The 121,896-nt window shown below is 39.3% G+C and overlaps 1 protein-coding gene and 1 pseudogene across 6 annotated transcripts; both read right to left on the minus strand.

Moving 5' to 3' along the window:
• Nucleotides 1-25,197: 25,197 nt before the first annotated feature.
• CUL3 (cullin 3) lies at nucleotides 25,198-120,893 on the minus strand. Of its 6 annotated transcripts, XM_045034546.1 has the most exons (18): nucleotides 98,987-99,121; nucleotides 97,653-97,775; nucleotides 88,596-88,724; nucleotides 86,485-86,589; nucleotides 78,759-78,872; nucleotides 57,353-57,513; nucleotides 56,230-56,344; nucleotides 53,799-54,027; nucleotides 49,040-49,185; nucleotides 47,887-48,063; nucleotides 46,577-46,747; nucleotides 45,835-45,942; nucleotides 42,166-42,290; nucleotides 41,614-41,710; nucleotides 40,022-40,156; nucleotides 33,153-33,339; nucleotides 28,298-28,443; nucleotides 25,198-25,665 (listed from the first exon to the last, which is right to left on the minus strand). In XM_045034546.1, the coding sequence occupies exons 2-18, from the start codon at nucleotides 97,698-97,700 to the stop codon at nucleotides 25,534-25,536; spliced, it is 2,325 nt and encodes a 774-aa protein (XP_044890481.1). In that variant the 5' UTR covers nucleotides 97,701-97,775; nucleotides 98,987-99,121; the 3' UTR covers nucleotides 25,198-25,533. The 6 variants fall into 6 exon arrangements, with proteins under 6 accessions (XP_044890481.1, XP_044890482.1, XP_023115505.1 ...); XM_045034547.1 differs by lacking the exon at nucleotides 88,596-88,724; XM_023259737.2 differs by lacking the exons at nucleotides 86,485-86,589; nucleotides 88,596-88,724; nucleotides 97,653-97,775 and adding an exon at nucleotides 120,400-120,893 and having other exon boundaries at nucleotides 98,987-99,184.
• LOC102901121 lies at nucleotides 57,520-59,858 on the minus strand (annotated as a pseudogene).
• Nucleotides 120,894-121,896: the final 1,003 nt, after the last annotated feature.

Here is a 121,896-nt window from a genome sequence, read left to right on the forward strand (position 1 = left end):
GCCCAGAGGATGTCTGGCTGGCTGCCAGCCTTCTGGGGGCTCGGGCAGGGAAGAAAGCCGAAGGCCTCGCAGCCATTGTGTCAACTTGCATTTACCTTCCCTGTTTTCAGCCAAATATCCGCACAGGCAGCTTGTTCTGGTACCTTCTGTTTTGTTGTCTCCATGAAAACAAATTTGGGAGGGCGCGAGAGAGCCAATAAAAAGGCATATCGGAGTCCTAATTTCTTTTTTTTTTTTTTATAATTTTTTTTTTAACGTTTATTTATTTTTGAGACAGAGAGAGACAGAGCATGAATGGGGGAGGGGCAGAGAGAGAGGGAGACACAGAATCGGAAGCAGGCTCCAGGCTCTGAGCCATCAGCCCAGAGCCCGATGCGGGGCTCGAACTCCCAGACCGCAAGATCGTGACCTGGCTGAAGTCGGACGCTTAACCGACTGCGCCACCCAGGCGCCCCAGTCCTAATTTCTTTAATATTGATTTTATTTTATATTTTGAGAAAGAAAGAGAGCACATGTGCAAGCAGGGGAGGAGCAGGGGGAGAGAGAGAGAGAATCTCGAACAGCCTCCACACTCAGTGTGTCAGTGCAGAGCTCCACGCTGGGCTCATCTCACAACCCTGAGCCCATGACCTGAGCCAAAATCAAGAGTCAGACACTTAACCAACTGAGCCACCCAGGCGTCCTTGGAGTTCTAATGTCTTAAACAGCCTAGTACCCAATCCTCTCTGGCTTTTAGCTTCCCTTTTTCATCCACTTTTGTAGATTCCTGATATGTCCCAATCCTGAGACTTTGAAAGGTCTGTAGTGTAAATTAGATCACTTGTTGATTTTCTCCTCTGCCAGGTTAGGAGTTCTAGAAGCTTGTGACATCAGCAGCCATTGTCTATCCACTCTGCAGATCCTAACTTTGGCTATTGCTTTTTCTGCCCTCTGGTCTTGAGGAATTCTGCATAACTCAAACAAGGAAAAACAGGTTCTCTCTCATTTTTGTAGGAATTTAGGAGGGAGTGGAGGTTGAAAAATGTGTGTCCAATCTGCTATCTTTAATGAATGGTCTTCATTTATTCTTTCAGACGAACTTGAGAACGAATTTGTTTTGCTAAAAATTGATCCACGCACCCCCACCAAAGGTCAGACCCTTTGTTTTGTTCATTACTTCTACTTTTGTTTATCAATTAATTTCTAGTTTCATATTTATTATTTTCTTTTCCTTCTTTTTGATTTGTTTTGTGGTATTTTTTTAATTTATTTTTTAAATGTTTGTTTATTTTTGAGAGAGAGGAAGAGAGAGAGAGAGACAGAATGAAAGCGGGGGAGGGGCAGAGAGAGAGGGAGAAGCAGGCTCCAGGCTCTGAGCTGTCAGCACAGAGCCGGATGCAGGGCTCGAACTCACAAACCGTGAGGTCATGACCTGAGCTGAAGTCGGACACTTCATGATGGAGCCACACAGACGTGCCCTGTGCTATTTTTATTATGTACTCGAATTGAATGCTTTGTCTCTTCCCGAATAACAGAAGTACTGAATCCTACATTTTCATCGGTGCGCGACCGTGGCCAAATCCCACAGCAGTTAATATCTAATATTCCCGTCGTCCTCTGATTTTAAGGAGCTTGTAATTTCAATGTTGGTTCTCTTTCCGACAGGTGTTACTTGGAAGAGCCTTAACTTTCCCAATGGGATTAAATTTTGTTATCGTTTTATTTATTAGCGTTTCACCTTGCTTCGCTGAACATGAGAGAAAACAGAGCTATAAAAGTTCGCCGGAAGCATTTTCATAGTGGGCCTCTCCTCCTTGAAAAAAATAATTTTTGCCTTAAACTTCACAACTGCCTTGTGAAAACCCTTCAGGCTTAACTCTAAAGTCTGTGCAGGCAGAATGGAGTTAATGTTTTTAAAAACATTCGCAGGCTTCCTCTTTTTTTGCCTTTTCCCACACGCACGTGAGCCCAGGGTGTCCCTCTGCCACCAAGAGATGTCGGAGAGTGAGACTTAGGAAGATTCACTTGTTAGAGAAGAAATGCAACCGCGAACAAAGACTTTTCAGTTGCTGACATTTAAATGGCATTTCGCAAGAAGACAATAGGCAAAAATGCTTGAAAGTCTGTCGAAAACAAAGGCGAGTCTAAACTCCTTTGCTTCCCCTGAATATATCAGATGCTAGGCCCGGACCACAAAGGAGTCATTCTCCCACAGTTCATCGAAAATAGTTTTGTCCGCCAGAAGGGATTGCAGGTGGGTGTTAAACAGAGGGAGTGAAAGGGGAGTTTGTCTGTCTGTCCTGGTCCTGGAGGACAGTTGGAAGAGCAAGACGAAGAGGCTGAAGAGGCCAAAGGTGGGGGGAGGTAGGGGGGTGGGGGAGGTGAGGGGGTGGGGAGAGGTGGGGGGTGGGGGGATGGGAGGGGGTGGGGGGGATGGGAGGGGGTGAGGGGTGGGGGGATGGGAGGGGGTGGGGGTGGGGGGAGGTGAGGGAGGTAGGGGGATGTGGTGGGGGAGGTAGGGGGATGTGGTGGGGGAGGTAGAGGGTGGGAGGGGGGTGGGGGGAGGTGAAGGGGGGGAGTGGTGGGGGAGGTGGGGGGTGGGAGGGGAGTGGGAGGGGTGGGGGGCTTGAGGTGGGAGGTAGGGTGGGAGGGCAGGGAAGAGACCTGCCAACATGGGGATATGGTGATGGGGCCTCTCTTGCCCCAGGCTGGGGTAGGGGGGAGGCAGGGGAGGAGTGGGAGGTGCAGGGAGGGCCACGTGCTCACAAGACAGGAGGATCTACATCTGCGGCCTTCCCCTTGGTTCCCACACGCAGGGGTGCGGGGTGCAGAGCCAGCCCCAGAAGGCTGTGGGGTGGATTGCTGAGCTCGAGTTGGAGCGGACGAGGGCCTGCCCGCTGCCTGCTCTGGAACCCGTGCGAAATGCTTCCCCGGAGATTTGCCGACGTGGCTCTTCACTGCTCTTGGCATTTGGCGCTGCAGGCGAGCGTTCGCCTGGGAGTCTGATTCTCTTTCCTTCGCAGGCAAACTATATTTTGCGTCTCTTTTGGAAAATACTTATTTTTAGCCTTAGAAGTCGAATCCGTGTTTTTCAATTTGTTTCCGCTTTCTCAATGGTCCCGCCAACATTGGCGAGGCATTTTGAGTAAAAAATTCACATGATTCTTTTTTGTTGTTGTTTAAATTTATTTTTTAATGTTTCTTTTTGAGAGACAGAGAGACCAAGCACGAGTGGGGGAGGGGCAGAGAGAGAGGGAGACGCAGAATCCAAAGCAGGCTCCAGGCCCCGAGCTGTCAGCACAGAGCCCGACGTGGGGCTTGAACCATGAGATCCTGACCTGAGCCGAAGTTGGACACTTAACCGCCGGAGCCAGCCAGGCGCCCCCAAAATCCACATAATTGTTAAAAGTGGGGAAATGTTCTCTAGGTACCTGTTTTTTTTTTCTTATTCTCCATCTGCTGGCTGGTTTCCTAACCCTCCTATGCACGAATATGAGGTCCCTTTGGTCTACTCTGTATGTCTCTTCTTTTAGAAATTCTCTTCCGTGGTCTTTTTGCTTTGCACCCTGGAATACTTATTTACCCTTCTAAATCATTATTTCCATTTTGGGGAATGTTTTCCCCACCAGTGCTTCTAATAAGTTAAAATTTTTTTGACAGTTATGGTTTATATCTAAGAAGTCTTTCTTATTTTTTATAAATAGTCCTTTCTAATGACAAGATTGATTTATTGCTGCCATATCCCTGAAATGTTTAAATCTTGTTAAATTGTCCTCTACTGGGGCTGCTGGGTGGCTCAGTCGGGTAAGCGTCTGACTTCAGCTCAGGTCATGATCTCACTGTGAGTGAGTTCAAGTCCTGCATTGGGTTCTCTGCTATCAGCATGGAGCCTGCTTCAGATCCTCTGTCCCCCACTCTCTCTCTCTCTGTGCACCTCCCCTGCTCGCTCGCTCTCCTTCTCCAAAATAAAGAATTTAAAAATAAAAAAAGACTTAAAAAATTGTCTTCTGCTTTCTGCATTCATTCTGTCTTATCGGGGCCATTTATGGACTATTAATTTGGCATCCTATTTCCAAGTGGCCAACCTGCTCAAGATACCCTGCTGTCTGCCTGTCTCCAATTTCACCTGTGATACTACAGCCCCATTGTTTTGTTCGAGATGCGGGCTCTGTTGGTATCCATGTTGGTTTGACCGCAGGAGGCCGTAGCTTAGGTAGAGAGGGTGTTGGGGTGATCTGATCTCTTGGGAGCTAAAAGTGACCCTCCTGAGTGGTGGAAGCCTGTGGGGTTATTCTCTTCCCGCAGTGGCCACAGGGAATTTGCTGGGTACGGAAGCTTCCCCTGCAAGAGAACGGATGGTAAACAGGCCTGTCTCATCTGTACCCTCTCCGTTAACACCTACAGCACCGAGCGCTGTTGATGGCACCCATCTCTGGTTTGGATGGTGAGAGAGTATTTTCTTTCCATATTAGGATTCCTGGGTGAGGAGCCAGGAGAGGGAGGAAGATCAAAACAACCTGTGTCTAGACTGCACTTTTGCTCACAAGTGCCTGATCGTTAACGGCTGGGGGTGGGAGGGACTGAGGGATACCAGCTTCCGTGCAGTGTGATATTATTATATAATCCATTCAAGGCAAACGGTAATAGTTTAGGAAGAGGAAATCCTTGTTTTCTCGTAGTAGGTAATAATCATTTCCTACCTCAAGCCCATGAGTACCAGCAAATTGTTCTGCATGTGAAAGAGGTCAGAATGTAGAATCTCCTAGAACTTTCACAAACAGGGAAAAAATGTAAAATCACAAGGAAAGAACTTCATCTAAATGGTCATATTTCATGGAAGCACGTGTGGGCTATATTAAAAACTGTATGTTTTATGGAATACTACTTGGCAATGAGAAAGAATGAAATCCTGCCATTTGCAACAACGTGGATGGAACTGGAAGGTATTATGCTGAGTGAAATAAGTCAGTCAGAAGGACAGATATCATATGTTTTCACTCATATGTGGATCTTGTGGGGGAAGGGAAGGGAAGGGAAAAAATAGTTACAAACAGAGGGAGGGAGGCAAATGACAAGAGACTCTTAAATACAAAGAACAAAACTGAGGGTGGATAGGGGGGTAGGGAGAGGGGAAAATGGGTGATGGGCATTGAGGAGGGCATCCGTTGGGATGAGCACTGGGTGTTGTATGGAAGCCAATTTGACAATAAATTATATTCATAAAAGAAGAAAATAAATTAAAAAAAAAACTGTATGTTCTAGTTAAAGACCTGACATTACCTGGCTTCAAGACTCACTATATATAAAGCTATAATAATCAAAATAGCATGCTATTGGTGAAAGGATGGACAAGTGGATCAATGGAACAGAATAGAGAGCCCACAAATAGACTCACACAAGCATAGTCAATTGCTTTTTGACAAAGGAGCAAAGGCAATTCAATGGAAAAAAGATACTCTTTTCCATAAATATTTAGTGGCAGAATTGGATGTCCTCATGCCAAAAAAAAAAAAAAAAAAAAAATGTGAATCTCAACACAGACCTTGCACTTTTCACAAAAATGAACTCAAATGGATCATATACCTAATGATGCAACTTGAAACTATAAAACATCTGGAGTGTAACACAGGGGGGAGATCTACGTGACCTCAGGTTTGGCAATGAACTTTTAGATTCAACACCAAAAGCCTGATCCATGAGAGAAAAAGCTGGTAAGATGGACTTCACCAAAATTTAAACTTTTGCTCTGCAAACATGGTTAACACATGGTTCAAAGGATGAAAAGACAAGCCACACACTGGGAGAAAACATTTGCACAACACATATCTAATAAAGAACTTCTGAAAACATGCAAAAAACTCTAAAAACTCAGCAATATGGAAACAACCTGCTTTTTGGAATGGGCAAGATATCTGCGCAGACACCTCTCCACAGGAGATATACAGGTGGCAGATAAGCACGTGAAAAGACGCCCCTCATCATGTGTCACTAGGGAACTGCAAATGAAAATTAACGGTGAGATACCACCACCCGCCTTTTGGAAGGAGTAAAATCCAGAAACTAACAATAACAAATGTCTGCGAGGATGTGGAGGAACAAGGACTCTCACTGCTGGCAGGAATGCCAAATGGTACAGCTGCTTTGGAAGACCGTTTGACAGATTCTTACTGAAGCTTACCATAGTCTTAAGATACGATCCAGAAATCGTCGGTATTCACCCAAAAGAGTTGAAAGCTTAGGTCCATGCAAAACCTGCACATGAATGTTTATGGCAGCTTTCTCCATAGTTGCGAAAAGCTGGAGGCAACCAAGCTGTCCTTTGCTAGGTGAATGGATAAACCAACTGAGGTACACCCCTACGATGGAATATTATTCAGTGATGAACATAAATTCGTAATCAAGTCATGAAAGGACTTAAACGGAGGAAACTTAAATACATATCGCCAAACGAACAAAGCCAGTGACAAAGGGCTACGTGCCATATAGAATTCCAACTATGTGACCTTTTTTTGGAAAAGGTAAATCTGTAGAGAGTAAAATGCTCACTGGCTATCAGAAGTTTGAGGGAAGCAGGAGACATGAATAAATGGAAGCTAGAGGATTTATTTTTATTTTTTTTATGTTTATTCATTTTTGAAAGACAGAGAGAGAGAGCACAAGCAGGAGTGGAGCAGAGAGAGAGGGGGACACAGGATCCAAAGCAGGCTCCAGGCTCTGAGCTGTCAGCACAGAGCCCGATGCGGGGCTCGAACTCACGAACTGTGAGATCGTGACCTGAGCCGAAGTTGAACGCTCAACCGACTGAGCCCCCCCAATCACCCCTAATGGAAGCCAGGGGATTTTTATGGTAGTGACACTATTCTGTATGATAACTGGAATACCGGCTACATGATATCAAGCATTTGTCAAAACCCAATTTAACTGAACCACACAGAGTGGACCCTAATGTAAAGTGCAAATCTTAGTTAACAATAGCACATCCATATTGGTTCATTAGTTATGACAAATGTAGCACACTAATGCAAGATGTTAATAATAGGGAAACTGTATGAAGAGAAGAAGGGATATGTGGAAACTCTTTGAACTTTCTGCTAAATTTTTTGCAAACATAAAACTGCTCTGAAAGAATAGTCTATTAAAGACAGTCTATTAACTAAAAACAAAACAAAACAAAACAAAACTATATTTTCCTATCCATTCTCCTTCAATTTTTCCCAAGTGAAAATTGAGCCAAGTGAAACACGGAAGGAGCAAGAAAGAACATAAAAGCCTTTCTGGCTGTATTGGCTCTCTCTCTTTTAATTTTTTTTAATGTTTATTCATTTCTGAGAGAGAGAGAGAGAGCACAAGCAGGGGAGGAGCAGAGACAGAGAGAGGGAGACATAGAATTCGAAGCATTCTCCAGGCTCTGAGCTGTCAGCACAGAGCCCGATGCGATAGTCGAACTCAGGAACCATGAGATCATGACCTGAGCCAAGGTCGGAAGTTTAACCAACTGAGCCATCCATCCAGGCGCCCCTGTATTGGCTCTCTCTCAAATAATGCCTGCACTCCCCACTCCCCACATGGCTAAGTAGTTGCGTGACCCGTTTTGCCTTTTCATTTGGACGGCATGTTCTTTAAGGTAGTTAGGTTCCTTGCATGTAGTAGATTCTGGATGGCAACTAGCTAGATCAGCCTAATTTTACACCAGTTTTTCAAATTACTTTTGATATTTCAGACCCAAAGAGGATACATTAGCAAACACACTGCCCTCAGCAGGGAGAGAATTAAGACACAAAATGACACCGTTGGCCTTCTCTTCACATGAGTTTTCTACTGGCAAAACGCTTTTACATGGTCTTCTTCAAATGCATTGTCCAGCCCAATTAAAGGATGGACTTTTAATAATTCAAAACTAATGTTTCATATTGTGAATAACCGAAGAAAAGGAACTGGTCAAGGCGACAAAAAACTAGAGGGGATCTAGAAGCTCCTCTGAGTTTTCACTACCCAACACTCATCACACAACTGTAGAGGTCTTTAAACTCCCTGGGCTTCTATCCAAGAAGAAAAGAAATCTTGATCTATGGTTCATTTAACTAATTATAATGTAGATTTTGAAGAAAAAGGTGAAATAGTTTACTTGGTGTGACAGGCTGAATAGTGCCTCCCCGCCCCTCCCCCAAATGTCCACACCCATCCTAATCCCTGGAACCTGTGAATGTTATTATTTTTTTAATTTCCAAGTTTTTTTTTTTTTTAATTTACTTTGTTTGAGAAAGTGAGAGTGAGAGCAGGGAAGGGGGAGAGAGAGAGGGAGAGGGAGAGAGAGAGAGAGAATCGCAGTCGGGTTCTGCGCTGTAAGCACAGAGCCTGATGTGGGGCTGGAACCCACAAACCATGAGATCATGCCTTGAGCCAAAACTAAGAGTCAATTGCTTAGCCAGCTGAGCCCCCCAGGTGCCCCAAATATGTTACTTTATATGGCAAAAGCGACTTTGCAGATATGATTAAGTTAAAAATCTTGAGGTGGCTCAGTTTGCTAAGCATCTGACTTTGGCTCAGGTCACAATCTCGCAGTCTGTGGGTTCAAGCCCTGCCTCGGGCTCTGTGCTGACAGCTCGGAGCCTGGAGCCTGCTTCAGATTCCGTGTCTCCCTCTCTCTCTGCCCCTCCGTCACTCACACTCTGTCTCTCTCAAAGATAATAAATCAACATTAAAAAATTTTTAAAAATTTTTGAGAGGGAAGGTTATCTGGGGTCATTCGTATAGGCCTGATAGGATTACAGGGTCCCTGTAAGAGGGAAGCAGAGGCGTCAGAGTCTGAGACAAAGGGGTGACATGATAGGGAAGTGGGGTGGGGGGAGGAGGAGAGAGTTTTGAGGAACTTCCATGCTGGCCTTGAGGGTGGGGGACCGTGAGCCCCCCAAAAGAATGTAAGAATTTCAAAGAACACCACGGGAACGTAGGCATCCTTCAGAAGCTAGTGAAGACAAATAAATGGATTCTCTTTCCTAGTGGCGACAAGGACACAACCCTGCTGATGCAATGGCCTTACACCAGTGACACTGATTTTGGATTCCTGACCTCCAGACTATAAGGTAGTAAATTTGAGCCACTATATTGTGGTAATTTATCATAGCAGCCATAGGAAACTCATACCTCCAGGCAAACACAATCCACTTAGTAGTAGTTTTCACTCTGGAACAAATGGATTTGAAATGAAGAAAACAACAATAAACAACAACAAAGGATGTGTTATGTGTGCACGCGAGCATGCACATGAAAATACATGCAGTCGATCCGGGGACTCCAAGAAATTGAAGGTCTACTAGGGAAGGACTAGAAGATATCTAGGAATCTTGGATTCTACATCAGGAAGGAACTCAGATCCAACCAAAAAGAGTTGATTTATAATGACTGGACTTAGATTAAAATCAAGAAAAATGCAAATATTTGTGATTCTTTGTAGATCAGACTTTTTAAATGTATTATTATTATTTTTATCTGAGAGAGAGAGAGAGCGGGAATGGGGGAGAGGGGCAGAAGGAGAGAGAGAAGCTTAAGCAGGCTCCACACTCAGTGCAGAGCCCAATGCCGGGCTCAAACTCATGACCCTGGGATCATGACCTGAGCTGAAATCAAGAGTCGAACACTTAACAGAGTGACCCAGGTGCCTGTAGATCAGAATTTTTAAAGGACAGTGCCAATTATTGGAAGAATTAAATGTGACTGAGACGTCAGATCCCACAGTTGGAGGCCAGGAGACTACATTTGACAGCTGTCCCCTTCACACTGTAGTCAAGTCTCAATTTCGTTTTTGAATGGTGAGAATGGACATATCCAGCCTGCAGAAGACGTTTTGTCAGGGAGCTCACTCCCTCAAAAGGCACCAATTTCTTCTTCTGGTTGGAGACAAAAGAAATATACCTGACCTCAAGTTCAGTAGGTAGGAGAAAGGAGAGAAGCAGCAAGAGAAAGTTTCGGTGTGGAAACTGTACCGGGAGGGTTACAGTAGGTGTGTGATAGAAGCAAGCAGAACCTCGTAAGATGAAAGGGTGCGTCGGACTCGGACAAGGAATTGAAGGATCCAAGCTGGAGTCAGGCTGGGGTGAACCCCAGACACTCCTTCACTGAGGGCTCTGCCTCCAGGTGACAAGTTGCTTCCAGACATCAGCAGACTCAGAACTAATTTTCTTGGTTCTGCTTTGCTTCCGTGTACGGTGTGGCCACACCCCGAGAAGACGAGGTAATTGGTGAAGGCTTTTGCTGCCGAGGAGGGAGGTTGGAGAAGGTTGGAGAGAAAAGCAGGACTCCTTTTCAAAGAACGAACATAAAAAGGAGAGAGCCCTCTAACTTTTAAGAACTTGATTTGCTGGTATCGATTTTCATAAAATACAGTTAAGTGTGTGAATCATTAGTAAGATGCATACTGTACGTGTAGCTCATAAGCAAATTCTTTTTACGATAAAAATTAAAAGGACACACGTGGGTTAACCATTTTTCCAAATACAATTAGTACACCATGAAAGACAACGAGCTCGCGGTAGAGTTTGAATGTCAGAATCTTGGGGGTACTAAGGTGTTTGGGGAGATAAGAGAACTCAAGGTGTGAAAGGAGGGTCAATTGCTGAAGATCGACACAGTGAAATTATCTTATTTAATCTCCTTACTGATTATAGTGAGTGCAACTGCCATTCAAAATGCCTCCTCACTGATGTTTTAATTTTGCTCCAACATAATTTTAAATATCTTCTGGGAAGAGGAATGATGTAAGACTTCACAATGATCTAGACTACACTAGATCTAAAAGAGGAATCTTCCATTTACACAGCTGTCAATTGTCGAAATGCTGGTTTCTCTCTCAAAGCATTAGTAGACCACAGCGAGAGTGAACTTCTCTAATTGCCAAGTTAGGAACGTCTGTATTCAACTACAATAACAAAAGGAGCGTGTATATATAAAACATTATCATTTATCTGGCATACACAGAGCGAATCAGACAAAATTTGGCTTTCACCTTCTGGACTTGGCCTTCCCCTGGTCTTTCCCATCGCAGTAAAGAGCATCATCACCCTCCTCCTGGTCCAAGCCCTTAAAATACTGTCCGGTTCCATCCTTGGCTTCCATATCCAATCAGCAAGAGTGCTCAATCTACCTCAAAAATATATGGCCAATCCACCTTATCATCTGAGTTCAAAGCCACCATTATCTCTTAAGGAGAATACTGTAAAACCCTTTAAATTAGGCTCTTGTCCCTCATTCACCACACTACTGTTTAAATTGCCACTTAAAATTTCAAGTTATCCCTCCCCTGATTAAAACTCTTCATTGGCTTCCTGCTGATTACATATATATATATATATATATATATATATATATATATATATATTTTTTTTTTTTTTTTAACATTTATTTATTTTTGAGAGACAGAGCATAAGCGGGAGAGGGGCAGAGAGAGAGGGAGGCACAGAATCCAAAGCAGGCTCCAGACTCTGAGCTTTCATCACAGAGCCCAATGTGGGGCTCGAACTCACAAACCGTGAGATCATGACCTGAGCCAAAGTCGGATGTTTAACCCACTGAGCCACCCAGGCACACCCCGCCCCCCCCATCCCCTGCTGATTACGTTTAAAATGCAAGCAAGCCAAACTCTTTATCAAAGGCTGAAAGACGGTGAACTAGCCCTTTACCTAATGTATTTGGAAAAATTAGCTTCATTGAAGCCCAATTTACATACAATAAAACTTACCAATTTTAACAGTACACTTCAATGAGCTTTGACAAATATACATAATTATGTAATGTCTACCACACTCATGATATAGAACAATACCATCAACCCAAAAAGTTCTCTCCTGGTCCTTTTACAGTTAATCTTCTCTTCCAATCCCCTGGCAATTTTTCTCTGGAAAGGGCTAGACAGTTAAAGAATTTAGGCTTTGCACGCCATATAGCTTCTATTACAACTACTCAAAAGCAACCATGATATGCAAATAGTGCATAAATGAGCATAGCTGTGTTCCAATAACATTTTATTTATAAAAGTAGTCATCAGGACAGATTTGGCCCACAAGGTGATAGTTTTCCAACCACCGATTTATAGTCACGAGATTTTGAAAAATGTAGTTGATTATTTCTTCGGTATAGTTTCAGTTCCTCTCCCTGGCTCTCCTACTGGGACGTCAATTACACATATTTTAGATCGTTTAAAATTGTGCTGAAAGTCATTGATGCTTTGTTCTTGTTTTGTTTTGTTTTTAATGTCTCCATGCTTCCTGGATAGCTCCTACCCCTGTGTATTCAAAGTTGAGCTTTTCTGCTTTAATCTCACCCAATGTGTTTTTCATTTCAGATGCTGTATTTTTCATCTCTAAAAGTTCCATTAGGGTCTTTTTCACATCATCTGTTTCTCTCCCCTTTAGGATCTTCTTTTTCTCTCCTTTCTGAATACGTGGACTGGATTTATAAGAGCTGTTCAAAAGTACTTGCCTGCTACCTGCATCACCCCCACATTACGGGTCTGTTTCTTTTATTTTTCTACGGATTATGGGTCAATATTCTATTTCTTGGCCTGTCTGGTAACTTTTTTAAGATTTTATTTTTGGGGCACCTGGGTGGCTCAATCAGTTAAGTGTCTGACTTCAGCTCAGGTCATGATCTCATGGTTTGGGAGTTCGAGCCCCACGTCAGGCTCTGTGCTGACAACTCGGAGCCTGGAACCTGCTTCGGATTCTGTGTCTCCCTCTCTCTCTCCCCCTCTCCCCCTCTACCTCTCTCAAAAATAAACATTGAAAAAAAATAGAAAGAAAAAGATTTTATTTTTAAGTGGGCACCTGGGTTAAATGTTCAACTTCTGGTTTAGGCTGAGGTCATGATCTCACAGTTCATGAGTTCAAGACTCACATCAGGCTCTGTGCTGACAGTGTGGAGCCTGCTTAGAATTCTCTCTCTTTCTCTCCCTCTCTGCCCCTCCCATTCTCTCTCTCTTTCTCTCTCTCTCTCTCAAAATAAATAAATAAACTTTAAAGATTTTATTTTTAAGTAATCTCTACACCCAATGTGGGGCTTGAATTTACAACTCTGAGATCAAGAGTTGCATGCTCCGCTGATTGAGCTAACCAGGCGCTGCTCTAGTTATGTTTTTTATTGGATGCCAGATATTGTGAATTCCATGTATTTTTTTTTTTTTTTTGAGCTGCAGGCATGGCATACCCAGTGAATTCCATGTATTGATTGCAGAATTTTGTTGTATTCCTTTACACACTGGTTCATAGTTAAGGTACTTGGACTTAGTTGGTAAACTTTGAGGTTTACTTTTGATCCTTGTTGGTGTTGGTCCAGAGCTGTTAGTCTACAGCTAATTTTGCTTTTCTTCTAAGTTGACATCCTTCTGAGGATTCTATCCAATGCCTTTGTTTTGTGAGACTCTTCCATTTGGCTGATAGGGGCACAGATGATTCCCAATCTGTATGGGCTCTGAGAATCTTCTACATTCTCCTTTCTGGTGGATCTTTCCTTGGCTTTGGGTAATCTCCTCTCATGAATGCTCAGGTCAATATTCAGCCAAAGACTTGAGAGGACACCTCTGCAGGTGTCCAGGGCTTTTTCCTCTGGACCAGGACCCACAAATTCCATCCAATCTTTGACCACCCTAAACTTTGATCTTGGACTCTTCAACTTAGCAAAACTCCCAGGGTCTGTTGGGGTTCCCCCGTCCCTGTACTTAAGCCTGGAAACTGCCACCCCATCGTGACCTAGCGCAATCATAGGGATCACCTTATTTTTTCCCTTTTCTCAAGGATCACAGTTATAAATACATGTTTTCCAAAATCTGAAAACCAATGTCTTATATATAATTTGCCTAGTTCTCTAATTGCTTAGGGCTGGAGTGTAAATCTCACCCCTGTTGCTCCATCGTGATGGAAACTAGAATTCCCCCTGCCTGTCTTTTGACCTTATCTTCCACTTATTTCCCAGATTCCACACTGCTTGAGGTCTTGCTCTCCTTTGGCCCCTTGAATCCACATCCTTCTTTCTATTTGTCACACACTCTATCCAGCATGCTTTTGGTGTAGATTTTTGTTCACCACTCTCTCCGTATTTAGATCTTAGCTCAAATGCTACTTCCTTGGAGAGGATTTGTCTAACCACTGATACAATTCCTACTCCTCTGGCACTCTGCTCTATTTCCTTCATTGCACGTATCGCTCTGAAAACACCCTAGTTTATGTACTTGTTCACTAGCTTACTACCCGTGTCTCCCATCAAAATGGAAACTTCATGATGCCAGGCTCTTTGCTTTGCTATTTCACTATCCTATCCCAGTTCCTAGACCAATACCTGAAATGCAGTAGACACTCAATAAATATTAGTTAAAATAATACACATAAGGAAGCATTGGAGTACATCTCAATATCCTATGCTTTGTACATAATAACTGATGCCTCCGGTTATTTGAAAACAACAGAAAGCCCTAAATTTCGTAAGTAGAATAATGTAAGTAGATAGTGATACTGTAAGCAAATTAGGATGTTTATCAGGTAGAAGATCTGTCAAGGGCACCTCAAAAGCAGTCTCGCCTCGGGTAGCAGGTTGATAGACTCTCTAGATTCTGTCCAATGTTTCTGCTTTTGCGAAGGCAGCTGGTGTTCATGTTGCTACATCCTGATTGTCACGCTCATTGCTCGTCATACATGACTTACAGTTTTTTTACATAGTAATTTCCTTCTTTGTAAATACGTTCTTTGCGTGCTCCAGTGATACAATGCCACATTCTTTTGATGGTCCTCCCTTGGAAGCAGGCCACTTGCTTACCCTGACTCATCTGAGTCCCCTTCCCAACCTCTGAATGGCGAGGTGCCCCCAGAGCTCAAACCTCTTGACCTTTTCTTCTCTCTCATTCTCTCTCAGTCTGGGTCCACTCAGGTGATGGATACCACACAGTAATATAAGTGAAGGAAGTTTAAAATAAGGAATTAGAAAGCCATCTTGGAAGACTATGGAGATTTCAAGGGAACTCTAATGGGCACCTTAGCCCAAGGGAGAGTGCTTGAAGGACAGGCTTGGCAGGGGTTCGGCCCTCACCGAGGAAGGCGAGGCTGAGGCCCACTGGAAGGAGGAGAAATTTGCTGGCCCACTGTCACTGGACAAGCAGGAACAGCCCTCTGGGATGCAGGTGAGCTGAGGCTGATGGGTAGGTGTGCTTTGGGGGCTGGGTGTCTATGTTGGGAAGGTCAAGGGAAACAAGACCCCCAGGTGCAGGAGAGCTGTGGTTGATGATGGGATAACAGGGAATCAGTAGGACAAAGGGGGTTACAGGTGCAGAGGGGGTTGGGCCACCAGGCACTGCGGGGGCCGGGAGCTGGAGAGGCCTGGCTCTGCTGGGACCCGGTGCACTTCTGTGCCAGGCGCAACCCCGATGGCTGGACTATGGCACAGGAAGGCTGTCATGTCTCCCAGCATGTGTGCATGGGGCCGGGTAGGCTGAGGAGGGTGTGAGGTAGCAGTGATCCGTGCTGCAGTATCGGCCCAGTGTCTGGGGGTCTCAGCCAAGCTGCCACACCTAGGTCAAGGGCTTAAGAAAGCACTGGAGTGGGGGTGGGGCAAATGCTGGGGAGAAAGAAGTAGGCCCTGGGGCACCAAGCACTGAAAAACCACGCAAGCAGCATGAAATGGTAGATGAAAAACACAAAAAGTGCCCTCCCCAAACCCGGTGGTGAACTCCAGACCCGGGACAGGAAACCACTCCTCCCGCGCTGTGTCATCAGTACCTCTAGGGACAAAGCTCCACACCGTGTCAGCCGGCAAAGGAAGACCATCCAAGGACCCAGATCCGATGGCAGAGATGGAACGGGGTGTTGGTAACTGGCCTCGACCTTGGTGAGTTCTTCCAGTCTCACCGCTAAAAATACCATCTACAGACTCACAACTCCGAAATTCGTCTTTCCAGCCACACCCCTGCCCTAAACCCCTGCCAGGCGGATCCAGGTCCTGCTTGATGTCCACACTTGCTTGTCTACTAGACACTGATACTTAAGTCTCTAAACAGAACTCAACTTACCCCTTCCTCAAGATGAAATGACCAATTCTGCTGTGAACCTAAACTTGCCCTAAAAATGACTATTAATAATAACTAATAAACTAAGTCAAAACCTAAAAAAAAAAAAAAGAAAGAAACAAAACCGCCTTACTCACCCCGACTAGGTAATGGTACATCTGTCTTGTCAGTTCCTCAGACTAAGAGCCTCGGTGACGTCTCTCTCAGATCCCACACACTATTCATCAGATGCTATGGGTGAAATACAGAAATACATGCAGAATCTGGTCACTCAACAGCCCGGCCACGTCCACCATCCTGGTCCACGCGCTCATCGTCCTCACCTTGGGACTGTTGCAATAGCCATAAAACACACTGGCTAGAGCAATCTTGGGAGGGAGGGAGGTCTGTGTCATTGCCATGCTGACGTCCCTGCGACGGTTCTCCAATCCCCTCAAGTAGAAGTCAGGCTGACAAGTCCTGCAGAGCCCTCCAGGTTCCCATCCCCTTGAGCTCCTACTTCTCCCCCCTTCCTCCTCTACCCGCCACCCCCCATACCAGTGTTGTCAGCCTCCTCTCTGTTGAACATTCTGGGCAGGTCTTTGAACTGTCCTACTTCTTGGCCTGGAACTTCCTTTCCTGACCATGGCATGGCTTGCTTGTTCCTTGGCTTCCTTCAGGCCCTATCTAGCTCAGCTGTAACCTTTGGAAGAAGGCCTGGCTGATCATCCTAGTTAGGACTGCAACGTTACCTCTCCTCCACCATACCATTCCTCATGCCCTTGAGCTGCTTTATTTTTTCTCAAAGTACGCATAGTCTGCACATTATATAATTTATCATATTTGGCAATTCTCCCCAACGTATTCTTCTTTAGGGCAAATCTGTGTGTCTATTTTTGTTCACTGCTGAGTCTCCAGTGCCTAAAACTCTGTCTGGCATATAGAAGGTATATAGATAAATACATATGAAGATACATATTAAATATGGTTAAATATTTAAAGATATATAATAAATGGTTACCCAAACGAATTCCATGAAAAAATATTATTCAATATAGTTTAAACATTTCATTACCTTCACATTCTTTGAACATAGTAGGTTATACGTAACATACAGACTATGGAACAGATGGGGAATGTTCATTTAGCAGCGACATTCCAACTCCACCTGCGGATGAACGGAATTCCCACCACAAAGATCATTCACTGCTGAAAAGATGTGTATCTTATAAATTGCACACACTGTGTCTTGAGTAAATCAAGGAATAAACTAGAATTCTTTGTGGGATTTAGTATTGTCACCCTATCCTCCATGGTCCCTTTTCAATGCCTTCACTTCTTTGTAAAGAAGTCTTTTGTTTGTTTTCTTAGTAAAGCTGGAATGACTGAAATTTGAGGAATCGGAGCGCAGGATACAGAGGCAATTTCACACTACATGCTTACGCGTTGTTATTCTGGAGGTTAGATTTCCCCTACACTTCAGAACCCAAACCCACATTGCCTCCCAACATCTAGGCAAACTGTCACAAAGTCAGGTCCTTTACTCCTCCTCAACTTGTGTCTTAGCCTCATTCACTCCTCGACAGCAAATGGGCTCTGCAATTGTTTTGTTTCCTCTCCAGTACAGGGGAAGCAAGGGGGCTATTAGAGGTGGGCACCCTGAATAAGGAGGCAACTCACAGCCAGACCGGGAGAGAGGCCAGATGATCCAAAAGGCACAGAACTTGAACTACTGTAGTTGATGCCCATGGATCCAGTCTTAGATAGATCAGTTGGGCATGCACCCAACTCTTTTCAAAAAGTTGTAGACATGTGTAACACTTGCAGAAAGCTGACATCTGAAATTATAAAAAGAATATAAATCACGTATTTGGTTGCGCTAAATATAGCATTTTTGTATATACTATAGACATCTCTATACGTGTATCTGCTTCTAGTACATTTTTTACCAAAGAAGGAAGTTGTTCACATCATTATATCTGACAATGACACACTTAACCATGGGGAATTAACTTATAAATACAACTTTATTTCTTAGTCAACAAACTTTCTAAAGAGTTCCATCTATGTAGGCTTGCATGTACGTGTACATTTTTTTTTGGCCTAACATAGTTTTAGTGATATTTAATAATACACTGTTTCTCAGCAAAGGTAATGAAATAAAACAAGCTTAACTCATTTTATTACTATGTCGTTTCCCATTTGATAAACTATGTATCTAGTAATTTCTAACAGAAGTTATCAATCTACACATCCACCATCTCCTCCTTCTAAGATCTAATGTCACTCACCATGCATACACAAATGTGCACACACACGTGCACATGTACACCCGTATCCATATGCACACATACACGTGCAGATCATTTGCACAAAACTGGATTTCAACAATGTGATCGGATTGTAACTGTTTTAGTAACTCGCTTTTTGGTCATATTGATTGCAAAAAATAAATAGGAAAAATGGGCCTTTTAAAGGGCTGCAGGAAGTTCATAATAAGTAAGCATTATATTTTTAGTTATATGGGATCAAAGGAGAGGGAGAATAGTATGAACTAATTTAGTTTATAAACAAAAGTTTCTAGGCAATAAACTCAGTTGATCAGAGTATGATGCATTTAATAAGGTTAATGTAACAGCTTGGGTTAATATGCAGGGCTATTAACTACAGAAGGGGGGATGCTGTTACTGCCGGGTTGGAATGAAGTTAGCATTTATTGAGAACGAAGTTAACAGGCATGCTACCAGCTGCTCCTTCGCTGGATTCAAGCTCCAAATCTTCTAAGAGACCCCACTGAGGCAAATCCCCCTCAGGAACAGCAATGCTGTTTGTCACCCAGATCTACCCCTGGATTCATAGTTGAGGCCTACGGAGAAGTAAGAGTAACAAAGACAAGTGAACACTGATAGAGTGCATCTGCACTCGGGTCGAGGCAGCAATAATCGTGGCCAGGGTCATGAGCACAACAGCGATAGTGAGTAATCTCCAGAGGGCACCTTCAGAGACCCAAGCACCGGCTGGAAGGGGGCCCTCCCTGTTCTACTAACCTTGAAAATTGGATTTGCCTGTGGAGGAGCTTGTGGGTTTCCTTACGTACTTAAATCTTGCTGAGTCTACACACCAATCTGACGGAGCTATTTTTACGGGTCTTAATTTGGTTTTCAATAATGAGCAAAACAAGCAAACACACATATCTTGCTTAATTACTAATACGGTAAGAAGAGAATGTGGATGATTCTATGAAAGCTCATTACTGAGAAATAATCCCAAAGTCAGATTTGGGCAACAGGGAATTGGGAGCATTGTGTTTTTAAGAGAGTCACCTCAGGTCAGATCGAGCGGATGATCATCAGACCAAAGACTGAACTTCACCAGGAGCATCTCACACCATCGGGATCACACCGATGACAACCAAGACTACGGCTTATACTTTGTGACCTCACGAAGTTGCCAGCACAGACACACCGATTTTTGTTACCCAGATCTCACTACCTGCTTCACAATCAATGGTTCTTAGACTAGAGGCATAAAGGCCCCTGAACTTTGAATACTTGGTTTCTGGATTCAATTTCTCCCAGGGAGGGGAAGGCCTGATTATAAAACCTTTAAGACCACAGGCTGCTCTTCAACTAGGAGGACACTATTACTGACTCATCCTCCCTCCCCCAACCCCCACTCCTAGGAGGATCCACTGATGACCATTGGCAGGCTGTGATTAGTACTGTGATCTGTGACCATGACTACCTTGAAATTAACCAGCTCAACTTTGTGATCAAACCTCTTGGCTCGACCAACATGTTACCTTAACCAGCTGAGGTGTTAATTATGTGTAAGACGTTAAAGAAAACCTCACGACTTGCGTATCAAGTGAACTCAAACTGGGAATTTATAAGCTTTAATACCTATCTATAATCAAAAGTAATGGTTCCCAAATTTAGCTGAACAAAAGAAATCACCTCAGACCTACTAAGTAAAAATCTACAAGAGGCATTAGTTTTGTTGTGAAGCTTCCCTAGAAAGTCCTGGTGTGCGATTAGGTTTTAAAACACCAGGGAACTTGCGGCTCCTCTTTTGGTGACAGTTTTTGAAATGCTGTGGCACTCTTGTGTAACCTTAATGATTACAACCCTTCATTTCTTTGAGAATGGACTGCATTATTTTTTAATTGGCTCAAGTCAGTTGTGGTGAATATGGATGCCTTATTACCAATTTGGGTAATACCAATTCTGGTTAAAAAAATCATTAAGAATGCTTTTCTTAGGAGTATTGGAAAATGGGTTTGCAGGCAAACTTAAGAAAATTTTTAAATGGGATGAAGACAGTGTGCCTAGATTTCTTACTTTGAAGGCCATTCATTCCCCTTCCTTCCACTTCTTGGTTTAGATGTTTAAGTTACAGGTTTTCAACAGACTTACTTGATAGTTATACACACTACACTGGGTGCCTATGGCGAGAGCCACACGGGAACAGGATGCAGATTCTGTCCTACTCCCCACCGGATCCCATGCCCTTCAGATAAACCTTCTGTCTCTCTTGGCCTACAAACCCGTTCCATTTAAAAATTAGTCCGGTGGTTATTTTTTTTAATACAGAGGATAGCATCATATAGGAAATAAGATTAATTCTACAGATATTGGTATCTGACATCAGTTATATCAACCTAGTATAAACACTAATTTGCATATACCATATATACCAATACACACAGCTAGTAATACCGATTTTTCTCTTACGCACAGTCTATGTTTCACGAGGTCAAATTCTCCAAGGAACACTTTCTAATAAATCAACACAAACTTTCACCAAAATACACAAAAAATCTACTTTCAGATTCCAATTCAGTTTCTAAAGTTCTGTCCATAGTTTACCAAATCAACCAGTTACTGGGAACACATGAACACTCATGAAAGCGTAGGTTTTGGAATCAGACAGATTTGGAGCCAAATCCCCACACCCTATTAACTATTAGTAGGATCTTAAATGGGTTTTTATATCACTAAGTGTGAGTTTTTTCATAGCGTGTTGTGGGAGTCGAGAGGGCTTTAAAATCAGTGTTAAATACCATCTGAACCAACAATTAGTCTACATTTTCCACTTTTTCCCTAGTTGAAAACCAAGGATGAAATCCTTTCCATTTATAGAAGTAAAAAATATAATGCTTATACCATGGATATTGTCATGCCTCCAATAATGCAGTACAAATTTCAATTTATTAAGTTCTTTTAAAACTTTCTTCTAAGACACTTAGTGATCATTAAGCACATTCATCTGCGACTCACCGAGTGCCTACACCCACCGCATGCCAGACGTGCTGAGGCGAAGAATTGTAACTGCAGGAAGTTTTGAGACTTAGATTTTTAATTTTCTCACACTGCAAGAATTCTTGGTTTCATGTATTATTTGAACTACACTTTGTTACCCAACTATTCAAATTTGAGAATTTAAGTTACTAAAAAAGATACAAGCCTATCTGGAGCTCCTCAGATCATTACAAAGCCACTTTTGCATGGTTCACTGGAGGTTCAACTTAAGACCCTAATATTGGACGATCAAACATTTAAATGACACAATCACAAATTTGCTACTTGTCAACTTTTTCAATGACTTTCCAGGACTTTCTAGCTATTCATGTTCTCCTGAGAGCTAGCTTCGTGATGGACCTCTGCACTCCCACTTGCTAAATTCACGGTCTCTCTTAGGTCTCGCCTTACTTCTGGCTGATTTGGTTCAGGGAAGGCACACAAAAAAGAAAATGTTCTTTAGAACGCAGGATTTGATTTTGAGTTAAGCACCTATCATCAACCACTAAAGTATGTAAAAGTTTCACTAAGATTCCAGAATAGGAGGCATTACCTCCTGTTTCCCTTCCTACCCAAACTGATTATCAGTAAAATATGAAGATGAACTACCTCAAGTTCCACTTTGAGACGTTTCATGTATTATCTTTTAAGTTTAGTTTGTCACGCAACATTCTCTGACCTTCCTTCATGTGAATAAGATACGAAGAAAAATAGTGAGTTTATAAACAGAAAGCCATGTCAATCTACAACACGGAATTCAGGCTCAGCAGTCAGAGCACAGGATCAAACCCAGGTCCAACTTCACGGCTCTGCCATCTCCCGGCAGTAACCTCGGGCAATGCTGATACAACGAACAGTTCTCATCTCATAGAGCTGATGTGACAACGAAGTTAAATAATGCACAGAAAGCGCTCAGAACAGCGTCTGGCACATGGTAATAAGGACTTAAATGTTTTTAACTGTTTGCTTAACAGTAATTACCCCTGCTTCAGAGAATGGAAATAATTCATAATCATTTTGCTAACCTGGGCACGTTTTAACGTTCCTATCCATGGAGTACAAAATACCAGACTATACGCACCGTATAAATAAAGTGTATGCTCTTCAATTTTGACACCTAACAGTTTTCTTCCCAGTAAATACCCGACAGCTTATATAAAATTAGGCTTTAAAAATTGTCTTAAGTGACAGTAGACAGGCAAAAATAATACCCTGTATATTCGAAGGGAGTCTCTAAAACTGTGAACAAAAGTAGCATTATCTGGATCTAACTTATCAGAATTATTTTCCAGACTGAGGAACTAAGTAACATTTCGAAGGCTGAGACGATGCCAACCCAACAGCTTCCTAGGGATGTAGGTGTAATCTTAAGATCACTGGTTGTCTTCTAAGCCTTTCCTGCTACTTACACACACACTGTGGGGAGTGGACCATCAACAGGGCTTTACTATGAAAAGGATTCTTACCCAGAAGGTGTATCAGCATCTTGGGGGTTTGGGAGTGGTACATGTCTGTGTGTACAAGTCTACACAGGTGATTCTCATATCCTTTACAGACAGACAGACATCTCCTCTGCCATCCCCTTTTAAAATTCACTGACATAAAAGAAACCCTTGCATTCACAACCACATTTTATTTTGTGAGGCTGTGTTCCCTAGTTGCAACGAATTTTCAATCTTATTAAATAATATAGCTATATAATAACAGTTCAAAAGAAACACCATCCTGGGTTTCAAAATGATAGCAGAGAATTACAACTCAGCAAGTGAACACAGATTACATCATTTTTGTAGTTAGAAAACTATGTATCCACCCTCAAAATTCTTCAAGTAAGTCATCAAAATTTATTCACATCAACAGGATTAAATGGTTAGGATGTATTCCTCTTTAAAATTAAGACATTAAAAACCAGAAATTAACAGCATGAATAACCTCTTGCTGAAAAGAAGGTAATGTCAGTATGTACCGTTATGAGCTAAAATAATACGAGTTAAAACATAAAACTGTTAGGGGACCCAATTTTGTTTTTCAATGCAGTACCACTCTGCAGCCATTCAATTCAACTGTAGCTCAGAAATGTGTTTCAATGTATTTGTAAGCATTTAGAGTATCAAGCCGGTGCTCCCAAACTGACAAGTGTCTCTAAGCTCTAGATTTGATCTGTACATCCATTCTTGAGAAAAAAAAAACATAAATTTAACTCCACTGATTTTTAGTACTTTAAGATGGCACTTAAACTTTTGCTTACTGAGATTTCAAATGAAGTTTTTACCCCTTTCGTATTTATTAACTTGACCATCTGAGCTGTTCTATTTCCCGAGGTGTTATAATTATTTAATTAGGAATTGAGAGCAATAAGAAAAGCGGTGGCATCTCAAGTACCAGTATCTTTCCGTAGACAAACACCTTCCCATTACAGAAATCCAGTTATGTAAACATCAGAAGGCTGAGCCCGCCAGCTTTCCATTTTACACCTGCCCTACTGTCACTCAAGTGTGGGAACAGTACCCTGAGAATAATGCTCATGGTAGTTTTCATCTGCATCTTAACTGCATCATGTAAAAGTGGAAAATGTAGAGATTAAGAGCATGAGGCTTGCGATTCTACAGTCCAAAAGGAGACAGAATTCAATGCATTGCCAACTCTAAACGGAAAATTATAACCCAAGACGCATGGGGAAAAATATTTACGTGGAGTTTTTAATCCATATTAGAATTCAGTTGTTGTAACTTGACCATAAATTTAAACAGAAACCATCTTCCGAGACATACATTCTAATAAATGTATCAACAGTACTGATAGTCAACCAAGAGTCTGTTATTTGAACTCATTAGTAACATTTTGCTTTTCTATCAGACAGAAACCTATAGTGGTTTGCCCCGATTACACAGCTGAAACATTGTCTTACGAAAACAAAATGAGACAAAATTAAATAAAATTGAAGATAAAAATACTCTGAAGTTAAAGCAAACTATAATCCTTGGCGGATCAATCAGGTAAAAAACATTGGTGAAAGTTGGAAGCACAGGATAACTGACATGAATCTTCAGCACAAAGTACATCTTTGAGAACATGAAACGATGACTCTTTGGAGGACAATAGCTGAATACCCAAGAATCATCAGGTTTGAAAAATATTGCTTATCACTTCCCAAAACACAGCTGCAAGAACTGAAGATCTCATTAAAAAATATTAAGGTAATCATATTTATTGCATCTTGAGAATGCGTTTCAAAACAGAAAATTAACAGTGCACCCCAGCTTCACCAAAATATATATTTAAGAGAGGGGCAACCTAAGATATTTATAAACAAAGTATAGGCTGCATGTGCTTTTCAAAGGGTCTGAATTAAATACAACCAGCTGCCAACTTTGTGCTCTGACATACTTGAGTTAGTGGGTGTGTGTATACGAAATCATTTATTTTTGTCTACAATAAATGAAATAAAAACACTGCCCTATACAATCCACTATTAGCAGTGAGTACAACAGCAAAAAATTATTGTACAATTTATACATACTAAAATATTTTCTCTCTCTAGAGATAACGCAGAACAAAACCTAATCATTATGACTTAATGTGGGAAATCTCAAATTACAATAGGGAAAAACGAAATCAGGGAGTGTATGGAGCCCAAAATAAAGGTTCCTGGTCATAAGGCTATAAGATTAGTAAGTGCAAGTGGTAGAATAAAGCATGCTCAAATGTATGCTTGGGTCTTTGTATATCTATCAAACCTTTAAATTAAACAAGACTAGCTGAAGAAATGTCTTAAGCAGAGCAAGATAACTGGGGACTGTGTCATTTCTTTTACCATTTTTGTTACCCAACTTATACAATGCGCAAAGTGCTAAGCAACACTACAAAACACATTTACGTCAACACTGAAGACCTGGGGAAATGAAATCCAACAATTTTATTTTAATGAGCTGTATTTTCTAAATTTTTGTTTTATTTTTTCCTGTTTTCATACAGTATTGAAAACAAAACGCAGCACATTCACATTTTCCCGAGGAACTGTAAAGATGATCTCTACAGGGATAAACGTAAAGCCTGAAGCTCAATCAATTGATGTTGAAAACTCTCAAAGGGAGTAAAGGCTTGATCTGAATGGTCTAGAACATGTACTGTAATTTAATAGCAGAGATGGCCGTCTTAATATTTAATGATTTAAAAGAACTTCTCAGTCCATGCGAAAAGTACAGTCCAATAAATCAAATTTCTGAACGCATTTTATGCTACATATGTGTATACTTTGCGATCCTCAGGTGTTCGTGCCAAATATTCTCTCTCAATAAGTCCTTCAATACGTTTCTTAATAACAACCGGACTTGGTAAGAATCGAGCCTTCAACTGCTGAGTTACCTAGAAGAGAAAGTAGAACAACGAATTCCTACCAGAAAATTTAAAAAATATTTAACATTTCCATGTAAACACACAAAAATTCTTACCTTTGAACAGAACTGATGTGTCATTTTAAGATTCAAATCAAACTCTAGTAATGTGATTACTAAAGTCAAAAATTGACTTTGAAAATCAAAATAGGTTTTATTTGAAAATGGGATGTATGGGTTAGAATATACCGCATCAGAACGTGAATGCTAAGGTGGGTCAGTAGTTGAACTAGGTGGAATATATTAGCATGAATGGATACCACACCATGGCTTAACCATTTTGATGCTATCATCTAAACTTCTGGGTTATTCTCCCATTCACAGAATTTCGGAATCATAACGTCTTTAAGAGCACAGACTCTGAACCCAGAGTATCTAGATTCAAATCCCAGCTCTTCCATTTACTAGCACCGGGACCCTGGAAAAGTTAACTGAACCTCATGAGACAGATGGCAATGTCTGGTCCGTTGTAAGGGCTACTGCTGTTGCTCTTTTCTCCAACTGCTGTCAGGATTCTAGGTATTGTGACATCGCTAATAATAAAACAGTAACGACAGCAGCAGCCGAGGTCTGACTGTGCACTATGTATCAGTCACTCTGTATATGTTAACTTATTTAATGCTCTTAACCCTGCAAAGTGAGGAAAATAGCCAGGCAGCAAGACTGACATAAACTGAAAGTAAACCGAACCAATAGTTAGAGATGAGAATCTAAACCTTTCTGCCCCCAAAGTTCATGCTTTCCCCACTGATCTACCCTGCCTCCCTGCCTCTCTTGCAGAACACCTATCCACCCACAAGCCAGTTTCCTTTTTTTACTCCTGTTGGATCATTTCCCCAAGACCACAATGGATTGACAATTCTTTGAAATCTGAAACTTCAGTACTTTCCCCCTCCAACTAAAATCTATCTCCTTTCTAGTATGATCACTCCACTATCAACACACTTGTTCCCAACCCACCTGAGATCTCTCACCCTCTGACCCTTCCTTATGAGCTACTAGTAACTTCTTCTGACCTTACCTCCTTCTTGACAGGGTCTGGATCACTTCAGCTATACTGTCAACCGTACCCTCAACTCCCAGATTCCTTTGGTTCTCTTCCACAAACACCCGTTCCACGTTTACGACATCATCCAAAATCTACTACTCAGTTCCCTGCAGGGTAAAGTTGTTTTTACACCTTTTGGGCAGACCAGGAATCAACAAGATGTAGCCCACAGGCCAAATACAGCCCCACTGCCTGTTTTTCTAAATTCTTCCTGGAACACAGCCACACTTAACTGTTACTGGTGGCTGCTTTCGCACTACAACTGGCCATTGAAAAAAAAGTCTGCCAATCTCTGGTATAGACTGATAACACACATTTAATGTGTTCTAGTTCAGCAAGTTCCTGAGCACCATCCCCTCACATCCTGTTTCACGCAGGGAAGAGAGACCACTTCGGCATACAGTTCCTTCGACTCCCACCTCCTTACACATACACATTGATTCACACTCGTATCCACCCTTGATTAGCACACACCCTGCATCCTGCCCTGGGTCCCAAGAGGGGCACATTCAGTAGCATCTTTGTTAACACATCTACGGTCCACCTGGACTCTTTACACAGCTCGCTCTCCTCTCCTCTCCTCTCCTAGACTCTGTACGTCAACTGTCCCTCAATCCCGTCTTCTTTCCCTTCCTTCCTTAACCTTAGCGTTTAGACACGGGGAGTATCTTCCCGCCAGAAAAACAAAATCCAGGACGCCTCAACTTAACACCCAGTCCTCCAGGTTTGCTCTGCGCCCTTTCCCATGAGCCAACATCTTGAAGGACAAGGCACTCTCCTGGTTTCCCCTCCACTTCCTTCCTCTGGCCCGGCCGGCAGATGTCCACTCTACCAGAGCAATGCAAATGCCCGGGAAAACCCATGAGTTACCTAATTGCCAACAGGTCTTAAGTGTTTGACTTTTTTCACTTTTTGAAAATTCCTGACCGATCACTCTTGTAATTTTCTTCCTTTGCCATGTGATAGAAACTCAGCTTGTGCAAAATTCTGCTCACGGACATGAAGAACACAGCGGCACACGGTCCCTCCTCCTCCTTAGCCAGAAACCGACGTGTACTCGACTCCTCTCATTTCCCACGGACGGCCAGTCGGTAAATGGTGACTTCCCATTTGTCTTCACACAGCTCTCCCCCCTCTACCAATATTTATTCAGCCCTAATCATTTCAATGGCCTTTCAAGGTGGCTTCCCCTTCTTTGTTCCCAAATTTATAATATGTAAGCACTCAATAAATGGTAAGTTTATTTATTTTTGGAAATAAAAGTAGACTGTTTAACATCAAAGCATTAAGTAGCAGCAAAATTTTTTTATTCTTCAAGTGACAATATTCTATTACTTGTATTACAAGGAGATTAGTTCTCAAAGTGCACACATATCTGGATGTACCCCTGTGCTCAGTTATCAAGTAAGTGCCATACTTTATAAGTGTTACCTGACTATGGTTTCCTTATTCTAAAATTAGATTTTAAATAACTTGAATATAGTTCTTCCCTAAATTTGAACCGTTAGTATTATTTTGCCTTTTCGACCCTGATCTAGCCCCGCAGCGCTCTTACCTCTGCTACTAATACATTGTGCTGCATCTTCTTTCTGGACTTCATTATCCGCACTATAGCAGCTTCTATCTCATGTTTTCTGTCGTCGTCTACTTTCTGCCTCGTTTCTTTCCTTTCTGGGTCAGATTCACCTTGTTTGGCAGCAACTAAAAGACAAAGACATTTACCATGTAATTACCACGGAATGCAAAAAATGTAGTTTAGAGACAAAGATAATTTAGTATTATCCACATAGACCCATTTCAACCTGAGTATACACATAGACTTATTAATTCTAGAGAACATTGAAGAGAACATTCAAGAAGAACATTCAAAGGGGCCTACTTCAACGTTTATTTTCACAAATATTTAAATAAGTAACGATCACTGATATAAAAATTCTGCTTATTCTTTTTAAGTATTAGGAATTTAATTTTACAGAGATAATAAAACCAATTTTGTTTTTATTAAATACAATGATTCCTCTCCTGGAAGAAAAATGGTAGCTGGATATATTTAATAGAAAAAGTATCAGTAAATAATTTTCATTGCTTCCATGCTTTCATGACTTCCAGAGGTCAACTCGTACTTTATCCACATAATGCCAAGATATCTTAAGAGGAGGAAAGAGTTCTATATTGCCAAGATGTAGTTAGCTCAATTTAAATAATGAGAAAGCACCACTGGGATGTCAGCTGAAAGAACTCCAGAACAAGTACTTTATTTGTTCCTCTCACAGATTATCTAAACAGTTTATCGTATGTCTTAATTTTTCTTTATGTCACAATCTCGCTATCACTAACGCCTAGTACATTCCAACCTTTCGGAGAAGAGAAGTCTTACTCTGTTACTGCCTACTGTCTTCAAGGCAACTACTCAGGAATAAATACAGAAGTCCCTTTCTCTTGAAACTCTGCTCTCACTGAAGTAGCAGAAAAAGAAAAGTAACAGATTTTTTGTTTATCTGGTCATCAATAAGAGATAGATAATGAAGTTTTGGGAGGCAGAAACTGGAAAATTACAAAGAACCGCCTAAGACACTGCTGGCTTAGGCACGGGCACATCCACAAGAGAGCGGACTGTACAGTTCAGAAGATCATTCTGGTGTGTATGTCCACTCAGCGGTTTCTAATTAGAATCCCTTGGTTAAGAATTCTTTCAGTACCTTTTTCCAAGTTAAAGATAATCAGTATCTTTTATTTATTTATTTATTTTCAACGTTTATTTTTGGGACAGAGAGAGACAGAGCATGAACGGGGGAGGGGCAGAGAGAGAGGGAGACACAGAATCGGAAACAGGCTCCAGGCTCCGAGCCATCAGCCCAGAGCCCGACGCGGGGCTCAAACTCACAGACCGTGAGATCGTGACCTGGCTGAAGTCGGACGCTTAACCGACTGTGCCACCCAGGCGCCCCAAAGATAATCAGTATCTTAAGAAGAGAAGAATTAGATTTAAAATGACCTCCTAAGAAAGAATAATGCTTTTACTCAAAAAAAGCCAACGTCATTAAAAAAGAGAGAGAGGGGGAAGGAGAGAGGGAGGGGGAGGGGGAGAGGGAGAGGGGGAGAGAGGGGGAGGGAGGGAGGGAGGGAGGGAGAGAGAGAGAGAGAGAGAGACACTTAGAGTAAATAAAAATCAATGTAATGGGGAAACCTTAACTGAATCCTGGACCTAAAGAGTAAGATATGAAAGGCATTTTATTTTATTTTTTAATGTTTATTTTGGAGAGAGAGAGTGTGAGCAGGGGAGGAGGAGGAGGAGGTGGGGGGGGAAGAGAGAGAGAGAGAGAGAGAGAGATGGATGCAGAATCTGAAGCAGGCTGCAGGCTCTGAGCTGGCAGTACAGAGCTTGGCACAGGGCTCGAACTCATGGACATGAGCTGCGAGATCATGACATGAGCCGAAGTCAGACGCTTAACCGACGAAGCCACCCAGGTGCCCCTAGAAAGGCATTTTTGAGGCAACTGTGGACAAGTGGAGGTGGTATAAAATATTTATTTATACAAATAAGTATTATGGAATTATTAATCTTCTTGGGTGTGATACAGTATTACAATTATTTTGGAAAATACCTTATTCTAAGGAGATAAAATGTATGCTTAAGTATTAGGGTGGGGGAGTGTAATGTTTGCAGATTAATTTAAAATGCTGTAGCAAATATATACACATATGAAGGGGGAGGGTGCGGTCAAGGGCACCGGAGCAAATGGGACAAAAAATTTAATGACTCATAAATACAGGTGACGGCCATACATACCTTTGTCCATTATCGTGTTTCTCACTTTTTCTATGGATTTGAAAATATTTAAAATAAAAAGGTGGAGAAAAGAATTTTTTAATTTTTTTAACGTTTATTTATTTTTGAGACAGAGAGAGATAAGAGTATGAACGGGGGAGGGTCAGAGAGACAGGGAGACACAGAATCTGAAACAGGCTCTAGGCTCTGAGTGGTCAGCACAGAGCCCGACACGGGGCTCGAATCCACGGACCGCGAGACCATGACCTGAGCTGAAGTCGGACGCTTAACCAACTGAGCCACCCAGGCGCCCCAAGAATTTTTTAAAAAACAATCTATTGTGTTCTGCTAGATGTGACCACCTAAATAGGTATATTCCAAGATAAATGGGAAGGCTGTGGTGATACACACTGGATTAGGAGGTTTTTTAAAACGTGAGGGCAGAAGCTCACTCTCAGTCTCACACAATACCCTTCCCTTAAGAAGAACATAACAGAGGCACACGCTTGTGTAAGGGGGTACAGATGTATCTAGCTATATCTGGGAAAGGGTTGGGGAAAAGTGGGATGCAGTGGTGGGGAAAACTGTTAACTATGGAAATTGCTGTAGATTACAGTGAAATCTAATTTTTTTTTTTAACAGTTATTTATTTTTGAGAGAGAGACAACACCAGTGGGGGAGAGGCAGAGAGAGCAGGAGACACAGAATTCAAAGCAGATTCCAGGCCCTGAGCTGTCAGCACAGAGCCTGACGTGGGGCTTGAACTCACAAACCATGAGATCATGACCTGAGCTTAAGTCGGACGCTTAACTGACTGAGCCAACCAGGGGCCCAGTGAAATCTAATTCTTCTCAAAGGTTGTGTTATTTGAGTAATATTTTTAACTTCTTTGTCTAAACTTCGATTCCTGACTATAGTAAGAGCAGAATAATTAGGTTAGGACAGAGTCTTTGCATCTTCGATTATGAGCCAAAAGGCAAGGATGTATTTTGACAACTTAGGAAAAACCCATGTGGTCACATACTTATCACCAGAAAGAAAATTTTAACTTCTACAAAATATATTTAAGAGCCATGGTAATTTAAGTGCCATTCCTAAATGAAAACATTATTTCTTCCTAGAATTTTATAGCTGAAAAGAACTTTGAGAGATCTAGCTGAATTCCTTACCATACAGAACTGTATTCCTATTTTAATTAAAGTGTTATATACGCACATTTAACATCAAAAATAAAAAAATCTATTTTCATCAGATCTAAAATTCTACACACACACATACACACATACACACATACACACACACACACACACACACACACACACACACACACCACTGCCACCCCAAATTAAAAATCCAGAGAGAAGACTATTTTTTTTTTGAGAACAAAAATAGTATCTGGAATTATTATTGCTGGACATAATGGAATCTAGGATTATAAAGAGTTACTTATTTAGGGTAAAGCAGGGTGAGGTTTGGTAATTCACATTATGTATCACCATACATCTTCCTCTAAATCTAGAATACAAACAAGTCCTGAAATCCAAAACCTGTATCTACCTAAACCTGTACAATCTTATGCCCTGCACTGGGGAAAAAAAGATATTTTATTCCATGACTTTTTAAGCATAGTTCTGTTTTTATTTTCAATTTACATATGTGTCCAAACACGAGGCTATTTTTGGTGATGAAGGTACAATGATACGGTCTGCAAATATGGGACAAATTAGGCAATGCTTTAAAAGAGACACCACCCTGCTTCAGAAGGCATACAAATCCAATCAGGGTCAAAAAGGTCAGTAGAAGTGTGTATACAATGTTTTTTTAATGTATTCTGGTAATCAGTTACAGATTTAACATTAAAATAATTTTTAAAAGACTCTTATAATATAAACACAATTTTTTAAAGTTAAAGAAACTACAGTCATTTTAAACTTATTTTAAAATACTATTTTTCTACAAAGACTACAGAGCTGTAATGGATGAGTCAGTCCTGTGAAGCTTATCTAATAGTAATTTTGAAATCAGGGAACAAACTATGTTAGAGGTTTACACATGAGCAAAGGTAAAGTGCTTTTTTCCCCTTAAATACATAGAAAACACGTTGTACACTATGTTAAGTATATAATAAACAGGATGCTCATTATTAATTAAAAATAAACACATTAAAAATTGTTCACAATAGGGCCATTTCTAAGCTTTTAAATGAGAGATAATATGGGTTTTTAAGGTTTTGCAACTTAAAAAATACCCATCAAAACATAAATAGCTACATCTAAAAATCAAACTTTAGATAAATAACCCCCAACTCTGACAAATTTGTAAATCAGTTTAAAAAAGATGTCCATCATTAGTTAACTCAACCAATTAAAAACAATTATTTTATAAATACTAATCTATAACAAAATTGTATTTACCTGTTGAAAACCAAATGGAAATAAATACCTTGTTCACACTACAAATTACTTTTTAAAACGCTCACCGTACTTGGATTCAACTGTATTTTGACAGGAACACATATGAATAGAGCTGCTTTAGTCCTTAAACCTACGTGTCACACAGCATCAGAAACGCAGTACTGCTTTTGAAGAAAGAAATCCAACAGATAATAATTTTTTCAGAGGAAAAATATAATTCCAGATACCTGTTTGAATCTTGACTCTGTGTAGTTTGGATGTGAACTGATCATTAACTGTAAATATGTGACCATTTTCTATTTCCTTTGACTTGGGTTCTTTCGTGAGAACCCGCTGGGTTGGTTTACCACAGGCGAGGGACTGCAGGGCTCGAACAAGCTCTCTTTCAGGGATATCGGTCTCTTGTTGAATTTCCTGAAATTTCACCACATTGACAGAATTAGACTTTTTGAAAGATTAAAGCAGATCAGTTAATTACTAAGTAAAATCAACCAAACAGGAGAGAGAGATAATTACATGAAAGAAATAATTTACAACAAAGAATTCCCTGATTATTAGGACACTTCACTAAAATCTCACTTATTTGAACAAACTAGAGGAAAAGGTGATTCAAATCACGAAATATTGAAAAGACATGTACTTTTTTATTTCAGGAGATATAAGGCCTAGTCTAAAAATGTCATCCAGCAGAGATTATTTGGGACCTGCTCTACTATTTAAGTAAAAAAAAACGAAACAAGTGTTAACAAACACGATTGCTTTTGGAAAAGCTCTACGATCCTACAAGTGGACCCACACTACTTCTGCTCAGCAACCTCTTTTATAGAAAGAAGCAAAGTCAGCCCAAAGCTAAGGCATTCTACCATACAATCAAAATTCACAATCCGTGTTGACCATTTTACTGCCTGTATGACCAAATGAAAAAAACATAAATTCCTGGTAATTAACATTAAACATGAAAAAAAGTAAGAAATATTTTCAAGTCCAGGTGATAATTTTTGCTTCTTACCATGGTATGAATAAAATGCAATAGTAAAAACAAAAGCAGTTTAGAGAAGAATGAATGTGTAATGTCTTGATTCATCCATCATGCTCCTCTTTGGTCCACGGGACAGTAAGGGAACTGCACATGTATACGATGTAGTTCCTACATGTCTACAGATGTATGATGCCACCCAGTCTTCACAGCAGGGAAGATCGCTTTGATTTGCTGTGTAAAAGCTATTCTTTCTCAAGAGCAGCTCAGGAAGAATAGGCATATTGATCGTGTAACTGATCTGGAGAGAGTCATTCTCTCTTTCACAGGAGTCTGAACACCAGCATGGGTTTCTCTAAAGGACTATCAGTGAGGAGTGAAAGAAATGCGAATTTTAGTGACGATGAAGCACATTCCTTTGCCTCAAATGATCTCTGTATGTCTCCATACTTTAGTCATTTCAAATACTATAAATGTTAAATCCTGGCAAATTACATAGGTGCTATTATTACAATGTTGATTATAATTATTATTATGTGTGACAAGTGACTTAATCACACATTCTATTGTTTAGTCATACTGAGAGAAAACTAGAAACTCCTTCTTAGGTGATATTTTACAATTACAGATCATTCCCAGAGGTGACTATTGCAATTCAGTGTGCATCCTTTAGGACTTTTCCTTACATCTACATATCCACACAGGAATACAAATCCATACACACATGCGTATGTACGGGAACGTGCCCATTAATACACTAGTATTAATGTTAAATATAAATGGGATACCTCCTCTGTAACATGTACTTTTCCCACTCCGGCACATGTACCCTTTCATTTTCTTTTGCTTTATTACCTTTTTGGTAGAAGTCTTCTACCTTTCTCGCTAGAATGAATCCTAGGAAATGATTATGATTCTTATTAAAATATTGCTTTCCTCAAGTTATTTTCTGATTAACTGATTTTTTATATAAAAGTTGATTTTTCATCTGAACTCTTCTATAAGAATGTTCTCAGGTGATTATCATAGTTGACAATCACGCTGCCTACAAAATTTTGTCAACTCCTGATATTTTATAAATTTCACTTTTTCTTAGTGTTAGGACCTGCAGAACAATGCTGAATAGTAATAATTAGGCAGATATCCTAAAATCTGTTCCTACCTTTCATGGGCAGAGGTCTAATATTTTACTACTAACTACTGTTTGCTTATTAGGTCTCTCGTTAGATATAACCTTATGACATTAAGGGGATTTCATTCTATTCTTAGGTGGCTAAGAGTCCCCCATATCCTGGAAATATGAAATGGAGACTGACTACAAATGCTTTTTGTGTATCTATAGAAATCATTAATTGATTTTCTCCTTGAAAAGTCTGGCAATACAGCAAATGCTCAGTTAACTTTATGATGATGATGATGATGATGATGATGATGATGATGAAGGAGGAGAAGAAACCTTAATTATGTTAACAAATTCCTTCTTTGTATTCCAGGGATAAATCCTATTTGGACACACAGAATCATTCTTTCAATATGCTGCTGAGTATGACCTGCCAATATTTTATTTAAGATTTGTGCATTTCTTTTTTTTTTTTTAAGTTTACTTATTTATTTTCAGAGAGAGCACAAGCGAATTGGGGAGGGGCAGAGAGAGAGAATGCCAAGGAGGCTATTCGCACAGAGCCTGATGTGGGGCTTGATCCCACGAACCATGAGATCATGACCTGAGCCAAAATCAAGAGTCAGACACTTAACTGACTGAGCGTCCCAAGCGTCTACTTCAAGCGTCCCAAGATTTGTGCATTTAAAGTTGAATAACCTATAGCTTTTTCTTTTTTGTATTCTCCTTGTTCACTTTTAGTAATAAGGTTATGTCAACCTCACATATTTCCAAGAGCAACAGGTGTATTTTGCTTTCTGAGTTGAAAGTTCTCTGTATAGCTTTCAATTTTAATTTGCTAATTATATTATTCAAATCTTCTAGACGATCTTTTTTTATTGTCTTGTCAGGACATTTGTGAAGGATTTCTGTGATTGCAAATTGTCTATTTCACCTTGTATTCCCAAACACTTTCCTTTATATGATGTGAAATTGGGGCGCCTGGGTGGCGCAGTCGGTTAAGCGTCCGACTTCAGCCAGGTCACGATCTTGTGGTCCGTGAGTTCGAGCCGCGTGTCAGGCTCTGGGCTGATGGCTCAGAGCCTGGAGCCTGTTTCCGATTCTGTGTCTCCCTCTCTCTCTGCGCCTCCCCCGTTCATGCTCTGTCTCTCTCTGTCCCAAAAATAAATAAACGTTAAAAAAAATAAAAAAAAAATATATGATGTGAAATTATGTTATTAATGATGTTAGCACTTCTTCATGAGATACCAATTATCACTGGTTTTTAACCGATTTCTATTTAAGTGCTACTGCCTAACATTAATTTTGTTATTATCCATAACTAGTTTTTATATTTCAGACTCACTCTCAAGAAAATTTAAGAAGTATAATATCAGAAAAATATATATTAATTAATATCTACATGCCTTTCAAAAACCAAATGCTAGTTACTATAATCTAGGGTAGAAACTACCACTTTATGTATTTCCTGATTTTAGCTGTTTTAAACCGTAACAAACTTCTATTCATTAAAAAAATACATAAAAAGAGAAAAAGCTTCAGCAGCTTGACTGCCATGGATGAAATGTGACACAACATATAAATGCCACCTTTTGCAGGCAGCTTCTGAGATGGCCCATAATGCTCCTGGTATGTTTTAGCCTTGTGTGATCCCCTCACAGTATTGGGGCTAACTTGGGTGATCAAGAAAATTAGAAGTGACCATATGCGACTTCAAAGGCTAGCGTCATAAAGGCATGCCAGGTTCTGCCTGGGGCTCTTGGACGGCTCGGGTTAGGGAGAGTTTCCCACTGGTATGCAAGGACAACTGAACAGCTATGTGGTAAGGGCCACGTGAGGAGACACGGAGACCTCTTTTATCAAGAGCTGAAATGAACTTGCCAGCTACGTGGAAGGAAGAATATTCCAACAGCTTAGAAGTATATTTTCCAGGCACAAACATTAGATGACTGAAGCCCCAGGTGACATCTTCACAACCTCATGAGAACCTGTGAGCCAAAACTCACCAAATGAGCCCCTCCTAAACCTCTAACCCACAGAAACCAGGGAAGATGATAAATTGTTAGAGGTTGTTTTAAACTTAAGTTTTGAGATGTGTTACGTAGCATTAAATAACACATACACCATTTTACTGAACTTATAAAGAGTACTCAGAGTTAAAAAATCAGCCTCCTTTTAAAGTATTACTTTCAACTATCCTCTCTAATTTGTGGAGGTGAGTTGTGTAGAAGAGCCAGCTAATAACGCTTACACAGCAGCCTAGAATGCAACATACAGTGTGAGTAGAAACTTCAAGTGCCTTCTCACAATGCCCCCTGTTCAAGATGCAAGCAGCCAGAAGGCTTTGGAGCCACAGGAATGGCATTCTACATATGCCATTTATGCTCAGGCATCTGGTTTGTTACTTAGCTAACATTTGAAATATTAGAGGAATTTTCTGCCTAATTTTACCCTCTACTTAATGATGCTCATTAGTATCAGTGATCCCAAGTCGGTTGGGAAAGAGAAGAGTAAGCCTGAACCACTAAAATTACTAGCAATTCTAATAATGGCTTCAGAAAATGAGTTTATGTTTCTGTCTCATTATTTTCACCAGCTCTTTATAAAGTAGGACTGAAAACCAACATTAATTAGCATTTATCAGCAGTTTATTTTGCTTAAAATATATTATCCATGGTAGCTGCAGATTAAAACAGTCAAGCTGTTAGAGATCATTTAATTCCACTTCTGTTTGAAAAGGCTTACAACTTGAGCAAGGGACTTAATACTTGCTTAATTAATATCCTTGGGACTAAATCATATGTAACTTGCGCTGGACAGCTGAGGTTACTCCCCTAGGTAAGACACACCTGGAAATAGATAAGACCAAGACCTCTTGACTTAGCCACCAGACCTACAACACTTGGGTTTCAAAGTATTTCCTTTAGGTGTATCCCATAAAAACAATAATCTCTTAAATGCAAGCACGAAGGTAGGTATAAAATAGGCCTACAGGGGTGCCTGGGTGGCTCACCTGACTCTTGATTTTGGCTCGGGTCATGGTCCCACGCTCACGCGACTGACCCCTATGTCAGGCTCAGTGCTGGGACACTGGGCGTGGAGCCTTCTTAAGCTTTCTCTCTCTCAAAAATATCTACAATTCAATTCTGCCCTAAATCTCAAGTGAACTTATTTCTATGTTCACGGTGTCTGAAAATTAGCTTTCAATTAAGAATAAATATGGCAATAATTTTATAGCTTTTATCTTAAATTTACACTTAGGAATCACATGCTCTTGGGGCCCCTGGTTGGCTCAATTGGTTAAGTGTCCGACTTCAGCTCAGGTCATGATCTCACGGCTACTGAATTCAAGTCCCACATCAGGCTCTGTGCTGACAGTTCAGAGCCTGGAGGCTGCTTCAGATTCTGTGTCTTCCTCTCACTGTCTACCCCGCCCCTCTCATACTCTCTCTCTCAAAAATAAACAAACATTTAAAAAAAAATTTAGGAAGAATCACATGATCTTTATTTCCACTCAACGTACCTATTAAAGGCATGGGAAAAGACTAATTGCATTTAACGTAATCAAAGGTCTTGGTGGAGGAAAGAAAAAAAAGATGGGTATAAAAAAGAAATTTGACACTACCAAGATAGTGTAAAACTAGCACTAGACATAGAAAGCGATCAGATTTGATTGCTCAGAGTGCAGAAACAGACCCACACATATATGGTCAATTGATTTTTTTCATAAAGGTGCCAGGTAATTCAAAGGGAAAAGAACAACGCTTTGGACAAAGAACAATGGAATGAACAACAGAGTATCTGTGTGTGGGGGGAAATAATTCTTAATTTTTACTTTATTTTTTGTAAGTAAATTCTAACATTTCTTAGACAGGATATCAAAAGCCATGAACTATAAAAGGAAAGTGGCAACTGGACTTTTTCAATATTAAAAGCTACTGCTCTTCAAAAAATATCATTTAAGGAAAATGAAAAGGCAAGTGACAGTGTGAGAAAATATTCATACCACGCAGATCTGACAAAGGATTTGTATCCAAAATTTGTAAAAAGCTTTCCAAACAACCCAATAAAGACAGGAAGAGGCGCTTCACCAAACAAGACATGCAAGTGGCCCAGGAACACACCCAGGATTCTCTGCGTCTTGATCGCCATCAAGGAAAGGCAAGTTAAATCCACAGTCACATACAATTACACGCCAAATAAAACAGTTACAATTTAAAAGTATTAAATTCTGTAGACGATATGGGGCAACTGGAACTCTCCTACACTGCTGGCAGCAATGTGAAAGAGCACAACACTTTGGGACATCGTTTGGCCGTCTCTTAAAAAGTTCAACCCATCTTTCTCTTCCTAACAGCCTAAATCTGAGAATGACTCAAATGCCCATCGCTAGGTAAATGGGTAAAGAAAACGTAGTAAATCCGTATAATAGAATATCATTCAGCAATAAAAAGGAATGAACTACTGAAACCATACACACACCAACATGGATGACTCAAAAATACGTGATGGACAAGCACAACACATATTCTATGATCCCATTTACAGGAAATTTTAGCAAGGCGAAACTCATCTATAGTGATACACAGCAGATCACTGGCAACGTTGGGACAGTGAGCTGGAACACACTGCAAAGGAGTATACACATTTAGAGGGTAATATTCTAGATCGTGATTGTGATGGCACTTATACAAGTTCACAGATCTGTTAAAACTCCTAAAATTATGCACTTAGATGGGGTATGTTTTATCATGTAACACTCATGCTACAATAAAGCTGGTTTTTAAAAAAACGAAATGAAATGTGAGCCAATAAGTACGTGATGGTCAGATAGTTCCATCGCCCAATTTTACGTTGTTTTCTCTAACGGTACTCAAAGGTTACTTAATAAAAATACTCAAATGATGATAACTTTAAAGGTTATTCAAATAAAGACCCCTGGTAACCAGGGAGAATCAGAAACAATACAATTGCTTAAAATTTATATAAGCGACACATACCTCAAACGTGTATTTTTCTCTATTGTTAAAGAGCATTAAAATGGTCATCTGGAAAGTGGAGACCTGCAGTATGTGCTTCCGTGTATTAGAGCCAGTTACTTGGGCCCCTCCAACACCAACTTCGGATCCATCTTCCTGTTTCATTTTTTAAAAAATACAAACAAGATAGAATTATCTCGTGGTAACTTTAACAGTATGTTTGAAAGATAAGCACTGTAATATCCAACTGTTCCCATAATAAAACTACCTTATTCCTACATAAAAAGGAAACAGAACTTAAAAAAAAACAGGTACGTGTATATGTACGTATGCGCACACACGCACACTCATTCCTTATTTAGGACTGTCCTTTTTTTTTTCCCATTATGAACATTTTAATATATCTGAGCAAGTAATGAATCAACAATTCCTTATAGTGATAGCTAAAATTATTTTAACAGTTCAGGATGGAATAAAAGACTTAAAAGACAACACTGTCATCACACTCCTACCAAAAGTAATAGGGGTTTCTTTCTGTGTGGTCTAAGATCAAATAACAGCACAGGATGAGGGAAAAAATCTCTGCCATCCTTAAGCCTGTTTCTGCTCTATGATTTAAGTACAAAGTAGAAAGTTAAGCCTTCAGCAATTAACATGTGAATTGTTTTTTAAAACCCACTATCTATTTAACCCAACTTCAAAAGAAAACATGACTATTTAGGAAAAAACCCTCTCCTTTAAAACAAAAGCAAGCAATAATTAAAAGCTGAGTTCGTTAGTATCCATAACCTTACTACTTACGCTCAAATATTTAATAGTGTCAAACATGAACTGTAAAGAATATTTTCCATTTCATTTAAGCATAAAAATTAGAACAGGTGTAGACATTAACAATATTTTTAAAAAGTGGGGGGGAGTTAGAGTAACTTATATAAAACCATTAGGACTATTCTTAAAATACGGAATAAAACTGTTATTTGCTGCCTAGATGACAGTTCGGGTATTTTTCTTTCAATGTTTTTCTAAAAGATTTATTATTTATTACTTTCTTATTTGAAGGCAAATGACTTTGATTTGAATGATATCCAAGCAATGCAAGCAAGTTATTAGTCTAAACTTCACAACGTTGGATGTAAAAAAGCTACTACGTTTTTTAAACAAAAGCAATTCACTAGTGCCTTGCTAATTTTTAAAGTAAATACTTTGGTAGTATTTTGTACATCTCACAAATGCCATGTTAATTTTCCTGGTTTTGATTTACTGGAAACAAAGATTATAGGAGATGTGAGAATTCTGAAAAGGGACTAACAGCTTTGTATGCTCTTAAATAAGCTTTTATTAGCTTATGCAATACTGTCTCAAATCTAATCTTATACATAAAATGCATCATTATATTATTATACCTTCCTGAAGGAAGGCTACTGAGTCTTCATAGTGTCCGATAAAGAACAGAAGGAAGGAAGTTAAAGCCAGTTTCCCCTTGTGAATATTTCAAACAGGTGGCAAAATAAAAGGAATACATAAATTACCCAGGTCAACAAAAATCAGAAATCAATTCTATAAACTAATTTCCAGTTACTTAATGTAAGTATGTTCCAACTGTCAACAGTTACCTTTTTAACTGGTCCGTAAAAGGTGGCATTGAGATCTGCAGAACCCATATGATGCTGGAGCGTGAGCTGTCGACCACTGTGTTTGGCTAAGTAAAACCTTTAGCAAATCAAACCAGGTTTTAGAGAGTCATGTAACTTACATATTTGAAATTATAAACTACAGGATAATAACCCTTAACAAGTGTCTATGTGTAAGGGCAGTATTAATTGCTATTAGTACACTTTGCCCCTGGCCTGCAGATCAGCTGCTACTGTCCCTAAGACCACTTTTCTCCACAGTAACCCAACAATCCGTTTGTTCTAAGCCATGGGCAGAGGTCCACAATACAAAATACACTAAGGATGAAGACATTAGTAAACTGGCCCTTTGGAAAGAGTTTACACAACTCATTCTCACACATTAAAAAGCATGAAGAATACATTTGCCTTTTGAACACTAAGTAAAACATGAAGTACAGTCATCCTCAATCAGGATCACCACTAATGCTCAAGTATATTTCAACTTTGGACAATTACGTGTACTTACAAATACAAAGTTTGACCTATGTTTACCTTCTGAATATCTCAAAAGCATGTCTTGGTGCTGGTGGGATGTTGCACTTTGGTGTGGCTGACTGAGTGGGCCAATATCCTGTTGTGAGCACCCGGACTGTGAGATCAACACCACCTAAAGATACCTATGTAAAAGATAAAAAGATGTCCCCCACAAATTAACTAGGATTTGTTTTCCGTTCCATATAGACACTGTGTTAGAGTTATCCAAGTAGTTCGCTCCTTGTCCAATATCTAGCAAATAAAACTTAACTTCTTAAAGGCTAGATCCATCAGTGTTTTCCAAATTTTAATTATCCTGGCAAATATTTGCAATGATTGCTTAAGATGTTGGCTTTAAAATAATGACCAAGAGAGAATTCTTACTATATAAACAAAGGTGTTAACGGTATCACTGAGAAGCATAAAGTTTTGGCCGTTACGTCTTTTTAGATACAACGTTAAGGTGTCATAAAGTATCATTTTAGAGAAAATTCTAAATCTTTCATCTTAAGGGTATCCACTTTTCATCTCAGCTTTGAAATATTTTTACCATCTTAACACACAACCTATTTCTAATATCGCATTCACATTTCCACTACATTAATCAAAACTTTCATGTTTTCACACGTAGTTCTTCTTTTAACAGCCTCTGCAGAAGACGCTGCAGATCCAGTTCTACAAAGTGTGCTCCACAAATACTGCAAAATGGGTAACTATCTCTACAAAATAGATGCTAGCATTACTGTCACAGTGAGGTATTTTCTTCTTTATCAACAAATTTCTAAGAAAACAAGAAAGCACATTAACAGTAACTTTTGAAGTTTCTTTTTGAGAGAGAGAGAGAGAGCGCGCGCACGTGTGAGAGCCAGAGCGAGTACGGGGGAGGGGCAGAGACAGAGGGAGAGAGAGAATCCCCAGCAGGCTCCATACTGTCAACACGGAGCCTGATGCAGGGCCTGAACTCACAAACTGCGAGATCGTGACCTGAGCAGAAACCAAGAGTCGGACGCTTGACTGACTGAGCCACTCAGGGGCCCCAACAGGAACTCTTAGGCACAAATGAAATATTGTTATTGATATTCACAACTTGTTTTAAACCATTATTCCATATCTATCTAACCTGGATGATTAGTGATTCAGATTTTTTTTTTTTGTCTTTATTTTTTTGAGAGAGAGACAGAGCGTGAGCAGGGGAGGGCAGAGAGAGAGGGAGACACAGAATCTGAAGCAGGCTGCAGGCTCTGAGCTGTCAGCACAGATCCCGACGCGGGGCTCAAACCCACGGACTGTGAGATAGTGACCTGAGCAGAAGTCAGACGCCTAACCGACTGAGCCACCCAGGCGCCCCAGTGATACAGATTTTTTTTTTAAGGAGATAAATTTCATAAATATCACGAAGTATGCCCCACTCAGATCTCCTGAAGAACTACTCAAGCAGCTGAAGCTAATAATCTTAGACAATGCACAGGAGAGATGACCACAGGAGACTCTTAGATGACGAACAGAGGTGGGCAGTGGCAGCGGTACATTTCCAAGTGGCAGTAATGGCGCCACAACTTGGTTCAATCCCTTCTCCCACATACCCATACATCTTGCGAATTTTCAAATCTTTCCTCAGAATGTAATTTTTTAAAGGAGGCCTTCCCTGACCACTCTGCCACTACAGATTTCCTCTCTATTACCTGTCACCTGCTAAGGTGCTATGTGCTTGTTTATCTCGTTCTCATCTGTGACCCAGATTAGAACGTAAGTTCCATCGTGGGAGGGAATTTTGTCTGTTCCATTCTCTGCTGTATACCCAGTGCCCAGAACAGTGCTTGGCATAGAAGGCACTTAATGAATTATTCATTAAGTGAGGGGAAAAAAAGGAAGAACCTCAAAGAAATATTCCTTTAGTGGTCTGCATCTCCTCTTCCTAGCTGTCTTAGTAAGTAATATTTTGAAGACATTCACCGTATATTCAAAGGCAGTACATGACAAGGGCAAGTGTACTGAGACTGAAGTAACAGAAACGGCTATCGAGTCAGGATACAACCTGCTGATACAAACAAATAGAAATATAATAGCAAGTCTGTTTTTCCTGCCCCTCTCTCAGTTTTTAAAATAAAAACACAAGAGAAGTGCCTGAGTGGCTCAGGCTGTTGAGCATCTGACTCCCGATTTTGGGTCAGGTATTGATCCCAGAATTGTGGGATCGAGCCCTACGCTGGGCTCTGTGCTAGGCATGAAGCCTGCTTAAGATTCTCTCTCTTCCCCTCTGCCCGCCCCCTACTCAAAAATAAACAAACTCTCTCTCAAAAATAAGCAAACGTTTAAAAAAATATATGTGTAAGATTAGTGGAAGAAAAAAAATAAACAGGAAAAATAATTATATCTCATGAAAATATATTAGTGTATCAAAATTAAGTATAAATCTCTAAATAATCTAAAAAAGAAAAAACTACCTAGGATAATCATATTATTCAGTTCCTGCCCAACCAAATTTCTATTTGTCACAGACTTGTATCTTTCCTACTCTCAACCCTTCTCCACAATCAACTTTGAGGCAAATCATTCAACTATATATAATGGGGAGAGACCAGAAGTCCCTCTAAGTCAGAATGCCTTAATATATATAAATTTCCATTTCTATAGAATTAGGTATTTTCACATAATTTGGCTTGTGATGACCAACAGAAGTGAGAGTCTCATCATATCTAAATGTCAGAGAAAATGACCTCCAAATTTTTTAAATGGCTGTTATGTCTTTTTTTTTTTTTTTTAATGTTTATTTAATTTTGAGAGAGTGAGACACAGAATCTGAAACAGGCTCCAGGCTCTGAGCTGTCAGCACAGAGCCCAATGCGGGGCTGGAACTCACGAACCATGAGAACATGACCTGAGCTGAAGCCGGACAATTAACCGACTGAGCCACCCAGGTGCCCCGGCTGTCATAGTTCTGAATTACGAAGTTGTATAAGGTCACTCGAGAAAAAAGGGAAAACCTGTAGAGTTCTCTAAACGGAAAGTTTAAGGTGAAGCTGAAAAACAGAGGGGAGGGGAGGGGAGGGGAGGGGAGAGAAGAGAATAAAAAGAAAATTCTGAACTTCATTAAACCCTCACAAAAACCCCATCAGACTCCAAAGCTGTTTAAAGCTGCAGCTTTACTGTCTTCCAGGAGGCACAATACAAAACCACATTTACAACACATTAATGTCAGCATTTTTATACTCTTGATCGTTCCCTAGGGGCTCTGAGAATGTCAGACTCCCTTTATGCTGATCTTATGGATGAGAATACTGAGGTATAGGAAGGCCAGGCAACGATTCTAAGATAGCACAATCCTGGGGTAAGGTGAGAGGAAGAGTGTAAAACTCAGCAAGTTTGCCCAGGCCCCATATTCTTTCCACAATCTGTAATGGTTACGACAGTGAAATCATTCTATCAAAGTTTCAGAACACTCCTTCAAGGAGAGAGGATAAACTAAATTTTAGAAGAGAAAGAAAAACCTACTTTAACAGTAATAGTTAAAAAAAATGCTTATATGGCAGAAAATGATCTTTAAAGTACGCACAGACAATACAAATGTTGCTACTAACAACACTTGAAGAAATGACACCAGCAGATCTGATACATGGATGAAAATGCCCATTACAAAGACTTCACACAGATACACACATACAAGTAGAAATTAATGGAGAATCTTACCCCAGTTGCCTGTAGATGCTGCCTGAATTCATCCATAGTTGTGTTTGAGATGCTCATATCCCGAAACATTCCTTCCAGTTTTGATGTGAACTGACATCCGCATTCAGTCTGTGGAAGAAAAACACAAATATGCACAAATAAACCATGGATTTTTCTATCAGCAAATGTGCAAAGAAATACATTAACCATGGAGTTTTCTATGAGCGAACGTACAAAAATTCTTCCATGTTACTGACATCCTTTCTAAACCTTTCCAACAGTTGCTCTATGCCTGTGGGCACCCAACTTTAGCGGATTTAAGAACAGTGTATTTAAGAATAACCCACGAATAAAATGCAGGTTCCCAGACTCTTTCGGAGATTCCAATACACCTCATCAAAGGTAGGGACCAGTACTCTACATTTTTAACAGGCACCCCAGGCGATATGAGTACAGGTGGTCTATGAACCGCACTTTGTGAAAATGAAACTACACAGTGATACTCTTTTTAGTATTTCCCTTGCACTAATCCTCCCCCAAATCTCCATGAATGTATCCTGCCACACCAAGAGAAATTTCAGCAAACTCTGAATGTCTCAGAACCTAAGCAAATCTAAGTGCAATCTGCTGTAAAACATCTAGCTTTATTAATTTATAGAAATATTTTACATCAACTAAACATTTTCTAACTGCATGTTGGCGTTCAATCACATAACAAACGTTAGTTAGGTGCACATCATTCCAGTTTATATATACACCTTACCTTTAACTTAGATATCATATTTTTTTCAGAATCATCAGAAACACTTTTATTTGTGAGAAGTCTCCTTGCCAAGTGTTGTTTATAATAACGTTCAAATACATCTTTTTCTTGCATAAACCTAAAAAGGACCATTGCCTTATCCAATATTGTTTCTACTTCCTGTTCTGTTAGCTGCAAAATCAATGAAAAGACAATTTAGTAATTATAAATTTTAGTTCTACAAAAATCGCACCACAGTTCATCTGCAGTTATAAGACTGATAACAAATGTAGGCTGGTTGAGAGATGTCAGAAGGAGGGACCCAGCTGGAGAAGTTCAGGGGCCAGGGCAGAGTTCTTTCCCCTCCCTAGAGGGCTACCACTGAATGCAGCAATGAGGTGATAATGGCTGCAGTAAAGGATGACTGAGAACAAATGAAATGAAATTCTAATCACAAAAAAGAATATTACAATGCTTTTCCATAGTATTTAGGCAGAGATTTATATGGGCAAAAGACAGGTATTTTGATGCAAGCTCATTCAAAATCTCAATTGTGCAAGCAGAAGGGTAATAATAATTGGCTGTAGCTCAAAAACTAAAAAGGCCCCTGCCCTCATCTTTTAAGTAAGGGTAAGATGCTATTATAGCCAATTAAGCATATATTTAAAAAATATGGAAGACGAAATGCTCTTTCCTATGGTGATCTTCCTCTTGTCTGTTCTTCTGTTATAGCTGCTTGGAAAACCTGCATTTATTGCTTTTCCCTTTTGCCTCACAAATTCTAAGAAGAAGTTAAAAAGACCAATGCATGGGTGACAACAATATGCTTAATATAATAAGCATATATAATTATATATAATATAATAAGCCTGATATATAATAAAGGCTCTCAAACTACTTTCTGATAGCTATTCTAATCTACTCTTCAAATTCTAGGCATCCAAGAGTTGTTGGATACACAACACCCAGGACAAGGTGACAACAGCAACATCCCAAGCTGTGAATAGTGCGGTCTTCTAGTCGCCTCTCATCTCTACAGCGTATCTAACCCTCATAGTCTATAAAGACTGTTTAACAACTGTGACTGTGTAGTTCCTTGGTTTTGGTATAAATTATACATTAAGTGAAATGTCAAAGGACTTTGGACCATTTCAAATACCTTAAGCAATCCTTTTCAAAGATCACAGCACACATTTAAGCACAGCAAAGGGCTAGGCTTAATTTTCTGTCTACAGAATTCCCTAATTTTCTATTTTGTAGTTCCTAATTTTGTATACAATTTTAAATCTAGAAATAAAATTTCATGTGTTTACAAATGCATTAATACTTACCCCTTTGACTCCCTTTTTCAGCTTATCATCAATAAATAATGAGAGGTATTCAGGGGACCTGGAGTTGAGGTTGAGAAAATACTCAAAGTCACCCGCAATAGTTTGTTTAAAGAGCCGGTCATTATTGAACGATTCCTGGAGGAAGCGATCAAACCTACTCTTCAGATCCAATAAGCCCTTCCAAATAAAAACAAAGAAATCAGGATACATCATAATAATTTTTTTCTATAAACAAGACACATACGATCAGGTATGTGTGCCTTAAGTTTGCGGGCTACAAATGTGTGTGCTCAGTGTTAAACTTACAGGTTCCATATTATTATTTTCAAGCCTAGATCTAAGCCTGTATTCAAAATGTCAGCCATGAGGGAGCAGCCTGTTTGCTATTCACGTATCACTCTACCAAAGACGTCTAAGAGCTTCTGCACCGCTTCTCCTCATCCTTCCCTGTCCTGACTGAATGGATACAACCCAAGAAAATCAGCTTTAAAAACGCACAAAAAAAAGCTGGTTATTTATACTGAAACATGAAAAACCTGAGGCATAATTTATTCACAATATTGCTTAAAAGAAAACATTTTAGAACAAAAAGGATTTAATTGAGAAGTTATTTTTTCTAATACCCGGAGTGTGAACGCTGAAGCATAGGAAAAAGTAGTAACTTTCATTCTTGAGACCATGTAAATAAGATCTTCAACAAGCAGGTTAATTAATAAATGAAAAGCAGCCGCTGAGTTCAGTTCCCAGATATAAATATACACACTTTGCAAAATTCTAAACCATTTAGGAGAAGTAGACATACTTTTCCACTGGGACAATGAAGGTAAAAAAACACGTAATACATACAGCTTAGTAAAAGTGACCTTTCTTAATTTTTTTTTTTAATGTTTATTTTTTTGACAGAAAGAGAGAGCATGAGCAGGGGACGGGCAGAGAGAGAGGGAGACACAGGATCCGAAGCAGGCTCCAGGCTCTGAGCTGTCAGCACAGAGCCCGACACGGGGCTTGAACTCCTGGATTGTGAGATCATGACCTGAGCCGAAGTCAGACGCTCAACCGACTGAGCCACCCAGGCGCACCAGTAAAAGTGACCTTTCTATTAGCAGGTGTCAAGTTACTACAAACATACAGAGATTCTGCTGTATTCACTCACCTGGATATAGTCAACAGGATTCTTTCCTTCTCCTTCCTCAGAAACAAGGGCTTTACCCTGCTCCCTCAAATAGGAACTCATACACTCACACATTGTTTTCAAGCCATTTGGCACGCGACTAAATAACTTGTACATGCAAGCGAGGTCTGCAATCAGAAAGAACATGAAAATCGGCTACATTAAAGATTAAGGGAAAAAATGTGAATCTCTGTTCATTCTGATCTGTGAAACTTAAAGAAGCTTATCACTACTACTCGCTGACCATGCGGAAAATTACTAGAAAACATCCAGCAAAATAGACAAAAGGAAAAAAAAATAGGCTGGCTAATGGTTATTATTGCAATTTATGAAATACAGCTTTCAGATAAGATGCTTTGAGAGCATTAATAAGATGTCTCAGCAAATTTCAGTTTACGTGGAATATGTCTATACAGTGTAATAAGCAAGCCACAAAAAAAAGAAAACTGTAATTTTGAGTTCCTATACAATTCTAATCTAGAACCCAATCATATACTATGAAATGTCTATCAAAAGGATAACTTTAAGGATAACTATATGGATTAATTAGTAGTCAACATAATAAGAACCAATGAAAAGTCTTACAGATATTTTTAGGTATGTCTATCTCAAAGTTCAAACAGTAACATGATAAAATAAAATAAAACAAAATAAAATAAACTATACTAGGATTTATTTCATTACACACCATGGTAAAGTGTATATGATATTTATGATATTTATAGTTTCATATGTTCCTATTCCTTAGTATTTTCCTCAAAACAATCCCTAACATTTTCCAGGGGATGTCCTAGGCCAATACTTGTATTTTAAAACTTGGTATCTCACTATATTGTTTTTATTTAGAATGAAAGTTCTGGACTCTGTCCATTTTGTATATCATTTTTCACAAGATCAAAATGTGGATGCAGGGGCGCCTGGGTGGCTCAGTCTTGGTTAAGTGCCCAACTTTGGCTCAGGTCATGATCTCACGGCTATTGAGTTCAAGCCCCACATCAGGCTCAGTGCTGACAGCTCAGAGCCTGGAGCCTGCTTCGGATTCTGTGTCTCCCTCTCTCTCTACCCCTCCCCTGCTCGTGCTCTCTCAAAAATAAATAAACATTAAAAAAAATTTTTTTTTAATGTGGAGGTAAAATGCTTTGTTTCCCGTATGTCTGGGGTTTCTCTGAAACTTACTGGGAGACTCTAAGTGTAAGGACTGTACAATAATATAAAAAAAGTTTTATCATCAAGAACTTTTGAAATGGAAGTTAGAATAGCAGCTTCTAGATCAGGGGCTGGGAAATTTTTTTCTGGAAAGTGCCAGACAGTAAATATTTTATAGACTTGTGGGCCATATGGTCTCTCTTGCAACTACTTCAGTTCTGCCACTGTAACAAGAAAGAAGCCACATATTAACACATAAATAAATGGGCATGACTGTGTTGCCATAAAACTTTATTTATGGACACTGATATCTAAAAAATTATGTAGTTTTCATAAGCAATAAAACGTTATTTTTCTTTTGATGGGGGGGGGGCTCTAATCAAACTGCTGGTGGGCCAAGCTTGACAGACAGGCTATAATTCAGATCCTAATACTGAAGTTTTTCGTATTTGAGAAATACTTAGAAGCAAATGTTAGAAAAAAAGGGCTTCTAAAATTTGTTTCAGAGACTTTCAAAATCAAGTTTTATTAAACACTAAGTTTTCAGCAATAATACACGTCCAAAGTCATCTCCACACAGCAAATCTTACAGTTTCTCACATTTGGCATAAATTACATCCAAATTTCCCATGTTAAAAACAGGTATTAAAAATGCAACAGTTGGGGCGCCTGGGTGGCTCAGTCGAGCGTCTGACTTTGGCTCAGGTCATGATCTCACGGTTTGTGAGTTCAAGCCCCACGTTGGGCTCTGTGCTGACAACTCAGAGCCTGGAGCCTGCTTTGGATTCTGTCTGTCTGTCTGTCTGTCTGTCTCTCTCTCTGCCCCTCCCCCAACTAGTGCTCTGTCTCTCAAAAATAAATAAATGTAAAAAAAATTTTTTTAATTAAAAAATAAAAACGCACAGTAATTTATGGAGATTTACTATAGTAAATTTGGCATATCAAACCCATCTCTAACAAAATGGTTCCCAACTTGTCTATTTTGTTCCTCTGTTGTTACAGTTTTGCTCAATTATATGTTGCATATTTAACTATATGGAAATTAATACAATTTCATTGTATTGAATTCACCATATATAAATGTATGGTGTAGTGGGTAACGTGAAAGAGAAAATTAAAAATACTTGGGCATTCAAAAATCAAACATTTTTGTACAAACTTAGTAAAATGAAGTGCTATTTGAATTTAAATTTCATAGAGCTATCTGCATCTAATAGCCAATCCAATTCAGCCTCCATTCATGGTCAGAAAGCTGTTTCACTTTCTGATTTATGAGACGCTTGGCTTCGTAACGGTTAAGTTGTGCCTCTGACATATTCTTGACTTACTGCTCCAGAGCAGGGCCTAACACAATGAAGACATTTTGCGATTAGGTTCCTAGTGGGAAGCTGAAAAAACTGAAGCCAGCGTTTTAAAATTTAATTTACAATCACAGATAGCTGTTTACTTGCTAAAAACATTAAGTACTAGAGAACTATGGTTAGTATTCTGCTATTTCTTCATTTATGTACTTATTAAGCACTTGCCATGTTGTCAGGCATACTTAATGCCTTTAACACAAGTCTCCATGCAGATTTCAGAGATACTGTAATTTAGGTATGCCCAACAACCTCTCCATCAAACACTTCCTAAGCTCTACTCCCCAGCCAATTTAATTCACCCTCTCCCACCTTCCCCCAGGGTAGACAAGAAAACACTAACTCTGGATGAGCATTTAGATCAGGGTTTGTCGAACTATAGCCCCTGAACCAAATACAGCCCACTGTCCATTTTTGTGCGTCTCATGAACTAAAAATGGTTTCTACATTTTTAAGTGGTTGGAAAAAAAAAAAATCAGTGTTTCATAGGAACACAGTCAAGTTAGTCCATTTGTGTTACTGTCTATGCCTACTTTCTCACTATTACAACAGAGAGGAGGAGTTTACTGTATGGGCCTTTTACAAAAAAGTTTGCCAGCCCTTGACTTAGACTTTAGACATCCAGGGATAGCTTAGTTTAGAAAACATGACAAAACATAATTTAAAAACGATTTTTTTTTTGGCTTTTACAAAAGAAAAGGTTTACCAGAAGCATCTTTTCTCTGGTTTAATAAAAACAACAAATTTACATACAACTTTCAGAAAGAAATACATAGAAATATAAGCATCTCAAAACAGAAAGCAAGAATCACACTTGAAGGCAGCACAGAAAATAAGTTCCTTTCTTACCATCTTACTTTTCTCTCCTCTTATATCTACCTCTTTTTTAAGTGATTCACTTAAATATTGTTTTCATTCCCTGCAAGCTTACAACCTTGAGGCAGTATGTGTTTCTTTTGTAATAAGTAAGCTGGCTAAAATACTGCTAAGAGATCATCTAAGAAAACAGGAAAATACCAAGAGTTCCATGTTTATTTTTTTTAATGTTTATTTTTGAGAGAGAGGGCAAGCGAGTGCAAGTGGGGGAGGGGCAGAGAGGGGGAGACAGATTCTGAAGCAGGCTCCAGGCTCTGAGCTGTCAGTACAGTACAGAGCCCAACGCGGGGCTCGAACTCACGGACCACAAGATCAAGACCTGAGCTGAAGTCGGACGTTTAACAGACTGAGCCACCCAGGCACCCCTATTTTTTAACAGCATATTAGTGATTCCTAAAGTCATAGTTTTAAGTAAAACTTCAGAAATTAAGAATAAGGACAACATGACTGTTATTCTTTTATTTATGATTTCTCCTAAGGTACTTATCACAAAACACTGTTTTCAGGAAAAAAAGGGTAGAGGCACCTGGGTGGCTCAGTTGGTTGAACGTCTCTGACTTCAGCTCAGGCCATGATCTCGTGGTCCATGAGTTCGAGCCCCGCGATGGGCTCTGTGCTGACAGCTCAGAGCCTGCTTCAGAGTCTTTACTTCCGTCTCTCTCTGCCCGCCCCCCCCCCTCCTGCTCTGTCTCTCTCAAAAATGAATAAACATTTAAAAAAATTTGAAAAAAAAAAAAGGGGGGGGGGTAAATAGCCAACAAGAATAAATGCTACAGTTATCTCAAAACTGTGCTTTCACTTTTATGCAATGTTCCTTTCTCTGAAGTCTGTAACTCTGGAGTTCTCAAAACCGGTCTACTAATTTATCTAAAATGTCACATGAAAGACACATAATTTTTGCATTTTCAACACCCTTATCACAACTAACTCCCAAAGGAAAGCCTATACAAATTTTATGATTGGAATGTCAGATTTTAAAAGAATCACAAAAACGAGAGAGTACATGGCAATGAAGACAGTCCAACTCCCTTGTATATAAAAAAGACAGTAAGAGGACCTCATTGGTCTCACCAATAACACAGACTTCTGGGTTAAGAAAAACACAAAAAATGAGGGAGAGTAAGATGAAAGAGAGGGGAAAAAAAGCCTTTAATTAAAAGAGACACCGAAAATCCACATTAGTAAGTGTGGAGCTTTCCTGTTAAATCCTATCAAAGTAACAGCAGTTGATACATTAATGACACACACAACTTGAAAACTGACATTCATAATCTATTTTCATTATAGTAAAATAAAAAAAAATCACTAAGATCCTGGTAGAACTATAAACATTTAATTATTTTTCAATTGCTGATACTTACCTTCTGTCTTTCCATTTTTCAGCATATGTACTAGCCCAGAATTCTCCATTTCTACTATAGTTTTCATGTGCTTGGAAATGAGTTCCCTCTCAACCACCTTTACTATTGGCTCTTCGGTTGATTTGTCAAGGCAGTGCATCACCCGTTCTATTTCTTCATTAATTCTAGCTTCTACTTTCTTTATATATACTGAAGCACTGTTTTCTGCTAAAAATTTCTGGCTTTCCATCTGCAAATAAGAAATAGGACTTTTTTGTTTTTAAATGTAGAAGCAAAACGCGTTTCTGCTTTTAAGTGGGTTTCTACAATCTAAATATCATTAGCACTATTAACACTTTATGTAGTTTCTTATCACACATACCCACATGGCTGATTTACATCCTTTAAAGCACTGATTACAGAAGAAAAATCAATACATTATCCTTAATCAGTGTTTTCAAACTTTGCCAATATACCTCCAATAACAGAAAAGGTGAGCAAATGCTAGTAAGGGTCAAAAGTACAGAATGGAGCATCTGACCCCAAGTCAGAGTAGGAAATTCTTCTTTGATTTGTTTTAATGTGTAAAAATTATGCCTATAAGGATTTTTCATGTTTATCATACAGTTTTGCTCACACACTGCTAGTTACTAAAGTCCAACTGCCACCCACTCCCAGTCTCAAAGGAATGTGTGTGTATATACGTGTGCGCGCACGCGTGTGTCTATAAACTTATGATTGAGAAACAGAGCTTTTATGTAACTCTTAATCTTGTCTGCTAACACCAGTCTTACCGAAGTTCCACTAAATTATAAATGTTAACCCAGGTGATTTTAACCTATTTGATAGGAGGATTAACAAACACATCTAAGAATCACAAATCAGAAGACATGCTGATATAAACCATGTATAAAATTCAGTAACACGTTCCACTTTTTGACAACAAGTAGTTTTAATCCTTGAAAACAATCAAGTTTCTTAGACATTAACACACCAAATGAAACTCCAGGTAAGACCATCTTTCCACTCACTGTTAACAACAGTATGTACTATGTATATACATACATGCATACACATTGCTGCACCACATCTGGGAATCTTGATGATTAATCTTCTCTTGGTAGGTATGTCGACAATGTAACGAAGGGAATTGAATGCACAGGTCAAAAATATCTAGAATGAGTTGCTGCATTCTTAGAAAATAGAAACTGTTTCCTACATTATGAAATTAATAGTTCATAAAGCACGGTCCAGGCTCACCAGTGCAGGCCACAAAGGTCTTCTTGATGGGCTACACACTAACTTAAATAAACAAACAAACAAAAAAGGCAGCAGGTCTATTCTTTATGTGTAAAGGACGCCAAAATTCACCATGTTCCATCTCTGTATACATCTCATGGCTCTTATGAATGACCTACTGAACTATTAAGAATTATTGTAACTTTGTATTCATTTATTTTTTTTTTAATTTTTTTTTCAACGTTTTATTTATTTTTTGGGGGGGACAAAGAGAGACAGAGCATGAACGGGGGAGGGGCAGAGAGAGGGAGACACAGAATCGGAAACAGGCTCCAAGCTCTGAGCCATCAGCCCAGAGCCTGACGCGGGGCTCGAACTCACGGACCGTGAGATCGTGACCTGGCTGAAGTCGGACGCTTAACCGACTGCGCCACCCAGGCGCCCCTGTATTCATTTATTTTTTAAAAAGCCTCCTACTGAAGTAAAAACTTTTAGTCAGTATTCAGCTAAGTCTGTTTTAACAACAGACTTAAAGCTCCTACTAGCAATGAGGTTTTCAGGAGGATGCATGGTTATCACGATCTTATAAATACGCCTTCCATTTTGTAACTTCATTACAAATTAGTACTAGTTTAACTTCACTTTTAGCAATTCAGTTGGTTTTGGGTGGTATATACTGCTGCAAGTTTCTATCAATTATACTTATGACCTCTAATTTCCTCATCAATAGTTTTTAAGATATAGATATACACAGATATATAGATATATATGTGTGTGTGGGTGTGTGTGTGCGCGCGCGCGCCATGAGATCATGCGTATTTCTATACTTATTTTACCAGTAACTTATATTCACAAAAGACTGAATAATGGGACTTCATTAGTGATGCACTGCCTGTGAATTTATGGTAAATAATTTGTAACATATAAACATAATAAATTATTAAGGTTATGTCTAAGTTTGTATGTTTCATTACACATAATTTAAAAAATCATGTGTCTGAGTCCATACTCTTCAATTTTTCTTTAATAGGTTCCTTCCCTGGAACGTGAGAATGGGGAGTAGGTGGGGAGTAAGTGCGCTAAAGGGTATTTTTTGTACCCTCTTTCCCAAAAGGGCCTCAGTAGAAAAAGGTCAAATATTCAAATCAGTAACTGTACTCAGTAACTTTGAGAACATCTTCAAAGAGCATTTATTTAGATCTTCACTGATTACCTGAAAAAATTCTGCAGACATTTCCAAAAAAGGAGCTTCAAAATCTTCTTCATAGACGGATCGTCCTTCAAGACCTAAAATCATTAACATCTGGCAAGCATTTCTTATTGCGCCCCTGTCAAAAGAAGTTAAACCACTTGATCACCAAATTCCATTAAATATTCATGTAAAAAAACTTAACAGAACTTGTTAGAAAGACTTTGAGAACGTGTTTTAAATCAAAGTGACCCGTCTCCCATAAGCAACTTATTATACGTAAGGATGTGGAGTCATTTTAATTGGAAAGCGTATCTTGACTGTACAGCTACTGATCTCAGGTTGTTCTCACATTGTTATAACCTTAAAATCTGCAAGAAAACATGTCTAAAATGTCTAAATATTCCTGTTTATGTAAAAATACAGAATATAAAAGGACTATGAGAAAGCAGGCAGGAGAAGTTACTTGACTCGGGCACAACACACAGCTAACTCACAGGCATTGTAATTTTTTTGTACCAAATGGCTTCCGGGCAATTCTGATCAAGCACCCGAGCCGAAATAAAAAAGAACTTTACAAGTCTTCTTCTAATAGCTCCTCTGAATACAGAGAAATAGAGAACGCAATCTTGTATGTTTCAAGCCACTCTTAACTGCAGTGTCACAAAAACTGGGCTGCAATCATGTAAGAAAGGGGGAGGGAATGTGACTTAACAGAAGGAGTACAGTATTTCTTAGTCATTGTAGACTATGTTCAACATTTTTCTTCAAATATGTTAAGAATGAAAGCTAGAGAGCCTTTTAAAGATAAAGACAAAGAGAAGAAACAAAAAAGTTATCACACAGCAAAAAAGAACCAAATGCCAGCATGAAAAAAAATAAATGAAAAATAAAAAGAGAAGACTAATGGCTGATTTGCTTTTTTAAAAGTAAATTAAATAGAAGCTTAGGGTGGACTCTTCTAAAAATGGATATGTGCTTTAAGTTAAAATCTAGGTAACTTCGTTAATTGTGAAAAGGTTTTTGAGGATTTTCACAATGTGATGGACAATAAAACTTTTATTTCAATAGGATTACGAGAGCACATTGGTTCCCAAGACACAACCACTAAAAAACTAAACACTGAAGTAGAAAGAGATGATTATACCGATCTACAACTTCTCCTTTCCGCTCTCTTGCGATCATGTCCAATAGTGTTTGTCGTAGATGATCCCTAATACACCCATAACGTACAACTTGATCTCGAAAAATAATTAATCCCAAATTGTAGACATTCTCCACATTATTTTGTTGTACATATACACGGTCCTGCAGTTGAAACAAAATAACAGAAACACTGAGCACAACTCTTGCAAACATAAAAGTAATCACCGTGAGCTACAATAATACAGGACCTAAAATTATAAAAGCGGTCCATTTTTTAGGTGAGAAACATTTCACACTATCTTAAGCAACACAGAATTTTCTAGCACCTCCCAACTTACATTAACAGTTGGTCTTTACAATTTACAAACAATTGGTTATATATAGTTGGTTGCCCATTTCACCTTAAGCAAAAAGGGGGTGGGGGAAGAAGGCACCAGCCGCAGGGAGAATCAGGTAAGCAAAAAGCAGGGGAGAAAGGGAGGCAGCAAGGTAGGCACATGCACATCTCCCTTTCTCTCCAAAGCCATACCATGCCTAAACATGGTTCTTCCTTTCTTAAATACCATACTTGAAGATCATATTCTCTGAAGAGCCAAAAGAAATACCAATCCATGTAACTGAAGTTGACTGCTTACTGGTAAATATTAAAAGGCTCTAATGCTTATAATACAGCAGCATTAAGTATTACATAATTAAAAAGCTTCTAGTTACCGTCCTTTCGAACAGATTACTTGCAGTCCTCTTATTTTCAAGTTCTTGCCAACTTGATTACAGGTGTCTCACTCTATAGAGCACATACAATCCAGAATTATTGGCTATAGAAGTCCTATTTTGTGCATTATTTGAAAATCCACATTTACACCAAAACACACCGGAATACTGTTTTAATTCACAAAGGATTAACAAGAGAATTCCTTTCTGTTCTTAACCAGGATCTCTCTGGGCTTTGGTGAGTCTCTGAAGAACTAAAAATTGTAAAATTACTGTGTGTTTCCTGGTACATAAGTATTTTAGAAACGGAGCCCATAGCTTTCACCAGGTTCTTAAAGGCATTTGCAATCCAAAACCAGTTAAGAACCACTGCAAACTGTGATCCTGGAACTTTTAAAAGGCACACTATCATTGCAAGCAACACCAAACAAAGCTACCAGGTGAACATTAACAGAAGCTGGACCACTATCAGCGACACAACTAAAATGGCACTGACCACATCCTATCCTCCCGACAGTTTTAACTCAATTCTCCAGGAGTCGCACTCTCTTCATGTGACCGCACTCCTCCGACCTTATTTCACTCAGCTCCCCCAAGGGTACACACCTAATGGCTACAAGGAAAGCCACTCTTTGATTAGTATCTTCGCCGCTCACATTTCTACATTCCATACCATCTCGGCACAAGCTCACGTTTTCAAAACCGTGCATCCAAGTTAGTACGTCCAAAATTTTCACTGATGACTCTCCAGTAAATTCTTTCTTTCCTTTTTTTTTTTTTTTTTTAAACAGGCTTGGACCTTTTTTCCCTTGTATAAAACTATGTGGTGCCCACAGCTGGAGCCTGGGTCCTCTGCATGGAGACTCTGGTGTGAGTCTTTCCAAGATGTCAGTGAATTCCTGACAGGGAATTGGTGAACACAGTCTTTCCAGACATCAGGGGTGAGGCAGCTGTAGGTCTTGGAAATGGATCAAATGTGGCCCTGGCAAAGCTGCCCAGGGTGGCAGTGCAGCCCCTAGCTGAGGGGCAGCACTCGTCAATACGAGCCACCATCAGTAGCTTCTTGGGCACAGGGGCTGAGACAATGGCAGCGCCTCTGGAGGCAGGGATGAAGAGCCACGGTGGCCGGTCATCTTGCACGCAACAGTGTGGGGCTTGTTGATCTTGTTCCCCCCAGGAACCTTGCTACACAGGGACACTAGAAAAGCTTGGCCAGGATGACGACCCCAAGGATGGCAGTGGCTACCTCCCTGGAGGACTTAACACCCGGACCAACGTGTCCGATGATAATCTCAGATGGCAACGAACGCCTTGAACCTGGCCTGCGGGCCAGCGCAGGTCTGCTGCTGCACAGGTATTATCTTCAAAACCTCATTCTTAAGGGATGCTCCCAGGAAAAAGTCAATGACCTCGGATTCTTTGATGGGCAGGGAAGAGCACGAGATCTCCTCCAGGGACTTCACCTTCACATCCTTGATCAGGTGGCTCAGCTTGGTGATGGGGATCCGTTCCCTGTTTCCCGCCTTGTCTCTGCAAGCTCCGTGGCCCCGGCCTCACCCCAACCACCAACCACCGTCGTGACCCCAAGCCCCGATGGCACTGCCAAAGCCAACGAGGGAGACTCTGTGGCCTCCTAATCCAGGGCCACGGGCCCTCTGGCAGCACCAGTGTCTTCTCCCATTTGGTGTTTTCTTTCTCTGGTAGATACTTTTTAATGTTACTTAAGAACATTTTTTTAACGTTTTATTCTGAGAGAGAGAGAGAGAGAGAGAGAGAGAGAGAGCGAGCGAGCACACACACACACACACACTCACTGAGCGGGGGAGGGGAAGAGAGGGAGGGAGACATAGAATCCGAATCAGACTCCAGGCTCTGAGATGTCAGCACAGAGCCTGACGCGGGGCCTGAACCCGGGAACCTTGAAATCAATGTCCTGAGCCGAAGTCGGACTCTCAACTGACTGAGCCCTGCAGGTGTCCCATCTCTCTGGGAGATTCTTAAACTTCACACTTCCATCTCAAGATCTTAAATTCTGAGTGTCTCCTGACTGCACCCTTCCTCCTTTCTGACGGCCTTGTTTTGTAGGTACTGAAGCAACGCTCTACTCCCCTGCAGGCTTAGTCTTCTCCTACTATTGTCCTGACTTTGGCTTACTTTTCTGCATAAAAGGAGACACATTCGGGGTGCCTCGTGGCTCAGTTGGCTGAGCATCCGAACGTGGCTCAGGTCATGATCTCACAATTCATGAGTTCGAGTCCCTGTGTTGTGCTCTCTGCTGTCAGCACGACTGCTGCTTCGGATCCTCTGTCCCCTTCCCTTGCCTCCCCCCCCGACTCTCTCTCAAAAATAAACATTAATAAAATAAAACAAGATACATTCAATAAAAACAATCTAAATAATAATAAATAATAAATAATTTATTAATAAATAATTTATTAATAAATAATAAATCTAAAATAAATCTAAAAAATTTTAAAACAAGAATCCTTTTTATTATCAAAATATTCTATCACATAAGTTATTTATAAATTTGATGTTTATATAGTTTTGAATAATACCATATACAGAATCACTCTCACCCTATGGGATCAAAACCAATAACTGGCTGCTTAATTGCAGACAGGTGGTAAAAGAAAAACAAGCATACACACACGTCTGCATCTTAAAATTTTTAATTTAAAACACAGTACATGTTCATAGAGATATCAAGACTTTTGTCTTTGAACATGAATCCTGTGATTAGAGTTCAGTGTTACCTTTCTTACACACACCCTCACCTAATAAACTTTTCTACTTTGTTTCATTAAGACGGAGCATGAACTAGAGACATTTGTGAAGCAAAATGAATGTAAAAACAGTCCTTCTAGATTTTTACAATCCCCACTCCAGTCTTTTAAATTACCCACACTTAATTCGAACCAATATTTACTGATTAGTCTTTGTCAAGTCTTTCTAAAACATCCAATCTGTTTACCAAGAAATTCTACTGCTTCTAACACCATTTTACTGGTTTACACAATATTAAATTATGTAATAACAGGTACAAGTGGTATAAACAGGTTTGAAAATGAATGCAAAAAACTCTCAGTGAACACAAAGCTCGACTGGTGAGAGCAAAATAGAGAAGATATACTAAAAGTAGTGAAATAGCAGTGAGAGAGTTTTTACTCAGGCTGTTTTACAGTGAGAATAGAAAACACTGGTAATTGTGGCAAGCACAGGAAGTTCCAACTCTACTTCAAGCCCAAGGGACTTGTAGGGTGTGTGGGGGTCATATATGTATATACCATATATGATGTATATATGACATTAACAAGTTTAACCTCTTTAAGAAAGCAAACGTTCTTAATTAAGAGAAATGTCTAGAGAATCAGGTCAGATTTTATCGTTTTTGGCAAAAGGCGCAATACCAGTAAGAATTATAAAACAAAAGGCACATACAGCATAATCTTCAGAATAAATTATGAGTTTTAGAGTGGAGTTTTTTTAGAGTGAAATTTTTTAATGTTCCCCTTTTTTGGCTTTACTGCAGTATAATTTGCATGCCATAAAATTTACCTATTTTAAGAGTACCCTTCAATAATTTACAGTAAATTTCTATAGTTGTCTAACCATTGCCACAATCTAGTTCTAGACTATTTCCATCACCCAAAAAAGTCCCTTAAGCCCGTTTGTAGTCAATCCCACTTTCAGCACACCTGCTTTCTCTTTCTACAGATCTCCTTTTAAGGTCATTTAAATGTAACTGAATTATATATAATCTTTTGTATCTGATTTTTCACTAAGCATAAAGTTGCTAAGGTTCATTAATGATATAACATTTATCAGTATTTCATTCCTTTGTAGTGCTGAATAGTACTTCATTCTATGGATATGCCACATTTAGTTTATTTTACCAGCTAATGGATATTTTGGGCTCTTTCCAGTTTTTGTCTACTATGAGTAATGTTGCTAGGCACGTTTGGGTACAATCCTTTGGTGGATACATGCTTTCATTCTGCTTGGACCAGATTTCTAGAAGTGGAAGCGTTGGATCATATGGAAATTGCTAAACTGTTGTCTAAAGTGGACTTATCAGTTACAGCAGATTTTTAAATGGAAAAATACTAGATGTGGAGTTAGGAATTTTTCATATGAGCTCTGGCTGTATCACTATTAACCGGCTGGGTGACCCTGAGTAAGTCATTTATCCACTCTGGTTCTGGGTAACACAAAAGGTTGGTAAAGATAATCTCAAACTCTAATATGATTTCTTATGAAGCTTTACTCTCTGATCAAAAGTTTAACATATATGAAGGACCAAAACAGACTTCAATATTACTTATTCCCTTTCTATTTGTTACCAGTATCCCTGGCCTGGGTTTCCTTCTTCTCATTCCCACGCACAGTGATGTGGGTGAATCAATAACCTTATGGCCTATAATGCCATCTAGCTCAAGTCCTCTGAGAAAAGCCAAAAGCCAAAAAAAAAAAAAAAAAAAAAAGTCAGGTGCAGCTGATGGACTTCTCCAGGTATACTCTGTATGGGGAGAAACAATGCTTCAGTAAAGGAAGCCAGGTATGATGGGAACACATGGTTAGAGTGTTTGAGGGTATGCAACATTTAAGTCCATGGAAGATGACTGGAGACAAAAGAAATACAGATGTTAGTGTTAAGACCTCAAAGTCTGTCTTTTAATGTGAGACTGTCAAGGTGTATATGATGACTATAATTAAATGACATATAATATTAAAACCTGTCAACCCCAAAATTTGATTATCGATAACAGAGCTAATAAATGGAGAAGAGAAAACCCACAAAATTGAGTGTGGCTGTTTAAATCAGTAATACTAAAGAGTCATTTATATTAAATGTTTGGTATGTATGATTAATTACCATCAATCAAAATTAAGAGTGATGCATACATACACTCAAGTGTTTATAATAAGTGTACATGTTAAATGGAAACGCATGCACACGTTCACAAACTTATGATCTGTGCATAATATATATTAAAGTACTTGCTAAACAAACATGCTGAATCTTGTTTACTGCTTACTAGTACTATCTGAAGGAATTCAGGCTGTGGGTACACAGTAGCATTTTCCTAACAGATTCTAACAGGAATGTCTCTGTTAAAAAAATTAGTGCCTGGGGGGCCCCTGGCAGGATCAGTTAATGGAACATGCAACTCTTGACCTCAGGGCCGTATACATTGGGTATACAGATTACTTAAAAAAAAAAAAGGTTTTTTTAATTAATTAAGTGGCTAGATTTATGCAATATAATATTAATGCAGCTCTAATTGTTTAAATCATTGTAGGACTTTCATTTTGTATATGTTTCTATGTGAATATTTAATTTAAAAGATCTATTTAAAAATCCCACCACTAGTTAACCTCTAAGAGAATACAACCTCAAAGTAAGGACAGATATAAACTCATACCAAAAATGAAAAAAAAATGTTTAAAAAAACCTAAAACTATTATTTTCATAATCTCAGGCTTTTTGACCAAAATATAGTTTGTAGGAGTTCACAATTAGGCATTGATCTATTGAGGAAAGCTAAGTAGAGATAGAAAGTTGGTGGCTGCTTCCATTCGCCTTTTTAAGCCAAAACAGTGTTTTAAATATAAAATGTTCTAAAAAACATGTTTGAAAGCTTAATGTCTGAGTCAAACATTACATTTACTAAAGGGATATGAGCTTCAACACCAGAGATAAATTACATTTTAAATCTTTATTTATGGTTCTGTCTCAGAGGTTGCTATTTTTGGCCAAGCAAATCTACAACCAGCAAGACTCGTCACAAGCTAGATGAACCCAAGGGTGAGGAGGAGGAAATAATGATGGGACCATCTCTTTGTCTTTCGTTTTATAGACCTGGGAAAAAGCCAGACTGCTTTTCCATCTGACTTCAACTGCAACACAACACCTACTTCACAATGCTATCGCACTTATTTCCATGTCTAGTCTTGAAAGAATAGCTTTTGGAAGGCCAAGTTCCCTGCCAAGAACAACTATAAAACCTAGATCAGAAATTAAAAAGTACTAGGGTACCCGGGTGGCTCTGTCGGTTAAGCATCGGACTCTTGAATTCAGCTCAGGTCATGATTTTGTGGTCTGTGAGATCGAGCCCCATGTGGGGCTCTTCACTGACAGTGCAGAGCCTGCTTGCAAGGCTCTCTGCCCCTCCCCCACTCGCGCGTGCTCTCTCAAAATAAATAAACTTAAAAAAACAAACAACTGATAATGAAGTTCAAAAAATAACATTAACTCTTACTAGTTAATTTACTTGCAAGAAGTAGTTCAAGTATCTTTAACCAGCTGAACATTTTTTGTTTATTTTTTAAAAACAGGAGGATGAGGAATATAAACAGGTTTAAAAATCTTTACAAATAGTAAATATTTGTCCTGCTCATAAACTAGAGATAAACCCTAAAAAGTTTAACTTATTAAAAAAAAAAAAAAGTAAATGACTCTGTAACAAGTAGCTATTGTCTGTTAGAACATGCTTGAACCTGCTTTCCCAAGCTTAATCACTAGGCAATCTTCTATCAACAAGCAATAAATATAAGTGTTTTCAAATAGGGTTCACTTTCAAGCCATGAAATAAATACAAGAAGACTTAACACTATGAAAACAGAAACAGAAAATTAAAAAGCAAAACAAAACCCAGAAAAATAACAAAAAGTTTCTAGTGCAGAGTTATAGTAAAAAAAAAAAAAAAAAAAAAAAAGTCTAATTACAGCAAATTTTACAGAACTGTCCCAATGTTTTCCGCAATGCTGGTGTCTGACTATACTGCTGAAAGGGCACTAGTAAGAGATGATATAGTAAATTGCAGACAAATTAACATTTCTGGACTTAACAATGTTACTGGGTAAAGTACATGGAAAAAAGCACAGAATACGGTTGGCTTGAAAATTTAGCTCCATGACTAAATCAAAGTCATAGTTTCCACCACTGTAAAATTAGTTCAAAATCTCTCATGGCTGTCACAGTTTTAAAAAATATATACAGTTTTTTTTTTATTTTTTTTTTCAAAAATATATATAGTTTTAAGGAATTTTATTTAAAAATAACATTTGGGGCTCAGTTAAGTGTCCTGAGTCTTGACTTCGACTCAGACCATGATCTTGCAGTTCATGGGATCAAGCCCCACATCAGGCTCTGTGCTGGGCATGAAGCCTGCCTGAGATTCTCAATCTCTCTCTCTCTCTCTCTCTCTCTCTCTCTCTCTCTCTCTCTGCCCCTCCTCCACTTGTGTACACACTTGCTCTCTCTCTCTCAAAAAAATAATACATATGATATATATATTATATATATAACTTCCATTTATTTTAAGAATTGTATCCTAGTCAATCCAACAAATCAAAACCCTAGTCAAGTTTCTCTAAAGCTGTGTTAATTGTACCAAATCATAAAATAAACACAATGTTCCCTATTCTAAATTTTGACAATCTTAACAGTGTGGGAGAAAAAAGCATCAACACTAGAAAACAGTCCCTATTAGAACCATACGAGTAATCACCCTCAAGGTCTTGGAACAATGAGATTATAAGACTTTAGGAAAGAAGACCTGTATCAGAGTAGCAACATAATTCAGTGGTTAAGAGCTCAGATTTAAGGGGTGCCTGGGGCTCAGTCAGTTAAGTGGCCGACTCTTGATTTCAGCTCAGGTCAGGATCTTGCGGTTCGTGGGACCAAGCCCTGCAATGGGCTGTCAGCAAAAAGCCTGCTTGGGATTCGTGCTCTCTCTCTCTCTCTCTCTGCCCCTCCCTCAACACGTTCTCTCTCCCTCTCTCTCTAAAGATAAATAAATAAACTTAAAAAGAAAAAAAAGAGCTCAGATTTAAGAACCAGATGGGTTATTTCATTCCTATCACAGCCATTTACTAGGTGTGACTGTAACATCTTCGTAATAACATCTACCTTAAAATGCTATTTCACTTCCATTTCTAATATTGAAAGGAAGGCTTTTACAAGACCAATTCCTCTGGCAAGAACAACTATAAAAACTGTATGAAAATAAAAAGCTACACCCCCTCACACCCATCAAAACAGCTACTATTAGAACACAAAACAAAAAACAGAAAATAACAAGTGCTGACAAATATGTGAGGAAATTGGAACACTTGAGCATTGCTGGTGGGAATGTAAAATGGTGCCATTGCTATGGTAAACAATATGGAGGTTACTCAAAAATTAAAAATGGATGCCACATGATCTAGCAATTCCACCATCCAGGTATATTCTTAAAATAACTGAGAATAGGGTCTTAGTAAAATATTTGTATACCCGTGTTCATAGAAGCAGTATTCAAAATAGCCAAAAGATGAAAACAACCCAAGTGTTCACTGACAAATGAATGGATAACCAAAATGGGGTACACACATGCAACAGAATATTATTCAGCCTTAAGAAGGAAGGGAATTTGCGGGGAGTCTGGCTGGCTCACTCGGTTGGGCATCCGACTTCTCAGGTCATGATCTCGTGGTTCGTGAGTTTGAGCCCCGCATCGGGCTCTGGGCTGGCAGCTCGGAGCCTGGAGCCTGCTTCGGATTCTGTGTCTCCCTCTCTCTCTGCCCCTCCCCCGCTCACACTCTCTCAAAAATGAGTATGTGTAAACAAAAAAAAGTTAAAAAAAAAAAAAAAAGGGAAGGGAATTCTGAGACACGCTACAACCGAGATGAACCCTGAGTCACAAAAAGACAGACACTCTGATTCCATTTATATGAGGTACCTAGAGTGGTCAAGTTCATATAAACAGAAAGTACAATGATGGTGCAAAGTTTCAAAGGAGAGTGGAAAGGGGAGTTACTGTTTAACAGGTACAGAATTTTAGTTTTGCAAGATGAAAAGTTCTGGAGGTGATGGAGGTGACGGGTGCACATCAGTATGAACATACTTAGTATCACCCAACTGTACACTTAAAGTTGATGAAGATAATAAATTGTACGTTATGTGCATTTTATAACAATTTAAACAAAGAAACACCAACTGTTTAAAAGCATCAAAGAACAACAAAGGCAACCTGGATTTGTGGGGCCAAGATTCGGGACAAAAGGCAAGTACACTGACAGGAGGCTGACAGTCGCCTTCAATCATTTGTTTTATTTGGAGGACTGGAAATGGGAGGCTAAGAAGAATGTCACAGGTAGGCTGGCTATCAAGCAGCTAGGACTTATGAAGCCAAAGTCTGCAAAGGAAAGAAATGCAAAGAAGAACCAGAAATTCCGCAAGTAATTTTCATCAAGACGTTTCCTGACCTACTACCTAAGCGCGGGCAAGACACCAATACACTAGAGACAAAGCAGCCCTGGGAGGCTACAGAGTGCAACAGACACCACGGGTAGACCTGCAGGGGTGAGGAGACAGAAGATGGAATTGAAGGCACAGTAACATGAAGAGCAAACTGGTAAACACCTCAGGCTTCTAGACCCCAGCCAGCTATTCCCTACGAGCAAAGAGATGCCCTGGAATAAAGACAAACTCAAACAGAGGAACCTTAACAAAGCCTAAAGTCAGCTCCAACCAGACCATGGTAATCTGCCCATGCTGTACCTGCTTGCCAGAACTACATGTCCTTTGAAGAAAGATACTACCATCCAGTGCCTCCCCAAGTTTTTATATACAATGTTAGAAAAATTACCAGGCCTGTCCCACACACCAAAACAAACACCCCAGGATTAAATATCTAAAAGCCAAGGGGGAAAAAAACTCCAGGAAGTCAAAGTATTCTGAAATTCTTATCCAGGAAGTGGTTTAAAATATACACATACGTAAGGTAACTGTAAGTCGGGAATCTATGTTATAATCTCTAAAGTAGCCACTACAATAATAAAGGAATAAATAAATAACAGCTAATGGGGAAGGGGTATGGATAATAAAACATACTTGATTCACACAAAAAAGGCAAGCAAGCTGGGAAAACCAATAAAGAACAGGTGAGACAAATAGAAAAAAAACCAACATAATAGCAAATTTAACCCCAAATATATTAATAATTATATAAACATAAATAAACCATATGCTTCCATGTAAAAACAAAGATTATCAGATGGGGTTAAAAAGCGTGTTACTGTATGGTGTTCACAAGTGACACACCTTAAATACAAGGACACAAAAGCGTGAGAAGGAAAGAAAGCTGCCATACAAACATAAACTGAAAGAAAGCTCATAGAACAATACTAGACAAAGTAGACTTTAAGGCAAGAAGTATTACAGGGAATAAAGAAGGATATTTCATAAAAAGAGTCTTTTCAACAGGAAGACAAAATAGCCCTAAATTTTTATTTTATAGCAAAACCTCAAAATACATAAACTAAAAGAAGAAAAAGACAAATCCATAATCAAATCTAAAATTTTAACATTTCTCAGGAGCTAATAGGACAGACAACAATATTTAGTAAAGACGTGGAAAATCTGAACATGGTTAATAAATTTGACCAAACAGATATTTGTGCACTTTACTGAACAACTACAGTTTAAAAACTGTAATTAATGTAAATTTAAAACTTCTCTTCGGGGAGCACCTGAGTGGCTCAGTCAGCTGAGCGTCTGACTTCGGCCCAGGTGATGATGTCGGGCTCTGTGCTGACAGCTCAGAGCCTGGAGCCTGCTTTAGATTCTGTGTCTGCCTCTTTCTCTCTGCCCCTCTCCAAAATAAAAAAAAAATAAATAATAATTAAAAAAACACACACACACACACACACATTTTAAAACTTCTCTTCAGGGTGCCTGGGTGCTGAGTTGGTTGAACATCTGAATTCCGCTCAGGTCATGATCTCACAGTTTGTGGGTTCGAGCCCCGCGTCGGGCTCTGTGCTGACAGCTCAGAGCCTGGAACCTGCTTTGGATTCTGTGTCTCCCTCTCTCTCTCTGTCCCTCTTCCACTCACACACACACACTCTCTCTCTCTCTCAAAAATAAACATTAAAAAACAAAACTTTAAAAACTTCTCTTCAAAGACATCATAAAGAGAGAAAAGGCAAGCCCACAGTGGAAGACAATATCTTATAAAACATATATCTACAAAGAACTTTTATCCAGGATCCATAAAAGGCTCCTACAAGTGACTAAAAAGCAAACAAAAATCCTAGAAAACTCACATTAAAGAAAAATGGATAAAAAAGGCTTGTGCACTTTTATTTACGTTATATATCAACAAAAATGTCAAAAAAAATTAGAAGAGAAAAATCAGATAGTACACTGTAGGGCTAGTCTACTACCAAGTGGATGAAATAACCACTAGGGTATCTAATATTTTGGGTGAGTTCCTAAGTATTCCAGTATTTCTGGTTTTAAGTAACTTCTGATGACAATTAGGAATCTTAAGATCATACACCAAGTTACTTCTTCAAGGAGAATTTTAGTATCAGGTGCAAACAAAAAAATGAGAAAAGAAACACAGAATACTATTCTAATATGCTTCAATAGCTTACACTGGGGGCGCCTGGGTGGCTCAGTCAGTTAAGCATCCGACTTCAGCTCAGGTCATGATCTCAGGGTTCCTGAGTTTGAGCCTCGTGTCAGGCTCTGTGCTGACAGCTCAAAGCCTGGAGCCTGCTTCAGATTCTGTGTCTCCCTCTCTCTCTGCCCCTCTCTCGCTCACATTCTCTCTCTCTCTCTCCCCAAAATAAACAAACTTTAAGACAAAAAATTAAAAAAAAAAAAAAGCTTACGCTTAGATCATGGAAAAAGTCACTATTCTTCGATTAGGTTTAGGGAACCAGGACTATCTGCCCAAATGGAGGTCCACAGCATACAACTGCCCAATGACAGAACTTGGAAAAAGGAACCACAATTGTTTAGAGCAATGCTTAATACATAATACACACTTGCTGCATACTTGGTGAACGAATGAATTTATCCTCATAAGCACAAAGGTGAATGAATGTTAGCTCAACCCTGGGTAAATAATCATAAATTCTGTTAAGCAGAGTTAACATACATAATTTTGCACTGAGGTAGTACACACAAGTGGTAAAGACCATGGGCTTTTGACTCAAAAAAGACCTGGATTCACAATTCCAGTAACATAGTTAACTGTGTGATCTTGGCAGGTTAGTTAATCTCTCTAACTTCAGTTTATTCATTCGTGAATTGGACAGTATAATAACACCTGGAAGGTCAGGTATTTAAAACATTTAGCACAGGGAGACAGCCATGTAGTAAATAGTATGTGTTACATATTCAGAAAAATATTTTTACTTTTTTATAATTTTTTTAAATCTTTATTTATTTTTGAGAGAGAGACAGAGACAGAGTGCGAGTGGGGAGGGGCAGAGAGACAGGGAGACACAGAATCTGAAGCAGGATCCAGGCTCCGAGCTGTCAGCACAGAGCCCGATGCGGGGCTGGCACTCATGAACTGTGAGATCATAACCTGAGCTGAAGTTGGACGCTTAACCAACTGAGCCAGCCAGGTGCCCCAAAATATTTTTACTTTTTAAAAGAAATTAAAAATGCAAATTTTCTTAATAAAAAAATAAAAATTTTATTGCTTTCCCAAACTACTGCTTAAAAACAACAATCAAAAGGTATTTTAAGGATTAAATGAAATATATTTAAATATGCTTAAAACAGTGCCTGGCACACGCTAAGGGCTTTGAAAGTGTTATGTGCTAGTATAAGGAATAGTACTGGGGAGACTCCTAGCCAACCAAGGCTTCATGAACCCACTTTAAGAGTTCCTAAGGAAACTGTCATCAACTTAATACTTCTCTACTCACACCTCCTGTTTTTTCCTTCATTACAGACAACACAGGTAGCTGTTCACTTTCGGTTTTAAAATAGTATAGGGGCACCTGGGTGGCTCTGTTGGTTCAGCGTCTGATTGTGGCTCCGGTCATGATCTCACAGTTCGTGGGTTTGAGCCCCGCAATGGACTCTGTGCTGACAGCTCAGAGCCCGGAGCCTGCTTCAGATTAGGTCTCCCTCCCTCTCCCTGTCCCTCCCCTACTTACGTGCTCTCTCTCTCTCTCTCAGAAAGTGAATAAACATTAGTAAAAATTTTAATGGTATTAAAAACACCTTCAGAGTCCAAAGAACTTGAAAACTTAAAAATGATCTAACCAACACATCCTCCACCCATAGACAGGCCCATAGACAGACAGGCCACAAGGAACCCATAAACCACTTGAAACTGTATATAAGTGTATGTTGTGTGGTGTGCAGATGCACAGACGTCTACTTTTAGTAGACGGTCCATGACTCTTGACCATTCTTCCAAGGGGTCTAAAATCCCAAAAAGATAAAAACCAGAGTTCTTACGCAACAAATCTATTTTACTTACAAATAAGGAAACAAGAGTTTTACCCAGAGAAGTTAAATAACTTAGGCAAACAATGACAACACAGGAACTGACAACATAGGAACAACATAGGAAGTGGAGGACCTCTTAATTCATCATTAAATATTTTTTCTCCAGTTCTCCAAATTTCCTGGACCCACACACACACAATATGGAAGCAGTCCCCTTTATGAACAAAAGTTTCATTTCCAGGGAGACTCGGTGGCTCAGTTAAGCATTCAAGACTTGATATCAGCTCAGGTCATGATCGCGTGGTCGTGTGGTGTGATCAAGCCCTGCGTTGGGCTCATGCTGAGCATGGAGCCTACTTAGGATTCTCCCTCAGTCTCAGTCTCTCTTCCCACGCCTAGCCCTCTCCCGGCTCACGCTCTCCCTCTCTCTTAAAAAAAAAAAAAAAAAAAAAAAAAAAGGTTTAATTTCCTTTACTACCTCAAGAAATATGTGCTGTATTTCTGACTGCACCACTTTATGCTGAATAAATACTCGCCTCCCTAAAGTCAACGTCATGCACTGCTACATCACCACTGCATAAACACAGAAAACAGTTCACAGGGCATGGTAATCAAGGCGTTTATGAGTCTATTAATTTGTTAGAAACAGGAACTGAGATGGAAGGCAAGGAAGAAATCCTAATTACCAAGCACAACACTCTTGACCTTTACAGTATTTATGATGATGCCCTGGTTTTGTTTTTTTTTTTTATAACACAAAGGCCTGGTACTTGGATTGTAATCTAACCAGAAAAGGACGCCTCAGTATTTATATTGTCAGTCGCAAATGTGAAAACTACAGTACATATGGGTAAAATGTGTCTTTCCCGGGTCAGAAAAAATACTGAACAGGTGTGAAGCTCAATAATCTCAAAGCCCACTGGATCCTATTTTCTATTATTTTGAACTTAAGATGTCATTTTAAAGGCAGAGAAGGTGCCGAAAGACTCCTAAGCAACCTGCGCTCTTCCAGAATATAGCTACTTTCAAACTTCTCTAAATGTGCAATCTAGAATATCGTAAAGAAGAAATGTTTTTCGGACCTAAAGCATTAGAACCTAGCAGAAAATACATGAACACAAATTCCATCATCTCCATATTCTCATTCTATCATCTGACCTCCCAAAACACATAAATCCTTGGTAGCTTCAGCAAACAGCTTACTTATTTCTCTCAAGTCGGTTCCCTGCCACCTATTGTCATTGGTAACTCCAACACTGACAATAATGACCAATCTGACACACTCTACGGGTGCCTAAATTTTCACCCCCCACCTTATTTTATTCCCTTCACCCATATGTTGATATGGGTAAACCCTGAGCCTCATCATTAACAAGACACCAAATATCTCTGGTGCTAAAATATCTTCTTTTTCCTCCTACCTTTCCTACTCTGTTACACTGAAAGGAACCTGCTCCTCACTCTCACTAGGTCTCCAGGTTTACTGATCCCTAATAGCTAATACTTCTATTTTCTAGGATCTTATGATTCAGTTGCCTACTTATTAAACACCACAGACCCACAATCAACCATTTCAATAATGCTACTACCCTTAGAATTCTCCCCCATACCCAATAAGGCTAATTCCATCAGTAGGTATTCCTGATTTTGAACATTCTTGTCTGAAACCGCCAAGTATACCTGGAAAAAGTACAGACTCTGCTGACCGCCTCCACTATGCAAACGTTGTGCCAACTCAACTAAATTATCCCCTCACAACTACAGATGACCCATTTATTTACAGATGGCAGACCCCAGCACAGGGGATATTCCAAACTTTGTCCTTGTGTGAGATTCCTATTACTGCTGAATAAATGACCATAAATTTAGTAGCTTGCTTACTTTCTCATGGTTCCAGAGTTCAGAAGACTAAAATTAGTTTCCCTGGACTAAAGTCAAGATGTCAGCAGGGCTGGTTCCTTTGAGAGGATCTGAGGGGGAGCCCAGTTCCTTGCCTTTTTCAGCTTCTAGTGGTTACCTGTATTCCTTAGCTGTAGCCCCTCCTCCATCTTCAGAGCACATCGCTCTAATCCCTGCCTCAGTCATCACATCACCTCTGTCACCTACTGACCCTCCTTTTGTAATGACCCTGTGATTCCACTGGGCCCACTGGGGTAACTTAGGACAATCTCCTCACCTCAAGATCCTTAATCTAGTCACATTTACAAAGTTCCTTCTGCCCTATAACGTAACAATCCCTAAGTTCCAGATACCGGTCATGGGCATATCGGGGCGGGGGGCGGGGGGGGGGGTAGGGGCAGGTTATTCGGCCTACCACTTGACCTTTAACACCTCACATACTTCAGTTACCCTAAGCCAATGGTCCCACCTTCTACTTTACTAAGGAGACTAAGAGCATCAGAAGTTCCTCAGCTTCTCTCTTCACAAAGTTGCGGCTACATTTTGCTTGATCTCTTTACTCATTCTTAGCGACTTTCCAAATAAACAGCTTAAAGAAGCAGTGAGACCCTCCTTTCCAGGGTGAACTCTCTCCCTATGCCTATGAATTTACAGCCTCGATCTAACCTTTCAGGAAAACCTGTGCTACTACCATAGCTCTATTTGTGAAAATGACTGGAAATATGGACAAATTCAAGTAAAAATATGCAAATAATTTCACCATAGAGTTTTATGCAGAAAATTTCTCTATTAACCTTCCAGTAACCCTATATATCACAATAGGAAATGCTTTTCTATTTCCTTTGGCATTAACTCTAACTGCTCAAAAGTAGCCTACAGAATACCATCCGTGTGTTTACTTTCCCTTCTTATGACATTCATTTTTATAGTTTAAAAAGAAAAATCAACTGAGTAGTAATATATACTTATGGTTTATATTCACAGAGTGATTACAGAACTAGGACAGATTTTCTCCATAACATGCTCAACTCTTTCCCCAATCGCTAATCTTTTAAACAATGAAAACTGACAATGAAACTTTTACTAAGCAGCCTCAAACCAATCTTACAAGTTCAACATGGCAAGTTTCAGACACTAGGAAGGGGTGGAGTGGCAGAAACCAGAAGTCATGTACATTTAGAGACATGTACATTTTTCTTTTTGAAACACTGCACCTGCCAAACAACAAAGTTACATGAAACAAACTGTGACCAGTGGCTGCCTCCATGTAACCAGTGATTCCATTTTCCAGAGTCCGTGTGTCCCATAGTATCTACACATCCAGTCTGCAGCATGACATTTTATATCCAGACACCTCCTTGTTAAGAGTAAAAGTCAGCCAGCTGTAAGTAGGTGGTAGGGTGGGTAGACAGTGAAGCATCTTCTCTCCTCCCTCTCTGAGCCTGAGATCTCAAATTCCACCAGTTAGAGCCAGTATTCATAGGAAGAAAATATGTGTCTAAGATCCATGACGGTACAGTCAGTATACTTCAGGTATATGCACTATCTAGCAGGTAGTCGCCTGAGAAGTCTGGAATGAGGGTAAAAATCTTCAAGGAAAATAATGTAAACATCAACAGAAAAAAAAAAACTTTGTGTTTTTGGAAAATTAAAAGCATTTCTACTTCTTAACCAAAGTATTGGGTTACATAAATGCACGTTTGTCAAAAATAATTTATACACGCCAGTTCTGCACATTTCAATGTATAAACATTACCTTAATCTTAAAAATCACTTATTTAATAAGCTCAGACACTAAACATAAAAAGACAAAACAAAGAAGATGAAGTCTATGAAAATGAAAGAATTCTATTTTGTAGGATGTGAAGATATCTTATCAATACTTTCTTTCCAAATCGACAGCAGCATATTTTTAAAAAGCATTTTGCAAAAGTGTATCTATAATCTGTTAAAAACCAATCTGTGTGAATTTATTTAAACTACTTGTGAATGCCTGGTTTGTTCCAAGAGATGTGCTGCATGTCGGGGACACTGGCCCCTCCTCCTAAAATTCAGTCTGGCATGGGCACCTGGATGGCTCAGTCGGCTGAGCATCCGACTCTTGATTTGGGCTCAGGTTATGATCTCACGGTTCATGGGATCAAGCCCCCAAGTCGGGCTCCGAGCTGACAGCATGGGATTCTCTCTCCCCACTATGTTCTGCCCCTCTCCCTGCTTGCCCGTGCTCTCTCTCAAAAGTAAATAAACATTAAAAAAAAAAGAAAAAGTTTGGTCTGGCAGAGAAATGAGGCCCTAAACAGTTAATGATGATTATGGCGAATGCCGCAAAGGAACAGCACCGGGTACGGTGAGACAACTGCAGTCGGTGGGCAGTACACAGCACAGCTCAGGGAAAGCTGCCCAGAAATTGAAGCTAAGACTTAAAAGGATAAGTAGGAGCAAATCACGTAAAGAGAGGAAACATTCTGGAAACATTTCCAGACAGAAGACATATGTGAAAATTTCAAGATGAGCCACACAAATTTCAGCAGGGCAGTAACTTGATCACGTGGCTTTCAGATAATAACTCCAAGAGCAATACGGAAAAGAAAATAGCAAAGGACACAGTGAATGTTCTAAGACTAGTTACTGAATACTCCGAGAGAGAAACGAAGGTGCTTTCATCCTGGGTAGTGAGGAAAGTGGAAAAACTGCAGACTGTAGAAATCCGTGAAGTAGAGAGAACGGGGAAGATACTGACAAGAATAATTCCCAGGTTTCTGGCAGAGAAAATGGAATGATCAACAGGTTCATTTGAAAATGCCTATTTTGAAGTAGCTCTCAGACAACATATACAAAGGTAGCCATCAACTTGACAAACGAATGTACCAAATCTCAATCTCACAGAACGAGGCTAGAGATAAAATGTGGGAATCATCTGCACAGAGGCACTAACTGAAGCTATGGTAGCAAACGAGGTATGCCAGGAGGAGGAAAAGTCTGGGTTACTACACCCCAAGAAGGCCTCCATTTAAAGGGCTGAGGAGAAAGAAGAGTAAGTACTTGAAAAGAAACAGAAAGGTAGGAGGCACACCAAAGGAGTGCTAGGTCACCGGAATTAAGGACCCAGCACACGAGAGGAAGAAAGAGCAGCCATCTGTGCCAAAGGCCGCTGCAAACAGTCAAAGAGCAAGAGGAGTATTCACAGTGATCTCTGCCTTCAGAGATGTGCAGACCTGGTGATTCTAGTAAGAGCAAGACGGAACAGCACAGTTGAGGAAGCAGGTGGAACTGGAACATACCCAAAGTGATGAAAGATGAGAGAAGGGAGACAGCAAGCGGCGACATTTCTTACGAGACACTTGGCTGTGGACGGCAATGGAGACCCTGAGAGGCAGTGCGGGAGTCCAACAGAAAATTTAGTAGAATTTTATTTTGAGGATGTGAGTGGCCTGAACATGTCTCATGCTGATGAGTAAGACTCAGTAAAAAGGCAGAGCCCTGAAAATACTTTAGGCTTTTGACAAGGTAGAAAGGAATGTGATCCTTAGCACAGGAGGAACACTGGCCTTTAACAGGAGAGGAGACACTGCCCTCCATTAAAACGGGAGGGAAAGAAAAAAACACAAAAGGGGAGAAAATACAGACAAAATCGTAGGTAGAACGGTAAGAACCGAACACGGGTTCTACCCGATGCTTCTTGCTCTTTCCCCTGGGAAGTGGAAGGCAAGATCATTTATTTATCAAGAGTGAGGAGGCCAGCAGGAGAGCTGAACGTCTGAGGAGAAGTGGAGGGAAAAGACGACCGCTGGACAGTGTGAAGGGTCAACTGGAGGTCCGTGACAAAGGACAGACAGTGGCACTGATCCACCCCGTGTGGGGTTTCCTCCAGCAGAGGCCTAGGAAAGGGAGCTTGCTGGGTTTAACCAGGGTTGAGGCACTATCAGACGGGTCTGATGAAAGAAGAAGGGACAAGAAATACTAACCCTAGTAAGTTGTGACGGAGCACATGACGCTACGGTCCAGGTGCTGTAAGTGCTATGCATGAATGGCACCTTCTAGCCTCGTGGCTACCCTACCCGGTGAGTACAACAGTATACTCGTTTCATAAATGAGGAAGCTGAGGAATAAACTAATTAGTTTCTGGACTATGGTCACATAACAGCATTCAGGCTTGAGATTTCACTTGGGAACCCTCTCCCCGCTCCCCCCTACCCCAAAAGGGACCTGAAAGAAAACAGAAGTTTTTAAAATAATATTATGTCAGAGTGGAGGGTGTGTATAATATTAAAATATTCTTTTATCAATAGAGTAATGGACCATGAAATTACAAGTGGTTTTCTAGCTTAGTGTTTGTGTTAAAATTTAAAGACTCCTCAAATCCAGAACTTAATGAGACTGTGCAGTACAAGCTAACTTGTTTCACATTTATATCCCAGGCAGTAGGATGGATGTTTTCACAGGTGATGTCATTTACCTCAAACTGTCAGCTCAAGATGAATCTATATCCTGAAGAGGAAAATGAGGCTCAGAAAGGCTAAACGATACGTTACACCTTTTAGCAAAGCCCTGAAAAGTGAAGTGGCCTTTCCCTGCCCGTCTTGCCACTGAGCCCCAGGAAACCAGGGCTCACAGGCCTGACTGGACTCTGCGCAGAACGAAACACTTCACGGCTGTTTGCTCTCGTGGGAACTTCTTTCCAACCATCGCTTTACTCTATCAAGTGAAAGAAACTAGGCCATGCTCTCGCCACTAGAGCTAAAATCAAACTGAAGAAGCTGAAAATAAAAATTTGAAAAGCAGAGTAAAACCTGAGAAGAAAATCTTATGTCCAATTCCCAAATATAAACACTAAAGCAACAAGAAAAGTCATCAGACTTGATCATTCTGCGGTGACACAATAATTAAGCTTGATGAATGCAGCTCCCTACCATGAACACACCAAGGTAAGAAAAAACTTGGTTGTTTAATCTCTTTGAAAGTTATTAAACAGCTCAAGTCGATGTTTTCCAAACTGTCTTGCTGAACAAGATATTTTTCTTGACTCATAAAAACATAAAACAGTCGCAACAGATAAAAAATGGAATATATATCTGAATAACATATATACAGCAAAGATTTACTATGAAGTCAGCAGCTATTAGAGTGCACTTATTACAAAAATATTTGTACAAAACGACATCCTCATCACTGAAGATGTAAGGACATTAAGTTTTAAAAACTTGTAAGAGAATACTCAGCTTTCATCTGTCTGCTCGCATTCAACCAGTTACTCAAAAAGAGATGTCAGTAAGGTTTTCAGTATTTTCCATTTTGAAACACAAAGTGCTAGATACTGAGAAAACAAAATTAAATCTTTCTCTTTCAGTTTTCCATTCTAATCATTAAATATAAACAAGTAAGATTTTAGTTCACACAAGCTAAGGTAGGTCCTTGCAAAGGAAATATGGTTTATTTAAAACAACACCACATTCCACACTGACCTGTAGCATCCAACTGAATGTGACAGAAAGACACTGTGTTTTGAAATGGCTAACTTCTAAAGGAAAAACAAAAAAGCTCTACTTACCATATACATTAGTATGTCTCTAATCATCACCATAGCTGTTTGATGATCATTCCAAGCTTGATTTAGCGTTTGAAGAAAGTTGTTATTCAATGAATTTAGTACATCTTCTCGCACCTATTGACAGAAGAGTTCATTACAGTTTGTTGACACGCCTACACGCTCTTGTACGTATACATGTACATATCTGTTCAATAAAACAAAGTGGAAATCTCCAATTTTCAATCAAAGAAACACATATTAGACCAGTGGAATTATTTTAAGCTCTAATATTACCTCTATACAGACAATTAACAAATGTGTCATGTAGTCCAGACCCATCTCCTGACCTCCAGAATCAGAAAGCCACCTCCTGGGCATTTCTCAACCCTCCAACAACTTAACATCACAGTAAGAATAAAATGCTAAATACTGGTAAGGAACTACAGGGCCCCACATAACTGGCCCCAGGCTACTGCTCCAACTAAATTTCCTACGACGCCTCCCTTTCCCCATCTTTATAGAATGGTTGAGAATGCTGACTTTGGAGTCAAACTACCCGGGCTCAAATCCCAGCTCCCTGACTAGCTGTGTCACCTTGTGTTAAGTTATTTCAACTCTGTGCTTCAGTTTCCTTATATGTGAAATAGTAGCAACACACTTAGAACAGTGCTTGGCACTCTGAACGCTGAATGAGCATCAACTATTAACGCAGTGTGCTCCAGCTACAACGGAGCCGCACACAGCAACCGTGCTCTGCCCTTTCTGCAGGCTTCACAGAGCTCACGCCCTCACTTCTTTCTGCTCAAGTTTAACCTCCACACAGAGGTCTTCCCCGACCGCCCTATTTCAAACAACAGCCTCTATCTCCACTCTTAACCCTAAATTTTTCCTCACAGTACTTGTCACTACCTACTCTGTCACATATTTATCCGTTTACCGTCGCTCTCACTAAAACGTTAAGAACAACGGCAGCACGGATTCTGACTTCTCTGTGTGCCTCCCACACCTCACAGTGCCTGGCATCTGTAAGACCCTTTACTTCATTCACCCTGCCCTTGAACACCATGATCCACCTCCAACACCATAAGCTTTTTCAGGATATCAGCCTTTGCACATCAAGTTGCCTGGAGTCTGAAATGCCGTCCTAATGCAATCCTGCTAAGACAACTCAGCCGTCAAGAATTCCTTCCCACCATCTACAAGCATACTGCCACCTTCTCTAGTAAGAGGTTCCGGACCACTATTTCCTGCCGTGTGATCAGTCCAATGGGAAGACTGCGGACTAGAAAACGGAATGCAGACTCTGGTTCTAGCTTTATCATGAAGAGCCAGTGTGCCTGTTCTCTAAGTTCCTACAACACTTTGGGACCACACTGCCAACCTCTCAATCATTCACACCCAACCAGTCCTCTGTGGTCTAGCTCAACTCCCAACTCCAGTGTCAGCAGACATGTTCTATCCCCAAACATCTGCAGTAGTGGTTAAACATTTTTAGGTTGGGGAGAATCTGAAGTCATGGTGGTCTGTGAGAAATGATTTCATATGTGTGTTGACATATACAGAGATCTATCAACTTGAACTATAAACAGTAAATAAAATGCCATTGTGTGTTAGCACTAGTATAAACAAGTATAAGCAAGTGGTTGGAAGTACCAAAGACTGAAAAAAAATACACGAAACACACTATTCCCAACAGACGAGAAAATAAGTTCAAACTGAGAAAAATGCATCTATCTTTTCTTCTATGTTAGAGGAAAAATGGTCATTAAGAGGTTTTAGTGAGGAGACAGTATGTCTGTTCTACTCTACGTGTCTTATGAAAACCACTAGCCTATACAACGTTAATATAGAATTTTATTTTATAGATAATCTTTTCTTCATAAGACTAAGTTCCTTGACTTCAACACATATCACCCATCAATATTTGGACTATATCAAAAGTGATAAACACTCATGTAGGTTCGTAGACAGTACTGTGTTAAATAAATACATTTTTGTAAAGTGGGTAATGTATCATTTATTTCAACTCATTAAGTCTACCACTTGTCAGATGCAAATTCCCAAGGTAGCTAACGGTAGAAAAACTACAAAATGAAAATACACCTATTTATAAAATTTTTCACCAAGCTTCATATTCGTTCACTGAAACACTAAATTTTGAGTAGCAATTAAATTAAAATCATGACAATGCCAGAGAAATCGTACTATATGACAAAACTAAAATGTCTGTATTCCAAACATCAGAATATCTAGCAATTAATTATTCTTAAGGACTTAAATGAACTTTGGTATGACCCTTTGTTATAAAATCAAGTTTCACTTAAACTGTATTAACGTCACCCTAATTCTGGAATGCAAAAATGTGCTTGGTATATCTGTTAGATGAATGAAAAACTTGCCAATTAAAAATTTTAAGGTTATTTAAAAAAAGATGTTTCTAAAATCACTAACTTATATACACTTTAAAACATACCAAGTACTTAAGTAATATTCGTATTTCTTGCTGCCTTTCAACAAAATGAAAAGTGTGATCAATGAGCACAATGTGTCATAAATTATAAAACTGCTTTATTTGCATACTTCAAAAACGTATCCTGACATATCAGTAACAATGAATTTTACTTAGCAGAAAATATCTGCTATTAAGTTAATTTTGTTGTATTTCATTTGTCTGTCTACTGTTGAAGTGAGATGTGGCCATGGATCTGCTTTGGCCAATGACATAAGCAGAAATGATTCATCACTTCCACATGATGTAAACTTTACCAGCTTAATTTTTAAGTGTGAAGTTCGGCGGTATTAAATACATTCACAATTAGCTTTTATAACAGGACATGGGAGTTCTAAGAGGTGTCCCAGAAGATCTGTTTTTCAGACATACTCTTAACATTTATTTTTGAATGACTATGCACACACAAATACAGATATGTGACTGGAAGACATAAAATAAATGCCTTAGATACACTTGCTGCATTCTCCTCTTATTCAGATCACTCTGTGAGCAAAAAAATTCTTCTTCTAATGCTGCCTCAGAAAAATGTTTTTCTACTCTGAGACATGAAGAGTGAGCAAGTATTTGTTCAAATACATACCATAAAAAGGAGGAAGGAGATGAAAATTCAACCTTTATGAAGATTAAAACGGGGTTCTTAAAAGAAGGTATGTTTGTACGTAAGTCAAAAAACACATTAAGTGGGGAAAAAAAGACTTAACCCTTATTTTACAAATCGTTAACAGAATACAGAAAATTTGAAATAAAAAGTGGGGTCAGTTTGTGTGTGAATTAGCACTGTTCGTCTCGCTCCCTCACACACCCCTGCACTGGTTTCTGCACCAGCGAAGGCAAGCAGGAAGGAAGCCTGCCGCAGAGGTGGTCCAGTCCAAAGGGGACCTGCAGCTCAGGTATGTGCAACATTGTTATGTAAGAAAAGCTACATGAAGGTTGTCCAGATGAAGACCTGGAATTTGAAGTGTGAGACAAGGAAAAACAAGTAACAAAGTCATGAAAACAGAGAGGAGGATGGGACCAGCTGACAAGGCTAAAATGAGCAGTTGAAACCTGATGGCTGTTCATGGCCCTTGGCCTTGCAAAAAGCAAGATACAGACAGCAGTCAAGAGCAGCAGATCACAAACCTGACAGAGGATTAGAATCACTTGAGGAGCAACAGATTTTGCTGAAGAGAATGAGATGACAAGACACATACTGAGAGAAAATATCTGCAAAAGGCCTATCCGTCAAAGGACTATTATACAAAATATACAAAGAATTCAGGAGACTCAACAAGAGAACCCAATCTAAAATACTGGCAAAAGACCTGGCCACCTCACCAAAAAGATAACCAGATGGCATACTGAGAGCTATTCAATCTCTGATTAAGAAACTGCAAGTTGAGGGGCCATCTGGCTGGCTCAGTTGGTGGAGAGTGAGACTCTTGATCGTGCGGTTGTGTGTTCAAGCCCCAGAGATTACTTAAAAATAAAATCTTAAAAAAAAAAAGAAAGAAATTGCAAATTAAAACAACAATGGGACATCCTTTAAGCATCTATTAGAATGGCCAAAATCCAAAACACTGACTACACTAAATGCTGAGGTGGATGTAGTGAACAAGCTCTTCTACTCATTACTGGTGGGAATGCAAAATGATACGCAGTCTGGCAATTTCTTACAAAATTACATGTACTCCAACCATACGATCCAGCCATGATGCTCCTTGGTAGAAGTACCAAAGGAGTTAACAATTTATGTCCACACAAAATCCCACGTTCAGATGTTTACAGTAGCTTTATTCATAAAGTCCAAAACTTGGAAGCCATCGAAATGTCCTTCAGTAGGTGAAACAATAAACTGTGGTGCATCCAAACAATAGAATATTCTTCAGTACTAAAAAGAAATGAGGCATTAAAGCCATGAAAAGAGATGGAGGCACCTTAAATGCATATTATCAAGCGCAAGAACACAATCTGAAAAGGCTATCTAACGATATCACTCCAACTACATGACGTTCTGGAAAAGGCAAAACTAAGGAGACAATAGAAAGATCAGTGGGCATTAGGGTGGAGGGAGAGATGAACAGGCAGAGCACAGAGGATTTTTAGGAGAGTGAAACTATTCCGTATGGCACTACAATAGTGGATACATTTCATTATACATTCACTAAAATCCACAGAATGTACAACACCACGAGTGACCTCTAATATAAAATATGGACGTTGGGTGATAATGATAAGTCACTGTGGGTTAATCATTATAACAAATGTACCACTCTGGTATGGGATGCTGATAGTGGGGGAGACAGTGGGAAATATACAAAATGTCTGCACCTTCTCCTTAATTCTGCTATGAACCTAAAACTGATTTTAAAAAATAATAATAAACTGAACTTCATCAAAATTAAAAACTTCTGTTCTGAAGACTGTTTAAACAGTAAACAAGCTACAGAAGGGGAGAAAATACCAAAAAATTTGTATCCAGAATAAATCTCTTGCATCTCTCTCTATATAGAGATACACAGGGAGAGAAGAACTCTTACAACTCTGTAAAGAAAGCAAACAATTAAGAAATGGGCAAAAGACCTGAATAGACACTTCACCAAAGACGTTATATAAAGCAATTTTGCACGTGAAAAGAGATGTCCGACAACACTGGCCATTAAGGAAATGAAACTTTTAAACATGAGACACCACTACACACTCATTACGATAATGGCTAAAACAATTAACAATACCAAGTATTTGCAAAGATGCCAAGCAACTAGAACTCTTCTTATATACATTCCTAGCGGGAATACAAAATGGTACAGCCTGACAGGAAAACAGTTTGGCAGTATCTTATGAAGTTAAATATTCACTTGCCATATGACTCAGCAATCCCACTCCTAGATATTTATTCTTGAGAAATGAAAACTTCTCTTCACACAAAATCTATATGTGCATGTTTACAACAGCTCTCTTCATAATCATAAAACACTACATACAACACGTAAATGGATATGTAAACTGTGGTACATTCATACAATAGGATATACCATTCAGCAATGAAAAGGAACAAACTACTGATACATACAACACCTTGGTTCAATCTCAAAATAATTATGTTGAATGAAAGGCATTGGTCTCAAAAGGTTATAGACTGTTGTTCCATTTACGTGATATTCTTGAGAAAACAAAACTATAGTGATGAAACAGATCAGTGGTTGCCAGGTACTGGGGTGGAAGGACAATGTGATTATAAATGAATAGGAGTGTTTGGGGTGAAGAAATGTTCTGTACTGATCATGACAGCATTTACATGAATCTATACATGGGCTAAAATTCATAAAACTGCACATAAAAAATAAAAGGCTACTTTTATTGATATTGGCTTTTTAAGAACTTGCAACAATTATGATTCTCAAGTTAGACCATTTTATTATTATATATCCTAAACATAAGCTATGATGCCACAATGCTTATTTTTAAAACTAACTTGAGAGGTGCCTGGGTGGCTCAGTCAGTTGAGTATCCGACTCTTGATTTCAGCCCAGGGTCATGGTATCGAGCCCAATGTTGGGCTCTGTGCTGAGCATGGGGCCTGCTTAGGATTCTCTCTCTCCCTCTGCCCCTCTCCCCCACTAGCATGCTCTCTCTAAAATAAAAATAAAAAATCATCTCTTTAAAAAAAAAAAAAAACTTGAATGCCAAACAATGAAAGAATTATTATTTTGAGAGTGTAAACCTATGAATGACTCTGGAATAATTCATGTTGGCATACTACATTCTTCATTTCTGTGAACATAGCTTTTCCTGTCCTTTTAATTATATCCTTAGCAAAGATTAAAGTGGAATTACTAAGTCAAAAGAAAATGTTTATTTTTCAACATTGTGATAAAATCTGTTCACTGATAAATTAATGCCCAAGTTGCAGGAAACACATTCTCAAATCAATCAAATTACTGGCAAAAAGGAAGAGAAGGATGGAAAGGAGGATGACAGGAGAGGCCAGCAGGCATGAGCAAGACCTCTAAACTCCCAGTCTTTGCCTTGAGTTTTCTTAACCAAATACCTTCATGGATTGACAAGGAAGCCAACCCTGGGCCAGCAACTCTTGGCTAGTTGGAGAATCAAAGGACATTAATGATCTCACAGTTCCCCCCACCCTCTAACAGCACTAGTACCCGGCGGGGGAGGGGGGCGGGCGCACACGCGCACACACACACAAATTAAATCATTAATTAAGATTTTTTCGCCCTCTGTAAGTTTCAATGTCTGGGCAAAATCCAAGCCAGCCAATCCTAATTAAATATTTAGGTGACACAAAGAAATTCATCAGCTAACACTAATTATACAGATTTTGGCTGTGAAGTCCGCTGAAACTAGAACTGAGCCATACATATCATTAACGATGATATGAACTACTGAAAATGAACGACTTCCTTCTTAAAAGTCTCAAAATGCAGGACAATTTCAAATACAGACAAATCTCTGAAGTACGGAAAATTGTATTTAGCACTATCTTGCATTGAAATACACATTGTGTATTAGAAACACAAAATGGGTCATGGAGCACATGCTAATTACACAAAGAACATTCTAAAAATATCACAGAGAAACTCTAACTTTAAAAGCTGTAACCTCCTAGAAATCTGTCAGATTTTAACAGTCACCCAAGAGTTAAAACAATCAAATTAGTATTTGAAAACAACTTTCCAGGGGTTAGTAACTAGGACTTTGAATAAGTTACTTAACCTATCTGGTCTAGAGCTCCTCTCACCTGTTATATCACTGGGGTTGACAAGAACAATGGCATTCACATCCTGCTCCACTAAGATGTCTTAGTACCACTGCAGGGCAGGCTCCATTTCACTGAGCAAATATGATTTATATTGGTTTTGTATGATTTTAAAAGTGGGGCTTCCCACTGTTTGGAAAAGAAAAAACCTGAGAGCCACAGGACCTGCTAAAAAGTACCCCTCTGGCTCTAAATTCTAAAACAAATATTGCTTATCTCATCTGACTGAACTATTTACATAAGTGTGCAACATTTACATGATCACAAAAGAGCGTTTAAGTTCCCACTTAACAACATTTGAACTTTTTCAGAGTCCCGCACACATGATTTGAGGGCTTGTCACTTTACAAATTTTACCAGTTAGGGAAACCCTATTTTTCCAAGGAATGTCATTAAAGAGTTATTCGTGAAGATCTCAAAAACCTTTCAACCACACCAGAGTGATGTGATATAAACCTGCAATAAAAGTGGCTACCTACAGGAGTGATCTCCAGAGAAGCCAAACCATGGAGTATAGAAGACATGTCTCTTAATCGGACAGTTTTTAAAAAGCTCCACAGCTCTTCCCTTTCTCCTGAGAATTCCTGAATTAAAAGATTAAAAATAGCGTTATGTTTTGCTATTTTTATGCAACAGTTCCACAGAGCGAATAGTGGCAACACCGGAGTGCAGAGGCTGGAAAGCATGCCTGCCTGATGCAAATTACAGATCCAACACTTAATAGATACGTGACCGTGAGTAACTTAATTTCTTTGTGCATCAAGTTTTTACAAAAGAGGAACAGTAACAGCACCTGCTGCAAGGAGCTGTTGTGTGGATAAAATCAGTTAATATACAAATAATGCTTATAACAAGGCCCAGCCCACAGTAAATGCCATATAAGCATTTGCGAATATCAAAATGTTACTTGTATTACATATTCATATTATTAGCACAGATATTTGATCTTGCTACTCTATAAATGTCCACAGAGCACTGTCATCGTCAAGATTCATCATCATCATCACCTGGGCACTTATTAGAAATGCACAATCTCAGGGGTGCCTGGGCGGCTCAGTCGGTTAAGTATCCGACTCTTGGTTTCGGCTCAGGTCATGATCTCACGGTTCGTGAGTTCAAGCCCCACATCAGGCTCCGCACTGACAGCACAGAGCCTGCCTGGGATTCTCTCTCTCCCCCTCTCTCTGCCCCTCCTCTGCTCTCTCAAAATAAATAAACATTAAAAAAGAGAGAGAAATGCACAATCTCAGATCCTATGTTAGCCCTATTGAATCAGAATCTGCATTTTCAAGTGCTTGAGATTTTGAAAGCATGGAACATAAAACATACATACATACATATGTTTAAATACTTTATACAATTATTTCCTAAGCCTCAATTCCCACTTGATTCTTGCTTCCCTTTCTTCTCAAACAGTTATTTCTCCCTGTAACTGGAAGGTTTCCTTTTATTTTACAGGTTGAGGAACTTGTAATGCAGCTAATATCCTATTATTTGTGTATTCAATATATGGCTGGTGAACAGATGTTGCTCTCTCTCATAATACATATAACCACCTCAGAATTTTGTATTTCAAAGCAAACTTCTACCAAGGTTGGGAGAATTCATCTTAACTTTTGTAGAGATCTTAAACTTTCCAAGCATTGACTAATGACAAGAGATTCCTGAATGATCTGAAGATCACTGACCTTTCAATGTTTCCTAGACAGTGTTGTTTCTCATTTTTTTCCACTAACTTTTAGAATAAAGGTGGCCGTCTTGATCAGAGGAATCACACCAGTATCACTGACCAAACAGTAAGATAGTGACTACAGGGAAAACTTGTTTCTTGACTGCTATCAGAAGACTTTTCTATAAGTAATTTTACTAATGTATACGTAGTTAGTAATAAAAGCTTAACCATTTTACAAAGAGCACATTACTTGTAATTTTAACATAAAACTCATTCCTAGTGGCAATATTCCCTCACTTGCTCTTTAAGTGTCAAAACGAAGCTCTTAACTCAAAAGGGTAACATAAAAATCTTTCTTCGAACTATCAGTTCAAGTATTTAATGATTACTTCCGACAAACAAACCAGGGTGCTAGCCACTATGGGGGATACAAAATGCATTCAGCCACTTTACAGTCTCTATGGGGGAAGGGAGAAAAGAGGAGCCTAACATTAGCATTCATACGACCTTAATACAAAGTACAGTATGATGGGAAGCACTAGAGAATCACGAGAGGCTCAAAGTAGGGGCACAGAGTGGGAATTAGGACAACATACTTTTTAATTTCATGCATGAAGAATATCTGCTACATATTTAAGTAACAAACTGTCTAAATTTGGCTTCATTTTTAAAAAATAAATTCACAGTATTATTAACTTAAAAAATAATACACCTTAGAAAAAGCCTGATTTCTCTTTGAGTACAAAGTAGTACCATGAAAACTGGTACCTTTTTACTTAATGGATCCTAAGTGTACCACAGAAGGACATGAATTATCTAACATTTGTAGAGTATTCCATTCACAATGGTTAAAACAAAAGATATGCATAAAAAACCATTATAGCACTATCATAAACTTTGAACAACAGGGCCACTCACAGGATAAGTAGTAAGACATATACAAAGCATGGCAATATGGCAATCAGTCTTTTCGTTTCTTGAGTTAACGTGGAGGAAAAAAGTCCACGGTTCCACAGGATCACACGATCTGGCTGCCAGCAGAATCATCTCAAAAAATGAGAGATATACAACCCAGAAATTACACTGTGCTTTTAAATGGTGAAATACACTCTGCTTAAACAGGGTTTGGATTCAGCAATTAACTTGGGTAGGTGTTAAGTATCACTGCACATGTGGAAGACAAAACAGAATTTGGCAGTTCGTGGATATAAAGCATGGTTTCCATTTGACTGCTAGTATTCTCAGGGATTCATTTCAATTGACAATTACTGAGTGCCAACTATATGAAGGAGAAGGAGACACGAAGATGAATAAAACAGGTCTTACCCTTGGCTCATCTGCTTATTTTATAATTAAAAAAAAACATCACTAGACATTACAACAAGGCAAGAAAGCAGAAAAGGTAGGTACCTGCCCTCACAGTGCTTACAGGCTACTTAACAATTTAAGCGGGAATAGCTGATATGTAACACATGGGTGAATTTACCAACTAACCTAGGCCAAGCTTTAAGCCTGGCGCTCCCCCAACATCATTTCTCTGCCAGTCCTTTCAAAGTAGTAGCTACTCAAGTTCCTATTCCCCTCATATCCCATGGTTGCTATCTTCCTGACTCTCTAATGGTCTCTGTTCCCTACGCTATCCCCAGTAATCTCTTCCTCTTTGGGGATTACTCTATTCCTATTCAAGCCTCCCTTCCAAAACATATTCATTAAGGGTTTGTACCTCTAGCTCACAGCCTTCTTCCTCATCATCACCCCAAGCAATATTCGATGAAATGGATTGTTTCTTTCAACAACTTTTCAGTTAGAAAAAAAGGACAAGACAAGATGGCAGGCGAACGAAAGATGCCCAGCAATGAAGCACTGAAGAAGGAATGCCTACTAAATCTTTCACTCCATCTCCACTCTGGTCAGTCTCTTTTAGAAGGTTAAAACCAATGGTTCCCACCACCCACAGGATAAAACCCAAGTCCCCTACCATGTTTTTCAAAAATGAGTCCAACTAACTTTAACACTCTCATTCCCAAAAAATGCCATCAGACACCTTTTATATTCCATCTACACTGACCATACCTGACTGTGCTCATCGTACCTACCTGCCTTTTTTAACTCACACCATTTTCTGGACTATCGCCTTTGTTCACACGATGAATCTTTAATAATTATTTAAGGCTTGTCGAAAATGACCTCCTCTTTCTACTCTGCCCTGAATTCTTCAGGCAAAATAATTCTCCTTCAAATCTGATTACCTCCACTAAAATTGGGAGTCTTGCTGACAGGCATAGTGTCTTAATTATTTTTTTGGCAGATGAAACACAAGAGACTCAGTATCTGTGGGCCTCTAAAATGAAATGTCTTTGCTAAGGAAAATCTTATTCCCGAGTGTTTCTATCAATGTCCTCTTGTAATTCACTGCAATCATTGTATTTATATTTTGAACATAAATGCCATTAAAAAAAAAAAAACCTACATTCATCCACATTTGCCTAGAAAGAAAAGCACTAAAAAGCTTTCTTATAAAAAATCAAGTCTGTTTAAATAACTGACTTATAAAATAGTCCAGAGCTTACCAAGAAATACCAACTTCATTTTCACATGCAATTAGTACCCTCACAGAAACACTTTAATTTACTGGTGAATACACAGTATTTAAAATTCTGGCTCTTCTCATTCTCTCTTTAAAAATGGGAAGAAAAATCAATATATTGAAAGAATAGTCTACCCAGAGATACCATTTTCAGCAAAGGAAACCCTACATACAAAAAATAAACAGTAGTGTGTTACTTTACAGAAAGACTTTTCAATTTACCAAACATACAAACAAAACAAAAAACATCAAACAAGATAGCCATTTAAAAATTCAAACTATGGGGCGCCTGGGTGGCTCAGTCGGTTAAGCGTCTGACTTCAGCCCGGGTCACGATCTCGCGGTCCGTGAGTTCGAGCCCCGCATCGGGCTCTGTGCTGATGGCTCAGAGCCTGGAGCCTGCTTCCGATTCTGTCTCCCTCTCTCTCTGCCCCTCCCCCGTTCATGCTCTGTCTCTCTCTGTCTCAAAAATAAATAAACGTTAAAAAAATTAAAAAAAAAAAATTCAAACTATTCTTCAAAGCTTCAGTTTTTCAAGTGCTTAAGTCCAAAACTTAAGTTCCCCAACGGCAAGGGCAAGGACCTTTGATATAACGTAAATGCTTATTAGAGGAGTGCCTGGCACATGATAGGTCCTTAGTAGTTTTCTAAATGAATGAAAAGTGAGCGGGAGGAACCTCTAATCTGACTAATCTGCCTTCCTTCCAAAGTAAGATATTATTTGAAAAACACAGGTTATATGGATGGATTTTTTTTTCATTGTGTGGATATAATTCCATTTATTGAACAGTCTATTAGTTAACATTTAGAGAGTTTTCAGCCTTTTTGGCATTTAAATACAATATACAATACTACAATAAGCAGTAGCATACTCTTTATATACATATTTAAATATATCTACAGGATGAATTCTTTTTTCTTTTTTTTCTTTTTCTTTTCTTTTTTTAATTTAAATTCCAGTTAGTTAACATAGAGTGTAATATTCGTTTCAGGAGTATTTAGTGACTCCTCACTTACATATAACACCCAGTGCTCACAGAAAGACTTTAAATGTTCTTTTTAGCAGTAAGAAGTTGTTTCTAGTAGAGCTACAAAGTCAGTATCTTTTTTGTTCAAACTTTCAAAGCACAAGAATTAGCTCATTTATGAGGCTCCCACATTACTCAATTCTTACTACAAAGTTAATAATTTGAGAGAAAGAGGGGAAATTAAGCAAAAGGCTAATTTAAGAAACTATTAAGCATCACGAAATTAGAATAAAATTTTTGCCACATTAAAATAAGAGTTTCTCCCCTGATTTTAAGAAACAATTAAAAATGTTTTTCTCTCTCAAAAATAAATAAACATTTTAAAAAGGAGGGAGGGACGCCCGGGTGGCTCAGCTGGTTAAGTGTCCAACTCTTGATTTTCGCTCAGGTCACGATCTCACGGTTTATGAGTTCGAGCCCCATGTTGGGCTCTGCGCTGACAGTGCGGATCCTGCTTGGGACTTTTCGCTCTCCTTCCCAAATATAAATAAATATTTTTGAAAAAGAAAATGTTTTTATTCTAAATACTTATTATGGCACAGGAAAGAACAATGCTAAACTTTAAAACTATAATCTTCCTAAGTCTTAATAAACCAAAATTATCAAGACACACAAGCCATTATACAATTTTAAAGCTCATTGAGATTATTAACAAAAACAATCCCAATCTCATTTTATAAATTAATAATCTGAAATCCAGGAGAACGTCTAGTAATTTGTTCAAGACTGTTAGTGGTAGAATTAGGCCTAAAGCCCAGTTCTCCCTTCTTTCTACCCAGTACTTTTTCCACTGCAGCTACTTCTAGGTTATTTATTATTAAATATGGAGTGTTCAGTAGTGGATAAAGAAGAAAAAGAAGTCCTCAGTTACTTTACTATGAGCTTAAATTAAAGGCTTTCTGTCAAGTTTAAATCCCAAACAGCAATCTTCTAAAAGATGACTCCAAAAAAACCCAAACACATTAATATCTTAACAATTTTGTCAGCTACACCTCAATAAAGCTGAAGGAGGGGAAAAAAAATTAAAAACAGGATGGTTCTAACCTTACCTAACCCTGCCCACAAGTAACAGAACTGACTGGCACTACACTGAAATTTAAAGTAGTCTTTAGGGGCGCCTGGGAGGCTCAGTCGGTTGGGCATCTGACTTCAGCTCAGGTCATGATCTCACGGTTTGTGAGTTCGAGCCCCGCATCGGGCTCTGTGCTGACGGCTCAGAGCCTGGAGCCTGCTTCGGATTCTGTGTCTCCCCCTCTCTCTGCCCCTCCCCTGCTCATGCTCAGTTTCTATCTCTCAATAATGAATAAATGTTAAAAAAAAAAAGTAAATTAATTAAAAAAAATAGTCTTTAGCCATTACACACACACACACACACACACACACACACACGCACACATATATACACACAGACAAAATGATTATGAAAACCAAAACTGCTAAATAAATGTTGACATTAAATGATTTTATAACTTAAGGTGAGAGCTGAGTCTTAAAGTACCTGGATATTTTTCAGTTTCCATTGCAATCCCTAAATCTACATGAAACATTTAAATTCCTCAGGGTTAAATCTGAAGTCCCCATTCGTTTTCTTCTGTGTGAATTTATCTACTTCCAAAGCTTTATGTAGCATCTACATGCTCACAATTCCCAAATTTACATTTCCAGTCAAAATTTCTCAGAGAACTAGACTTGCATATCCAATTTCACTGGCATCTTAAGATTAATATATTCAAATGGAAACTCCTTTTTCTACCCCAAACCTATGTTGAAAAAAATAGAAACACCTTGCTGTTCAAGAACCAAAAACCTAGAAGTCATCTTGGATTCCTCCTCCTCATTCCCTACACAATCTATTCAGAGGTAACAATCTTTCTATATTCAAAGTATCCTGAACCTGAAATGTCTTTATCCCCAACGTCACTACACTCGTGTAAATCACCACTATCGCTCACCTGAATTACTAGATTACTCCTTCCTGCTCTGCTCACTTCAACTCTTGGGCCCTCTGATTTAGTCACCACATAGCAACCAGAGTAGTATTTTAAAAATCTGCATCAGATCACGTCTCTGTCTTGCTTAAAATTCTTGAATGACTTCCTAATGCACATATAATTAAGTATGAAACCTTTACACCATGGTTTCAATGCCTCTCTCCAAACCTCATCTTGTCCCATTCTTCCCCACTGCCAATACTTAATTCCCCATTCACAACAGGCTTTGTTTTCAATTTCTCTATTCCAGGGATTGGCAAAGGATGGCCTGCTGTCTTTCTAAAATAAAGTTGTACTGGAAAACTGCCACATCCATTCATTACATATGGTCTACTGCTCCTCCGGTGTTACAACAGGAGAGGGCTGAGGGACTGCCGATGGAGAGCATACGGCTCAGGAAGTTGAAAATATTGACTATCTGGTCCTATAAAGAAAAAATATTTTACAGCCATCCCCTTTGCCTGGAATGCTCTTCAACCCACTTTTGTCACGAGCACCTTCTCACTCTTCAAGTCCCAGTCTAAACATCGTTACAAGTATTACTTACTCAGAGACCCCCTTCTTGGCCTACATAGTTACCCTCTTCTTTATCGCCACAGCCCATTTTCTTCACTATGTTTTATAACTAAACATTTGTTTACTTGTTAATCTGTTCCATGTGTGCAGGGATCAAATGCATCCCAACTAATTTTTTACACCTAAGTCAGAGGTAGCAAATAACATTCAGTTTTGAATGCTGAATTCTGTACTGATAAACCTTATGTGGATATTTTTGAGGCTTTAACAAAATGATCTACAATTTAAAAATCCTTAAAATTAGAAAGTAGCAGAACTTTTTTTCTCTAGTATAACCATGAATTTAAAGTTATTTTATTTAGAAATAAATGTTAAAGAAAAGCCAATCTCTGTGAATTCTGAAATGTTTTCATATTTTCTAAAATAAGACCAGAGTTTTTTCTTATGGCAAGGCACAAGAGCCATATCACACCCTAAGTTTTGCTTTGTGGTCTAGAGAAATCTACTGAATTCCTTTGGATCTCAGTTTCCTCAAAGGGACCATTCTTCCAGACCTAGGAAGAATACACTAACCAAGTAAGAGAAAAGCATTTAGCTTTTCTATGTCGGCTTCAATTTTGAGAAATTACTTCTAAAGCCAATAATCAGTTACTTTCATCTCAAAGAAGTTCCTCCATTCATGTGCTCTGATAGTTTACTTATGCCACTCTGCTTTACCAAAGATATTGCCCAGATGTTTACTATTCTCATCTTAAATCCAGGGTACTAGCAACTATGATAAACCAGCCCCAATTCTCCATAAAAATGTATTTCATCTGAAACCTTCAACATTAAAAAAAAAATAGGTTCTGGCTGCCTATACCATAGCACTGAAATGTTCACTTGAGTAGGAAATAACTTTGCTTGAAAAAAAAAAAAATGTTACTGCTTACGCAGTTCGGCAAACTGCTAAAAGCACAGTGAACAAAAAAAACCCCTGATGACTAGACCACACAGTAAGGCTTTCAGAACCACAAAAAGGAACACATTCTGTGAGACTTAAGATGGTTACTTTGATCCCACAGAACCCTAAACCATTCTCTCACCTTCCTGTCAGAGAATTCAACGTACAAACAGATAATAGCAATTTTCGTGCAAACTACACTTTTGCACATTATGTTAGTAACGTTCCTAAGTCCCATTTGGTAGAAAAAACTGAGATTTCCTGCACCAGGGCACATTAAGACTACTGTATAATGGCCCTGTTCGTGTCCCCTTCATATAGTAGTACTATATTTGTGTGGTTAAGAGTAAAAATGAAATAAGTTAAGTAGAAAACCCAAAAATGAGCACAGATACTAGCAGAGGTTAAAAGACTTAATTCAGCTGAAATAAAGAAATGAATTCTGAGATAAACTAGTATTGGTACATCTCCTAGTCAGAAATTGCCTAGTTTAAACTTGTCAAATGAGTGTTTGTCAAAGAAAAAAAAAAAAAAAATCAACGAACATGTTGAGATGCTGGTGATGTATCATTAATGCCTATGTAAGAGAAATAAAAAGAACGTGGCATATATAATTTCTTCAGCACAATTAACTTGACTACATGTTCCCTGGAACATATTATAGGGAACTAACTGCCTATATTTCGAAGTAACAATTAACCTTAGGTATGGGACCACCTTAAGCAACTCACAAATATGCTGAAACTCTTACAGTTAGCACATAGTAATGTTCACATGACTTCAATTTCTACCTAACCATGTTTCAGAGTTGAAAAATCACTTAAACACGGATTTTCCACTCCGGTCTCCCCTCCTCTCCTTGCTTTTTGGAGGAGCCAATTCTCAACACAGCACATAACTACAGATGTTTTTCCCGCATCTGTGCCCAAGCTGCAAAGCAGCACTTCAAGACAAACAAAAACGGCAAATCGCACATTCAGGCCAACTCCTACTGAGCTATCTTTTTCCTCACTTGCCAATTTCTTAGTATATACCCAAAAAGGGCTACTCCGAGTCTCTTCATCACATTTCCAGAAGATGCCCAGTTTAATTATTAGATTTGTAATAGTTTTAGAACTAAAGAATCTCAGGAGATATTACTGCCAGCTCCTTCATTTTAATTATAAATAAAGCAAGAGCTAGAATTTAAAGGACTATGGCTTTACAAACACTGAGGCAATTTACTTGAATCCCCTCATTTTCAGTGTGTTTACTGCCTCTTGATCCATTCATTATGCCTCAGGAGCAGATCTACAGAGAAGTCAAGGGCTCAGCCTGAAGCCACACTGCCTGACTACTGTTCCAGCTAGGCCACTTACTAGCTATGTTCATCTGGACAAATCACTAAGTCTCTGTGCCTTGGTTTTCCCACTTGTAAAACAGAGGAGAATCGTAGTATCTGGCTCATTAGTTTGTGACCAAGAACTAAAACATGTAAATGCACTAGAACTGAACCAAGCACACAGTCACTACCATCATTCACCATGGAATCTCTGGCAAATGAGAACGTGCCTCTGTTCTACCGTTAATTCGCAGTCGTTCTCAATTCCGCACTCTCTCCATATCCAAGAACTCCGATGCTCCAGTCTTCTCCCCTTCAACAGCTTGAAGCAAAATTCTCCCACTCCACATTTCTTCTTTCTTTTGATGCCAAGTTTCTTAAATTAGACTTCTTCATTTCCCACACCTACGTACCAGTTTGTTTTTGAAGACTTGTCCTTTGGCTCTGGGATTTTTGTTCTCTGGACTCCAACACTTAATCCTCAGTACGTGCTACCACACGTCCAATCTCGATCTCCAGTTCGGAGTTCCTGCTCAAGCTCTAAACCTGTATATCTCTAAACACAATTCTGTGATGATCTCACACTCAATTTCCCTCACATGTGAAATGATCTCTAAGGCTGCTTCCAACTATAAAAATCTCTAATATTACCGAAAACAAAATTTGTCACCTCCTCAATCTATTCATTTCTAGCCTATCGCTTCACTCAAAAATTTCCAGGTTCTCCCCTGCTTCTAGCAAACGACCTCCCAATTCTACATTTATATATCATTTTCATCCTAATCTTCTTAAAATATTCTGTCACATTATCATCCACTTAAAAATTTCCAAAAAAACTCCACTGTTAAGTCCAAATTCCTTAGCTTGACATTCAAGTCTTTCTCCAATCTGTTCCCAAACCACCCTTGCAACATTACAATCTATTAATCCCCACAAATTATTATATACCTCAAATTCTTATTTACCACCTTTAGTACACATTAGGTATACCAAATTTATTATTTCTGTATAATCACATGACATCTGCCATCCTGGAATGCCTTCCACACTGTTCACTTATATCCCAAATTTTTCACGGCTCAGTTCAATTTGATATCTTCCCATGAAATCTTACAGCCCAGGATAATCTCTCCCTCATATGAATTCCTAAGCCATTCACTGCTCATTCAATTCATTTGCCACTTAATTATATAACGCCTCACACTGGTATCCAAATGTCTGCATCATCTCTTACATCACAGTAAAGACAAGGGTATCATAACCCTTCGCACCCACTGCATTTTCCTAGAAAGCTGTGGAGAGCAGGCACTAAAAAAACCTGTTGATTGCATGAACACCACAATCACTTTGCTTCTTGAAACACTAGCTACCTGCTTACATAATCCCATTTAAGAGAAAGAAATTATGGAAGGAATAGTAGAGACAGAAATTGACTATTTTGTAACCACCATAGTTACAATGATTCATGCAAGAATCATCAATGGATGCTAAAACCATCACATGAAAGTTTCTTGGGGAACAGGATATTTATACAGTCTCAAAATATATCTGAACAAATTACTTATGAATTACAAAGGGAAAAAAGGTACCTTCACAGTGGAGAAATCTGGCGGACACCAAGTGATCAAAGTTAACATCACCAATAATGGGATAAACTGACATCATGTGCCTCCTGATGTGATGCACTGAGGACACAACATCACTTATTATTCCTGCCAAAAATGCATAACCTGAAACTAGTCATGAGGAAACAATCAGACAAACCAAAAACCGAGGGACAATCTACAAAACAACTGGCCTATACTCGTCAAAAATGTCAATGTGCTGAAAAACAAAAAGCTGAGGAACGGAGTGTATGATCCTGGATTGGATCCTGGATCAGAAAATGAACTGCTCTAAGGACATCACTGCTACAGAGGACAACTGATGAATATGAATGTGGACTGTATTTGGTAACAGTATTATAGTAATGTTAAACTGCCTAATTTTGAACATTGTTCTTTGGTTAAGTGAGAGAATTTCCTTGTTCTCAGGACAAACATCCCAGAGTATTTGAGGGTAAATGATTTTAAAACTTATTCACTAATTGTTCAGTAATAGTAATATCAATAATAGTAATAATAACAAGTATCAACAGCAAGATTGGCAAAATGTTAGCAACTGTTGAATCTACAAGAGATCACTGTACTATTTGGTGCAACTTTTCCATTTCTTTTCAAAATAAAATTTAAAAAACGAACACCCTACTACCACACAAAAACTTTGAGAAGTTTTTATTTATCTGTGGTATTTTACATTTCATCAGACAATCTTAAAAGCAAGACATACTTGCAATAGAAAAGTTTGCTTCATATAAAGATTTATTCTAAAAAAACAAAAACATCATTTTAGAACCAAAGAAACATTTTCTAATTTTAATAGCCCAACACTAATTTATGTTTTTTTTTTTTTTTAAATTCATGTTCGCTATGGAACTTGGTTAAAACAGAGTCAATTTCAACTGGTGAAAAGTCTTAGACGATATTTTTTAAACATTGTAGCTTTATTCCTTTCAAGTATACAGAGGACGTAGAGAAAGCTAAAATGGGCTGACTGATTAAGCATTTCAAGGAAAAAATAATGATCTGTAAATCACACATTAATAAACAAGCATTTATAAGTTAATCAAAGTCTGTTTCCTTAATAATGATTACAAAGAATGTATTTATCATAAATCACAAATTTCATCTTCCCTCAATTATCAAAAATTGTGACTTAGCTGGTTAGAAATTCTGAGTGAGGTTTTAGAATACAGCCACTAATTATTATTTCTCTAGGCTTCCTACAGCCTTTAAAGCTAACACTGCTAGTCACAGTACTATATAGTATATAAAGGGTTTTCTAGATTCCATAGAATTAGCAATAGTCCTTTAAGGTTGGATACCTTATTTATGAGATGTTCGGTAACAACTTCTCTTAGTCCAGTGTAGAGCTTTTCTCCGTGTTTATGCAAAACCATTGTATAAGCATTTCTATAGAGCTCCTCAAAACTAAGACCACTGTTATTCTTACGCTGGATTTCTTGAATTGCATTTTTCAGAAGGTCCCAAATGCTGTTTACATATTTTTCATCCATGGTCATCTGTAATATCCAAGAGAGACAAAAAGACAAAAAAAAACACCAATGGTTGAAAATCTTTCTGTATTTATCCACAGAGTAATTATTTTATCATATGGCTAGGACTATAAATCTGCATTACTTAATAAGGATGTTAACAGTCTGTTCTAACAGAAATTAAAAAATACACATAAGAATAGTTTTTAGAGCTGACAAAAGCCAATTTTTTAAAAAATCCTTAAGACTTTCCTCCTTTCTTACATGCATCAAAACCCTCCAATTTAAATGAAATCATAATCCCCGATGTTAATACCTGGCTTTAGCCAAAAGTGCTAAGACATCCTTCCCTTAGTTTATTTAGTGGAATACAAGCTCAGAGAGATGCTGAGACAGAAAGAGTTCCCTAATTAAAAACAAAAAAAAACGAAACTGAGGACATGAACACTATTTTTCTCTCCTGAAGATTTACAGAGCTCCTTAGCAAATTAAAGATTGGAAGAAGGCGTGCAATTAAAAACAAAACAAAAACCCCACATTTTCTGTTTAACCTAGGATTCTCTTATTTTCTTCCTTTCCCAGTTCAGATTCCACAGTCCCATCATTTGTAGCTACCTTGTATACACCCATGAATCACTTGCCCCTCTCCCCTCCAAAATACTTACCATTCTAAACCACATCTACCCACCAACTCCTCACACTCACCCATGTGTGTAGCTGAAAGTAAATGAGTAACACACACACACCCATATTCAATAGGTCTTGGTTTAAATTCATAACCACTAACCACAAGTGGGCCCAGAGTACAACCCCACCATCCTACATTCTAGACTGTTAACTCTACCAAACAGCTGATTTTACACCATCTCCTTCATCCTCACTCTAGGATAATGACTTGCCTCCTGTTCTACTGAGAAAACAGAAACAATCTGAAGACACAATGCACAAACCCCAACCATATCCACCGATCTATAGGATTATGAATCAATATACCCTGCTAGTCCTGGTTCTCAAAGTACCGAGTTCTTCTGCTCAAATTATAGCACAGGGACTAGAAACACAGACATCATCAAGGACTTACTACAGAAATGCAGAATTTCAGGCTCCACCCCAGACCTACAGAACCCTAGTCAGCATTTTGAACCCAGGTGATACCTATACAGAACGAAGTTTAGTTCCATGCCAACTCACCTATAAAGAACCTCCCTTTATCAATCTCCCTTCTCATCATCACCACATTCTTTCCTCTCTGCTAGATAATTTCCACCCACATTCAAAATCATCAGTTTCCCATGTTAAAAAGAAATCCTCACAAACCCTCATACTTCTCCAGTACCATCAAATTTCTCTTTTCCATTTACAGAGAAATCACAAGACTTAAGAGATTTCTACGTTCACTGACTCCAAGCCCCACTTCCCCCACTGTATCTTGACTCTACTCCAATAAGGCTTTCATTTCTGCTGTTTCACTGAAACTACTTGAGAAAGTCATCAGCGACTTCCATCCTGCTAAATGTAAACGGTCAGAGTTTTAGTTCTCATCATACCTGACCCATCTGGCAGTTAATGAAAAAGCTGATCATGCCTACTCCTTGAAACAGATTCCTTGCTTTGACTTCCAAGCATTACAATCTCTTGTTTTTCTTCCTATTTCTCTAGCTTCTATTTGTCAGTCTGCTTACTGGTTCCTTCTCACAGCAACCTCCCACCCTAAACCCCTCTGGCCACAACTCAGTTTTCAGGTGAAGCTGGTCTCATCTATGTTCACGGCTTTAAGTTAACCTCAAATTTATAGACCTCATTTGGCCTTCTGCCCTTGATGCCAGAGTCCTACATTCAGCACCTTTTCAACGTTTCCACTTGAATACCTACGAAGCATCTCAAATTTACCGTGTCCAAAACAGAAATCCTAATCTTTGCCCCCAAAGTCTGCTTCCCCTGCAGCCTTCTCCAAATGAGCAAATGTCCACACCATCCTTTCGGTTGCTAAGGCCAAAAGCTTGTAATCCCTTGTATTCCCTCATCTTGATTCTAATCCAACAGGAAATTCTGTTGTTTCTACCTCCAAAATGTACCCAGAATCTAACTCCTGCTCACCTCTTCCACTACTACTAGCCTTATCCAAACCACCATCAACTCTCAGACCATCCCAACAGCCCCCTAACTGGTCTGTTTCTGCTCTTGCCCCACTGTCATGCCACTCTTCTGCTCACAACCCTCCAGGGACTTTTCATTGCTCTTGGAGTTATAAGTCAAAGTCCTTATACAAACTACAAAATGTGACTCAATCTGATCATCTGACTTCATCTATTCCTCCTGGCTCACCCTGCTCCAGCACACCAGCCTCTTTGCTATTCTTCGGAAGGTGTCAAACAAGTTCACTTTGAGGTGTTTGTATTTGCCACTCTCTATTGTCTCTCAACTGTTCTTCCCTAAGGCATCTCCATAGCTCAATCACTTTATCAACCTCACAAACGCTGCTCATCACCATAAAATAAAGCTTTAACTGCTCACTCCCTTTAAAATAGCAGTCTACTCTTACTAGTGACCCCCAAATTCCAATACTACATTCCATACTTCTTTTCCTGGCCTCCCTCTTCCAGCCAAATGTCCACTCCATGAAGGCAGGGATTTTTTTCACTGTGGAATCCCTCACCAACTAAAGTAATACATGGCATATAACAGACATTCATACTTGTTGACAGAATGATTTCCTACTAATCTCTAAGGAGCTGTTATTATGCCACATATAACCCACCTGTTCTGCATTCACAACCTGGGAAACATGGCAACAATTACTCATCAGCTCTGCAAATATTTCTGACCTGAACTGAATAGAAATTACTGAGCTAATGGAATCCTCTCCAAAGAGGGTAGGAAGAAACTTTTGGAGGTGATGATGAGTGTGTTTATTGCATAGGTTATGTTGAAGGCTTCACAGGCGAATACTTACCTACAAATCCATCAAGTTGCACACCTCAATGAAGTGGTTTATGGAAAAACAAAACAAAACAAAACACAATCCTTTCCAGGCTATGTCCAATGGGTATGAATGTGGAAGAGTAAGGAACATACAGGCAAAATAGTTCTTTCCGTCACCCTAGCAATAAAATATCAGTTCAACCCTCAATCATAGAGGATTCTTAAGCAGAGGACTCAAACTGAGTCTTATTATTCTAATCTTTTCTGGGGTGCTTAAAAAGGAACTCTTTAACAGAACAACTTTTTTATTACTCAAATCTTATTCAAATCCCAGGTCCACCAGAAACTTTTCCAAAATGGCCTTTAAAGAATTTACCCCAACATCAAAACTACTATCTATTTTTATCACATATCCTGACACATAGGATGCCATCCATATAATATATTTTAAGATGTAGCTGGTCATAAGTTCCCATAAATAAAACATACAGGTCCATGTGATAATGACGGCCTCAAGTACTCCATGTATGTGTGGCAATGTGGTTTTAGTTTGCTGGCAGCATATACAGAGATTATTAAAAAGCAGACTAAAAACATCTCTTGACATTAACGAATGAATAAAGCAAAACAATTCCAGAGAAAAACCAAGTTAATGTGGACTATAAACTCCAGTGATAACTATATTGCTAATAGTTGAACAAAACTGCAAATGATCTTTCCAGGCTCTAAATAAGTTCCCATGAAAGCTAGAAAATGTACAAAAATATCTCTACCCATCATGAATTACTAAATTTGCTATTAGAAACTAGAGAATTTTAAAAAACATAAATCAGAGACTTTGACTATTGTAGGAATTTCCTTTACATTATAATAAATCATTTCTTACATATATAAACCAAGAGTCATTTTATAATCCAAGACTGTATGTAGTATTTTCTTCAGTATTCATGTTTTATGGACAGAGTAGAGATGGAGCAAAAGGATAACAATGTTTAGGTGCAGAAATTTTCAAGTAAATAAAAAGAAAATAGACCCAGAGAGACTGAATGACTTACCCCAAATCACAGAAATTAGGATTTATATATCCCCAAATCTAGTCCAAACTACTGGAATCACATTACATTCCACTGTGCTAATATGGTATAGTAATATCACAGTGTCAGTCACTGATTTTCCTGGGAAACATAGTGTGGAATATTAGTAGAGTTTCTAACTTTTGCTGTCCAAAGGCCTGGATTTGTGTCATGGTTTTGCTAAATTAACAACCCAAGTGACCTTGGAAAAATTACTTAAATCTTCATTTCCTCACTTGTTAAGGAGGTTTAGTGACAGTATCCAGCTCAAAGGACTAACATGAAGATTAAAGGTCAGAAGAATTTAGCCCAGCCCAGGACACAGCACAATCCCTCACATGTCGACTAACAAAAGTTTCCAGTGATAAAATCTCTTGAACTCTCATCAATGGGAATAACTGTCACAAAGAAAAACAAAACAAAACAAAACAAAACTTTTCAAGCTTAATAAAAAAAAAAAAAAATGAGCTAAAACAACAATACTTAAGGGTACAACTATGCTAAATGCAAGTCAATATAATGAAGCCTTCTTTCAGAAACAGTATTCCCTACTTCATATCTCCTATTCTTCCAGTGCCATTTTAAATGGCATTTTAATCCCCAGGGCTCTGTCTTTGGCTGTTTTCATTCTCTACTGGGTCACTATGCATTTCCATCCATTATCATGATTACAATTATTACCCACACATCTAAAGTTCAAAAAATTGTAAGACACCAGATTAGCAAGGGATTCTGAAGCTTCCTAAAACTGCACACAAAATTTTGCCAAATAATGTTGTGTGCATTTTCTTTTTCTGGATGATGAGTCTTGAGCTCTTTCAGATTCCCCACGAAGTTTGGCCCACATCTCAAAGAATAAGTTACTGGCTTGTGTGTTAATTGCTCCCAAATCTGTACTGCCAGCCCAGATGTTCCTCCAAAACATGAAACTACCGTATTCAATTGCCTGCTGGACATCTCAAACTAAATGCTCCAGAAACAGATCAAACTTACCATGTCCAAAAGCCCTGTTAAACTAACTCTCCTCCTATATTCTTTAATTCACAAACCAGCTAGTTTAGAAGCATGTATAACTAGCTGGTTTGTGAATTATTTATGTATAACTTTTCTTCTTCCTCTCTCATCCCCATCTCATCCAATCATCAGGTGCTGCTAACAGTAGGACCAAAATATTTCTCAAATATGCTCCCATTCTTTCATCCTGCATACTACTGTCCTAAAACTTTCCTCTAGATCACTATGACAGCATTCCAACTATCATGAACTCGAATACCTCTCAGAATCTATCTTCCTCAGAATCACCATTTAAAAAATAAATATGAGCATCATGCCCCTGTTCAAAACCTAGTTCTCATTAATAACAGGGTGGAAGGATGTACTTTAAAAGTGTACTTTAGGGGCGCCTGGGTGGCGCAGTCGGTTAAGTGTCCGACTTCAGCCAGGTCATGATCTCGCGGTCTGTGAGTTCAAGCCCCGCGTCGGGCTCTGGGCTGATGGCTCAGAGCCTGGAGCCTGTTTCTGATTCTGTGTCTCCCTCTCTCTCTGCCCCTCCCCCGTTCATGCTCTGTCTCTCTCTGTCCCAAAAATAAATAAACGTTGAAAAAAAAAATTTTTTTTAAAAAAAGTGTACTTTAATCATATTCAAAATCTAGTCTATTCCTACTTCTCTAACTTCATCTTTCACTCACTACTACATTTATTCCTAACAACATTAAATCAGTGGTTATTCCCATCCAGTGAGACACCTCCCCCTCATTCACCACCCTCCCATGTCGCCTTTTTTTTTCATTAAAAATTTTTTTTTTTTTACTTTTTCTTATTTTGAGAGAGACAGAGACAGCTTGAGCGGGGGAGGGAGAGAGAAAGAGAGAAAGAATGAATCCCAAGCAGGCTCCATGCTACCAGCTGCAGAGCCCAATGTGGGGCTTGAACCCACAAACTGTGAGATCATGACCTGAGCCGAAACCAAGGGTCAGGCGCTCAACCGACTGAGCCACCCAGGCGCCCCATCTTCCCATGTTTTCTTAAAATCCTCTCCTCTGCCTCTTCTATATCTGATTCTTTACGAAGATTCTGAACACAGCTCTGATGTCCTCTATCCCCCAGGAATCCTTCCCTGACCTTCTATCGCAGAGTGGACTCCTTCTCAGCTCTTTCATAATACTCAGGTCATATCTATCACTACACTCCATACTGCTTCATAATTATCTGTGCATCTTTTTCCTCCAGTAGACTACAAGATACTTAAGGAGTTATATATTTTTCTTCAATGTCACTTAGAAGGCCATAAACAAATGTCTGGTGAAAGTACCTTGATTTATCTGTATTACACTAATGCAAGTTTGAAAACACGAACATCTGAATTAGTAAGCATAAAGATATGGAAATATATTTTAAGGTGCTTATCTACTGCAATTAACGTAATTTTAAAATAATCAAATGTCCTTTTCAAATAACGTATAATCATGTGCAAGCAAGCAATAAACCCTTAAATTTCATTTATCAAGTAGTATTTTCAGATTTTCCTATTCACTTAACTACTTAATCATTAATTTTATTAATAAATATTAACTAGGAAGAAAATCACAGGCAGAAAAGCCCCTTCAGGAGAGGATCCATAAGCTACAATCTTTCCCCTAAATCAAAAAACTGAAAACAAAGGAAATGGGCTTCAAAAGCAGATTCTTCTATATGCATGCTTTTGGTCTTAGAATCTACTGAACATGTCAGTAACAGTGCTAAAATAATTATGTTATTGATGAACCTCAATTTCTCACCCATCCTTGGTACAGAATACAACATTAACTGCCAATGAAAGTTAAAAGAACTAAATGTTAACCTCTAATCTCATCAATATTTTTTTTATTTTTTTTTAATGTTTACTTATTTTTGAGAGCCAGAGTGTGAGCAGGGAAGAGGTAGAGAGAGTGGGAGACAAAGAATCCGAAACAAGCTCCAAGCTCCGAGCTGTCAGCACAGAGCCCCACATGGAGTTCAAACTTGCAAACTACGAGATCATGACCTGAGGTGAAGTCTGATGCTTAACCCACTGAGCCACCCAGGCGCCCCAAATTTCATCAATATGTTAACCATAAAAACATCAGTCTATATACTTCACTCAGAGTCATAAAACTTAAAGGCCTTAACATTGTGTACTTTTTTAAAAAGAGTAGTAACATTTTTTTAAAAGTGATATTCTAAATTATTTGAGCAGGATTTTGATCTCATTGATGAAATTGCTTTACTTAGGATCCATTAATTGCAAATACACTCAGGAAGGAATGTAATGCCTCAACAAAACAATAAAATAATGGAATGCATACACACACGTAATGTTTGCTCATTATTAGGCATATACAGTATTCTGCTCCAACAAGTTCAAGTTATAAAGTGATCAGCAAGGACGGTAAATTCATTTAGCAAGAAAACAAAAGTTCTTTTTAAAAGGAAAGCTATAATTAAGTATTCCTAAATGCTTATGGTTTAATGAGACTTTTAAAAAACAAATCAAGAGTTTAATTTTTAAAAATGACCTCCACCCTCTTGCATCTTCCTAATCCAGGATTACAATTCCCTCATTAGTAAGTATCAATAGCAAAAATAACCTTAAGTGTTTATTTTCTTTCACAAATATCTTTGGTTATTCATCTACACTATTTCAAATGATGTAAAAACATAACCTTTAAAATGTCTGAATTTGAAAGGATGTCGGTCTGTTATATACTTACACATCTTGAAGGTTCTGTAATTACCAAGAGTTGGAGAGAACTACAGCATGAGCCAATTAAACTAAAATGAAGAGAACTGTATTCTTCACATCCACTGTATACAAAGCACAAGAAGTCTTTAGTCCCCTGTGAATAATTTTCAACAAGAAATTTAGAACAGGGTGGGTGGGGGAAAAGGGTGAGAATTTGAAATTCCAAGCAATTCAGAATGACACAGCTAGAAAAAAATAAACAAGGAAAAATGCTTAATCTTAATTTTGAGCTTCAGCCTCAAAAAAAAATTGCTCTGGTACAAATATCTGAGGAATGACAGTATTCTAGTGAGACACAACTAAGCCATAAATTATGTAAGGAAGCTGCCTTCCAGATTATAAGCAACTTAGAGTAATATAAATTCTCTCTCCCTTTATTTTATTGTATCCTTTATAATAATACATGGGACAATGCCTAGGTGACTCTCAAAAACTATGATTTGAATGTAGTCCAGTTACAGTTAATGATGATGATGAGTCTTATCTGATGACCAATGACTATACAACGGCTTATGACATCTGCAATAATCCCATTTATCCATCAGTTAATCTTTAACCAACCTCAACCATCAAAAGTACAACCAAAGACTCAAGTATTAAGGAAAACAGTACCATGCTATACATTCATATTTTGGACAAGTTATTTAACTTTCCAGAGTCTACTTTTCTCACACGCTTGTGGCAGGAGAAATGGGAGATGATGTACTGTGTGGCAATTAAGAAAGTTTGTGAAAGCATCTGGCACACAGCACTTACTCAATACATTCGCTTCTTTACTACACAAAACTGACGTACAGCCTCACTTAATGACTTAAGCCTGCATGTAAAGTTGAGACTGATGTTTCTTTAACCAGTTTCTCTGTGGTTACAGTGGAGATCAGATGAGTGCAGAACCATGCTGCCGAAAGGAGGAACTGATGTCAAGGGAGCAGAGAAAAAGATGATCAATTAGAAAGGCACAGGATCCTGGGACAATTCTGTGAAATCACAACCTAAACCCGATCCACATTCAGCTGGCCTCTAATACCATTATAGAACAGTATGTTTATAATGAGAAAGCTAAATCATCAGTAGAAGGTTCAATTATAATCTGCATTTCAGCACTCAGCAGTAGGAGGCTGTTCAAAAAATCAATATGGAAATTTGGAACAATTTTTTTTTTTTCAAATACCAAAGGTCAAACTTCCAGATTAGCCTATTAAAGTCCATGTAAGTCACAAATGACTTGACTACGACTAATATATTTCAAATATATCTCTCCATGAATGACTTTTGCATATATGAGAAAGGATATGTGTGACATTTCATGGTCTGATAATAATCACAGTAAGATGCAATTTTAAGTATTCTCACTGAGCCAAGAAGTTTGTCACTGTCCTACTGTGCTGTCCTCACTGAAAAAAAGAAAAAAAAGGGGGGGGAGGAGGAGGGGGAGGCAGGCTACATGCCTGGTACACTGAAACACATTTTATCCAAAGAATACAACATTCATTGTAACTGGAACTCCTCAAACATCATAATTAGAGACCTTCCCCCATTAAGAAAATTACTTATACTTTTTTTTTAAATGTTTATTCATTTTTGAGAGAAAAGAGAGAGAGAGAGACAGACAGACAGACAGATAGACAGGGCGTGAGCAGGCGAGGGGCAGAGCAAGAGAGGGAGACACACAATTTGAAGCAGGCTCCAGGCTCCAAGCTGTCAGCATAGAGTCCAACGCAGGACTCGAACTAGGAGCCGTGAGATCATAACCTGAGGCAAAGTCCGACACTTACCTGACAAAGCCACCCAAGGGACCCAAGAAAATTACTTGTACTTTATATCTGAGCGTATGTTTGAGTTCCATATTTCCATCCTAACAATCTAAAAGTATTAATTTTAATCAAAAGTGACAATATTTTCTTCTCTTCAGCCTAGGTCACTAAGTGGTTTTGAAACGGGTAAACCTTGTTTTTTAAAACTATGATAATGTGTCAAAAGCCCTATAAATTGTAAGTTAGTTTACCCTGAAATCAGCGATACACAGTCCAAAGGATGAGGAAAAAAATGTGAAAAAGTATAAATTACCTGTCAGCTTTGTCTTTGAATGAATCTAAACTGTAATCAAATGAGACAGGATACCAAAAATCCATCAAAAAAATTACTACAAAAACCTGGTATCAAATCTGCTCAAAAATTCCTTGAAGCTACCAATTCACACAAAGTATGCCAAAAAAAAAAGCAAAAAAACCAGAGCTAATTTCCCACTGCTTCATGTTACTATTTAAGCATCATCACTGAAATAATACCATTCTTTTTTTTTTTTAATTTTTTTTAATGTTTATTTATTTTTGAGAGAGCAAGAGACAGAGTGAGAGCCAGGGAGGGCAGAGAGGGAGGGAGACACAGAATCCGAAGCAAGCTCCAGGCTCTGAGCTATCACACACAGCCTGGCCCAGGCTCAAACTCATGAACCACGAGATCATGACCTGAGCCGAAGTCAGAAGCTTAACCGACAGAGCCACCCAGGCGCCCCTTAACACCACTCTGATTTTAAAGAACATTCTAAATCCAAAAGATAGGTAGGTGACTACTGCACCATCACAGAAAATGTTTTAAACCATGGTAGAACACACCAGCATTCAGCAACTAGACTGGTGTATAAATGCACCGCCTTTTACTGAAAGTTTTAGAGCTGGAATGAGCATAAGATAACCACAAATTAAAATCTCACTTTACAAATAAGGAAACTGAGGCCATGTGGCTTATTCAAGATCACACAGCTAATTAGAGCAATGAAGAAATCCCAGGGTCCTAAACTAAGTGTCCTTCTGTTGTTTCCTCCATGTCAACTCAAATCACTTGGGTGCACAATTTTAAGACAACATTTAGTAACTGAATAGGCTAATGTTAACACTGAATTATTATGGCTATATGATTGTTTCAGTCTGGTCTAGAGAAAAGACCTTTAACTGGAAATCAGGCTTCTAGTCATGGTTCTTCCATAAATTCAAGTCATGAGAGTATCCACTTGGGTAAATCATCCTCTCTAGTCCTCCCTTTCCCCATCTATTAAGGAAGACTGGCACAGATTCTCGTTAAAATCCCTTTTAGCTTTTAAAAATTAAAATATGAATATAAACAAGAGCAAATAAATGACTTGTTTAGTTGGCTAGGGATAGCTTCATCAAAAAAAAACCAAAACAAAACACTTTTTTCATGTCTCATTTGCATGTACCATGAGGAAAAGTGAATTATTTTAAAGTATCGGCTCTTTGTGCTTCAAAATTGATTTTACTGTTTAACCTACTTCTTAGTATATTCTCAAAGACAAAAATTAAGGATTATATTAAAGTATCATAACATGTTAATTTCAAAGAATCACTTTTTTCTAAACCTATACTTAAGATGAATGTCTGCTAATTGGAAAAAGTTTATAAAAAATTGTGCTATCAGTCTTCTAGTTTAAAAAGGAAAGTGTTAACTCACAAATGTATCAACTAATGTCTTTCTTCTAAGTTATGACTTTGCTTAATTCCAGTCAGTACATATAAGGATACCCTTAACTTATCAACACAAATTTTACTGAATATACACTTCCATTGATTTCAAGTTTTTAGTAACTTTTATTCTCTTATGAGAGATGCATTTTATCTTCAATCTAGCAAGGTTTATACTTTCAAAGTCTCCTTCCAATGACCAAAAACTAATTTCGATTTTTTTTCATCAGGAGTACTGCACTGTATAAATTTTAGGGCCCCTGGACCTGCCCCTGGTTAATAATTTGAACAGCAATCTTAGAATTAATTTTCCAATATATTCCTATTGAGAAAGTAAATATTTCAGAATCTAGCAAATGCTTAAAAGAATACACCCGGGGCGCTTGGGTGGTGCAGTCGGTTAAGCGTCCGACTTCAGCCAGGTCACGATCTCGCGGTCTGTGAGTTCGAGCCCCGCGTCGGGCTCTGGGCTGATGGCTCAGAGCCTGGAGCCTGTTTCCGATTCTGTGTCTCCCTCTCTCTCTGCCCCTCGCCCGTTCATGCTCTGTCTCTCTCTGTCCCAAAAATAAATAAACGTTGGAAAAAAAAAAAAAAAAAAGAATACACCCAAGCAGTGTGGTACAGCGGGAAGAACATGAATTTTTGAATCAGATCTGGGATCTAAATCCCGGCTCTGCCCTTTCTTAGATGTACATGTGATATTATGCATACCTTACCAGGTATCTCTCAGACCTAAACAGATTTAAAACAGTAACATCTAAAGGATTTGAGATAATTACAGTTCCAAGTACCTAAAACACAGCCTAACATAAAATAGACATTCAACAAGTTGTAGTAATAATCTTATAAAGCAATTTCTCATACTATCTATAAATTGAAAATAAAGAAAAAGAATTTATCATGATTACTGTCAAGAGAATAGAGCAAATAGGAGAGGTTAAGGGTTGCTCAGTTCAGAGTTGCTTCAGAAAAGAATGACGTGCAATCATTACGTTAAAGAATTCCTCTTACGATTGAGGGGTTGCTTTTATAGAAAGATATCTCCAAAAAAGCTTGTATTTTCTTAAAGTAGTTAAAGACATTCCTTTGAAGTCTTCTTCGTTTGCTTAGCAGTAACCTTTGTCACTTAAAGAGTAAATCTGGGTCCATGCCTTTCTCGATTGCAAGTACTAAACGAATGAAAATCAAATTTAAGAAGTTTTACTTAACTACATTTTCAACTTGAAACTGACTTAAAAAAATAAAGGAATGCTTTCTAGTAGCAAAACCTCCGGATAAGGGGTTAAGGCCAACGAAAGGAATCCGTTCTCAATTTGTTAGTAATTGTCCCAACTTGCGCAAGTAGAGCTCTCCTTGACTTTAAAAAGGCTGGATTAACGACTAGTGATTTTAAAGCAGTGGTTAATAGAACTTTTAAAAATGAAATCTTTTGTACAAATGAAAACTACAGATGGCTTTAAATAACAAGAGAAGGAGAGTTTTGAAGATACACCTACTCCACTCCTCCTATGCCTCCTAGGTCTTAGAGACCCTGTAAGTATTTGAAAACGACTGTCCTCCATCAAATGTATTACTTTTGTTTGGAAACTCTGCCTTATGATTAAAAAATTCTTTTATATGTCTCATTGATGCCACTGTTTCTCAGAAAGCACTTTCTCATAACTAACCTGTGAGAAAGACTGCTGTAGTTTCCCATCTTAAAGACAATAAAACAAGAGTGTATTTATTCACTGATTCATGCAACATTGCTGGATACTATGGTGCTACACTGACAAAGATCAGTACAAAAAGACTTAACGCCTCCTCTAAAGAAAATCATGTTCTAATAAAGGAGATACAGACTATATACTTTGAAGACTTTTGAAAATAAAGAATAACAGTATGATAGACAGTTACCATGATAAAACAAGAAAAGAACATCTTCCTTCTCTGAGCCCTGAGGAAAGGGGCAAAGAATGAGTAAAGACAGAGGTTAAAGGCTATAACTGAAAGGAAAGAAAGCTGAAGGAACTTACACAAGATAACATTAGTTTTCACAGTGAAGCAGTGGTTAAATTTCTGGAAGACAGATAAAAGAATTCTCAATAAAGAGCTTAAAGACAGTGATTAAAGTTCGGAATAGCTTGCACAGGAAGAGGAAGCAGGAGCTTACCAGGGACACACAAAAAAAAACCTGCCCAGAGGCCCTGGGAGTCCGGCTTAGATATCACCATCGTCCAATTTTCCCCAGGAGTGCACAACAGCCTAAAAAATATAAGCAGTGAAGGCAGATGGGTGGAATGATCCAAGACACTTTGTGCTATTTCTGGCCTTGCTCTGGGGAGGTAGTATGAAAGAAGAGGCAACTAGTAACTAGCAACTAGTTAACTAATAAGGAGGCACCACGGCTTAAAAGAATGAAAGGGATCTTCTTGAGATCCAAGAGCACATTAATGTCAGAAGGAAAACAAGCAACAAGTACAATAGAATAATGAAATAATAACAACCTGCATTTATTTAGAATGCTTACGTTGTGCCACACACTATCCTAAGAGCTTTACATGTATTAACTATTCTGAAGAAGTAGGTACTGTTTTCTCTTCTTACAAAAGAGGAAACAAGTGATTTGCTCACTACATCTAACAAATGGAGAAGCTAAGATAGAACGTAATATCAAAGTTTAAGATTTCTAAAGCAACAAAATGATAAGCTCTAAGACAGAGTGAAGACCACTGTAATAAGAAGAGGCCAGGTCTGTCTGATCATCCTGTTTGATCCTGACCCCCAGGAGGAACACATAATAACTGATTTTAAATTGAATAAATGAATGACTGTGCCACATGTATTGGATGAAATTAAGATCTGAACTGGAAAGAATGTGAGGAAGGTATGAAAGTCTTCAGTGACTAAAGGAACACGTTTAAGAAGTTAGGACACAGTCACAGGGAGTGCAAAAAAGAACAGTTCACAATGGCCCAGGCCACAAAAGGTGACAGATGTGGTTAATAAATGGTTTCGGGGCCTAATGGTTTAAGAATTACAAGGAAAACAGACACACCAACTTAAGAAGATAAGCCTGAATTCCCAGGGTAAAGCCAGGTTTCAGATGCAAAGAAGGCAAAGAACTCTGAGAACAGGCTGAAGATACAGAAGAGTCAATCTGCAATGAAAATGGGGGATCACAGTGGACAGCTCAACAGGCTGAGAAGAAAAAATCATGGAGAAGGGAGTCAATTGCAGAGTACAGCTAGTGAGCCAAAAAGACCGGACTACAGGTTTGGTCTTCAAAAGCTCAAGCCAAGGTTACTACCAATGCATCATACTAGCTCTACTTTCAAATCATCGTTGTTTCAGGAGACTAGGCTGACTACCCTTCAAAGGAAGTGCCACAAGATCATTAATGACCTGCTACATCTTAAGACTTCACTTGTAGTCGCAAAGAGAGTTCAAACATTTCAGAGCGGTACTTGCATCAACTTATCCAATTAATCAATTACTATGGTTTAGCTTAAAGGCCTAGTTTCTCATTTAATCAATCATTCACTAACCATCCACACACTGTGTCTAACACTAAGCTAAGTGCTTCGTGGTTCAAAAGGGTGTCTGGTATAAGCTTTGGGCGGGGTCCACAACCTAGTTCATGAGAGAAACAAAAAAAGAAGGGAACGGAAAAGAAAGGGAAGAAATGAAGAGAAGCAAAACGTATTTTTAGATAAATATTTGGCGCGTACTTTCTATTACGTACATCACACTCCCTCAACAAAGTTATCTAAGATGTGACATACTTATTCCAATGATTATGCAAGAATCATTATCACAACTTTTCTGAATCTACCCCCAAGAGCCAGTAGCATTCTTTGCAAGTGTCCCAACGGTACCAAACCTATATCCTTTGGGACTGATTTTTAGTGTGGTTCAAACTGGCCATGCAGGCTTTTCAAAATGTAAGCTCTAAGAATTGTACCAAAAAAAATGGCAGCATCACTAAAATGAGCATTTAGTATTACAATATAACAACCTGTAAAAATAACATTCAATCTTAACATTTAACTTGTGGCATAACCATGGCTAAATAGTGGTACAAACCGCACCTTTGAGCTAGGTAGTGTTCTAATGCTTTATTCTATTTCACAACAACCCTGTAAGGTAGGTCCTATTAGTATTTTCATTTCAGAGGGGGAAACTGAAGCTAGAAGAAGTTAAGTAACTTGTTAAAGATGATGAAGCTAGAATAAGGTAGAAATGACACTCAAAACCTGGCAGTCCAAAGCCTACACTCTATTATATTCTCAGTCTATTTTTTAGTCAGACTCCCAACACACATGTTGAATAAAGTAAAACTAAAGGAAAATTCCCTACAGACTATCCATAGTTTTATTCTTAGGAGTCGTCAAAGACATGCAAATTAAAGTATTAAAGTACTATTTTTTCACCTATGAAATTAAAGATATAAAATGCTGGCTAAGGCACTGCTACACAATAGAAATACACTAATATAACCTTGACTTGTATAATTAATTCTGAAGAGCATTCCCTTTAGAGCCAGAGGCTCTGCATTAGGATCCTAGTTCTGCCACTTACAAGCACAGTGACCTTAAGAAAATTTCTTGGGTTTTCAAGGCTTCTTTTGTAAAACAAATGATGATTGTACTCCATACAGTTGTGCAAATGAAATGAGTTTACACACGCAAAGCACAGTAAAAGACAAAGAACAGTGTGTGTGGCACACGATAAGCATTCATTAAGTGTTAGCTATTATTAATTCCTACCTTTCTGGAGGTCAATTTGGCAACATATACCAATTCTGTCTGGCTCAGTAATTCCATAATCATGGATAGGTTCAGTATTTATGTGCCTAAATAATCACAGTTGCATTATCTGTAGCAGAGGAAATATGAACTAACTGGAATTAATCAAAATACCTGGCAGTAGGGAAATGGTTAAGCAAACTGAGGTACCCTAGAGTGTTACTCTGTACAAGTCATATTGATATATTTAACATGAAAATACTATATTTTAAAAAAAGTTTATAACGTGACATAGTACCTCAATTTTACTAAGGGTTCAGAAGTGTATGAAAAATTAAAAGAAAACACATCAAAATGTAAATATTGCTTATGTCCAAGCAGTAGAACTAGAGGTGATTTTTAAAATTTTTTTTACATTTATTTTTGAAAGAGACAGAGCACAAGCAGGGGAGGGGCAGAGAGAGAGGGAGACAGAATCTGAAGCAGGCTCCAGGCTCAGGACTGTCAGCACAGAGCCCGATGTGGGGCTCGAACTCATGACTGTGAGATCATGACCTGGACGCTTAACCAACTGAGCCACCCAGGTGCCCCTAGAGGTGATTTTTATTTCCTTATTTATAAATTTAGATACTTAACATTTTCTATCATGAATATGCATCACTTTTATAATTAGAAAATCTACTAAAATGAATTCACTGCTTTGACAGATTATGACTGGTTTTCACAATACACTGACAGACACTAATTGCAATTCCTATTATAGCTCAAGGATTTGTGCTTACTAGTAACACCTTTACTTTTTTGTTGCATTTACAATGAACAAACGAGAACTACTTTCAAAATTGGATTATTCAAAACTACAAATTGTCGAGTAACTTTTACAAAAATTTAACAAAACTGCTAACGAACATCAGATGATCTTGCAAGTAACAGCAAAAAGTTATCTCAAAGGGACAGCTGGGAGCAACTTAGAATACAAAGGGAAGGCATACTACTTTCTCTAGTCTTAAACATATCATCTTCATAAACTGGAAAAGTGCTGTTACTACTTAGCTACATTTAATGAATGAATAACGTACAAACAAGTGAAGCTTTCTCTATTTTGTCTCAATGAACTGACCTTGTGACTGAAGTATTATTTAGAAGGTCAATTTCTACAGTATTTTCTACACTCTAAAATACTTGCAAATTTAATATTGATACTAATAATTTTCCAGGCTCCTGTGAAGGGTTATCTAGGAAGATAATGCAAATATACACATCTTATAGATACCTACTTTATGCTTTTGTTTTTTAATTTCTAAAGCCAGAGAGGTACTAACAGCTACAACCCAACTGGCTGTCCTGGAACTATTAGAAAGAATCAGTCTAAGTTTAAGTGACACTTCAATGAATCTGTTACACCTTACTCCTTAATTTCTCTACACTAGAGAACAAAAAATAGTTAATTCCCCACCCTGTGTGATCTGTCAGACTGTCATTCAGCTTTCCCGTCTATACACTCCAGCAGTCCTAGACAACAACTATGTTCTCTAAGGAAGGGAAATCTATTATGAACATCAAGCTATTCCCCCAAATTTAGCAAATTTTACTATAGCCAGGAAAAACAAAAACCTTAACTGTCTCCATTTGTTATTAAACTCTTGTGCTCGCAGGTATATCACAGATGATCTTAAAACTCATCTCTCTCTAATGTTACTCTGTGCTTTCCACCTAACAATAACCTCCACGTCACTTACTGCCCATGCCACACAGACAGGAGCTCTGTGAAGCTCATCTGGAATTACGGTGTGGACATCACAACCTGAGACTCTTCACCATGATTTAGCATGCGTCTATAAACTAACAATCGAAACCATTTCCAGACCACACTCTAAAGACCATCACTTTCATAACACGATTCCTACTCTGACGGCTAAGCCAAAAAAGACATACCAGAAGAGAGGCCAGTATTTTCATTCAAACGTATCTCCTCCAATCCAATCCAATCCAATCCAATCCAATCCAATCCAATCTTTCAAGCCCATGTGGACAGAACCCATGTGGAAAGTACAGATGGTGAGGAATGGCTTTTCAAACGTAAGAACAAAAGGTTCACCTGACAGCAACTAATCCTACATAGCGGAACAAAAGCTCAGGGGTGAGACAGACGGCAACGGCAAGGAAAGAAGGGCAGAACTTCTTGGGGCAGCACTCTGATCCAAATCCACAGAGCTTCCAGGAGTTTCACAACTCCAGGCTCCTTTCTTAAAAATGTTTTGTGGCCCTTGCTGTTATTTAGGGTACCAAAAAAAAAAAAAAAAAAGAATGTGAAATGCCATATATATTAGTGCACTGCAGGAAAGCTAACAAACTGGGATAAACTTTAACTCCATCAACAATTTATAAATCCAAAAAGTCCCTTATTGTTTTCCATCTTAAAAAGAACTCATTTCTCTTAAAATCTTATGAAAAGCTCTACTTAAAATGCAAATTGTGTATAAAACTGTGGTATGGCATAACTTTTACTCTTGTGAACAATGATGAAGGCACACTTACGGTATGCCCTCAAAACGCTAAAAGGAACTTGACTTTACTGATGGGACTGTATCTGCAGTAGGCTTAGACATCTATCAAATACCTGGAAGTCCACCTACCACTCCATTCTGCAACGAAAACAAAACAATCTCAATACATATTTTACACTTTCTGCATCAATTTATAAAACAGAATCTGAAATGAGCACTTGAGACCTCTGGTAAACTACAATTTCCTTAGACTACAGTACCTACAGTATATATCCAAACAGTAATGCAAAATACAATACCTGTAAGTACTATACATATGTATACACATAAATACTATTTTTTCTTTATGGAATACTATGCATTTGCTACTAGAAGACTGCTAACCTGAAAGAAAAAATTTGAAGGTCTAGGAAGTACTCAAACATTTACCAAAGGATAAGTCAGTGAAATACCATACCACCAACGCATGTATCTTAGTGAAGGCTCAAAGAACTATGACTTAAAAATGTATGTATTAAAAAACAGGATTCTTTTCAGTGGAAACTACTTAGGAGTATGAAGACTTATGAAATAATGAAAAATTATGCTTTTAAAAATTAGCAGATATTAAACCACTGAATATCAAACACCTGTCATTTACTAACTTCAATAAAGGATTTTAGAAAATCTTAGATGGCAACAAGTTATGGACAGAAAAGGTCCAAATGAGATCACAACCATAACACTACGTGTAAAAAAAAAAAAAAAAAAAAAAAAAAAAAAATCGGTTTCGGTACTCAGCGCTAACATATCATATATTATAGTCCTCTGCTAAAGGAATAATGAAATTCTCTCCTGCCTCTTCCAATAACACAACATCCAGAAGGAAGGGGTCTTGATTCTTCCAGCTATACTGACATATTCCAAGCCCCTAGAACAGTGTCTGGCACACAGTAGTATTTATTGAATGAATGAGGGAATGAAGACCAGGTAGGAACGGGTAAACCTAAAGAGACGAAAAAACGGATCACACTTAAAATAAAAGTGGTTACTCACAGTATTAACAAAAACGAGTTAACGTCTAACGTGAGCTATTACAGATTTTACTAACAAATCTGATTTAGAAGAACTCAAGACTTCAAGAATAGCAAATTTTCCTAGAAAACTTACTGTATAAAACTATTTAAGATTCTTTTTAATTCTAAGTTCTGCTAAAAATGTTCACAACTGATTTAGTAGCAAAACACTACCTAACCCATGACAAACCCAGCTCACTTCATTATAAGGGAAAACATGCTGATCGACTTCATGAGCTCTCTTCTGTCAACATTTCTCACTTCCTTTTTCTTTCTCGCATTTACTGGGGGGAAAAAAACTTCAAAAACTCAAAATCCCTTTAATTGGTGTATCAAAACACTCAATTTTCCTGAGCATATCCTATCTTTACATAAAGCCTGGAGTCTCTATGCAGTGACATCACCACTCAGGTTAGTACAATTTCAGAACTCTGCATCAGGTCCATTTTTTTTTTTCTTAAACGTTTTAAGAATTCAGAGCAGTCCTCAAGTTCTCTGGGTGGGCTTCTTACTCAATTGGGACAACCGTATTAGTAAGTCTCCCCTCACTGCAAATTGCCCTTGTGCAAAAAGCATGCTCCAAGCAGCACATACAAACCACACCTTTCCCCCTTCGCAAGTTACGGGTCTATGATGCTAAGACACTGGAGATCTTTCTCCGGTTTTGGTGCTTTACAATCTTCCGTCCAATTGCTAGTTTGTCTATCTTGACGAAGACCTGTTACTGTAGCGACATGAGCAAGTATGTCCAGTTTCTCTGTTACAACAGTACATTTTAACTGCTTGCCATTGGCTACCTGGATCAGATCTGACATCCAAAGTTCTACCCCGTATACTGAACGCCGCAAGCGCCTGTAACGCAACGTAAGGCTCAGAAAGAAAAGTTTCTAGGCAGAACCCGTTGGCGGTCACTAAAACCTACAGAGACGAGCAACTCGGGGCGGTGACTACTCGTTCTTTTGGGCTTCCAAGGCTAAAGAAGGGGCGAAACAACTGTCCAGTGCGTTTTCTCTGGCTTCCCCTTGACCCTCCTACGAGTGGCGAGGCAATTCCTGCGCAAGAGAGTTTGTAAAGTGCTTCGGCAGCCTGTGGACGAAAGACGCTATCAATACACCTGATGTTGTTAGTCCACAACTAGCGAGCGTTACGTGGAACCACTGTCACTGCGTCGGGGGGCAGGTCGGTGGCAAAAGCCTCCCCGAGGAGAGGAAGGGAGAGGGAGAGGACAGTCCCCTTCATCATCCGACAGGTCTTGGTTGGCCATCTTTGAGGCCAGGGGATCTGTGAAACGGCAGCGAGCCCACACGTGAAAAGTTACACGCACGCCCCACACACGGAGGACTTCCACGGTCCCCGTCCCTGCGGGTCCGGTGGTCCCGGGAAGCGGGCCGGGAGGGGAGCGCCAGGGGCCGGGCCTACACCCCCAGGGACGTGGGAAGGTGCCAAGGGGCCCCGGCCGCGGCCGCCGCCCGCGGCTCGGCTGGAGGAGCAGCCCCCGGCTGGGTGCGCGGCGCCGGGCGCGGGGAACGGCCCGGGAGGGCGGCCGCGCAGGGGCCCCGCGCCGCCCCGTTGCCGGGAAGGCTCGCGCCCCGCGGCCGGCGGCGTGGGGGAGGGGAGGCCGGGCCTGCGGCCTGTTGGGGGGAGTTCAGCCCGGGCCTCGCGTGCGGCTCTCCGCCGGGCCCCCGGCCCCGGGGTCCCAGGCGCCGACGAGAGACTCACCGGAAAGGCCCGGATCCGCATCTTGGTGTCCTTCCGGCTGCCCGTGCCTTTGCTCAGATTCGACATGGTGCTCGTCCCCTCCCCGGCGGCGGCTTCGGGTCGCACTCCGAGGCGCCGGTGTCACATTTAAGGCGGGCGGGCAGGCGAGGGGCTACGCTGGGGGCGGCGGCGCGGCCCCCGGGCTGGGCTGAGGAGCTGGCCGGCCCCTGGGCGGCCGCGGCGGGGGCGGCGGCGGCTCGGGCTCCGGCGGCTCGGGCTCGGCTGAGGGGGGGCTGCGCTGGCGCGGCGGCTCCGCGGGGTCCCCCTCACGCCCGGCTCGGCTCCCTTTATCGCGCTCCTCCGCGATGGCGGCGGCGGCGGCGACGGACAAACATCTCACTGCGCAGGCCGAACGTCCTCCTCCTCCTTCTCCTCCTCCGCCTCAGCGAGACGAGATCCGGCCCAGAGGGTGGAGGGGGGAGGAGGGAGGGAGGAGAGCCGGAGAGTGGAGAGATTGGGGGGAGGGGGGTGGGAGGACGGGAGGGGGAGGCGGGCGGCCGCGGCGGGGACGCTCAGATCTCGCGAGAAGAGGGCGAGCGCGCGGCCCCGAGTGGGGCGGGGCGAAGCTTGGGAGAGGGAGGGGTCAACGGGAGGGGAGGAAGGGGCCGGGGACTTAGAGAAGTGGGAGGGACCAGCAGGACGGGGAGGTGGGGAAAGGGGCGGGGCTGAAGGCGGGAGGAGAAAGCTGCCTTTTTGAAAGGGGAACGTCGCGGACGGGGCTATGGACAGGGGTGGTTGCTAATTGGTGGAGGGCGGAGCGGGGGTGGGGTGGGGTTGGCCGTGGTCACGTGAACGAAGTGGGCGGGGGAGGTTCAGAGAGCCGGAGCGGGTCTGTAGTGGGCTGGGTCTTCCTGGGCTGGGCAGGGCTGCGACGGGCCGGGCCGGGGCCGGACCTGGGTTGGGCGGGGCCGGGGCCGCCGGACGGTAGTCTCGGGGAGGAGCGTAGGGGTGCCAGGTGGATAACCAAGTCCTGGAACTGGTTCCTGTGCTTTTCTAGGGCATGTGGACTAGGGAGGTGTACTTGGGCAGAAGCCAGAAAGTTGAAAGAAGAGTTTGTGCAGGAGTCACCTGTAGTGTTAGAAATTAGAGGCCTGTATGCCTTAGGAGGTATTGTGTTTGGATGCGCCGACCCCACTTCTCAGCCCTGAGGGATGGGAGATGGTTAATCCATAAAATTTCCCTGAACTCCAAAAGTTCCAGGGCCTCTTGATTCATTGATACTTCCTAGGGGAACCCAGGACTTAATAGCGTTAAAACCTCTTTTTTCATTATCATTGAAATAAAGTGACAACTCCCTTGATGTAGTGCAATATTTTGGTAAGTGGTGAAAAATAGGCGATAGGATGATAGAAACCGGCTTTAACCTGCCAAATCATTTTTACCATTACCAAAGAGGATTGTCGGCTTTGAAAGACAAAAATTATTGTCCTTTATTCCAGTTTTCTGTAATTTGGGGGG

This window comes from Felis catus, chromosome C1, assembly GCF_018350175.1.
Source record: "Felis catus isolate Fca126 chromosome C1, F.catus_Fca126_mat1.0, whole genome shotgun sequence".
NCBI classification, from domain to species: domain Eukaryota; kingdom Metazoa; phylum Chordata; class Mammalia; order Carnivora; family Felidae; genus Felis; species Felis catus.

Bases quoted from the DNA above. Each gene is read 5' to 3' on its own strand.
- CUL3 (XM_045034546.1), bottom strand. From the start codon at position 97,700: ATGTTAACTTTGATCACTTGGTGTCCGCCAGATTTCTCCACTGTGAAG. The intron at 56,345-57,352 runs GTATAATCATCT...TTCTTTTGACAG, and splicing joins AAAGGAGAAGTTGTAGATCG to GGGCGCAATAAGAAATGCTT. The intron at 25,666-28,297 runs GTAAGAGCGCTG...TTTCTCTTCTAG, and splicing joins ACAATGTATTAGTAGCAGAG to GTAACTCAGCAGTTGAAGGC.